This window comes from Lygodium microphyllum, chromosome 18 (genome assembly GCF_053477565.2).
Source record: "Lygodium microphyllum isolate KBCC chromosome 18, Lygodium_microphyllum_v1.1.10, whole genome shotgun sequence".
Classification (NCBI taxonomy): domain Eukaryota; kingdom Viridiplantae; phylum Streptophyta; class Polypodiopsida; order Schizaeales; family Lygodiaceae; genus Lygodium; species Lygodium microphyllum.
The window spans coordinates 64,950,818-65,094,996 of NC_141152.1; the positions used below are offsets into that span (position 1 = coordinate 64,950,818).

General features: G+C 41.7%; 1 protein-coding gene across 1 annotated transcript; it reads right to left on the reverse strand.

Moving 5' to 3' along the window:
- Window positions 1-25,635: 25,635 nt before the first annotated feature.
- Window positions 25,636-95,441, reverse strand: LOC148020967 (uncharacterized). The gene is made up of 8 exons (XM_087698799.1): window positions 95,000-95,441; window positions 94,715-94,858; window positions 47,749-47,976; window positions 47,276-47,483; window positions 47,057-47,193; window positions 46,893-46,973; window positions 29,380-29,446; window positions 25,636-26,946 (listed from the first exon to the last, which is right to left on the reverse strand). Exons 1-8 carry the CDS (start codon window positions 95,275-95,277, stop codon window positions 26,569-26,571), a joined length of 1,521 nt encoding a protein of 506 aa, XP_087554925.1. The 5' UTR covers window positions 95,278-95,441; the 3' UTR covers window positions 25,636-26,568.
- Window positions 95,442-144,179: the final 48,738 nt, after the last annotated feature.

Sequence of the window (144,179 nt, forward strand, 5' to 3'; positions counted from 1 at the left end):
GTTATCTTGGTCATATTTGGTGGACAGGTGCTTCTCTTGGTGAAATCCACCCTTTTAGGTAGTTTTCGAAGTGGTTTTAGTGCATTTTCTGCTAATTACAGCAACCTGCAATTTTGCTTTTTTGCTTTGATTTGGGACAGTATGGTTGGTCATTTGAAAGATATAGCTCTCTTTAACATTGCCAAGTTGGATGGTACCAACTATGGGTATTGGAAGTCCCAAATATGGCAGGTTTTGGTACAGAAGTTGCATATTAAACCCTTGTGTTTCAAGGGTGTTAAACCTGAGGATATGGATTATGATGTTTGGATGGAAGTTGATGAGCTATGCAAGTCTACCATTATTTTTTCACTCTCAGAAGAAGTCCATTATAATATTGTTGAAGATGAAAATTAGAGTGCATGGGATTTATGAAAGAAGATTCAGGAGCTCTATGCGCAGCAGAGTCCCACGTCACAGATGTATTGGCTGAAGCAGTTAATGGACCTTCACATGAAGGAGGGGACCTCCCTTTCATCTCATTTCAATCAATTTCATGCTATCATGAAGAGTCTGTTGTCACAGGGTATTGAGTTCAAAGACAACTTGCACCTGTTCTTTCTGCTTGGCACCTTGCCTGAATCATGGGATGTATTCAGTACTGCCATATGCACGAACAAGCTTGATGGGCTGAAAATCAAAGATGTTGAGAGTGCTTTACTGACTAAGAAAATCAACAGGAGAAACAATCATGATTCCCACTCTTCACATGCATTGACTGTTAAAGGTGGCAAACATGGCAGGCATGATAATGATCATAAGGGCAGGGACTCTCAGAAGTCCAGGTCCAAGTCCCGTGGTCGCAGTAAGTCCCATGGACGGATGTCTGATCTTACCTAACATTATTGTGGGAAAGAAGGACATATTAGGCCGCAGTGCCATAAAATGCGTGATGATAAGCGCAAGGAAAAGGGAAAAGAAAAAGTGCAGGAAAAGTCTTCTGAGTGCAGTATTGTACCTGCAAAGTCCAGTGTGAAGATAGAAGAGGTTAATGTCATGCAGGCCACTGATTCAGATGATGATTACATACTTGCAGCTTCTTCATGTGATGCCTTACAGACTTATGAGATACATTCTATGTATGCGTAGTGCTGGCTCTTGGATTTGGGTGCGTCCTTTCATGTGATACCCTATAGAGATTGGTTTCATACATATCGTACCATGTCTGGTTCTGTGTGTCTTGGTGATGACAGATCTCTTGACATTGTGGGCATTGGAGATGTTAGGCTGCAGTTTCCTTCTGGTAGCTCTTTTGTTTTGCATAATGTACGCCATGTACGTGGATTGACTCGCAACCTTATGTCAGCTAGACGGCTTGATGATGCAGGGTATTTTGTGACTTTTGGAGACTTTGCATGGAAAATTACTCCTGGCAGGCTTGTACTTGCAAGGGATGCCAAGTTTGGTAGCCTCTATCCCTTACTTGTATTTGGAGCTACATTGGATCATGTTTTGTCTATGGGTTCTATTCCCCATGTATCCCTTTGGCATGCTTGTTTGGGGTATATGTCTCTTAAAGGAATGAAAATGCTCCATGCTTTGCAGTATCTTCCACCTTTTGACTCTTTGCATTTTGATTCTTGTGATCATTGTTTGTATGGCAGGTAGACTAGAAATACACATAAAAATTTTGGTAAGCAATGCATGGGTGAGCCCTTGGCTCTTGTGCACTCAGATGTATGTGGACCCATGCCCTGTCAGTCACTTGGTGGGGCAAAGTACTTTGTTACTTTCATAGATGATTACCTACATAAGGTTTGGGCTTATCCCATAAAGAGAAAATCCAATGCCTTAGACACATTTCAGCGTTGGCTTGCATTGGTAGAGAACTAGTCTAGGAAAAGGCTCAAATGCCTAAGGTTAGATAATGGGAGTGAGTATGTATCGCGTGCTTTTGAGCAGTTTTGTGATGAGCGGGGTATTAAGCATCAGTTGACCACCCCTTACACCCCACCCCAGAATGGTATGGCTGAACGCATGAATAGGACCATTCAAAAAAGGGCCCGTAGCATGCTTAGCCAGGTTGGCTTACCGCAGCACTTTCGGGCTGAGGCAATTACTACTGCAGTGAATCTCATTAATAGGTCGCCTAGCAGTGGCATTGACTTTCAGGTTGCAGAGGAGGTATAGGTAGGCAAGCCCCCCTCTTATGATCATTTACGTGTCTTTGGATGTGAGGCATTCTACCATGTGCCCAAGGACAGATGCAATAAGCTGGATCCTAAAAGTGTCAAATGCATTTTCATTGGCTATGGAGATGCACGAGAGATGGGTTACCACCTATGGGATCCTCAGGCGCGAAAAGTGATCCACATGCATGGAAAGTGATCGGCAACCATGATGTCATCTTTCATGAGAACAAAATGCATATGCAGCCTGAGAAAGTGGTTGAGGTACGCATAGTTATCTTTCAAGAGGAGCTACTTGCACCCATTCAGCCCGCCGCTCCACGGCCAGCTAAACAGCGCCGCGCAACATCACCTGATGCTCATGGCCCAGATGCCTGATCCTCATGGCCCAGATGCTAGACATGCTGATGTTAGACATATGTCGGTTAGGCAGCAGAGCCTAGATTGAGGTGTTCTACTAGAGATAGACGACCTTCTGACCATTTTGCACCCTCTATGGATTATGTACTAGTTACAGATGTAGGAGAGCCTCTCACTTATGATGAGGCTATGTGCAAGGGTGATTGTCACTCTTGAGAGAGGGCTATGCAGTCTAAGCTTGACTCATTGCATAAGAATCAGACTTGGGATTTGGTTTCCTTGCCTCAGGGTAAGAAGGCTTTGCCATGCAAGTGAGTGTACAAACTGAAAAGTACCCCTGGACACCCCAAGTCGGCATACAAGGCTCGATTGATTGCTTTGCCATGCAAGTGGATGAAGTCTTTTCTCTTATGGTCAAGATGACCACCTGTAGGCTTAGTCTTGGCCCTGGTTGCACAGCTTGACCTAGACTTGTACTAGATGGATGTCAAGACGGTTTTTCTACATGAGGACTTGCATGATGAGATTTACATGGAGTAGCCTAAGGGCTTTGCAGACCCTGGCAAGGAGCAACTAGTGTGCAAGCTAAAGAAGAGTCTATATGACTTGAAGCAGGCACCTAGGGAATGGTACCATAAGTTTGATGCATTCATGCACTCACAGGGCTACAGCCACAGTGCTATGGATCCGTGCTTGTACACGAAGAAAGCCCATGACGGTTCTTTATTGATTTTGGTACTCTATGTGAATGACATGCTTTTAGCAGGGACAGCTCATGAGAAGCTAGATGCTCTTAAGGCTCTGTCAAGATTGTGGGAGAGAAGGAAGAAGTCTCACTTGTAGCTTTTTTGCTTGCACAATGGGGGAATACACACAAAGGTGGAGGCTGAAAACAGTTTTCTTCTTCTTAGTTGTGTAAGCCAAAAAGAACTCAAGTACATAGAAATAGAATAACCCTATATATGGGTCTCAAAACCAAACTCAACTAACTAAGGTGGCATACTAACTGAGCCACAAACTAGAGTAGATAAGGATAGCTATCATCTAGCTATTATTCATGGGCGGTGTACCAACCGCATCTGCAACTGACAAGTCGGTGACATAAATGCACAACGGTCACCCTGGCATATCACGAGTGGAGCTCAATATCTCAACACTCCCCCTCGAGCTCAATCCCAATTCCTACACACCAAGTAGGTCTCTGAACTTGCGCAGCTTCTCTACGCCCAATGCCTTCGTAAATATGTCAGCTACCTGATCCTTTGTGCTGACATAAACTAGATCAATAAGACCTAGTAAAACCCTCTCCCGCACATAGTGATAATGCACCTCAATGTGCTTTGTTCTAGCATGATAGACTGGGTTATTTGCCAAGTGTATACTACTCATGTTGTCACAATAAATGACAACTAGCCCATCTGTAGGCTGATGCATATCATAAAGTAGCTTATGCAACCAAGCTACCTCACATACAGCCATTGTTGTGCCCCTGTACTCAGCCTCTGTGCTCGACAAGGCAACTGTAGGCTGTTTCTTGCTGCTCCAAGTGACTGCAGCACTCCCAAAAGAGAACACATATCCACTGGTAGATTGTCTATTAGAAATACTACCAGCCCAATCAGCATCAGTGTATCCATACAACTGTATCTGAATCCCAGTCTCATAAAATAGTCCATACTACAATGTGGACTTCACATACCTGAATATGCATCTAGCCGCATCTAAATGCGGTTTCCTGGGAGCCTGCATAAATTGACTTACCAATCCAACAGCATAGCTCAAATCTGGCCTAGTAATAGTCATATAAATCAAACTTCCTACTATGCGTCTGTACATAGTAGGGTCTTCCAGAAGCTCACCTGCATCTGCACTCAGTTTCACATTCTACTCCAAAGGAACTGAAATAGGCTTACAGCCTGTCATCCATTATTTGGACAGCATGTCCAATCCATATTGCCTCTGTAAGAGCCATATCCCACTTAGTGATCTAATCACCTCAATGCCCAAGAAATAACGCAACTCTCCCAAATCCTTCATCTCAAACTTCTGCTTCAATAGCATTTTCACATGAAGAATATCTTCATCACTGTCACCTGTGATAATTAAATCATCAACATAAATGACAAGCAGTATAATACCTTTCTCTATTTTTCTCACATAAAGTGAGAAATCTGCCTTGGAAATCTGAAAGCCAATAGTGACAAGATACTATCATATCTTGTCAGACCATGCTCTAGGTGCTTGCTTCAAGCCATGCAATGCTTTCTTCAACCTGCAAACAAACTCAGGATGAACAGCATGCACATAACCTGGTGGCTGCTCCATATATACCTCTTCTTGCAAATCACCATGCAAGAAGGCATTCTTTACATCCATCTGATGTAAAGACCATTACTTTGATGCAACCATAGCAATGACTGCTCTTACGGTTGCCATCCTTGCAACCGGACTAAATGTTTCTTCATAATCAATGCCATATATTTGTGCATACCCCTTAACTACTAATCTTGCCTTGTATCTGTTCACAGAACCATCTGCATTGTGCTTCACCTTATAAACCCACTTATAGCCAATTGCATTCTTACCTTTAGGCAAAGGTACCAATTCCCATGTAGCATTTGCTTCCAAGGCATCCATTTCTTCATCCATGGCTTTCTCCCATTTTTCTTTTCCCATGGCTTGCTCAAAAGAAGTGGGTTTTGGTTCATGTATCACTTTGACCATATAGGCATAGTGAATGGCTATAAATCCATCATATTTCAACCTATCCACAGGATACCTAGCTCTGGTAGACCTGCACATAGTAGGTTCACTCCCAGGTGCTCTCAAAACATCCCTGGTCTTCCTTACTCTAGGTGTAACAATAGAAGGAATACCCAACTCATCATCAATGCTCTGTTCTGAGCCATTGGATTCACCATCCACATAAGAGTGACCTGCATTCACATCAAACATGGGCTGATCTACCTTCTCTTTTCCTTTTCGTGATACCTGAATACCACTATCTGCATTGCTTTGAGAAGATTCTCCTGATCTCAATCTGCCTGTCCATGGCGAAGAATGTGAACCACTGCTAGAGGACGTTCCAGGTGTACTAATATTTTGTGACTGCTGCTGTGAATTCTGTGCAGCATTACCATTTTGTGCATCTACATCATCAATCACATTTACTAGTTTATACCATCTACTCATCTCATCAAAAACAACATCTCTACTCACTGTAAACTTACGAGTAGAAGGGTTATAGCATCTATACCCTTTCTACTGCAGAGAGTAACCAATAAAGATGCACTTCTCAGCTTTTGGATCTCAACTCATCTGGCACATGAACATAGGCAATGCAACCAAAAATCTTCAAATGAGAAATATCTAGTTTCCTACCACTATACCTCTCCTCTGGAGTCATCCCATGTATTGCTGCAGTGGGAGTCCTGTTCATTATGTAGACTGCTGTAGCAACTGCTTCAGCCCAGTAAAAATCTGGCAAGTCTTTTTCGTTGAGCATGGCACAAGATACCTCTCCATTATGCATGTTTTTCATTTCTGCAATTCCATTTTGTTGTGGGGTATGACTGTATGAATATTGCTGCTTTATGCTTTTCAGTGACCTATAGAACAGCGGTCGCACAGCATAAAACTGGGCCTTTTCCTGAGTGCATGCAGAAAACTTCTGCCTCCAAAACAGGCCTCGAAATGGCCTCAAATCAAAAAAACAGAGCAACCAAGGGCTAAAGCCTATTCCCGCAGCATATACTGTCCTCTTGCTACACCGCGGAGAGCGTCTCAATCTGAGACAATGCACTCTTGTACTTTCCGGCTGTACTACCTGCAGAGACTTGCTCCCAAAACAGAAGAATGAAAGCAACACTGGTCCTCTTACCAGAACACCGCGAACTTGGCTTGCTTTCTTGAGCTCCTTACCACGAACAAGGCTCTGATACCATGTCATGATTGTGGGAGAGAAGGAAGGAGTCTCACTTGTAGCTTTCTTGCTTGCACAATGGGGGAATACACACAAAGATAGAGGCTGAAAACATTTTTCCTCTTCTTAGTTGTGTAAGCCAAAAAGAACTCAAGTACATAGAAATAGAAGAACCCTATATATGGGTCTCAGAACCAAACTCAACTAACTAAGGTGGCATACTAACTGAGCCACGAACTAGAGTAGATAAGGATAGCTGTCATCTAGCTATTATTCATGGGCGGTATACCAACCGCATCTGCAAACTGACAAGTCGGTGACATAAATGCACAATGGTCACCCTGGCATATCACGAGTGGAGCTCGATATCTCAACAGGCTCAGCTCAAGAAGAGCTTTGAGATGAAAGATCTGGGACATGCTTCTCATATACTTGCTATGCACATTACGCGCGATTGATCTCAGGGACTACTCTATCTATCCTAGAGGGACTACATTCATAAAGTCCTTGAGCGCTTCCGCATGCAAGATGTTAAGCCTATTGGCTGTCCATTACCTTCTCATGTGAAGGTTTCACAGGACGATTGTCTACAGACAGATGAGCAGAGGGCTGAGATGGCCAAGATTCCCTATGTATCTGCCATGTTATATGGCTACACCTGGCAAGAAACATTGGGATGCCGTAAAGGGTATCATGAGGTACCTGAAGGGCACATTATATATGTGCCTTTGCTATGGCAGCCAGGATATAGGATTCGTGGGGTATACTGACTCTGATTATGCAGGACATGCAGATAGTAGGAAGTCCACTTCTGGCTATGTGTTCACTTATACTGGAGGGGCTATCTCTTGGATGTCCAGGGTGCAGAAGTATACGACTCTTTCTACTACAGAGGTCGAGTATATTGTAGCCATAGAGGCTTGCAAAGAGGCTATTTGGTTAGGCCATTTGATTGCAGACCTTGATATGACAGATGCTATGCCTACACTACATTCGGATTCTATGAGTGCCATTCATTTGGCCAAGAATCCGGTCCTCCATGCGAAGACGAAACATATTGAGGTGCGGTATCACTTCATTCGCGAGGTCGTTGAGGATAGGTCTGTTGACCTTGTGAAGATTCCGACTAAGCAGAATCTTGCAGACTTGCTCAGAAAAGCCTCACTACCAATCGCTTTGCCTTCCTCAAGAGATTGATGGGCATTGGATGAGATGACGTCTTTTTCCTTATCCTGATGTACATGTGTACATGTTGTACTATCTTTTCTATTTCTCTCTCACTAGGACAGATTCGCCTTTAAGTGGGAGGTTGTTGGGGGTAAAGGTGTCTCCGCCTAGCCGCTCGTATATTGCTACACTGACAATACTCATCACTGCACACTGCAGGTGGTGGGCGCCCGTCACAGTCACTTATTCTTTATTATTTTAGTGAAAATTTGAATAAAGGAAGGCCCGGCCACACATTGTGGTTGTTGGAGTTCCCACTTTTGAGTCTCTCTCTCTCTTGGCTCTCGCTCTCCATCCGCCATAGCTCTCACCACCAAGCTTCCTCCTCGTGGGTTCTACTTCCCTTTCAATTTATTGGTAGAACTTGTTGAGTGATTGATCTTAAATGGAAATGCTCCTATTCCTAATTATCGCACACATTTGTGAAATTGCAGAGAATTTGACAAAGATTGGTGTAGAGTCCGACAAAGAGCTAGAGAAGGAGCTATAGTTCTTGAAGAATGGAGATGCTAGATTTGTGAAAATGATTTCCACCAACCTAATGTGTCTAGAGACCTTTGCTAAATATTCTCAACTTATACATGTTTTGTCATTTGTGATATCTAGCAAACTATGGCTCTGGGTGCCATTAAGGCATGTGAGAAGAAAGAGCCCAAGATCTAGTAGGAGAAAAAGTTACTAAGGCTACAGCTTAGAAGAAATGAAGAGTGCAAAAAAATCCTTTCAATTGATATGTTTGAACTTGTTTTGGTTAGAAGCTTCTTTATTTTGTGCTTTTGGATGGATGACACTCAAACTCGTCAAAGTGGTGCTTCTTCAACATCAAAAAAGAAATGTTCTCTTCATGATATTGCAACAAGGATTGAGAGACCCAAACTCGCAAATAGTGCAAGCTGCAAATAGTGAGGTTGCAACTATGTGGGTAATGCCTTATCCTTCTTTTGTAGCTTCCCAGTGTGCAATGGATTTTCATATTTGAGTTACTGTGAGTGTGCTCAAATTCTAGTTGTGCAATTCAAATTGTTCATGAGTAACCATCACTTTGAGATATTATTACACATGCTTTATGCTATTTGTTGATAAAAAATCATGTATCGGTGTAACTTCTTGTGTCCTATATGACATATTGTATATACTTAGGATAGTCATGATTCACATTGTTGAGACTTGTCATCTATATATTGATGATGCTGAGACTTGTTTTTTGTATATTTTTGGGAATCCCTTGTCTACATTAGCAAAATAATAGTGCGTATATTACTAGAAAAAGAAAAAAGAGAGTCATATCAATCTTTTCATAATCATCTAGAGGGTTGGGGGTGGCTATCCTATGTAATCATGAGCAGCTTCACTTGCTTGGAAGATTGATGCTTTCAAGTATTGGTTCACTTGTCAAAATGGTTGAGTAGTATCATGGAAGTGCATGAATTGATACATTGGCGCACATGAGTATGTCGTTTCAATGAGAGAATGTTTGTGTTTTTTTCTCCATAAAGCTATGGATGTGGCATAGACCCTTATTTTTTGGGATACCTAATGATGGGTTTAATTTTATGGGCTATCCTACTAATGAGTGATATTACTTAAAGATGATATTAGTGGCTGTTGATGAGCATGGGAGTAGATTTATTAAGGGAAGATGGATCATGAGCAACAATAAAGACTGGCTTATCCCCATGATGATGAAGTTGGCTTACTTAATGACATTATGCCATGTGGTTCAAATTGTGTTAATTTTGAATAGGAGGTAGATGACACTTTGGGAACATCTTGTGATTTGGATTTATAGTAGGTTGGTAAATTTGGATTTGAGACTTGCAAGTAGATTGATTAGGGGCACATGGAGGATGAGCAATAAGAAAGAATGGATAATTCTTATGACGGCGAAGCTCGCTTAGTTAATGACATAGTGGGATGTGGTTGATACAATTAATTTTGAATAGGAGGCAAAGTAGCATCCTTCAATTCATATTGTTGGAACATCTTTCTTTTTGGAGTTACAGCAATGTGGTACATCTAGACATGAAGTTTCACTTGAGGATGACTAGGTTTGAGCCTCAATTATTTCTTTATAGCTTAGTCTTTAGTCATTGCTTGAGAATGGACCCAAACAAACATCAATAATGCCAAGACACAATCAGTAAATGGTAACAATGAATGTGATGCCAACACAAACAAGGTTGTGAGATTGCTAACACTATGGTTGTGGGTGGGTTTTGTCACACAGGTCTACTCATGCTCTTAAGCAATCAACTCCTCTGATAAAAGTATCCAAACCCAAGGCAACACAGAATATAGTATTTTTGTTGCACCTTGGTCCACCCTACAAGTCAATTTCATTGTTAACTTTCCTCCACTTAACAAGTCTATCAATTTGAGCCTTGTTCATTTGAATGGGTTTTCTCCTTGGTGTGTGAGATCTACTTGTCCTTTATAGCTTTCCAAGTATTCTATCTCAACCTTGGTTTTGGCCTTGCTCTGTGCAAGCACTTGGGTGTGACCTATTGCAATAGTACTACTTTGATGAACCAAAAACATGATCTTTGAATCCTAATATTCTAATATTTGACAAAACCATCTCTTTAGTGCACATATGGCCTATGCATTTATAAGTGTTTGATGTGTTTGAATTGTGTGTGGATAGGTTGATTACTACAAGCTGATACCAAAATTGAAAAAAATGATGAAAATTTTGAAATGGTGCATATAACTTGTAAAGGATCACATCAGAATCTTGCAAATAATTCAAGGTGGTAGCAGGTAGCTATGTTTAAATTTTCATTTTTAATGTGTAAAGACTGGTCTCCTTAGTGTTTGCTATTACATCTTCATTTGTCTTGATACCATCTTCTAGTGTGAGCTAGTTTTAGCATATTGTGTATGTTGCTTGTATTGGTTTTGGATGTTTGATAACTACAAAGGCTACTTCAAAATACAAGGTCCAAGAGGGGGATAAGAAACAAAGTCCATCGTTACTTTAAGACCTTGTAGATGAAACCAAAAATTTTCTTTAAGAGAAAATACACCAAGGAGAGTTGTGGATTCATCACATCAACCAAGACCCTATACTAGAATGAGGTGATGTTTGTATGTTTTGTTCTGTGTAGAAGTGCAAGTGCTGAAGTGATATTTTTTGGTGCATGGCCTTCTTTTTTTGCTATGTACATTGTGCCTAAAGGATGTTTGTAAAGTCAGAGTTGGGAAGCTTTGACCCAATGCAAGTGGAGTGTTGTAATTGATCATAGACTTTTTGAATCTTCATTTTAGCTTGTAAGGAAGCTATCCTTTCAACACTCCACCAAAGAAGATTGGGGAAGATCTTTTTGACGTGCTAGATATCAACAAGTTAAAAGCTCACATGAAAGAGATCATTCCATATCTCACTGCGAAAGTTTTTCGTATTGATAATGTATCACAATCACTTTAAACACAGTGGCGTGTATCATGTAGAATGATGATTTGATAAATATGATGGCTTTTATCATTATCTTATATCACTTGGGGACTCTACTAACATAGTTATCCATTCCAAATGACATGATGAGAAGATTGCGAAGATAGATGGCCATCAAGTTCTAGAGAAGTTAGTAGTATATTAGAGTGCCAATAAAAGGGCAAGTCACTGCTAGCATTAGTGTGACCTTTCTTGATTTGATATTTGCATTATTCTATGACGGCTTAAGAATTCATGTAGGTTGAACCATGACCATCCCATCATGAAACATCGTTTCCCAAAGGGTAAGAGAAAAGAAAAGCATAACTAGTAGGTAAGAGAATTTTGAGTTATTAAATGAGAGAGACTCGTCATGAATAGATATAGCCATAAGATTAGGCTAAGTACCATCTACCATCATTGTCTCATGAGAGGGATATAGCTATCAACAATCCAAACTTAATTACTAATAAAACCAATTGTAGACATTACCACTATGCACTTAGACGTCGAAGGTAATTTACAAACTCATGTTCAGTTTATATTTTTTTCTAAAGGAAGAATAATACATGGACCTATTAATATTATAAAAGTTTGGCAAAGACTACATTAAACTTGCAGTTTATCCTAGTGATACGATGATCAACTGCAGTTGAATATTGAAAGTAACCTAATTCATGTTCATCAAACCACTTTTTGAGTTTTATACTATGAGAATTGGCAACATGCCCCATGTAAATATCGCAAAGGCCAAATATTATCAAAATGATTATAGTTTTTCTAATTGAAAAATGGAGAATAATATGTGGCCCTTTTGAAATACTGGACAATGACTTCATTAAACTTGCAATTTATACCAATTGAATACCATCACAATATATTACAAAATTGAAAAAAATGAAATTCACAATTATTCAATAAATTATGTGTTTACACCATGAAAATTAATAAGTGTCCCCATGCAAATATTGTGCAGAGGCTGAAACAATTATGCCATATTATTCTATGGTTAATTTTGCATAACAATACACCAATTCATTTCTACATCTCCCACAAACATTATCAAATCGACATTTAGTTTTCTTTAGAGCCAAAAGTGACAAAGAGCATCAACCAAAGATTGGGTAAAATCTACACTAATCATGTAGTTTATCCTTGATTTTAGCGGCAGAGACTAAGTAGGGAAACCATCACTAGTTACTTATCTAGAAACTTTCAGACTAACCATAAGATTGAAATAGAAGAATATTGTTTCTCAACCAAGGGTGATGGACCATGAGAAATGCCCAACTTTTTTTTGTAGTGAAAAGCCACAAAGATGTACTAACCACATAATGCACAATTGCATGCATACGATGAGCATTCTTAAGTGGGACCCAAGCATTGTACATTCAAGAAGACATAAACTCATTGTACATTCAAGAAGCCATAAGCTCATAAGCAAGAGGATCTACATCATCATTCAGGAAGATACATACCATAGCAAATCCTTCCAAATTAGTAGTGAAATTAAGAAAATGGATAACTAGAGCATCCAAATAACAACTAAGGCATACTTATCATCATTTTAGCTATCAAAGAATTAGTAGAGCTATGTACATGGCATCTTTATTAGGGTGGCTATTGGAAAATATGCATTTGAGAATAAGGATTAAAAGCCAAACAGTCACCGAAAAGCATGATAAAAAGCCAAATAGTAACCACACAACGTCATAGATGCTCCACAAGAGAGACACAATTGGCAACATCGTAGGGTTTGTGGATTAAAGGAAGGGTAGTCATGCTATTCAGTTTGAGAGGTCTCCAAAAAGGAGAAAGGGGATAGTTTGGTCTAGGAGGGTTAGTTTTATAGGGTGGGTAACCTAGGGTTAGGGTTTGCCTCATTTAAAGGTAAGGGTTTGTTTTGGAAACTAATGGGCGAGAGTGGTTGAGATGTTAATAGACATGTAGGTAAATATTTAGTAAAATATGGGACAATATAATACAAAGAGGGATAAATTACATGATAGTGTTTTTTGGTCTTACTAATATGGGCTAAAATTGCCTACTATGTGAGATGCACCAAATTGTTATCTTTTATGTTTAAGTCTTAAGTCACAAAGTTTACCGATGATGACTACTTTTTTCTTGTAATATCCCTTGAATACACCAAAATATTCATTAATTCATTAAAGGGGATGTATAGAAGAAGTTTGTAGAGAGGATTCAAAGGTTTTTTTTTTGGGAGCTCAAATACCATACCATAGGATCAAATCTAGTGGACAAGACATTTAAGAATATGTATAGTACAATGCAATACAAGAGAGAATAGGTATTCAACCAATTATTATTAGCCAAGAAAGGGGTGATAATATTGGGGGGTAAGGAGACAAGTAACCATTCTTGCGTAGGAAGTTCTGCTAGGATTAAAGTAAGAAGATAGAGTTTCTTATTATCATGCAAATCTCAATACAGTTTTGTGTGCGTGCATGCATGCGTGCGTGCGTGCATGTGTGTGTGTGTGTGTGTGTGTGTGTGTGTGTGTGTGTGTGTGTGTGTGTGTGTGTGTGTGTGTGTGTGTGTGTGTGTGTGTGTGTGTGTGTGTGTGTGTGTGTGTGTGTGTGTGTGTGTGTGCGCGCGCGCGCGCGCGCGCGCGCGCGCGCGCTTGCACACGCACCAATAATCTATTTCATGTCATTATAACATGCTAAGGAACAAATAAAGTAGCTTGATGTAATAACTTGATGTAGGAAAACAATTATTAGAACTAAAGTAGGGTAAGAGAAGACTAGGTAAAAAAAGAATGAGATTAAAGGATTAAAATGTGAGATCGAAATGTGGTCATCGAAGGTGTACTATGTACTATCATTCAAAAAGGGCATTCATCCTGTGGGTCTTTTGCCTCATTTAATGATGTCCACACCACCATTTTTCACTTAACGATGTTAATACTAATCAATAGGTAATTGGTTTGGTTTTGATAAAATCACTTTTTTAAGTAATTGGTTTGGTTTTGATAAAATCGTTTTTTTAAGTAAATGAATACATTAATGCATCTTCCACAAAATACTTATATGTGAAAAGGTGAGATAAAGTTACCATTCACTTCTAAGAAACACAACACAATCGCTTCACAAAAACAAATATTGGAGTAAATTTTGAGAAATATCTAAAAATAGCCATCAATCTAAGTTTGAGAGAAATTTGAGCATGCATGGTTTAGGAAAAGTGTAATTATATCGTCTCTCATTATAAGCCACTTTCAATTCTTTGAAAATCACATGCCCAAGCTCTTTTTTCATGACTATGAACATCCCCTATGTCCTTTACAATACTAGTTCAAGCTACATATAGCAATTTTGTTTTTTGGGACCGCATTTTTTACATAACTTTTTGGAAGTCTGTTGGTCCCAACCAAGTAAATAGGTCATTGTGCCACCATGAGAAGGCAGGCATTTTGACATCTCAAAGTTTCTACAAACAACCAAAGAATTTTCCTGTAAGAGTTATTTTATAAAAATGTGGATGCCAACTCAGGGTGATAGATTAAGCATGTTTGAGTAATGGTAGTTGACCCAAGCATTCTTAAGTGGGACCCAAGTGTTATACATTCAAGAAGCCATAAACTCATAACCAAGAGGATCTACATCATCATTCATGAAGATACATACCATAGTGAATCCTTCCAAATTAGTAGTGGAATTAAGAAAAGGGATAACTAGAGCATCCAAATAACAATCAGGCCATACTTATTATCATTTTAGCTATCAGAGAGTTAGTAGAGCTATGTACATAGCATGTTCATGAAGGTGGCTACTACAAAAATATGCGGGTGGGAAAAATGATAAAAAGTCAAATAGTCACCATAAAATAGGATGAAAATCTAAAAAGTCACCGTGCAATGCCATGGATGCTCTACAAGAGATAGAGACATGTTGGCAACATCATAAGGATTGTGGATTGAAGGAAGAGCAGTCCCATGCTATTCAGTTCAAGATGCCTCCAAAAGGAGAAAGGGGATAGTTAAGTTTAGGAGGGTTAGTTTTAAAGGATGGGTAACCTAGGGTTAGGGTTTGCCTCATTTGAAGGCAAGGGTTTGTCTTGGAAACTATTGGGCAATAGTGGTTGAGAGGGTAGTAGACACGTAGGTAAATATTTAGGAAAATATGGGAGGCTAAGGAATATCAATATAATACAAAGAGGGATAAAATTCATGATAGTGTTTTTTTGTCTTACTAATATGGGCTAATATTGCCTATTATGTGAGATGCACCAAACTGTTATCTTTTATGTTTGAGTCTTAAGTCACATAATTTACCAGTGATGACTACTTTTCTCTTGTAATATGGTAAGATATTTTTAAGTTAGTAAGATAGTCATATCCCTTTAATACATTGAGTAGGAAGTTCTCCCATGATCAAAGCAAGATGCTATAGAGTTTTTTATTATCATGCAAAACCCAACAGAGGGGTCAGAGGGGTGTGTGTGTGTGTGTGTGCGTGTGTGCACACGTGCGTGCATGTGTGTGTGCGCATGCGTGTGCGTGTGCGTGCGTGCGTGCGTGCGTGTGTGTGGGGGGGGGGGGGGGGGTATAATATGCTAAGGAACAAATAAAGTAGCTTGATGTAACAACTTAATGTAGGGAAACAATGATTGGAACTAAACTAGGGTAAGAGAATGCTAGGTAAAAGAATAATGAGATTAAAGGGTTCAAATGTGAGATCAAATGTGGTCATTGTAGGTGTATTATGTACTATTATTAGAAAAGGGCATTCATTCATGTGGGTCTCTTGTCTCATTTAATGATGGCCACACCATGATTTTTCACTTAACAATGTGAATACTAATCAAAGGGTAATCAATTGGGTTTTGATAAAATCACTTCTTTAAGTAAATGAATACATTAATGCATCTTCCACAAAATAATCATATGTGAATAGGTAAAAGAAAGCTGACATTCGCTTTTAAGAAACACAACACAATCGCTTCACAAAAAAAAAATCTTGGAGTAAAATTTGAGAAAAATCTATAAATAGCCATCAATCTAAATTTGAGAGAAAATTTAGCATAATTCATGAAAAGTGTAACCATATTGTCTCTCATTCTAAGCCACTTTCAATTCTTTGAAAATCACAAGCCCAAGCTCTTTTTCATGACTATGAACATCCCCCGTGTTATTTTATTTTTCTTCTAGATTACAATACTAGTTCAAGCTACATGTAGCAAGTGTGTTCATCGAGACCATGATTGTAACATATCTTTTTGTAACTCTTTTGGTTCCAACCAAGTAAATAGGTCATTGTGCCACCATGAGAAGTAACCTCACAAAAGATTGGCATATTGACACCTCAAAGTTTCTATAACAACCAAAGAATTTGCCTTCAACAAGAGTTCTTTTACAAAAATGTGGATGCAACCCATGGTGGTAGATTGAGCATGTGAGTAATGGAGGTTGACACATATAAAGTCTATTGGTTCTAACTAAAGTAAATAGGTCATTGTTGCACCATGAGAAGGCAGCTCACAAAAGCTTGGCATATTGACACCTCAAAGTTTCTACAAACAACCATAAAATTTGCCTTCAAGAGTTCTTTTACAAAAACATGTATGCCAACCCATGGTGGTAGATTGAGCATGTGAGTAATGGAGGTTCACACATAAAGTGGCTTCCTTCTTAGGTCATGAAGAATCGCAATGACAAATGTAATGAATAAAGCTGCTTCCTTGTTAGATTGTGAAGAATCACAAAGACCAATGTAGTGATAATAGAATGAAAACAATAAAAAACACCAAATGAGGAACACTAGAGCATTACATGTGCAAGACCTCATAGTATACACATCAAGCCAAATCTTTGTATAGCCTCTATTGACAAAGTGGATACCATCTATGGAATATGCACAAAAGTGAATCTTCAATCTTAAAGATTTAGGAATTTTTCCTGAGTAGAATATATCCCTAAATATTAGGCTATATCACAAATATTAGGTATCAATGAATTTATCATGAGTATACTCTAATTTACATTTCAAAAATTTAATCAAAGAAGCCTCATAAATTCCTTGGCAATTCATATCTTAGTAAGGGTCTTCCCCAAAATAGTGTTTAGTTGATAACGTTAGTTCACTAGGACCCGGACAAGCTTATAGCCTATACATATGATTCTTACTGCCGCTATGTACTTGTAGAATATATTGTGAGAGCTCCTTTGAGCGACTATAGTGGTCTTGAACCTCAAATTTATTTTAGACCTAACATCAATTATTATAGGTGATACTTTGGTTGCTCTCAACCCCCTAGTAGTTTATAGTATGTAAATATGATTCTTATGACTATGTACTTTCAACTCTATTGATAGAGCATCCTTGATCCACTCTAGTGCTCTTGAAACTCAATCATATCTAGACCTATTGACCTACTTTTTCATCTTTTTAGCTCTATTGTTTTCCTTCAAACCCATTACTATTATTTCATCTCAAAACGCTATAATTTTGGATTTTCAACACGCTATAATTTTGGATTTTCAACACGGCACAGAAAGGTAACACGATATGAGCTCAAGGTATACTCTTGTATTATTCAATCCAAAAAGCGGGACAACATAGACACATCCCAGGACTACACCCTCGTGATGCCGCACATAAGAGGGTTCACCACCACTGGGCATAGGGAATCACACGTAGAGTGGAAACAAGGCAGGGCTTTGAGTCACTACTACTCCCTATATAGGTGCAATCGATAGCAACGGCATGGTATAGCTACAAAGCCCTTACACTCACCCCCGCTTACTGGATTGCTGACCTCAGCAATCTAAGGGTAGCGTTTGTTATTTGACTCATCCAGGGTCTTAACGCAACTTTTCCTAGCAAGCTGGTCAGTGTCTGCCGGTCTAAAGGGACCGCGGGGTCTTAACACAGTCTATGCTATCAGACTAGCCAGTGTCTGTCGCACTAAGACGTTGGGGCTTTTTTGTTTGATGGAGTTATTTGTGATGATTGCTACCATGCGAGTCCACCCTCGACTTGATTACATTTGAGGAGTGGAGGCACATTTGGGGTCTATGATTGAGAACCGCATTATTTGTTGGAGTGTTGGGGTGGCTCAAGGGTCGGTAGAAGGAGCAGGGGGGTTCTCCTTGAGCCAAAGGGCGAAGGCATCCTTTCCGCGCTCACGGGCCTCCGCTTCTGAGATCCAAGTGGCCTCCTTGAGTGGACGCCCGCGCCACTTGGTGAGGTATTCGGGGAAGCCTCTTTGTTCCCGGCGTCGGAGGAATGCTTCTACTTCGAAGGGACCATTGGAATGGAGCATTGGTACGCGCCGTCCCCATTGGTTGTTGGGATAGAACCTGCGCAGAAGACGAGCATGAAATGCATTATGAACACAAACACTGTCTGGCAGGTCCAGCTTGTAGGTGACTTCGTTCAGCACTTGAGTGATTCGGTAGGGTCCATAGTAGCGGTGATTGAACTTGGGGGTCATGTTTTTGGGAAGTGACATATTCTTAGAGCTCACTAGGACCATGTCTCCTTTGGCGAATAGTACAGCCTTTCTCTTCTTGTTTGCTTGCTCTGTCATGGTTATCATGCTCTGCTCGAGACTTTGCTTAGCTGCTGCATTGTGATCTCTCCATTTCTTCAAGAATTCTTCTACATCTTGATCCTCCACTTTGGCTGCTCCGGATGCTAAGGCCAATGGTGTAATGACTTCTTTTCCAGTGGCTAACTCAAAGGGAGTGTACCCCATTGCCGAGTGGATGGAGCTATTATTGTGGAATTCCAAGACATCAAGGTACAAGGCCCAATCTTTCTGGTCCACTCGAGCATAGCTGCGGAGGTAATCTTCGATGCCTTGGTTGACTCGTTCTGTCTGTCCATCTGTCTCCGGTTGGAAGGATGATGAGAATCTCAGTTGGGTTTCCAGAGTCTTGAAGAGTTCCTTCCACATGTCGCTCATGAATCTTCCATCTCTATCTGATACAATGGCCAATGGTAAGCCATGCAGTTTGAATACATGTGTGAAGAAGAGGCGTGCTACCTCCTTGGCATTCAGTGGTGGTTTGGCCAGGATGAAGTGGGCCTGTTTGGAGAAATAGTCCACCACTACAAAGATGATTGTGTACCCATGGGACTCCGGTAGTTCCACAATGAAGTCCATGCTGATGACATCCCATGGGCGGTTAGGTACTGGTAATGGTTGTAGTAGTCCGGCGGGTCTTGATCTTGGTGCTTTTACCATTTGGCAAGTGGGGCAAGTTTCGATGTACTCTATCACTTCTTCCTTCATGTTCGGCCAAAAGAACTGCTTCCTAAGGGCCCTCCAAGGTTTTGCTTTGCCCTTTGTGGCCTCCAATCTTGGCGTCGTGTATCTCATGTAGGATGAGTTTCTTTAATTCCACATTGTTGGGGATATACAATCTCTTGCCTAAAAATAGAATACCCTCTTCTAAGGTGTACATTCCATGTGGTGTCTTCTCTGCTTCCACATCTTTGATTATCTTGTGCATTTCTTGATCTTGTTCTAGGGCCTCTTTGACAAGTTCTATGAAGTTGCTGCTGACCACATTGACAGCTTTCAGGTCAGCTTTCCAGCTCAAGGTATCTGCTAACTTGTTAGTAGAGCTGGGCTTGTGCTTAATCTCCAGGTCAAATTCGGCTAGGAAGTCTAGCCAGCGGGCTTGCTTTGCTAATAACTTGGGTTGGGATTGGAAGTATTTGAGGGAGATATTGTCGGTGAAGACTATTGTATGCTTGTCTTGAACATAGTGCTTCCATTTTCTAAGGCAGTGGATGACTGCCAACATTTCCTTCTCATGTGTGCTCCACCTTGTTTCAGCATCGGTAAATTTCTTTGACTCATACGCAATGGGGTGACCCTCTTGGACCAGTACACCCCCTATGCCATAGTCAGATGCATCTGTAGAGATTTCAAAGGGTTTGGTGAAGTTCGGCACCCTTAGGACGGGAGTTTGGCTCATGCACTTCTTCATCTCCTCAAAGGCTTCCTGCTGCGCGTTCCCCCATGTAAAAGAGTGATCTTCTTTGGTGAGGTGGGAGAGGGGGGCAGTGATAAGGCTGTAATCTTTGATGAACCTTCGACAAAATACTGTGAAGCCTAGGAACTCCCGCACTTCTCTTACAGTTTTCAGTACAGGCCATCTTTGGACAGCTTCCACTTTCTTAGGGTCCACTTTGATTCCATCTGCTCCTACAATAAAACCTAAGAACTCTAATTCTTTCACTACGAACTCACATTTTTCCGGCTTGGCGTATAACTGATGCTGCCGCAGTTTCTCAAAAACTCGGCGTAAGTGTTGCTTGTGCTCTTCTAAGGTCTTGCTGTAGACTAGGAGGTCGTCTATGTAGATAATGACAAAGATATCTATCTCCGGTCTAAAAATTCCATCCATGAGGCCACAAAATGTGCCTGGCCCATTGCTTAGGCCAAACCTTAAGACTAACCACTCAAAACTACCATATCGGGTACGGAAGGCTGTTTTTGGAATATCTTCTTCGGCTATGCGGATTTGGTGGTATCCTGATCTAAGATCAATCCGATTGAAGTACTTGGCCCCATGTAGTCTATCTAAGAGGTCTTCCACTAGGGGCATAGGGTATTTGTTTTTTATGGTGATTTTGTTAAAAGCCCTATAATCTACACAGAGTCTAAGTCCCCCATCCTTCTTCTTTACAAACAACACTGGGGCACCAAAGGGGGATTTGCTAGGGCGGATGAATCCTTGTTCTTCTAGTTCATGTAGTTGCTTCTTCAATTCCATGAGCTTAGTGTGGTTCATGCGATAGGGAGCTCGGGCCGGTGGGGCAGACCCTGGAATCAGCTCAATCTTGTGATCCACATCTCGCTTGGGTGGTAGACCCTTGGGTAGCTCGGCTGGCATTACATCTTTGAATTCTTCAAGTATTTATGCCACTTCTGTGTTCCTATTCTGTTGTTTAGGTTTCTTGCCATTTTCTTCTTCTTCAATTGGTCGGATCATACACAGATAGACCATATCTCCTTGCTTGACTGATTTTTCGACTTGCTTTGCACTGCATGTCATGATACGTGGCCTGATCACGGTCCCTTGGACCGGTGCTTTTTGGGTTTGGCCCTTTGGTTGGTTTGTAGTTGGTTTTCCTGTTTGGCATGATACTCCTGGCTTATTCTCCTTCATTTGCACCTTGATTGGGGTCCTGCCAGGTAGCTGCATTCTTTCACATGGCACTCTGACGCCTTCTCCTTGCATATCTAGCCTGGCTGCCATGCATTGGGGTCGGGCACTAACTGACCCTACCCTTGGGTGGTCCATGCTTTCTTCACTCCCATTTGGAATTTCCTGGATACGCGGTGGTTGTAGTTCTTCTCCTCCATATGCACAAGTTGCATTCACCCTTGATCCACTCGATGAAGCTGTATCTTCTATTGGGCATCTGTTTTGGTAGTGTGGAGCCCCGCATTTGAAGCATCTGATGCCGGTGGAAGGGCCTGGGGGTCTCCACCATGATGTACTTGATCCTGCAGGCCCATATGATGTGCTAGGGGTTTGCCTGTAGTAATTGTTTTCCCATCTTCCTGCTGCTCCTCTTGGTACTAATGCAGTTTGTGATACGGCCATGGTGTTAGTGGTGTTTTGACTCCTTGTATCTGTGAATGCCCCTCTAGGAGCATTGGGCCTCTGGTTCCATGAGTTGTTGTTGTTGAAGATGTTGTTGAAGTTGTTGTTGAACCTGTTTTGATTCCCTTGTGCTGTTCTTCTGCCTTCCAGGTCCACCAATCGTTCGGCCATTCTCATGGCTTCTGCTAAGCTTGTTGGCTCCTATCTCTCCACATCTCTTCTAGCCCATTCTTGCATCCCAAACAAAAATCCATGTAGCTTAGTGTCTGTATCCATGTTTGGTAGCTGCAGCATGATTTGCCTATATTTGCTGACATATTCTTTCATCTTTCCCTGTGTTTGCTTGAGGTTCCTCCATTCATCTCTCACTTTGAATTTCTCCAGCTTTGGAATAAAGTAGTCCTTCAGTTCTTCCTAGAGTTCTTCCCATGAACAGATTGTGTGGCCCTGCTCTTGTTCTGACAGGTACCAACTGGCAGCGTCCTCCTCCAAGTAAATGGCTGCCACCTCCTCCTTCCTGTCTTCGGTAATTCGTGAATACTTTAAGTACATGTCCACCTCTGCGATCCATTTCTTCAGAACCAACCCATCTCTCTCTCCCTTGTACTTGGCGGGTTGGGGCATCTTGAATTTTCCATAATCATCTTCTGAACTACTGCTATCTTCCTCTTCTTTGCGATGGTGCTTCTTCTCCTTCTTCTTGTCTTTCTTTTTGCTTCCTAATTCTACTACTTTCTCCTTCTCCTTCATTGTATCTTGCGCCCTCCTAGATGTCTCCTCTCTACCTGTTCTATCCATCTCCTCTTGCATTCGGTGTCTTTTCTCCTCTTCTTGTTGTTGAATCACCCATTCTCTATAGCCCTGCTCTACTTCTAGTTTTTTCCTCCTTTCTTCCTCCTCTTCTTTCATCTGTATGTTCCTCCATATTGATTCTAGCATGCCTGACATACCATCTAATTGTCTTTCTAGTCCGGCCACCTTCTCCTCTTGGGCCACTCTCCATTCTTGCCCCCTACTCTTCTTCCTCTCCTCCAGTGTTGGAAGGGTGACATTCTCCCTTTCGTTCTCCATGTGGTTGGTGGTGGTGTCGACGCGGGAAGCCGCGTTTCGCCTGTGGTGGTGTGGGTCGTGCTGCGGGGAAGCCGCGTCACGTCTTCAAACGGTGGGATGTCGAGGTTGGGGCATCACGTGACGCGACGTAGAGTGGAAACAAGGCAGGGCTTTGAGTCACTACTACTCCCTATATAGGTGCAATTGGTAGCAACGGCATGGTATAGCTACAAAGCCCTTACAGGGGGGGATAGAAGGTATTATTAATGAAAAAACTTTAATGAAACTTATAAGCTTTATATTTGCATTTTGTTTTGCAACAAGATGGTTATAACTTTGTAATATTCAAGTTGAATTTGGATTATTGTAGTTAGATGTCAACCATTTAAGTTAGGAATGATTTGCAACAAGATGGTTGTAACTTTGTAATATTCGAGTTGAATCTGGATTTTTGTGGTTAAATGTCAACCATTTAAGCTAGGAACGATCATTAGCTTCGAAATCTTGAGGCTAAATCTACATCACCAAATGGTTGTCACTTTGCAATCTTTATGTTGAATCTACATTATATGTGCCTAGAAATGGTCATTAGCTTTAAAAATTTGAGGTTAAATACAAATGAAATTTTTGAATTACTAGTCAACTCAAATAAAACTTATTGGTTTAAGGTTTCAATGTACAAAAACCTAATTCAAAATCTAATATTTTGGGTACCAAGCAAGAAAAAAATGAATCTCTTTGAGGCATAAGTTGAGACTGACATTTGGACTAAAATCGGGTTGTATCGTATTTCCATGTTTAATTTGATTGCCCTTCTATTTAAGCTCAATTCACTTAATGGATAACCTACCTTATAAAGGGTCTAAATGAAGTCTATTCAAATGTTTAAAACTTGCCCCTTTTAAGTATGAACCATATTGAATTTTTTAATAATTATCTTGTAAAGAGTTAATGGATTTTAGATTCCTATGGTACTTACTATTAATGATGTGATGGCAAGAATATATCATGTATGTGCACCCATGGAAAATTGGATAGAGAAAAAAAGTGAATATTTTAGTTATAATTAAATTTAGAGCATTATAAAGAAATGTTGCTCAAATGGACAAAAATGAAATTTCAATCATAGGTGATTGATAGCCCACACATGGCTAAAAGTAGATTTGTTTTGAAGGACATTATTTTTTATAAGATAACTAATGATCTACTTGTAAACATGTAAAATAACGAATTAATATGCCTAGAAAAGTTGGAAAGTGGGTGTCCTCACCTACTGCAAGGTGCCATGTTTATGACTTACACAGTTTAACTTGATTAGCTGAACTTTTTTTAAATTGTTATGTTGGTTTAGTTAAGTACAAATTTTGATCTTAAATTTATCAATTAAAGCTTTTGAGATGTAGATTTGGCATGGTGTCAACCACCCTAATTCTACTGTAGTAGTCCACATAGATGGTGGCATTGTGTGTTTTTTAACATTAGCCTTACCAGGAGAGGGACTTGTACTCTACTATATGAGTGTAATAGTATAAAAGACATATAGACTACATGGTGGAGGATGGTTAGTAATTTTGATGTGTGTGTGTTCATTTACACATTTTTTATCAAGCATCTACTCGTCTACTACATTGCAAGATATGTGATTTTGGTTATTAAGCATATGCTACATAAGTAATCACAAGTTGCAATTCTTTAGATAAATTATGTTATACATTGAGTAAGAGCTCACTCTAAGACCAATCAAAGCAAGTACTCCTGACCAAATGCATTCAAAAACTACTTTTTCAAGTAACCTCTCACACTTGACAGGTGTTACTCTCCCACTGTTATTGGTATCACGCTTGATTTTGGCACTGGCATTGCTCCTTGCTCTCAATCCAAGCAACCAACTTTTTAATACTTTAAAACTTGGACTTACTAAACAATCATCATCATCATCATATATCTTAAAAAGAAAAGGTCCCTCTTCTCCTTATTAGTTGACGAGATTAAAAGCATTCATTAACTACCTACTTTCACAATACATACTTCCTATCTATTTGTATTTCTAATTTCATTTAAATACATATTGCTAGCTAGAGTTTGGCTATTTTCAAGATGGAAAAACATTAACCCAAAATAGTGATGACTTGAGATGCAAGGAAACTTACCATAATACCTCGACAGTTTGTTGAAATTCCCTACAAAACCTCTCAATTTCGCAAAACTACCAAATCACCCTTGTAATTTTTTTCTCAAACTATTGCAAAATGTGCCTAATCCCCTTTCTTCTATTATCAAAGATAGATCTATATTTGAGTGTCTTGAGCAATAATCATCATTGAATGATTTCAAGGAAAGATCGATCGTATCTTATTTCTATATAATACTATCCCAAAATAGCATTTTTATCATCTCATATTTTGGAAACGCATTTGTCCACAGTCTTTTGTGAGTTTAAAGTGATAAATGAACCAAGGATAATGCTTTACCACCCTTGATTAATTCATACAAGCATGCATATTTCAAGCTAATTTTTCCTTCCGCTACATCTATGTGAAGTTGCTTATTCTCATTTGGAGATGTGTTACAAAAGTGACTATTTTTAAATTGTACTTATTTTCTGTTTTGAATCAGTTGATTAAACATATTTCATTATGCACACCCCTTGTGTATGGCATCCAATCTTAAAATAAGTTTTCAAACTTTAGAAGAGGCAGACACAAAAGGAAAGCTCTTGGGACCCCAATGCTTCTTTATATCTATCCATTACGACACATATCGAATGTACGTCTTTGGCCAAACATCTAAACATCTATGAAACAATTACCCTTCCCAAGGCTAAGAATTAGACATGCTACGATGGCTTATTTAAACAATCAAGCTACATGAATGTAGAGAGTGATGCATCAAATTTGTTTTTCGAGGATTCCTATTATATGTCGTGATGATACACCGATCAGAATCATAAGCTGTGCTTTTGGGTAAAAATTGTCGCCTCTTTAAAAGCTTATGGTTTCTTGAGTGTGACAACTAGGAAGGATTTATAGGCTTTTCCAGAAACGACCACCTACACTTTAATTCTACATTAGGTTATGTACATTAAGTCAAAGTAAATTAAGTAATGCTACTTAGTTTGTGTCGACATACGACAATTGATGGAATGGACGAACTGAATTAACTAATGTTAGCGATTATGTCGAGTGGTGTTGTTTTAATTATGATGATAAATCTAATGTTGGCGATTATGTAGAGTCATGTTGTTGAGTTATGATCCCCAACCGCTATGACGGGAGGAGCCGATGCGGGGTGATAGAGGCTAGGATTTGCGGACGTCTCCAACTTGGTGCAGCTGCAGCGAGGGGGTGTTCCCATGGAGCTCAGATTGCCTGGGTGGGGTCTTCTCAACACGAGATTTTCTCCAACCATTGTGTCATATCTTCACAGGTTCTGGTTGAATTATATTACCGGAAGCTCCTTTCCCCTTCTAAGGTATCAAGTAAAGGCTCCTTTTGGCGCTGCTGCCTCTGCTATGTAATGGTTTAATAATTGAATTTACTAATAATGCCCGACTACCATGTAATGGTTGGTAACATCGGTACAAACGTAGAATATAGTTCAACAATTGAAATCAATAGTCGGTGAACAATGCTGAATGGGAAATGTATACTGACCCTCCATCCACAGCCATCTGACGTGTGCTGAATGATGGATAGATGGTGATGACCAAGATTCAGATGAGAACCAAAAAGGGATGCAGCATTAGCTCTCTTTCCATCCATCTGATGTCTGAGTAGGAAATTGGGCGAGAATGGTTAGAAAGGCGATTGATCTGATTCTAGTTGCACCTTAATAGAGAAAGGGTAGAGTTGGACGTTGATGTCTGCTTGCCTCCCAGAAGGTAAGTCATGGAAGAGACCTTCACCATTGGGGGCTGCATTATGTAAGGACCATCCCGAGGGATCCCAAATACCCAGTCAAGCACATTCAGATATTTGTCCCTGAAGACCTCTCGCTCCTGAGCGTAACAGTGCATAATTATCGAGGTTGCTATGCTAAAGAGAACAACATCAACACGCTTTGGTGTTCTGATTTTCATCTTCAACCCATCACCAAAACAAATTGCAAAGCTTTCCACAGCCCGTGCAAAACAATAAAGGGCTATTTCCATCCGCCTGCTTTTCTTCTCAATCATAACTGCGAGTCCAGTAGGGAACTGCAACAAATGCCATTTCTTTTTTTTTCCTCAAGAGAAAACTCTCTCTCTCTCTCTCTCTCTCTCTCTCTCTCTCTCTCTCTCTCTCCCCCCAATCTCCATATTGGATAGAGACATGAGAGATATTATTGGACAATATTATTCCTCTTTTTCCCCCACAGAATGTCATACGAATTGCATACTCTATCAGATCCCTAGTATTTGTAGTTCTTCCCATTATTTGTTTTTTCCTAGCTACACATTTCCTCTTGGATTATGGTTCCTTTATTCTGCTTGGAAAACATGATATCCCCTGAATTCCAGATGTATCTATTTTTGTCTCATAGCCGTTTTGGCCTTTTGTAGACATTAATACAACTCTCTCTCTCTCTCTCTCTCTCTCTCTCTCTCTCTCTCTCTCTCAAACAGAAAATGCTGGACTTTCAATTATTCATTAGTTTAGTCCCAAAAAAAAGGGGTCATGTAGAAAGAGTCTTCAAAAAATCAGTTTGACTAATCAAGTGAGGTATTTCAATAGGTCAACTATCATCTAATCAGTCACTTGCCTATGTGATAGTTGTGAGTAGAAGCCAGTTTCATGTATTGGACCTCACCTGACTTGAAAAGGGGTACAATTGGTAATGCTCATTCTCTCTCTCTCTCTAAAACAATCTTTACCATAGGGCCTTTTTAATGAGTTGCACAAGAGCTGCATACGGATGGACTAGGGTAGTATCTGGGTGCAAGTGAACCTTCAACCTTGTAAAGGGAGGAATAAGGATTCAGGAGCAGGTAAGGTCCAAGATTAAGATTCTATATGATGGGGATAGCCCCCATTTAAGAGAATATAACCCAAAGGCTTAAGCTTAAAAACCTCCATTAAAATCTTGCATCCCCTTAGTAGATGTTCCCTCTGCAATGACATGCACCTTGAAGTGCCTGAGTAGCAAACAGATGTAAAGCTTGCAATAACATGTTGCAATATACACAATGGTCTAAACTCGCAATGATAACACAAGTGTTCCTTCCACAACTTAATCTAAACTAAGAACTCTAAAGTAGCTGAGCCTTTCAGTGGCTTTCATTCCTCACACAACTCCTAAGAGCATAGCTTATTGCAGCAAATGAGCCATCCACATTCTTTGCAAACTGATAGGACTTTAAAAAGACAGCAATATTTGTAGTGGCCTCATCGCTCCAGACATGGAATCAGGCTCTATTTGGTGGATAGGAATCTCCTAGCAGTTTGGAGTCAACCTGATACCAAGCAACAACTCAATAACATACCAATATAGTCACAAGTGACACAAAAAGGACAGGGATGGGGGATGGGGGATGGGGAAGAATTGCCATCACTTGTGACTATATAGTCACATGCAATGGAACATGGGACAGAAAGAAGCTACTGTCCCTACAATCCTGGAGTCCAAAAATGACCGTCACTTGTGACTATGACCAACAGTCACAAGTGACACAACAAAGGACAGTACCAATAGTTGCAGTTATTGTAGGCATATGTGTGTGAGACCCAGGAGGCCCTTATGGGGATCAATATCAAGGCCACCCAGGGTGCCTTTCAAGGAAAACCTCTCACTTGGTCCGCTTCTATCATGCAAATTGAAAGTGACAATATAAAACCCAGTTTCATGTATTGAGACGGTTTGCACCTGACTTCAGTTAAGAAGGGTTTGAATATTTCAGTTGCCTTATGGACAATCAAGGGATGGATAAGAGAGGTAGGGTGGTGGCAGGGCATAGATATATGTCTAAATCCAGCACGTTTACAAAGCCATATAGGGACAGCATGGAAGGCTTTAAGGGCTAACAGCAAGGTAAGGTGCAAGTTTACATCCTGAATGAACAACAGATCACCATCCAAACGCTCTAGGTTGAAGGCTGGACTTAACTTGCAAGTGAGGTCAAGAGACTTTAAATCATCAATCTCAAGGCCACCAAAGGTGCCTACTTAGGAAATTCTCCCATAACTATCTTGCATCAACTCTTTTATCTTTGATGCCCTGTGCTGAATGAGCAGATCACCATCCAAAGGGCTCTAGGTTGAAGGCTGAGTTAACTTGCAAGTGAGGTCTGCCCTGTGCTGTGTATGAACAGATCACCATCCAAAGGCTCTAGGTTGAAGGCTGACTTAACTTGCAAGTGAGGTCAAACTTTAAATCATCCATCTGAAGGCCGCCGAAGGTGCCTTCTGAGGAAATTCTCCCATAACTATCTAGCATTAACTCTATCTTTGATGCCCTGTGCTACTAAATAGCTCAGGCTTTCATAACAAGGATGGCCTATGCAGCATACAAGACCATTGACATGGCATAGTTAAGGCTTAAGCACTAGATCAATACAGCATACTTATTACATTGTTAAGCAAGTTCATGTGGCAATCCTGAGTAAAGAATTACAAAATATTGGCAATTCAAATGTGAAATCAAAAGCACATACTGTTCCCATTGCAATCAACGCAGGGTTGCATGCATTAGTAGCTCGAAATAGCATACATGTCCACCACCTACATACAGTGAGAGCCACAAAAATCATCAAAATGCAGATAACAAACACATTACCACTTATGTAAAATTTCTACTTCTGACTATAATCCAACTGGCACATGTTTCTTCTTCACTCATTGTCTCACTTGATGATATCATCTTTAGTCATATTTTACAAAAAATTTAGCAGTATCGTTGCACTGTTTACCAATCCCAAACACAACAGCACTGTTGAGACAGTTTGACATTGATCGGTTGACAGCAGCACTATGAGTTTCTTACAAGAGAAAATGACTTACATTACTCAACAAAGGACAATGCAAATGTCAAAGTTGTAACTACTCTACCCATAGTGACATGGAATGGCCATTTTCTACCTTCCCCTCCCAGTTCCAGCCTATCCTCAAAACCATCCCAATCCCGTCCCCGTGTTAGAGCCCCCTCTGATGGTGATAGGGAATGGCAATTCTAGTCCCCAACCCTGTTCCCCCTGCCGTTCCCAAAAACCGTCCCATGTCACTATGACTCCACCTCTTTCTACAAGGAAGCACATATGATAAGGAAGGCTCCATGCTCCCACACATACAATGAGTCTGCCTCTGGATCATTTTCCAATTTCTGGAGGTTTCAAAGTTGTAGCAAAGAGTGCTTAGGAACTGACAATGGTTTTGTTAAATGGTCATAGTCATCTCTGAGTTGTGAGCCTACACTGAGTCAGTGAAGGACATTAAGAGCTGTCTGGTTATGCTCATTTTGTACAGTTTGCTCACTACTGTCCTTTTTCTAGTCAATGCCCTATCTTTTGGGGGTCATCCATGTTACTTGGACCCCAGACACATTGTGCACCAGTCACCAAGTCATGTCTATGTAGGACACTGTCAATTTGATGGCCACTTTATCAGTGATATTGTCCCCCATCCTTCCAGTCACACACCCCAATGCCCTCGCAGTAATCACAGTACACATACTGTCATGTGTGGAGGGGCTGCCTTGTATCAGCCTTCTTCATCATTACTGCTTTTTGCTTCATTGCCTTCCATCTTTCTCTTCAAATTCATGCCTTCAGTTCACATGTTCCTATGTTTCATACAGTTCCCATTGTAACCAAAACTGGCATTTCAAATGTGAGTTCAAAAACACAAACAGTTCCTGTTGCAATTCAGTGTAGGGTTGCATGCTATAGTAGCTCGAAATAGCATACATGTCCACCACCTAGATACGGTGAATGCCACATAAATCATCAAGATGTAGATAACAAACACATTACAATAACTTGTAAATACAATCCAACCAGCAGCACTTCTGGTGGAAAACCTTGAACAATTTGGGACCTTTCTGCTCCTGTCTGGTGTTGAAGATTTTGTGTTTTCAGCATGGACTACTTCAGCCCTTCTATTTTGGTGGACAGGCACCTTTTATTTACCTTATGGTTTTTGAGGTCCCTGTTGTATCTGTGTTTCTTTTTTGTGCCCTAACATTGCTTTGCAAGGGATACCAAAATTAGAGTTCATTTTGACTAAAAATATTTTGAAGGCATTAAAAATTCTTTCACATTTCTCATTCCAGTGACCTTACATATATCCATGTACTTTTATTACATGTATTTTTGCTTGAAACTTAATGTGCATGAGTTGACTCCTAAAAGTCGTATCTTTGATATTATGAATCATAATGTGGTCACTCTTTGTATCATTCAGATTTTTGTCAGTTTTGTCCCTTTGCTTCACTGCATTCCTCTCATCTCCTTCTCCTCTATTCACTCCATGCTTATTGTTCCTTTCTGCTGCACACTCTCACATGGTATCATTCACCTCGGTGGGCTTGTGTTGAGTGGCCATTTCAGTCTGCTGATCATCATTTTTGGAGTGCTCATCATCAGTTGTGTTTCCTGCAGGGCAGCCCTTTTATAGGCTGTGTGGATCAGATCCAGCCTTCATAAGGCTGCATTTTCTGTTCCAGCTCTCTTTTCAACCTGTGTTTTGCAGTTTTCTACTCTCCCCCTGGGGTATTGACTGTTTGCCATCTGCCCTACCTGCATTTTCAGGCTGATCTGTCACATTATCATCCCTGTTGTGCAGGGCAGCCCTCTTATAGGCTGTGCGGATCAGATCCAGCCTTCATAAGGCTGCATTTTCTGTCCCAGCTCTCTTTTCAACCTGTGTTTTGCAGTTTTCTACCCTCCCGCTGGGGTGTTTTGACTGTTTGCCATCTGCCCTACCTGCATTTTCAGGCTGACCTGTCACATTATCATCCCTGTTGTTCAGAAGTCAGATGAGCTTATCTACAGACTGACACCATCATCTTTCAGGTCACCTACAGCATCCAGACCATTTTCTCTTATTTTTGCAGGTATTTTCAAAGGACATCAATGGCAAACCAATACGATTGGTAGAATCATCTAAATCCAACCACAAGAACTACAGAAGTAATAACCAACACCGAGATGACCAACATTACGACCCCCGTGACCATGAGGATTGTTGCAAAGACTCTTGAGATCAAGACAAATAGTGTGACATGGATCGATAGGTGGACCGGTTCTCTCCTAACCACCATATCATTCTCTCCCTATTCCCCCTTCCATAGCTTCAAGTCCATGATTGGCAATTATGGCACCACCTATACAAGTGCATGTCCTTCCCTCTTCCCACTTCTAGGAAGTAAGATGGGACCAACATTCTCTTTGGTCGTGCAAAGTCGAGTGCATCCTTGGCATTTTTGACCTATGGGAGTTCGCCACAATTCCTTGTCACCTATATATCGTGGATCCACAAGTTGAAGCAACCTAGGACTCCACAGCTTTATGGGATTGGCTCAACACAAGAGCCCACTCATTTCTCTTTTTGAGCTATATAGATCGTGTGCTTGTGCATGTAAGACGCATTTACATTGTAACAAAGGTCCGAACCCGATTGGCATCCCTTATAAGGTTTAGACATTCGGGTGTCGAATGACCCTCAAGTTGAAGCTACAATATCTCTCTATCTATGATGAAGGATCACATCAACCAAATAGGAGATTCGAGATGAGCTTGCATCCCTAAGAAGGCTTGTGGCTTCAGAATACCTTGTTGTAATGCTTTTGTCACATCTCTTGTCACTAAAGTATGATGTCCTCTATACAAGTCTTCTCACCTCTCTTACAATATACGACGTCTTTGAAGAAGGTGTGCGGACGATTGCTGAACTCAATACATTATTGTTGGCGATACGATCAAAGGAGCTATTTTGCATTCTTAACACGAGGATCCTCGTAGGCGATATGTTGAGATGGGAGGGGCGCTTATGGATATGGTAGGAGCAATGTGTATACAAGTGGCTATCGCAGTGTCCAAATTGATTTTAAGGACAATAAGTAGCATGTTGACCGAGTGTAATGGGAGAAGCTAGTCCCTATGGTGCTAAAGAGCATGTCTCAAGGAGATTGATTTTCATAGAGCTAGTGTACACTGTCATACTTGTTGAGCTAAAAATGCATTAGCTTCACTTAAACAACCCCAAAACGAAACCTTGTTTATTTAAAAAGAAATGTGTTCCTAGAGAATGTCTTTATCCCATAAGCACAAACCCACTTGGAAGGGCCCAAACTTTCTATAAATACGTATGCTGCCCTTCATTCAGCCTTAATCTCGTTTTTGCATATTTCAGGTATTTTAACTTGGGCATATTTCAACTTGCTGCCCACACCCCGGACGCGGAGGACATTGCAGTCCAAGCTAACCATTGCTATCTACAACAGTCTGGCGCTTGTTTCCAACATACCACATACTATTCGGAGTTGATTTTAACATGCTAACTGTTGCTGCTGGTTTTTCCTGCGTTTTTAGTTTTTCTCTCTCCGCAGTCTGCATTTGTTGTTTTCTCTCTCTTGCAATCTGCATTTTTAGCCTTTCTCTCTTCTCACCTGTGTTTTTAGTCTTTCTATCTCCTACACTACTATCTGCATCAAATCCATCCTTGGCTATGTTTGCTAGTGTTCGATATCCGGAGGCTGCCTTGCTGCGATTCGGGATCTCTTTGGAATATGACACTCTCTCTAGCTCATTATCCCTACCCTAATCCTTGAGATACAAGAGTTCAAGGTACAATATTCATTCACTACATAGTGTGTTTACATCATGAGCATTGTATATTCAATAGTCGTATCATTTCATACATTCTCTATGTTCATCGTCTCTGAGTTACCCTAACCCTAACTGTGTTCTTCTGTCAGTCTGTGCTTTGTCGTATTGTGTTATTTGTGTTTCTATGTTAGGGTATTTCTTCACATGGTATCAGAGCCGAGTTCTTTGAGAGAAACCTAGGCTTGATCTAAAAGCTCTACACAAGAAGCAAGAACAACTGAAGAGTAGATGACTTCGTACACTACCACACTACTTCTCACATCTAAGCTAAATCCATCGAGAAACGAGTCAGAGTGGGCCTCACAATTTGCTTCACAAGCTCTTGACATGGCCAGATAGACATTGGACTACCATGGAGTTCCACGACCTTACGAGATCATTGCAGCTAAGTACGATCTCATTTTGATGCATAGCGCCCAACAACAGATAGAAGATAAATCTGAATTTCACCATTTAGATTCGATGCACCGATCTACTAACCATGCAAGAAGAGCAAAATCTCCACTTAGGACTTGCCATCCGCAAGTGGCAATTGGCATAGAGTATACTCCATTGCCTTCATACTTATGCTCTCCGATGCCATATATGTCTACCATTTCAGATTATGTTACTAATGATTCCCCTTCTCCTATTGGTCTAGATGATTTTTATTATGAAGGACATATGCAAAACAATTTTTGGTTTATAAGTAATGAGAAAGACATATTTCTCTATGAACTCAAGACTAGATAAGCAATTGAAACAACAAACTGTGAGTACTCCTTTCTCTTCTTTTCCTTCAAACAATTTTGTTTTCATAGGTCAAAATGAAGTAGGTGCATCTTCATCATCATTATTTCAATTTAATCTATTTAATGGACAAAAGGAACCCACATTATTTCCCATATCTACATCTATCACAAATCCATTTAATCTCCCTCCCATCCCATTCTCCTCTTCCATTGCCACATCCTTTCAGCCTCCATTAAGTGCACTGCATATTGCCTCCCTTGTAGGATCACATGTCTTTCCATTCACTACACTGGGGAGTTCTTCAAACTTAGGCACGGCCATTAGAACCTCATCTCTTCCTCAGTCAGGTAATGTTCCACCTTTTTCTCATACTTTCGAGAGCATTGCAGTCTGGGTATTTCCCCCAACCTCTCCCAAGTGTGAATCTGTTGTTGGTGCCACAATTTGCCTCCATGGCATTACCTAGTGGATCCTCTCATCATTATGTTGAGTCCCAGCCGACATTTGAGCAAGGCTTACGTATCCCAATTGCCTCCACCTCCACCAGCATCTTATGGAAACATTTATGTTCTAGTGCCTCCGTATCAATCGGTACTCATTGGACACTCACAGCCTATTTCTGCCTACCCACCTCTTCCCCCCCCTCCTCCTTATCAAACATCTCCACTACCACCACCATCATCTTATCCTCCACATCCATCTTACCCCACATTCCCGACACCTCATGGTTCTACCTCATCTTTCCCAAGCTTACATTCAAAGACAAGACTCGTTTTAATGGATCAAACTTTACAACTTGGTCGAGCTTGATGAGACATGTCCTTGACTCACCAAACCTATGGAATCTTACGCAAGGGTTGAACCCCAACCTGATCCCGCACTTGTTCCATACGAGGTCATCCGCTCATGGAAGACTATGAATGCCTCCACTATTGTTGAGCTGATCCAAGGCTTATTGCCTAGGTTTCATTCTCAACTTCAACATTTTGACTTAGCGTCAGAGTGATGGGCACACTTGACTGACCGCTATGCGGCTCGAGATAGGACCCGTTGAATAAATCTTAACCATGAGCTTCAGAACTTCAAAATGTTTGACGAGAATGACTTGAAAGTCAAGTTGATTGAGTATCGACGTCTCCTTGCCGAATTCTCCACTACAGAGACTCCTATGTCCTCTGATGATCAAGTCACATTGTTTCTTAACAAGTTGCCGCATAAATACTTCAATTTTGTGCAACAAGTGGTTTCTCAACTTAATTTACTCACATTCTATAAATTTGAATGTCAGCTATTACATTATGCACAACTGATCAATCAGTTTTATATAAATAATCCCTCAGAGGGGGCTCTTATTGCTCATTCTCAAAAGGAGCAACAAGGGAAGGATAAACCAAATCAAAATCAAAATCAAAATAAAAAACAAGCCAGGGAATCACAAGGAAACTCCCAATCTCAACTCAAACTAGGGTGGCAAAATGTACCTAAGAAGAACAGGTATTGTCAATATTGTCAAAAGGCTAGCCATTTTGACGACAAGTGTCGATCAAAGGCATGAGGCACAACACCAAAACCCAAGTCGTAGACCCCCGCCGCTCAGTCGAGCAACCCCCCTTAGGGAAGATAGGGTGATGACAAGGAGCAATGGAAAGGTCAGACCCACACTACCACCGATCAGCCATCTCAGTCACAACAACGTTTCAACTCCAGAGGGCTAGTCTAGCCAGTCTGCAAAGGACCATATCATCTCCGTAGAGATATCCAATGTGAATCTCGTCTATATCTATGAGTTGCCTCTCGACGAGGTTACCACAGAGACCCACTCATCACAACTAAGCACATCAAAATGTTTGGATTGTGAGCAGTGGAGCTACACATCACATAACTCCCATAGAGGACATCTTCTATACCCAAGATCCTACAACCGAGCGGGTCCGCGTAGGACACAACTCCTCAATCAAGATCCAAGCTCAAGGTTGGGTCAGTTTTGCCACTGACAAGGGTCTAGATCTAGCTTCACTAGACAATGTATACCATGTTCCTCAATCTGGAGTAAACTTGTTATCTGTTCAACAGCTTTCCCAGTTGGGGTGAGCAGTTTTCTTTACAGCGACCACAGTCGAGATCCTAGACTCTTAGACTAGTTTAGTGATTGCTCGCGGTGAGGCACAACCTGATGGCCTATACCACATGACCCATTTTCTTACCAAGCCAATAGCCGAGGGCTCCGTGTTCCATAGCTTCCAAGCATTAGCCACATCTCAAGAGCCTACGAACAATGAGCGTCTTTAGCATTCCCACCTAGGAAATCTTCTCTATGTCTCTCTTTATGAGTTGTCTCGCCATGAGATGGTTGAGGACCTTCCTCGCCTGAAGCTAGCTTGAGATGTTTGTAGAGCATGTCAACTCAGGAACCAACACCGTATCCCATTTCCTCAACAGTCTACACATAGAGCTAAGAGGGCTCTTAGATTGATTCACGTTGATCTTTATGGGCCCACATCCACCGCTGCCTTAAACGGCATATTGTACTTCTTTTTTATAGTGGATGATTATTCGAGATAAATGTGGGTGTACTTCCTTAAGCATAAGTCCGATACTTTCACATATTTCTCTACTTGGGTGCTGCTGGTTCATAACCAAACGAGTCGTCATGTTAGTTGCATGAGAAGTGATAGCAATGGTGAGTTCATCTCCCATGAGTTTTCCAAGTTTCTACAACAGTATGGCATCTCTCACCAGCTCACCTCTATCAACCCTCCCTCTCAAAATGGAGTCCTAGAGTGTCAAAACCAGATAACCATGGAAATGGCATGCTATTTGCAGCAGAGCTCCTTGAGCACCTTTAGGTTGAGGCTACTAACACTATGGTGTACATCCTTAACTAGTATCCGACTACAGCTCTTCCTCAAAAGACCCATACGAGGTATTCTTTGACTCTCGGCCTATCATATCCCACTTCAAAGTCTTCGGGTGTCGTGTATACACATACACACCTAATTATAAAATAGGAAAGCTCACTTCCCGAGCTGATCTCCTTTTACTATTGCAGAAAAACTTTTTTGGTTAATTCATACTAGGTCAGACTTAGCTTACTCCGTCAACATTCTCAATCAATATTTTACGACACCTAGGATGTCACATTGGATTGTATGTCTTTATGTGTGTTACATTATTTACAATGTACTTACTCTTATGGCCTCACTTATGGTTCTGGTTTATGTTTGCAAGGATACACTCATTCTAATTGGACAGGAGATCCCGACACCCAACATTTCCATATGGCTACCTTTCACCTTCGGCACGGCTCCCATTTCTTAGTCCAACCATAAGTAAGAGATGGTGGCGGCTTCCACAGCCAAGGCTGAGTATAGGACTCTCTTTGATGCCACCACGGAGGCTATCTACCTGAGGAGCTTCCTGACGGCACTTCACTTCCCTTGTGACTCTCCCACCGTTGTCTACAGTGACAACCAAAGTGTCATTGCCAAGCAATCTGAACATCACACCACAAACGTAACATGTGAGAGTCCACTTCCACTTTTCCAAAGAGCAGGTTGAGCTAGGCACTATCCGCCAAGAGTTTGTCTTCATCATATAATTTTTGAGACATTTTAACAAAAGCGATCAACCGGCCGATTCTTCAGTATCTTTTACCCAAGATAGGCTTGGGTACGTCTCCCCTACTTCTTCAAATTGATGAGGAAAGAGTGCTTCCCTCTTGCTTTCCTTTCCAATTTGAGAGGCGGCAACTACTTCTCTTCATAGTGACAATGATCATGCTTACAATTTTTAATCATTCATTCATTCATTTATTATTTTGTATTGTACTTGTGGACATTTGTAACTTCATCCGCACTATCAGGATGACATGATTGTAAAAGGACACTTGGACAAGTGAACGATTCCCATGTGAGAGCATTGTCTAAGTGGTATCATTGCATTGCATTTTGTGAGTATAACATCTTGCATCTCCCTTTCCATTACCCCATGCATTGGCATTATGTTCATGTAAACATGTATCTATGTGCATTTATCTCTTTTTAGTCTTTTGGAGTGGTCGACTCTGGATCCACCATATTCGTGGCATTATACATGGCAGTTCTCCCTAGCTTGCTTGCTTGCTTTGCTTGTCTTGCTTGCTTCACATCTTTGCTATATTTGTGTTACACACCTTAGTCATTTTCCTTCTACACCAACACCCAGTACTGGTAGGGATAGTATGCTTGTTTTGTGAAGGTCTTGGATCACCATCACTTATCACTCTCGTGTTTGGAACACGGATACTCGTTAGAACGAAAACCGATTTGAAAACCTCACTTAATGTTATTGCTAAATCTATCGAAACTACAAAGCCCTCCCAAAAAAAAAAAGTCCATAACTGATTTCATCCACCTTTGCAAGACTTAGTAGCGACGTATATCCTTTGTCTAATGCCCTGGCCTCTGTCGGGTGATCACTTGGGCTCCCTTGGTAAGATAATCGCCGCCTCTATAGTCTTAGTAGGCCACTAAGTAACCGACATGCACCCTTCGTCCAATGCTCTGACTACTTTGGGGTGGGAATCCTTGGGGTAAAAGATAAAGGGAAAAAAAAAGCCTTGGTTAGCCTACTTCTCATGGCACCGTTGTTGGGCCTGAGAGGGGATATTGAGCTAAAAATGAATTAGCTTCACTTAAACAGCCCCGAAACATGCTTAATTTTTAAAAAAAACCTTGTTTATTTTTTTAAAAAAGTGTTCCTAGAGAGTGTCTATATTCCATAAGCACAAACCCACTTGGGAGGGCCCAAACTTTCTATAGATAGATATCCTACCCTCCATTCAACCTTAATGTCGTTTTTGCAGATTTCAAGTATTTCAGTTTGCTATCCACACCCCGGACATGAAGGACATCACAGTCCAAGCTAGCTATTGTTGTCTACGACAGTCTGGTGCTTATTTCTAGCCTACCACACACTGTTCAAAGCTAATTTCAATATGCTAATTGCTGCTGCTGATTTTTCCTACGTTTTTAGTATTTCTCTCTCCTGCAGCTTGCGTTTGCCATTTTCTCTCTCCTACAACCAACGTTTTTAGTCTCTCTCCTCACCTATGTTTTTAGTCTCTCTCTCCTACACTACCGTCTATATCAGATCCAGCCTTCCTTGGCTGCATTTGTTGGTGTTCGACATCCAGAGGCTGCCTTATTGCAATTCGGGATCCATTCACAGTATGACACACTCTCTACCTCATTACCCCTGCCCTGATCCTTGATATACAGAAGTTGGAGGTACAGTATTCATTCACTACATAGTGTGTTTACTACATGAGCATTGTATATTCTATAGTCATATCATTTCATTCAATCTTAGTGTTCATTGTCTCTGAGTTACCTAACCCTAACTGTGTTCTTCTGTCAGTCTATGCTTTGCCGTAGGGTGTTATTTGTGTTTTTGAGTTAGGGATAATTCTTCACAGTACTTTCATGGCATAATCACGTAAAGGACAATCCAAGCTAAAGAAAGAGGAAAGAAGTTCAAAATCCAAGTCATCTTCAAACTTAGATATTGACATAGAGGGGTGTGAGAGTGCACAGTCGAAGAGAAACACAAACATGGAGGGAGAGGAGAAGATTAAGAGACTAAGAAGGGAAGACAAATCTACATTGACTCTAAAATGAATGTTGAATACAATGATGGACTGATCAATCCCTGCATGCAACCCAAAGCATCACTAAGGGCACCGGATCAAGCTGAAGATGATGGCAGCACCAAAGATGAAGACGAAGACGAATGTCAGAGTGTGCAACCTCCAAAAGAAATAGATGATCTTCCCATCAAGCTGAAGACTGCTATAAATAGCCAAAAAATGCTGAAAACAAGCCAACCAGCTGATGGAGGGAGGGCAATAAATGCAGTCAGTGCGCTAAATCTGGCTGGCAAAAATGCTGCAACTCACTAAAGAACAGGCCACCCAGCCCAAATCATAGACGTCCAGGCACTAACTGCTGGAAAAGCTGGAAATTGTGGACTACACAGTGTGAATACACCTGACACGCACTAAAAAAGAAATGCAAAGTAATAGAATGCTCTAGAACAGTTAAAGCTCCAATGTCTCCATCATACTCTGACAAAGCTCACAACCAGGAAATGATTGACTAACAAAATGGCCAGCTAACAAGGGAAAGCACAAAGGATATCCCAAGTGTCCACACTGTGGAAAGACCTTGCATCCCTAGGAGAATTGTTGGGTGAAGTATCCTCACCAGAATCAATTTTAATTCATACCCATCAATTGGAGGACTCTTCTTCCATCCTTGCAACAAGTTGATATGAGAGGGGGCTATATTCGCCCCATTTCCCTTCCAACCATCTTCCTAATGCCACTCATTCCCATTTGTGCACCCCTGATCCCACAAATTCTACCCCATTACCCACCATATTCTCTAATCACTCCCTTGTAGCGCCCATCCCTTCTAGAGGGGGATGATCTCAAAACTGCAATTGTGGATTCCCTGGCCCTTCTAGTTTTAAAGGGGGATTCCCACAATCATAAGAAGCTTCTTCATGGATTACAATCTTCATCGAGCCTTGCTTTTATATGGCAACTTATTTCATTCATCATTGAGCCACTAGCTCCTACCGCTTACATGCCTATCCCATGGCCCTTCATCCATATTGCTTTTTCTCAACAAGTTACAATGCCTTCAATAGCTTATTGCTATCATTTTTCTAAATTAGGTCAAAGACTTGGCTCACCCATTCTCAACTAGATATCACTAGAGTGATCCGTTCAAGGCCTCTCCACTCCCATTGAGATATGGTGGCCTCTTGTTGGGTTGGGCTTTTATCTATAGACAAGTTCTTATTCCTCGGTTGGCATTCTTCGACAAACTTCAATAGTAGTGGTACTTGTCACATGTCATAGATGGTCATCTCCTTGTGGACAATGAAATCCAGAAAATCTGTAGTGAAGAATGCTGCATAAGGATGCAGAACTATACGCGGGTGCACAGAGAATATCTGCGTATATCTCCACCTTGAGGATCTTGACCTCTGTCAGCCCCAAGAGCAATCTCTGCAATCAGCAGGCTGAAATTTGTGAGACAATATATCAAGACTCTTGGAAACTCAGCCTAATAATGCCAATAATTGATCAGGCCGACTGCATTAAATGCAGCCGACTAATGCAGTCCAACTACTGCCATGTGGCACCTGCTTGCATGGCATCCAGGGAATGACTCTTAACACCCCCTTTCAGATCCTAGACAAGGCAGCAGATGGAGGGATCTAGAATGTCCGTGAAGTAAAGCCTGCGGAAGTGCCTTCGTAAACAAATCTACAAGATTGTCTTCGGTCTTACAGTATTCCACATCGATTGTCTCATCCAAAAGCTTCTCCCTAATGAAGTGGTAATAGATCTCGATGTGCTTCGTTTGAGCATGGAAAACCAAGATTCCATGCCAAGGCAATGCAACTCTCATTGTCGCACCGCAAAATAGTAGGACGAGTCTGGGGGCAACCAAGCTCCTCCAATAAACACCGAAGCCACACAATCTCACATGTGGTATAAGACGCAGCCCGATACTCTGCCTCAGTCAAAGATAGGGCTACCATGGGCTGCTTCTTGCTACTCCAAGAGATAGCACCAACACCCAAGGTAAAACAATAACCTGTAGTAGACCGCCGTTGGTCCACGTCGCCAGCCCAATCCAAATCATTCCAACCTACAAGAACAAGATCAAAAGCATTTGTACCTACTAGATAGGAAATCCTAAGGTCGGAGGTCCTCCTTAGAAACCGAAGTATCCTCTGAGGAGCACTTGTTGAGGAGCACTCATGAACCCGACCAATGCACTTGTTGAGGAGCACTCATGAACCCGACCAAGAGACCTGCAACAAAACATAGATCAACCCGTGTGTTGAGAAGCCAAATCAATGAGCCAATCAGCTGACGGTAGCGGATAGCATCCACCAAAGGAGAATTTGCGTATGAAGTGGCCTTCCAGTTCGAATCCATAGGAGTAGAAATGGACGGACAATCCTCCATCTCAAAAGTCACCAAGAGCTCCTGTACATATCTTTGCTAAGAGATGAAAATTCCCCTCTGAGTCTAATAAATCTCGTGGCCCAAAAAGAAATGGAGAAGTCCTAAATCCGTCATCTCAAACTTCTAATGTAGGGTTGCTTCGTCTCTTCGACCTTCTGAGCATAATCACCTGTAACGATCAAGTCATCAAAATACCAAACAAACAACACACGACTACCCTCAGAAGTGAGCACATAAAGCTACGGATCGGCCCTAGAGCACCTAGAGCGCCACTATCCCAACTTGACCTAGAGAAACGAATCAATCTTCTCATTCCAAGCATGCAGAGTCTGCTTCAAGCCATACAAGGCCTTCCTCAACCTATAACGTTCCCATTTGAGGAACCAAAGCTAAGAGGTTGCTCTACATAGATCTCCTCCTTCAAATCACCATTCAAGAAGGCCGACTTCACATCCAACTGAAAGACAGGCCATCCCCTATGACCAGCCAAGGCAAGAACAACGCAAATAGTCATCATGCAAGCAGTAGGGATAAAAGTATCATGGAAATCAACACTTGGACACTGTGCAAAACCTTTAGTAATAAGACGAGCCTTGTGCTTGTCCAAAGAGGCATCACTATGATACTTGGTCTTGAAGACCCATTTGACACCAATCACCTTCGTATGAGAGGGACGAGGCACAAGGTGCCAAGTGCCATTCCGCTCAATAGCCTCCAACTCAACTTTCATCGCTTTCCGCCTATAAAGCCTCCTTCACTGATGTAGGTTCTCTATCTTGCATAACACAGGGCATTAAACAGTAGTTAGAGCAAACAAGCTCCATAATGTGTCTGGTGCCACCGTAATCTCCGCGGTCCATCTTGCGGTTGCCACTCCTTAGGGATCCCCTCAATAGCTGAATCTTGGAGTGTGTCACAGGCCCAACGAGGAGGAGCCTCAAAAGGAGTCATACCAACAACAGCAGTAGGGGAACGATTAAGGATCTGAACTAAAGTAGCCACAGCCTCAGCCCATGGACACTGAGATATTTGATGATGCTCCATCATGGTACGCGCCATCTCGATCACACTACAATTCTTCCACTCCAAAAGACCATTCTCCTAAGGGGTGTTTGTATTCGCAAACTCCTGGCGTATACCATGATCTACACAAAACCAAGTAAACTCATTAGAAACAAATTCTCTGCCCTTATCTGATTGTAAGGTCTTCAGCTTCCGCTCCAATTGGTTCTCCTCAAAGAGGAACCAATCCTTGAAGTTGGAGAAAGCCTCCGACTTCAACTTCAAGAAATAGGCCCATGTCATCCTGTTGTAATCATCTACAATGAGAATGAAATATAAACTTCCTCGAAGGGATTCCGACCTCATCGGTCCACAAAGATTGGTGGAAACAAGCTCCAAGGGTGCTAAAAACCGCCTCGAAGCCATACTGGGAACAACATCACGAGTCTGCTTCCCACGAATGCAAGATACACAAGGCTCCTCACTCACCACAATATCCGGCAAGCCTTGAACAAATTGGTCCTTAGACGCCTTTCGAAGGTATTCATAATTGAGGTGACCAAACCGAGCATGCCAAACCTCAAACTAAGTTTGGAGGTAAGAAAAAGAGAAGTCAAGGCAGAAGAAGACCGCAACTTGTAGACTCCATTCTCCTCATAACCTGAAGAAAGAACCGCTCTCGATCCTCAATCAAGAATCCAAAAAGAATCCACATCAAATTTAACCAAGAGGCTGAGGGCACAAATCTTGTGCACCGAGAGAATATGATATCCCAAAGCCAGCACATAAAGTACCTCAGATGCATAGGCATCACCACGCCCATCTGGAATAAGATGCATGTTGGCCCATCCCTAAATAAGAACGCATGAACTATCTCCAATAAGAATCTGACCATGAGAAGGCCACAAATGAGTAACACCTGGTGAAGAAGGAGTCATGTGCCTCTATTGTCAACAATCCACTCACGAGTAAATGGGGCCGTCAACACAGCATTAGAACCCAACAGGGTTGAATCATCAACCACCTCCAAATGGAGGAAAGAAACTAATGAGGGAGCAGCCACCACTCCGAAATCCTTTGAAGATTTCTCCTTCTTCTCCTTATCGGGGCAATCCTTCTTCCAGTGACCTATTTTGCCACAAATGTGACAAGTATACTCTTTGTCTTTGTCCTTAGATTTGTCTTCCTTCTTCTTCTTTTGATCCTTCCATTTCTTCTAATAGGATTGACCAACAAAAGCTTCAGATTTCGAAGCATTGGTTCCTTTCAATTGCTCCTCTTGGTCCAAGACCATAGGAACCAACTCTTCCCATCGAAGAGTCTCAGATCACCTTGAAGCAATCAAGGCGGAATAAAAACCACTGAAGCGAGGAGGTAACTGTGAAAGAAGAGTTATCACCATGTCTTCAGAAGTGATCACCTTCCCTACCTTTTAAACCTGCATCTGAAGCTGCCTTCGCTTGTTGATATGTTCCCGTATGGATGATGACTTGTTGACACTCATAGTCCTCATTTGCACTTCCAAAGAATCTTGCTTCATGACGGTTATCCGATTATACATTTGATCTAACTCTAGCCATATCTCCCTAGCCACCGTCAAATGCTCTATATAAGAATCAACAGTTGTCGTACATGAGAAAAATAAAAACGAGCGAATGCAAGCAATGAGTTTATCCCAATGTGCCTGAGCCTTTGCCAACTCCACCTTCTCACTGGAAGAGAGTCTGAACTCGTCTCGCGAAGGACGATTGATGGTCTCTGTAACAAGCTCCACCAAATCATAGGACTCCAATATATGTCAAGCATCACGACCCACTAGATGCGGTAGTTCTCACCATCAAGCTTTTGATCTTAAGGAAGAGCCGATAGGACGAGCACCTTCCGGTCCATGATCGCCTAAAACTCTATCTCAGCCTCAAAAGACATCTTCACCTACAATGCCTGCACAAAACACAAAAAGCAGCCCCCTCTGATTGTGAAAATACAGCCTGCTACATTCTCTAACAACAAAAACAGCAGCAACTTCAGCAAATCTTCTCTTTTCTGGCACGCCTACGCTCGACTCAACCTTGTTCTGATGCACAGTCCACCTGCTCCCACTTGAACGCTGAAAACACAACATTGTGTCATGTTGAAAACTCCTCTTCAGATAGGTACACCCTAGGTCAGTCCTTCAATGCTCTGATACCATGTCAGAGTGAAGCAATGCGGAAGCGAATGGCCATGACAAAGAGTGAACAAAGAGAGAAGAGAGAGAGAGAGAAAGAGACAATGAAATGCAAAAAATCTGCAGTGAAAAATGCTGCATAAGGATGCAGAATTATACACGGGTGCAGAGAAAATATCTGCGTATGTCTCCACCTCAACGATCTCCATCTCCGTCAACCCTGAGAGCAATCTCCACAGTCAGCAGGCTGAAATCTGAGAGATGCAATATATCAAGACTGCTGGAAACTCAGCCTATTTATAGGCTGGAAATAATGCCAATAATTGATCAGGTTGGCTGCATTAAATGCAGCAGACTGATGCAGTCCGACTGCTCCCGTGGTCCAACTGCTGCCACATGGCACCTGCCTGCGTGGCGTCCAAGGAATGACTCTTAACAAGATCCATTCCTATGTTTGACTCAAAGTAGCCTATTTCCTTTGTATTGCCTTGGGCAAGGTGGACAATATAACAAGCATGGGTACAATAGGTGTTGCTTTGTACATTCTGTGTTTTCTATGTCGTTTATGCATTGGCAATATTGTCCAAGATAGTTGTGAAGGCACAATCTTTTATTGTGCATTGTGTAATCCATCATGGTGAGTCTCTTTTCATATTTTGGCCATGATTTTCTATACCTTCCCATACAAGAGTGATAAGACTCCAATCTGATCATAGTTTTTTCCATAACTTTCCGTGCGCAAGCACATACCTTTTTGTACAGCAAACACAAAAATGATCAGACTTCAATCTCATCATAGCCTTTTCCTTAACTTTCTACTTGCAAACACATACGGGTGTGGAAGTATAATAGGAGTAATATGTGAGATATGTTATCTAGAGAGTTATGGAAGCTTAGACTTCGAATTTCAACTTTGAAAACTTCATTGTCCTTGCATGAGAGACGCTTTTGCAAAAGCAGTATATTTTTAATGTTTGGAACCCAGATTTATCTCATAATCCTGGAGTGCACTTGCTCTTTTCCATACGGGTAAGAAATCACTTATTTCCCACATGCAGTTCAATCAACCATATGAGTATGATTCCATCTATGAACTTGATAGTTATACCACAGCTGTTTCTTGAGAATAATCGGATCATTCTCTCTTTCCACAAGAAACTCTATGATGAGAACATCCTTACTAGGGAATTTCCATTTCATTTGTTCATTGAGGCAAGACACTGGGTCACCCTGTGTAGCATGGCATTAATTGCAGTAATGACCTGATAAGGAGGCATAGGCTTTGGACAAACATTGTAGCAGGGTCAAATATGTTAATCAGTTCAAGTTCAAGCACTTAAAATGTTCTTCATGATAATTGAGAAGAAAAATGATACCGGTTACTTGAAAAGTCACACGAAGTATGGAAAACTTTACCAAGCAGAAGCACAATACACAGAAAGAAAAAAGCTGGATCTTGCCACCCCACGGATTGTCTTTGATAAAATGGAAAGAGGGCTGAAAAAAAACAAATGAACAACTTAGAAAGTGCTTTTGATACCCCAGGCAGCTAATGCAGCACCCCAAACAATTGCACTTACGTTCTTAAAAGACCTTGTCGATGTACAATGATGGCTGGAATAAGATAGACTGGAACATATACGGGTAAAGAGCGAAGATAAGCTTGCTGCAAGAACTCAAAAAAATGTGGCACACAACCCTGGTTCCCATGCACCACCTGTCACAACAGTCGTGGAAGTTAAAACAGGCAATTCTGATGTTATCAACCAAGCCATGCAGACAGCTTGTGAGAGTCTCACCCTGCATGGAATACTCATGTTTGGATCAAGTTGGATGTCCATACCCATGGACTTGTGGCAACTTTCAACTGCATTCAACTTTGTCAGTGGATATTTGAAGGCCAGCTCTTGGAGTGTTTTCACTATGGAGGCATCTTTGCCTCCATGTTTGTTCAAGAATGAAATATAAGATGGTGGCAAGCTCTCTGGTTTCAGAATCCACGAGGATCTACAAAAATGCAGCACTTACATAAACTTCTAGAAGTGAACATTGGAACGCTCTCATAAGCAAGAACATTACAGATATGTCACTACACTTCTAGCAGTTTCAACAGAACTAAAACTTCTGGAGTCAAAGAAGCAATAATAGGCCCTTTCTGATCACATAAAATATTCAATAATGCCAAGGAGCTTGATGATGTACAATATCTTGTAAATGTTCACTCCTAGTTCATGAGATGTATTCCCTGTTTTTGGGGCAATTAAGGACTCACAGAATCTGGGAAGATGACAAGCACATCAAGAAAGCATCCCCATGTTTCCAAGCAAGCGGGCGGCAGAGCCAACCAACATGTTTGCTTTTGACTCCACAACGTGCCGCAAGAACAAAAGCTCGTAGAAGAATATAAATAGCCATGCTTGTATGCCGAACATCAGGTCCTGTTAATAACAATGAAGGACCCGCTATAGCACCTGCCACTAATGCTCGCCAGCCTGCAGTTCTGTGGAACAGTATATTCAAGTTAGCATTGGTGAGAAGTTCCTTCAACTAGAGCCAATGATAGATACCAATCAAAATCAAACTGCAACAGAATGCTACAGAAAATGTCTAGCGTCCAACCTGAACCAACTAGGAAGAGCAAGGAACAATATGAAAGAGAATGCATGTATATTAACAAATAAAGTCTTTTGAAAACCAAGAAAACGATTTAACACACATCAGCACCAGAACAGTGAGCTTGCAGTCAATCAACAAAGGGGCATTTGTGAGACAAGCAAGTGAACCTGAAATTTGGATTACATATCCAAGTCTCCCACCAGGTAATGCCATATTGGCCTCAAATAATGTTTTGCATATTTTTCTCAAGAGTTCCAAAAATTAAAAAAGTTGAAGGTAATATTGCACGAAGCTTTATATACCTGCCTTGATGTTTTCACTAGGTGATACTAAAAAGCTCCACAATGTCAACCAGAGGCAGCACTCAAAACCAATACAAGGTTGCCAAAGTCTGGCATTATAAGATTTCACGATAAGGCAAGATGCCTAGTGGAATCATCTTCAGCAGTGCAACCTAAAGTGACTTCACAAAGTACAACCATAGGCTTCACTTCTCTGCCATAAATTCTCCTATGGACTCAATCAATACATATGTCAAAGTGGGGATACGCAAAAAGATCTCAAAACCTGCACACCAGTATTTTGGTCATGCATAGTGTAACAGGAAGCTAATGTAAGAGGTAAGAGAAGTGGCCAAAGCCACCAAAAATGGTAGAATAGAAAGGCATAAAAACTTCATTCTTAAGCAAAGCTCAACTACAAAGTAGTTTCAAGTTGAAGATGCAATGCACAAGGGTGGATGCAGCTGTAAAGAGCAGTAAACCTGAAATCTGCAAATGTAGAGCAGGTATACAATCATGGAGAGCAGACATATAGGATCCCGATTTCAATAAACATAGAACGTATCTTCTAATAGGATGCTGCAGAACTGCCTGACGTGCAAGATGTAGGCAACAGCTGAGAATAGCCACTGCACTCGCTGGAGATGAAGGCGGCAGCAAACTGGGATGAAATGCAGGCTGGAGGAGTCACTTGACTGATGGGCGCCAGCTGAGCATCACCATGGCAGCAGCCAGATGAGGTGCCTGATGAATGGAGACTGGGATGAACTAGGTGTTAGAGATATGGTCATCCCCAAGATGGGCACAGACTAGAACAGGGCAATTTAGGGCAGTTTATACAGCGGCATATTGATGTGGAGCAGGTCGGGCACCAATTTATGCAGTCACCAGCAGTTGGGCAGGGATTTGGGCGGGCCAGACAGGGCAGACAATCATTGCCACATGGCATGCAACTGTTCACTATTTTCTGCATTATTTTATTCATTTGTGTGCAGTTGGCCATATTTGGCAAGAGTCTTGACCGGATTTAGCAGTTTCCTTGCAGGTGAGAGAAAGCTGTGGCCGGTGATACTTCAACAGCCCATTGTATATATCTGCCTTCAGAATTCAGCATTCATACTTTGCAGTCTTCAACGTTCTACTCTCCCTTCCTCTCTCTTTTCTCTCCATGTTCACTTCTTTCTTTCAATCCAATCACATGCTTCTGCATTCACTGCACTCTAACATGGTATCAAAGCAGCATAGATGGGCTGATTGATCATGAGCAGATCTAAAGAGTAGGTTTCAGCACAACACCAAGGCTGTGTTTTCAGCATTCAAGGGAGAGCAAGAGGGCTGTGCATCAATGTAAGGCTGAAACAGGTGCAAGAAAGGATGAGTTTTCTGTTTCTGTGCAGGTTTTGCTGTCAAAGAAGCAGAGAAGGCTGTGTTTTCATCCATTTACAACAGGTTTTGATATTTAATTGTCTCTACCCATTGCGAAGGAGGAGCGGCATGCTGCCTTTTCGGAGTTAAGAGGGGGCTACACTTTGTTCAAGGTTGTCAAGTGGGTACCTTGTGATTTTATAAGGTACAATACAATATTAGTTTTTTTTTTAAACTTGGTTATTTTGGATTATAGATAATAGAACACATGCTTAGAGCTAAAATAGCAATGTCACTTGAGTTAATAGGATGAATACATGAGGATAACAAGGTAAAACCTCATGCACAACACGCTATTAGAAGACAAATGGGAGTGTATATGTAATACATCATACAACAAAGCGAAGTGTAGGATGGCTAGACAAAGAGGCTCTTCATTCTATGTTGTGTGTGTGTGAGAGAGAGAGAGAGAGAGAAAGGCTTGGCAGTTCGGGGGGCGAGGGGGGGGGGGGGGGGGGGAGGGGGGGGGGTGCTCTTGGAATTGCATACACATCTTGGAAGTTGGGAGAGAGAGAGAGAGAGAGAGAGAGAGAGAGATTGAGAGAGACTTGAAATTATGATAATAAACATAAGGCTTAGGAGTTAAAAGATATTGTGTGGTCTAGTCTTCACACACCAAAAATGGCCTTTTTTTGTACGAATTGGTATGGATACATACCATACCGTACAGTACGAATGCAGCTATGCCTTTGTTTTGTGCAGGTTATTTAGGAGCTATGTCGTCAAACATCAATGTGGAGTTCCGTGCGATAATGGACCAAAAGGTCCTTGCATTACCAACTCTTCCACAGGATCAAAAGCTAGATGGAGAGAATTACAGCATTTGGCTAGTGATGATGCTAAGATGGAATCTTATGATTTGGTGGAGCTCGTGATGCAAGCCATTACCATCCAGCCAAAGATCTTTCCAAACTTTCCTCTTTGGAGAAAGCAAAGTTGGTGAAGGTACAAGCACACTAGGATAAGTCGAATGCTTGCATCCATTCTTTTCTTTCATGTACTCCACTTGTCACAACCCATATTGAGCATCTTACCAATACTCAAGAGATATGGCTTGAACTAGATCAGCTCTATAACAATATGATTGTCATAAAGAGAGTTTCTTTGAAACAAGGCGATCACCTCCGAGGATATGACGATTAATATGTCATCACAATAGCCCCCTAGATTTAGGGCATTCTACTCCACTTTGATTGCTTCGAGGTGGACAAAGACCCTAAAATGGAAGAAGCTAGTTCTTATTGTCTTGGACCAAGAGAAACAATTGAAGTATACAAATTCCCATAAATACAAGGCTCTTACAAGTCAAGCTTCCCAAAAGAAATGGAAGCAAAAGCAAAAGAAGGAAGACAATAACAAGGAGTCATCCACTTGCCACATTTGTGGTAAGACAAGTCACTAGAAGAAAGATTGTCTCGGCAAGGATAAGAAGGACACCAAGGAGGAAGAGAAAAAGACAACAAAAAGGACTCGAGTGGCGGTTACTCCTTCATCAACAGCATTTCGGCATTTGGAGGTTATTGAGCCTTCTTCACAAGACCCCTCTGATGCATTATTTATGGCCCCACAAATTGGAGACTGGATTGTGGACAATGGCACCTCCCACCACATGACTCCTCCAAATGGAATTGCCCACATGCATCAGATCCATGGACATATTCTAATTGGTGATAGTTCTTCAATTCCTTTATAAGGTAAGAGTGATATGCAACCGATTCTAGATGGGCTTGGCAATGCTCGTACTTCGGAAGTTCTTTATGTTCCAAGCTTGGGCTTGGGCTATCATCTTCTTTCAATGAGCAAAATTTGTGGACTTTGTCAAGAAATAACTGTTGTGAAAGCAAACCAAAGAGATAGTAGGGTTTGTGGGGAGTAACATAGAGTGTGCAACACAGCAAACACTGAAAGATGAGAAACTCAAAAAACACAAAAGAAAAACATGATAAAGCACTAAATTATGCTAATAGAACAAAGCTAATACAACGGAGTCAAAGCTCAAAAGATGACTACAATGTTTTGTCTAATCAAGTAGCAATACCTAAAGGAAGCATACACTATAGAGGTGTTGAGAAACCCTTCACGCGCAGTTCGCGTTTTTGCGTTTCTACGTTTTGCATTTAGGGTTTGCAATCCCAAAAGGGGCGCCATCCTAGACTGACTATGCCTATTTATAGGCCACTCTCTCATTCATTCCTCACGGTTGATTCATTCAGTTTGTCACCTCTTCTCTCCAGCCTCTCCACTACCCTCACACCCCTTTAGGAGAACATTGTAGTTCATGGTTCGTGGATGTCTTCATCATCTTCCTTGTGCTATGGCACCCTTGTTCCCTTGTATCACATTCACTCCATGATTCAAATCTTCATCATTCCATTCATCAAAGTTTCTTCTCGCTTCTCTTCTCTTCTCCATGTTTGCCGAGTTCACTCCGTGTTCCTCCCCGCAAACCCTACTGTCTCACTGGTATGTTATCTTTTGACATGGTATCAAACCTGGATCTCCTCAAATAGCGGCAAAGATCCTCCACACCAACCCTCGTCACGCAGTTTGGAGCTGATTCAAGCCAGGCGACTGTTGTTCCTCTGCAGACCTAGTACCGCACAGCTTGCCACGTCATCACAGTCCTGCTGCCTACATTTTAGTATTTCTCTCTCCTGCAAGCTGTCCTGCTTGCGTTTTTAGTCTCTCTCTCTCTCTTGCAAGCTGTCTTGCCTACGTTTTTAGTCTCCCTCACCTGCTGACTACGTTTTTAGTCTTTCTCTCTCCTCACCTGCGTTTTTCTATTGGTTGCAACCTCTTACTACTGGTCACATCCTCCTCCCACTGGCAGCTCACTTCCAGCCCTTCCACTACCTTCCCACCCCTTGAGGCGGCCATTGCGATTCGTGCTTCACACTACCCTCACACCACTTGAGACGAACATTGCGGTTTGTGGTTCATGGTGGCTGACCTCTTCTTTCTTCAGCAAGGCACACTGGTATCCATGGCTTCTTTACCAACAGATGACCAGACTACTGGGTGCTCCTATTGTGGCATCACCGAACACACCACCGATGCTTGCCAACTTCGACCTTTGCTCCCCACCCCCCCGGAGTATATGTGTCTTCCACTAGGCACTCCTTGTGCCACCTCTACTTTCTGGGCCACAGAGATTGTTCTACATCGACTATCAGAGTAATATGCTCAAGGCAATAAGACGCATCCAATGCGCAGTAAGTCCTTTCCAACACATGGAGGATCAATTGGCACTACGATCTCCTGGAGATCGTCACAATGCCAACAGCAGTCTTCTCTCACTTATTTTTAGATACAGTGGCTTCCATGACCTACGGATCTGTAGTCTGCTCCATCGAGAGACAATGATTATTTGATACCATCACCTCGTCAGTCTGCTCCTTCAAGAGACAGTGGCTGCTCAACTCCTTCCTCTTATTTGGCTACCCAATCTGCTCCACTGAGAGACGACGACAATTGCCCACCTCTTGCTCATTCTGAGCCCCACCCTTCCCCACCCTCGACTACTCAGGTTCGAGAGGCTACCTCTGGGAGCTCTGCGGCACCCCAAATACCTTCTTCGGCACAACCGGCGGCACTTCCTTCATCATCAGACATTTCGAAGTCCGTGATCCATGAGTTTTTGAATTCCCTATCTACTTCAGAGGGGGATTCAGAGTGGAATGCTATTTCTTTGCCCTCAAAGGGAGCATCTACTTCTTCTTCGACTTCAACGAGGGCCCCTCCACCTCCCACCTCAGAGGGGGAACCTACTTCACATGAAGTTCTTTACCCATCCTCTACTTTCTTAGGGTGGCTGTCTTCGACCAATCATCTTTTCTACTGATACCCAGCATCTTCAAGTACCACCTAGATCGGGACCTCGGAGGTTTAGCTGCGACTTGGTGATGAGGCCTTCATATTCCTTCCAGCATGGATGCCTGGAGCTAGCGGCTTCTCTCCCGAGGTTGAGTTTCGGGTTCTCCAGCTCACTCTGTCTATTGTTCTTTACTGTAGGTTCCCTTTCCGGTGGAAATCTTAGATCTAAGGCATCCTCTACATCTTCTTCCTCCTCTTCTCTTCTTGCCTTGGTCACTTGGTTAGCATGGAGCCACCTCCCAAGATGAGTACAAGGATATCCTTATGGTTCTCGGCACCACACAAAGTCCGACATTCCTCCTATGCATTCCATGTTTTCATCATCTTTGTACTAAGGCGCTTGGGAAAATGAACAATTTCCCCATGAGGAGACACTCTCCAAGTGACACCTGCTGCATAAGCATTGCATCTCCACCTCACTCTTCTCTTATTCTCCTTTTTGGGTCTGAGAGGGGGTGTTGAGAAACCCTTCACCTGTAGTTTGCGTTTTTGCGTTTTGCGTTTAGGGTTTTCGTTTAGGGTTTGCAGTCCCAAAAAGGAGCGCCATCCTAGACTGACTATGCCTATTTATAGGCCACTCTCTCATTCATTCCTCACGGTTGATTCATTCACTCCGTCACCTATTCTCTCCAAACCCTCCACTACCCTCACACCCCTTCAGGAGGACATTGCGGTTCATGGTTCGTGGCTGTCTTCATCATCTTCCTTGTGCTACGGCACCCTTGTTCCTTGTATCACATTCACTCCATGATTCAAATCTTCATCATTCCATTCATCAGAGTTTCTTCTCTCTTCTCTTCTCTTCTCCATGCTTGCCGAGTTCACTCCGTGTTCCTCCCCGCAAACCCTATTGTCTCGCTGGTGCGTCATCTTTTGACAAGAGGGAGCACAAGGGAATACTCCGAAGCAATGGACTATTGAGGTAATCTAAAGATGGACAATTGTCGAGAAATGAAACGCAACAAATGCCATCTAAGACGAGGAAGATGATCACCAACAACAATCAATCTCTGGAGAGTGTCAAACATCAATGTAGCCAGCAAGAAGTGTGAATGCAACCAATAGAGACCCAATAGCTACAAAACACAGCCTCCAAAAGGGTATGGAGTGCCTACCAAAGGCGATCCAAAGCGACGGAGAGTGCCAACAAACTGACGCCAGATGGTTACATGTTGTCACCAAGTAGAGGAGGAAGGACCAAGGTGCAAAATGCAATTACTTGTAGCCAAAATGCTGACACCAACTTTGCAAGACAGTCGCCAAGTAGAAAAAAGTTGTCGTCAAGTGATGGATGATGACGCCAACAAGAGCTTCCACCAAAATACAAGCATAGAGCTGATGGAGACAAGGTGCCTTATGACAAATAGGTAGAAGAAGAGCCAACCACAAATTGTAATGTTCTCTAGGCAAGGGTGTGAACGACAATGGAGAGGATGGAAAGAGAATGTTGAAAGGAAGGAGAGTGGGGGTGAATAAATGGGCAGAGTCAAGCCATAAGCTCCATTACTCCATGATGGAAGGTATATGCATGCCTAGCCACTAAACCATGGCTAAAACATCCAAAGTCTCGAACTAGAAAGAACCTATAGAGCCTGGGTATCACTAGGAATAAAGGGGAAGGAAAATGAAGGGATGAAGAACCGCAAGATGAGTAGGGACCCCCTCAGAAGATGAGCAAATGGGATTCCCCTTGAAAGAAGAAAGATAAGCCCCCTTTAAATCCCTCGATAAATCCACTTTGGAGAGAGATGGGGAATTAAGAAACTCATGGACCACCTCCAATAAATCCCCCTGAGAGAGAGAGAGATGAGGAATCAAAAAACTCATGGATTACGGCCTCCAAAACATCTAAAGATGCAGAAAATAATACTAGCAATGCTGAAAAATATATCTAGGGATCCACTATAACAAAGGATGGATAACTCCAACATGTGGCCTCTCAAACCTGAGTAGAAGAGAGAGTTGAGAGAGAGGCATCACACAGAATCTCCTCGATGCCTGCATCGGAGTCGCTATCCATGGAGCAACGCAAGGGAGGTGAGGAAATAGAGAACTTCTGAGGAGCTAGGGATGGACAAGTCACTATCTCTCAGTGGAGTAGACTATAGAGCCGAAGAAAAGAAAGAAATCAATGTCACTATCTCTCAAAAGAGCAGACTGACAAGAGGATGATATCGAATAATCACTCTCTTGGGGGAGTAGATTGCAAAACCGCATGCCATGCTTGTGGAAGCCATTGGACCTAAAAATAGGTGGGGAAAACCTCTGTAGCACATTGTGGCAGTCTTTAGGATGATATCGAATAATCACTCTCTTGGGAGAGTAGATTGCAAAACCACATGCCATGCTTGTGGAAGCCAATGGACCTAAAAATAGGTGGGGAAAACCTCTGTAGCACATTGTGGCAGTCTTTAGGAGGTGGTAGCATCGGATGTGTAAGAGTGTGCGATAAAACAAGGAAATCGAACAAAAGGAGACAAGGAAAGAACCCAAGAGATAAAAGGAACAATCTAATTGCAATGACTGAAGGTACAAATTCGCAACAATCAACCCCAACACACAACTCTATGCGTCGGTGTGGGCGCTAGACAATAGAAAGGGGATGAGAGAATGAGGAGAGTTAGCTGATCATGAAGCATCAATGATGGATAATTAAGGTGGGAGGGCAAGCTACCTATATATAGGCAAAAAGTGGCAAAACTCTAAATAGGATCAAAACCCTAAAAATGGCCAAAAGTGCCAAAAGAGAAATGCACTAATGTGCCCTCCATCTAAAGTGTCTAAAACACATTAAATGACAAATAAATTCAATGTGAGAGTTCCTAATGTCCTCGCCTGACTCAGACTGGCCCCAACCCAAATATCAACTATAAATAGTTGAAAAGCAACAAAACTCGCTTTTGCAACAAGAGGATTGTTGTCTACACAATCAAACTCCTAATGCACTTGACTACATTACAAATTGCAAAAATGCTAACATGGCACTAATAATGATGATGTCGCACTCTCGAGCAAACACAATGCTGGCGTGGTCATCTAGGGCTAGAAACTGATAAGAAAAGGCTTCACAAACTCAAAACTACCTGACAACCTAAGAAAAACACAATTAGAGCTCCTATGTCTCCGTCAAACTTTAGCAAAGCTCACAATTAGAAGATGACAGACTGACAGACTAAAATAAGTACACTAACATCCCCTCTCAAATCCTGGGAGAGTCTGAAGATCCAATAATTGCATGTGATGAAGCTGAGAAGCCTTGGGCAAAGACTTCGCGAAGAGGTCCATGCATTGTCCGCTGTAGAATAGTATAACACCACTAACTCAAAAGCCACAATCAACTCCCGTACATAATGATATTGAACTTCTACTAGCTTCATCCAAGCATGGACACACGGTTCTTGGCGAGAGCTAAGGCACTTTGGTTAACCACGTGCAACTAAGTGGGACCTGTCTACAAAAAGCCAATCTCTACCAACATCCAACAAAGCGAAACTACCTCCAAAGCTATGGAACAAAGGGCACAATACTCGGCCTTTGTAGAAGAAAATATTGCAATAGGCTACTTCTTATTGCTCCATGAGATAGCTCCCGACCCAAGAGAGAAAGCATAACCTATAGTGGATTGTCGCAAATCCACATCACTTGCCTAATCTAAGTCACTCCATCCAAAAAGAGTGGCCCCTCTCCACACAGGATCTCATAGAATTGAGTCCCCTATAACGAAAAACACACAAAGCAGCTCTCCAATAAGTCTGAGTAGAAGTCTTCATGAAAGAAGACAACAATAGAAATATCTGGCCGAGTGTGAATAAGCCAAATGAGTCAACTAGGCACCAATACTAGATAGCATTTGGAAGGGGATAATTGGTTGCCAACAACTTAGACTCTAGGTCCACAAGGCAAGAAACAGGCCAATATTTGATCATACTAAACTCCAAAAGTAACTCCGAAATGTACCTATACAAGTAGATGAAAATGCCATATGCCATCTAATAAATTTCCAAACCAAGAAAGAAGTGGAGGATCCCAAGAGCCATCATGTTAAACTTCTATTGCAATATCTCCCAAGTTCGATCAACCTCCAATGAGTCACTCCCTACAAGAATAAGGTCATCAACATGCAAAATTACCAAGACACACGTCACCCTCAACCTTGTAATAAAGCTTGGAGTCATGATCTGATTGATGGAAGCCAATCTATAAGAAGAATCATTCAATCCACTAGTACCAAGCTCGAGGAGCTTGCTTCAAGCCATATAGAGCCTTCCACAACCTATAAACATGGCCCTTCTTCCCCTACACAAGAAAACCAAGAGGCTCAGAGACATAAATCTCCTCCTCCCAGTCACCATTCAAAAAGGCCGACTTCACGTCTACCTAATAAACATACCAACAAAAGCTTGAGACTTCAGCCTTTGGAGGCTGTGAACAAGTTATATGCGGAGAAGGAGCAAAGCTACTGTGTTTTCAGATCCTTGTTGTTTGTGCAGAAGAGAGGCTACATTTTTAGTCTTTTACTGTAGAGTTTTCATCACCTCCAACAGACGAAACTCTATGAGGACAAGCAAAGAAAGCCTTGGCAAGCACCACCATTGTACATAGAGTCAGAGGGGGCTACCCTCGTTTTTGTGCACGTCATTCCATTTACAATGTGGACCAAAATTGACGCGGAGTTTCAGGCTATTATAGATCGTTAGGTCCTCGTGATGTTGGCTCTTCCTTTAGATCATAAGCTTGATGGGAAGAATTACCGCATATGGAGCATAATGATGCTTACCATCTTGGAGTCTTATTGTTTGGTAGAGCTCGTGACCAAGGCTATAGACCGTCCTACGGCGCATGATGCCTCTAAGCTTTCATTATATGAAAAAAGCCGAGTTGATGAAGATATATGCACATTGGGACAAATTGAATGCCCACATCCATTATTTCCTCTCTCTCTTGCACTCCAACCGCTATTGCTCACATTGAGCACTTGAGCATGGCTTGGGAGATATACCTGGACTCTGGAGCTTAATCAAATGTACAATCAAATGGCCATGATGAAGCGGGTGTCTCCACAGATTCAGATGAGGACTTTGAGTCCTAATAAATCTTTTTCTATGCGGAAGCATGTCAATAAGCTCCGGCAAAATGGCAAATGCAGGTCCAAACGCAAGGAAGGCAATTACCTCAAAGGATATGGTGATAACTCTTCTTTCTCAATTGCTCCTCCACTTTGATGGCTTCAAAGGCGACAAAGACTCTTCATTGGGAAGAGTTGGTTCTTATAGTTTTAGACGAAGAGGAGCAATTTAAAGGACAGAATGCTTTCAAATCAGAGAATTGATAGATCAATCCTCTCAGAAGAAGCGGAAGGACCAAAAGGAGGACAAATCGAAGAAGGGCAAAGACAAGGATTCCACTTGTCACATTTGTAGCAAGACAAGTCACTGAAAGAAGAATTTCCCCAACAAGGAGAATAAGGACAAGGAAAAGAAGAAGAAGTCTTCCAAAGGATTCAAGGGAGGTGGCTACTTCCTCATCAAATGCCTTCCTCCATTTAGAGGTGATTAAGGCATCACCCCTAGGGCTTAAAATGTTGCGTTGATGGCCCCAGAACCTCGTGAATGGATTGTTGACAGTGATGCCTCTCGACACACGACTCCTTCTATGGCAAGTGTTGCCCATTTGCGACCTTCACATGGGTAGATTCTCATAGGCAATAGCTCTTCTGTTCCTCTTCAAGGAAGGGGTAACACGCAACTCATTCCAAATGGACAGAGTGGTGCCCATACTTCAGAGGTGCTTTATGTACTAGGCTTGGATTACCATCTGTTTTCAGTACACAAGATTTGTGCCCTTGGCCTCTTGGTTGAGTTTGACGAGGATTCCTTTCAGATTCTTGATCATGGATCGAGATAGGTGCTTACTTTTAGTTATGATAAGAATGACGTCTACAAAAAGCTAAGGTCTCCTTGATGCCACGAGGTATATTCCACGGTAGATTCCATGAGGTTTTTTGTGGATTCTGTAAAATTATATTTGTTGCCAGGACTCATACACAAGGTGGATTCCTTGTGCGAAAAGTCGATGGGGACGCCTGTCCTTTTCGGGCGTCTTGTTAATTTAATGTGCAAGTGGGTGATTCCATACGGCTGATTCCGCAAAATACATATTTAAATTAATGGACGTTTATGAGTTTAGAGTGCGCACTCGTAATAAATTAAGGTTAGGATTGAGTTCTAACCAATTTATTTATTTTATAGCTGAAGACTGCTAGGTATTCACTTTTGTCAATTTAATTTTATTATTTTCTAACAATTGGGAATGCTTCAATGGATGTGTAGGGCAAGCAACGGTGGTGTTGGGAAGCACTGGGCGATAGCGTATATTCAAGTTATTTAGAAAAAATTATCATTTTTGATGGGTACACATCTTAGGCGTCGCGCCAATATTTATTTTGACGCGCTTATTTAATGAAGCACCTGACATTTATTTATTATTTTGTATGCGCATGGACGCACGATTTAAATATTTGTTATTGGACATTGTATTTGGACACAGTCCGACTCTTTGGGCGCCCAATCGCTTTAATTCTTTAGTTGGACAAAAGCAAACATAAAAGCTAAAGCGTGCTAATTGTAAATTGGGCTATTTTTTGAGCTTGGAGATGAATAATATATCAAATACATGCTTTGTGGAGCGCACACACAAGGCATAGGGGGAGATTGTACCCAATTAATCTTTTGCTTCATGTCGTGCAAGTCTTCTCTCTTGTTTTTTGTGCAGAAGTAGAGTTTTTTTATTCTTGGGGACCTTCTGACGCTCATTACGTACGCATACAGCATCCAATCTGTGCACCAGTGATATCAGAGCGAAGCTGAGATCGAGGGCTTCTAATCGCTTACCATCTCGCGCAAAGTGGAAGCTCCTGGAACGATCGAGCTCTACGGTCAGTCTCGCGGTAATCCATCGATACCAATGTATTCCTGGCAGCAAAGAACCCCCTGCTACGCTGTTGGATCGCGAAGGACCTCTCCCTGGAAGCGGAGAACCACCTCTAAAGCTCTTTTGTAAGTCTCTTTGTTAACAGAGAACAGAGAAGATTAAGCTTTGAGTTAAAAGCTTAATAAGCTTTATTTAAAAAGCTTAGCTTCTTAAATTTTCCAAAATGCTACATGAGGATGTTTTCGTTGGCGACGATTGCGCCGACGGTATGCCACCATCCTAATCGAGTGATTTAAACCATTAAGCTTTAACTAAATCTTAAGGTTATTGAATTTCCTAAAGTCTAAAGGTTTCAATCTCTCCCATAGTAGCAGTTCACACTGGTTAATTCCGAACCAGTTTTTACCCTCTCTGCAAGCTACTGTTCACCCTGCGTTGTGACAGAGTTCAATTCCAGCAAACAAAATTGCTACACGCAAACTATACGCACAAATATCCTTTTGGAAGAAGACCGTGATATCAATTTTAGCATCCGCCAAGAAAAAATACTACAAAAAACCAATTTTTTTTTAAAAAAAGAAATAAGCCTTGTAAACCCAACTTTGAGCTACGCTCATCCCGCTAACAAGATTTCGAGTGTGTGAGATCTTTTGGAATTTTGCAAGATGTCCGATCAAACCATGGAAGATTTTATGGCCGAAGGTGATCTACCGGAATCAACGATGGAGCAAAAACTAGATCTAATTATGATGCAGCTTCAAGAGAAACGAAAAGCACGTCAAACTTTGCAACCTCAATTAGCCAATCTGCAACGATCTACTGCCAACCAAGATGGACCACAATCTGAAGATCTTATACGAGGTACGATCGATGCGATACTTTAAGCGCAATCTATTTGGAAAGAAACAAAGATAAGTAAAAGAAATTTCAAATTTCGTACTTTCAATGGGTCACGCGATGGAAAGACTGTACTTGCTTTTATCAGTCAATTTGATGATTATTTCTATGAAGAACAATATGCTGAGAAAGACAAAATTAAGTGTGTCACTAATCATCTAGTGGACAAAGCATCCCTATGTTGGACTGTTGTTCGCAAAAACATTGATTGTCCTACTACTTGGGAGACTTTCCAAAAGAAATTTTTGCAAAATTTCCTTCCACCCCAATTCCACGAAAAAGCAATCAAACAATGGAATCTTCTGAAACAGAGGGATCGTAAGCCTATTTCACAATATACCAAGAGTTTTCGGAATGTTTTATTGCAACTTCGAATGCTCGAAGATATACCTGAGTCAACCCATAAACGCAAGTTTATATCTGGCTTACTTGGACATTTTTATGCGGAGGTGAACATGTTCAAGCCAATGACTCTCGAAGATGCAATTTCCTTGGACCATGATACTGAAGACAAAATTCGAGGACGAGAGAAGCGACCACAACAATTTCAAACTAATGGTAACTTCGGTTCAAAACAATTCAATTCAAATTTTCGAAGATTCAATCAAAACCATTTCCTTCCATCTTCATTCCATAAATCTTGGACACGACCCCCTGCTTTACCATCAAACACAAATCCAAATCTTAAGCCATCTTTTCAGCTAAATCCCAACATTCCTAAACTTCTTACTATTATCAATAATGTATCTAAGGTCAAATCCATAGTCTGTTACAAATGTCATCAACCTGGATATCTAGCGGCGAATTGTCAATCCAAAAAGCCAACTGTTCACATCAACAATTTAGGAGCGACAGAAGATGAAAAACATGAAGAAATGCCAGATTTCACGGAAGACCATGACGATATCGATACTACTTCAGATACTTTACCAAGTATGCCAAATCCCCATTCTTTATTAACGATGAAATATATTGTGCTTGGTAAAGAAAAAACTGTTTTATATAATGATGGGAGCACACACGATTTTATTTCTGCAAATTTGATTAAATAATTGAATTTACATACTGTTTCTACTTATTATCGCATCAAGGCTGCATTCTTAGGCACTGGATACAATGAAACACAAGAAGTGCATGATTTAGAAATTAAAATTGGTGATTATATTGAACGTAGAAATTTCTTAGTTGTGCCTTTACAATCTAGTGACATTATCTTAAGAATGTCTTGGTGTCATCAGTATAATCCTGATATAGATTATTCATTGCATTCAATGAAGATTCATTCTAATGGGAAACAATTCACATTGCATGATATGCACACTTTCAATAATTTTCCATTGCTTAGTCATACACAGGCTAAACGTGCATTACAAAAAGGTAGCAAATCCTACTTAATATGGGTGAATGAAATTGAAGTTAAAGAAAATCAGGTGAATTCTAAGCACACACAATTTCTTTCACAATTTCAAGATTGTTTTACTGCTGACCTATACGTCCCGAAGATCACAAACTAGACTTAATTCCTGGATCACAACCACCATGTAAAGCACCATATAGACATAACCAAATTGAACAGAAAGAAATTCAAGCCCAAGTTGAAGAATTGTTAACTCGAGGACTCATTAGACCTAGTAGTTTTCCATTTGGTGCACCTGTCCTATTAGTAAAGAAGAAAAACAATACCTATAGGATATGCATTGATTATCGTGCCCTAAATAAGATCGCTGTTAAGAATAGATATCCGATTCCTAAGATAGACGATCTTATGGACAAACTACAAGGGTCTATAATATTTAGTAAGATAGACCTTAAATCTGGATACCATCAAGTACAACTGGACACATCTAATAAATTCAAAACTGCATTTAGAACACAATTTGGACACTATAAATTCCTTGTTATGCATTTTGGTTTAACTAATGCACCAACCACATTCAGTCGTATGATAAATCGCATATTTTTGAAGCATCAGCATTGTGTCATTGTTTTCTTTGACAACATATTGGTTTTCAATAAGAATCAAAACGAGTATTATGAACATTTATCCTTGGTTTTCAAATTATTGAAAAAGAATCAATTATATCCTAATCCTGAAAAGAGTGAATTTTTTCAAACACAAATTGAATACCTAGGATATATTGTTTCATCTGAAGGTATTAAAGTTAAACCTAAAAATATAGAAGCAATTTTGAATTGTCCGATACTTAAAAATGTACACGAATTACGTTCTTTCTTAGGTCTTACTAGCTTTTACAAAAAATTTATGAAAGTTTTTTCACTGCTTACATTACCTTTGACAAAATTATTAAAGAAATACATTGCGTATCATTGGTCCGACAATCAACAAAAATTCTTTGATTTACTGAAACATGCTTTAACTCATGCTCCTGTATTGCAATTACCTGACTTCAATAGACTATTTTTACTAGTAGTCACTGATGCTAGTGGATCTGGAATAGGAGCAGTCCTTATGCAAGATTCCCATCCCATAGCCTATTCTAGCTGTAAACTTAAGCCCTTTGAACTTAAGCATTCTACCTATAATAAGGAATTGCTAGCTGTAGTACAAGCTTTACGTCAATGAAAACACTATTTAATGGAATCTGAATTCATGATCAAAACTGACCAACAAAGCATTAAACATCTCCTTAGTCAACCACAAATATCTGACCGACATATTAAATGGGCTGCTTTTATTCAAAGTTTTCATCCACTCATATAATATCAACCCGAAAAAAAAAATATTATTGCCGATACTTTAAGTAGAAGACCGACTATTCATAATATCTCTATGATATCTTTTGACTCGCTTCTCCCTATGAAAGATACCTACGACCAAGACCCTACTTTTCAAACTGATTGGAATAAATTAGTTTCAAATAACTAGATTCCAATTGATTCATTATCTTACGCTGATGGATTTATGTTCTATGAAAAAAGATTATGTGTTACTGTTCCATTTCAATCATTTGCCTTGCATGAAATTCATTATTCCCCATACCAAGGCCATAGAGGAATTATTTCTACTTTACGTACATTGATTGAAGATTTTTATTGGCCACACATGAAATTTTATGTATCTAACTTTATATCTGAATGTTTAATTTACCAAAGAGTTAAACGACACCATGGTAAACAATATGGCTTATTAATGCCTTTATCAATTCCAGAACGACCATGGAAACAGATTTCAATGGATTTTATCACTGGTTTGCCTAACACTAAAGCTAATCATGACATGATTTGAGAGAGGTTTAGCAAACAAGCATATTTCATTCCATGCAAAAAAACGTTAACTGCATCTCAAGCTGCTCAATTGTTTTTGAAATTGTTTTCACTAATCATAGTTTGTCAAAAGTTATTATTTCTGACTGTGATTCTAGATTCTGCAATAATTTTTGGATTACTTTATTTACTAATTTAAAAACAAAGATTGATTTTTCATCTGCATTTCATTCTGAAACAAATGGACAAACAGAAGCTACTAACAATACTATTTTAGATCTTTTGCTTACATATACAATTTCAAAACCACAAACATGAGATACACATTTACATTTACTTTAGTTTGCATACAATAACACACTACATAAAGCTACACAGAAAGCACCATTTGAAATTATTTATGGATATAGATTGCCTATACATTTTACATCATTGTCAAACAAAATTCAAACTGCTGATGATATTGCTAACACGCATGCTACTATTTTTTATGAAGTTAAAGATATGATTGCGAAAGCCCAACAATCATACACAAAACAAGCAAACAAGAAAAAAAAAGTATGAGTTTCAAAGTTGATTATTATGTTTAGTTACGCATTGAAAAGAAAAGATTACAAAGTGTTAACAAACACCCTGTTGTAAAGTTAGCTCCTCGATTTTATGGACCTTTCAAGATCATTCACAAAATCAATGACAATGCATTTAAACTAGAATTACCACAACACTGAAAAATCCACAACACTTTTCATATCAGTTTGTTACGACCTTTTAGAGGCAAATTACTTGTACATCCTGTCTATGAAAACCCTCCTTTGCTAGAAGAAGAAACTGAAATCCTTGAACCTGAAACTATTCTAGATACTATGAGTTTAGAATGCGTACTCGTAATAAATTAAGGTTAGGATTGAGTTCTAACCAATTTATTTATTTTGTAGCTAAAGACTGCTAGGTATTCACTTTTGTCGGTTTAATTTTATTATTTTCTAATAATTGTGAATGTTTCAGTTAATATGTAGAGCAGGCAACGGTGGCATTGGAAAGCACTGGGCGATAGCGTGTATTCAAGTTATTTAGAAGAAATTATCATTTTTTATGGATGCACATCTTAAGCGTGGCGTCAATATTTATTTTGACGTACTTATTTATTGAAGCGCCTAATATTTATTTATTATTTTGTATGCGCATAGACGCACGATTTAAATATTTGTTATTGGACATTGTATTTGAACACAGCCCGACTCTTTGGGCGCCCAATCGCTTTAATTCTTTAGTTGGACAAAAGCAAACACAAAAGCTAAAGCGTGCTAATTTTAAATTGGGCTATTTTTTGAGCTTGGAGATAAATAATATATCAAATACATGCTTTTGGAGCGCACACACAAGACATGGGGGGAGATTGTACGCAATTAGTCTTTTACTTCATGTCGTACAAGTCTTCTCTCTTGTTTTTTGTGCGAAAGTAAAGTTATTATGTTCTTGGGAACCTTCCCGTGCTCGCTATATACGCATACAGCATCCAATCTGTGCACCACTCCTTCTACCTTGACTTCTCTTCTTATCTCTTAGATACAATCTAAGCTTTGGCATGCTCTGTTGCAAGCAACGGATGCATGGTTTGCACATAGCGAATGGAAGAAGCTCTCTTTTTCTCTCTTTTACTCATAAAATTGCATACGATTCATGAGAAATTAAAAATAGACTAAAAGAAAGAGTAAAGTAAGATAAAACAACACAAGATTATGTATAATCTCCCCCCGACATGAAGTGGACAGCTCTCTTCATGCCATATTTATAATAATATTATAAAATCTTCTTTGCCCAAGATTTAGGCCCTTTACAATCACTCTTTGCATAAAGAGTTTGAGTGTATTGGAAAAGAGATAGAGTAATCTAAATTAATGGATGCTAGCAATTGTGCATCCCACAACTCTCTAGAACCATTAATATTTTATTGAACATATCTTCTAAAAATCTATTTTGCTAATAAATATTTACATAGATGCTATGCACACGCTTTATAAGAAATAGCAATGCATCTAATACAATAATCCAATAATTGTCAAATAAATTCTTGAGAAAATAATATTTAAAATGCTTGCACGTAGCGTCTTTTCAATTCTCCTTGCTCTACACATCAGCTGCTAAAAATTCAAAAAATCATGTTAGAATAATAACCAACTGAATGATTGCAGCTAGCCACATAAATCAATTAATTTGGAATTCCATACAATAATTAATTCATGAAGATGTTAATACTCGTGTGGATAAAATGGTATCACCCACGTTCACACTTACATTGACGCCCGGAAAGGATAGTCGTCTCCATCGACCTTCCGCCTAAGACAATTCTTAGGAACGTGCCCTGCATTGACGGGGAATCATTTAAGACACTCATCCCGCCAACGTACACACAAAGGAGAACCATTTAAGGCACTCATCCCTTTGCGGAAGTGCCACCTGGCAACATACCCCCGAGGTGGAATAGCAATTGTTCTTAATTACTATTGGCTGGATATGGAGACAATAAATTGGAAAAAAATCGCAAATCACGAGCATGCATCCATTGAGCTTCCTCAACAGGGTGATTGTGGAATTTGACAAGATAACGAGGATAAGTATTTCCAGTTCTAGTGGTCATATAGTCAACATCAATAATTGTTTCAGGGATTAGGATTTCATGGTCATCTGTAATCAAGGGTAGTGAGTCATAAACAAGGTAAATAGGAAGAGAACCTTTGAAGGGACGTAAAAGACTAACGTGAAAAGTGTTGTGGATTTTCCAATGATGAAGTAACTCTAATTTATAAACATTAGGATTAATACAATGGAGAATTTTAAAAGGTCCATAGAAATGAGGAGCTAATTTTACATTCGGATTCTTTTTTACACTATGAAGTCTACGTTTTTCGACACGCAACCAAGCATAATCTCCTTCTTTATAAATCATGGCGTACCTCTTTTTATTTGCTTGTTTCACATATGATTATTGGGCCTTTGCTAGCATTTGTTTAACTTGCTCATAAATACTTGAATGATTTTAAATCCAATCGTCAACAGATGGTATTTTCTGTGTTAGACGAAATGTGGGAGTTGGCAATTTGTGACCATAAACAATTTCAAAATGTGTCTTTTGTGTAGCAGTGTGAATGGTATTATTGTAAGCCAACTATAGAAGGTGCAAATGATTATCCCATGTGGCTGGAGAAGAAATTGTGTGAGCACGGATTAAATCCAAAATTGTACTATTTGTAGCCTTTGTTTCACCGTTAGTCTCTGGATAAAATACAGAGCTAAAATCAATCTTAGTTCCTAAGTTAGTAAACAATGTAATCCAAAAATTATTACAAAATCGAGGATCTTGATCGGACACAATAATTTTCGACAATCCATGGTGCACAAAAGTATGCTTGAGAAATAAGTTAGCGGCTTGTGCAGCACTTAAGGTCTTTTTACAAGCAATGAAGTAAGCTTGTTTACTAAATCTATCAACTATGGTCCATATCATATTATTCTGTGAAGAAGTTTGTGGTAAACCTATAATGAAGTCCATAGAAATCTGCTCCCAAGGTGAATTAGGGATAGGTAATGGAAGTAATAAACTATATGACTTACCATGATGTCTTTTTATGCGTTGACATACAATGCAGTCAAAAACAAAATTAGAGACATCACGTTGCATATTTGGCCAAAAAAAATCTTCGTGTAAATTTCTAAGTGTGGAGATAATACCACGATGTCCCATATAAGGAGGCTGGTGTACTTCTTGCATAATGAAATCACGAAAAGGATTAGTAATACATAACCTTTTTTCATAAAATAAAAAACCATCGGAAATAGAAAAGTTATTAGTAGGGATCCATTGATTGTTAGATAAATTTACCTAAACATCATGAAAATCGGGATCTTGAAGATAAGTATTTTTAATTGTGTCTAACGAAGAAGTAGAAATGACAGAAATATTGTTTAATGATAGCCTACGGCTAAGTGCATCGGCTATTACATTTTCCTTACCTGGTTGATATTGAATGAGTGGATAAAAGGATTGAATAAATGATGCCCACTATATGTGTCTATCAGATATTTGTGGTTGTGACAATAAATGTTTATACTCTGCTGATCGACTTTAATCATAAACTCCGAACCCATTAAATAGTGCTTCCATATGCACAATGCATGAACTACGGCTAATAATTCTTTGTTGTATATACTATATTTAACTTCAGAAGGTTTCAATTTACAACTAGAGTATACTATAGGGTGATTGTCTTGCATCGATGCCAAAGCCACTTGCATCAGTAACCACAAGAAAGAATGATCTATTGAAATCAGGTAACTGCAAAACTAATGCGTGTGTGAGTGCATGCTTAAGTATTTCAAACGATCGTTGTTGGCTGTTGCCCCAACGATAAACAAGATCTTTCTTTAACAAAAGAGTTAACGGTAAAGCAAGCAATGAAAAGTTTCTAACAAATTTTCAATAAAAGCTAGCTAGTCCTAGAAATGAACGAACTTCATGTACATTTTTAGGTGTTGGCCAAGACTTAATTGCTTCAATTTTATATGGATCTACGTGTATGCCTTTGGCAGACACGATACGATCTAAATATTCTATTTCAAATTGAAAGAAAGAACTTTTGTCAAGGTTAGCATATAGATGGTTTTGTTTTAATAAACTAAACACTAAAGATAAATGTTCTTCGTGTTCTTTTTCAATTTTGCTGAAAACAAGAATGTCATTGAAAAAAACTATTACACAATGCTGAAAACGCAAAAATATTATATTCATCATTCTACTAAATATAGCTGGTGCGTTGGTAAGTCCAAAGGGCATTACTAAGAATTCATAATGTCCAAATTGTGTACGAAAAGCTATCTTAAAAATGTCAAGAGTAGACATACGAACTTGATGATATCCTGATTTTAAATCAATTTTATTAAACACTATTGCTCCTTGTAATTTATCTAAAAGGTCATCTACTTTAGATATTGGATATCTATTTTTAACTGTTATTTTATTAAGTGCTCTATAATCTATACACATGCGGTAAGTTTGATTTTTCTTTTTAACTAATAATACAAGAGCTCCAAAATGCGAACTACTTGGACGATTTAATTTTCTACTTAGAAGTTCTTCAATTTGCTTCTAAATCTCTTTCGGTTCTAATTGGTTATAGCGATAGAGAGCTTTGCAAGGTGGTTGACTACCAAGAGGTAAATCAATTTGGTGGTCTTCGAGTCATGATGGAGGAAGTTGTAAAGGTAAATCATTAGAAAAGCAATCAGAAAATTTAGCAATAAAATGTTGTTGCTTGGGAGTTAGTTCAATTTTTATAACATCAACTTCATTAATCCATACTAAGAAAGCTTTTGATTGTTTACACAAAGCTTGTTTCGCCTGTGTATGACTAATAATTGGAAATAATTCAGTTTTTGTTAACCCTTCGAGTAAAATTTGTTTATCTTTGTGCTCAATGTGCATTGAGTGTGTGTTGTAATCTATATTGGGGATGAATTGGTGACGCCATGGCATTCCTAGAATTACGTCAGCAGATTGCAAAGGTGCTACTAAAAAAATTTCGCTTTTCCTTATAAGATCCAATACAAATTTTTAAATTATAAACTTCTTTAGTACCATTATATCGTTGTCCTAGAAATGCAACCTTAATTTTATAGGCAGATGAAACAGTTTTAAGTTGTAAGTTTCTAACTGCTTTTTCTGAAACAAAATCATGAGTACTTCCATCGTCATGCTAAACAATCATATCATTATTATTGATTTTACATTGCATCTTTAATAAGGCATGCATAGAAATTTTACCAGCAAGGTCTTCAGGTTCGTTGGAATTTTCGCCCATAAGTGTAGCCTCATCGAAGTCGGGCATTGCTTCAAGGTCTTCGTTGGATTCTTCAACTCCAAGAAAATTTAGATGCACTGTGGGTTTCTTCCAATCACGGGTGTTGCCCATGGGACAACGACTCGCAATATAACAAGGACGCTTACAATTATAACAAATTACATTTTTGGAAATGGCATCGGAGACACTTGGGTTAACATTTTTAGGTTCACCAAACAAATTTGAAGGTAGATTGGGAGGTTTAGAATTGGAAACTGATTGACCATGATTATTAAGAACATTTCGCATCCATGACCGTCGGTTAAAACGATTATTTCCATATTGAGAATTGAAATTACGAAAAGAATTAAAACGAAAGTTGTTACCCATGTTATTACCGTTGGATGCCGGAAATTGCCTTCGGTCTTTAGACTGCTTCTTTTCAGCGTCGTGAGCTAGGGATATGGCTTCGTCCAGATTATTGGGCTTGAACATGTTGACTTCGGCTTGGATGGATGGAATTAAGCCGGACATATACTTTCTTTTGAAGGTAGACTCGGCCATTGGCTCCACCATTTGGAGCTACAAGAGAGTGCTCCAAAATCTTTCTGTGTATTGAGAGATAGACTCACGTTTCCATTGCATGAATAGGTCCCATTGTTGTTGCATGCGGAGCTCGAATTGTACAGGGAGAAAATTTGCAAGAACCTTCTTGTGAGAGTGCGCAATGGAAGAGGAAATACGAACACGGAGGGAGAGAGAGAGAGAAAGCAGAAAATAAGGAAGAGAAATCTGCACTGACTGAAATGAATGCTGAATACACTGAAATGGACTGATCAGTCCCTGCACGCAGCCCACAGCGTCAGTGAGGGCACCAGATCAGGCTGATGATGATGGCAGCACCACCACGGGGGAGAAGGAGTGTCGGAATCTGCACGAAGACAAGTGACCAAGTGGGGAGGGGGGCTGCCAATAAATAGGCAACGGACAAACCCTAACCCTAACCCTAAAATGGGCGCAAACCCTAAAAGTGCCCTAAAATGGGCGCCCCACAACAGTGACCAAAAAGTGGCCGGGCAGCCAGTGGCTGCCCACTAAAAGAGGCCAAAAAGAAATACACAACCTAAGACAGCCAGTCGAGAGTGACTAGCCTCCCACATCATAATACATGACAGACATGTCAGAGCTCCTAATGTCCTCGTCTGACTCAGACTGAGGCTCACAGGCAGGAGATGACAAGGCATGACAAACATGACTGCTAACACCCCCTCTCAAATCCTGGATGTGGCTGAAGGCCGAAGAAGAAATGGATCCGGGGATGTCAAGAGGAATGCCAATGTCGATGAAGTCCGTCGATGTAGACTGCCGCTGAAGGAGCTCCTCACGATCCTGGAAAGCCCCCTCTAAAACACTAGGGGCCAGGGAATCCACAGCCGCATCACCGAGATCGTCCCCCTCTGAAAGGGATGGGGGGTACGAGGGAACCACCGGAGGAGGTGGGGGATGGGAAGGAACCTGTGGAATAGAAGGTGCACAAGCGGGAACGGGTGTAGCAATAGACTGCCTCGGAGGACCTTGCATCAAAGAAGGGGAATGGAGCTTGTAAAGCCCGCGCTCCTGCCAACCTATAGATAAGACAGCTCCTGTAAGAGAGTCCTCAATAACAACGGCATACTCGGTGAAGATCACTCGTGTGCCAAGCCTCGTAAGACCATAAACTGAGAGGAGGGGAAGGCCCAAATCCGGAACATGCAGGGCCTGTGAAAAGGAGCGCGAAGGTTGGTCGGTAAACAAAGGCAATGTGCCAACACCACTAATAGGCACCGATAAAATGTCACCAACAGTGACTGAACCCTCGGATGGACGGAGATCCTGTAACAAATCACCTCGGGGAGTCATATGACTCGAAGCACCACTGTCCACTAACCAAGGCTGCGCAGAAGACACTGCAGCCACGGAAGAAGAAGGATCCTCCTCCAAAGCATGGATATGAAGGAACACTGACTCATGGGTAACAGCTGGTGTAGAGGTAGAAGAAGGCTCCGATGTAGATCCACCCTTCGCTCTCGGACGAAGGTGAGGGTACTTCTTCCAGCATTTCTCCTCGGGATGTGTCCCTTTCCCACAGTGTGGGCACTTCGGTCTCTCTGAATCTGAGTCAGAACCTGAAGAACTGTCCTTCTGCTTAGCCTTTGACTTCTTCTTCTTCTTCTGTCCTCCCGAACCTGCAACAAAGACTCTAGTGGAGTCGGATCCACTAGCACTGACCTCTCTGAGTCGCTCGTCATGCTCCAAGACAAGCGGGGATAGCTCCTCCCATAGAAGCTTCTCACGGGTCCTCGATGTAAGAAGGCTGGTATAGAAGACATCAAACCGAGGCGATGGCAGCTGAGTCAAGAGAATCATAGCCATGTCTTCAGAAGATATCGTCCGACCGAGGGATGCAAGCTCATCCCTCATATCCTGTAATCTGTTGATGTGGTCCTTCAGGGAAGGACTATCATCAATAGCGAGCATCCGCAACTTCTTTTCGAGAGATATCCGGTGGGCAAACGTCTTCTGTTGATAGAGAGACTCGAGCTTTCTCCACACATCTGCTGTAGTCTTCAACCTGTGAACATGAACAAGGACAGAATCCTGCAAACTCAGAAAGAGGAAAGAGCGGGCTCTAGAATTAAGCCGATCCCATAAGGCTGCACGATCCATAGATGTCCCATCTGCGGGATCCACCATAGGCCGGGGAATAGGAAGAGAAACAAGCTCCCAAAGATCGAAGGAGTCCAAGACACACTCCACCTTGCAGGACCATAGAGAAAAGTTGGAGCCATCCAACCGGTCCTCTTTGGGCAGCTGAGGAAGTACGGGTACCTGGACAGGGGGTACCAAAGGCTGCATCTTCGGCCCACTGGAAGGGGATCGCCGAGATACATGAATAGAAGGGGGACGAGAACGAGGAATAGACTCCGTATGACGAGCCTCGCGATAAAAATCACGCCTCCGTTCAAATGAATGTCGAGACAAAAGCTCGTCATCTGAGTCATCAAAACCTGTAGACTGATGAGAAGACATCTTCCAATCTGCAAAACACCAAACACCAAAGAAAACTGTGCCAATGCCGAAGAATGACCACCAGAAGGGTCACCAACCACCAGAAGAACCACCGAACGCCAGGAAATCAGGTCGCCTATCACCAGGAGGTGAAAACGCAGCTGTGTAGGGCACAAAATCCGGAGGGAGAGTTGCCAGGGACCAAAACACAGCCAAGAAAAGAAGCGCCAGCTAGAGATGAGCCGCCAGGAGGGAATACGACCACCGTGGATGCAAAACGCAGCCTGTAGTGGAGTCGCCCAGCTAAAGAGAAGGCCGCCCAGCTGAAAACGCAAGGAGACAGGGCTGGTTGATGACGTAGCAGCCTCTGGAAGGGGCTGATGCAGCAAACGCAAATATTCAGACCACCTATGCAGCAAATACAAATATTCAGACCACTTGGAGGGGCCGCCTGGCTGTTGGAGAGAAGGGGGGCAGCAACAGATGATAGGTGTGGTCTCTCTCCAGTCGATGAAGACCTCCGTGCTCTTAGTTTGGCGATGATACCATGTGAGAGTGCACAACGGAAGAGAAATACGAACACGGAGGGAGAGAGAGAGAGAAAGCAGAAAATAAGGAAGAGAAATCTGCACTGACTGAAATGAATGCTGAATACACTGAAATGGACTGATCAGTCCCTGCACGCAGCCCACAGCGTCAGTGAGGGCACCAGATCAGGCTGATGATGATGGCAGCACCACCACGGGGGAGAAGGAGTGTCGGAATCTGCAAGAAGACAAGTGACCAAGTGGGGAGGGGGGCTGCCAATAAATAGGCAACGGACAAACCCTAACCCTAACCCTAAAATGGGCGCAAACCCTAAAATGGGCGCAAACCCTAAAAGTGCCCTAAAATGGGCGCCCCACAACAGTGACCAAAAAGTGGCCGGGCAGCCAGTGGCTGCCCACTAAAAGAGGCCAAAAAGAAATACACAACCTAAGACAGCCAGTCGAGAGTGACTAGCCTCCCCCATCATAATACATGACAGACATGTCAGAGCTCCTAATGTCCTCGTCTAACTCAGACTGAGGCTCACAGGCAGGAGATGACAAGGCATGACAAACATGACTGCTAACACTTCTTACGAAAATCATTCCATGTGAGAGGACGATCCATGCTTTTACGCGTGACATCCCACCATAATGTAGCTTTCTCAATAAAATAATAAGATGCACATTTAATTTTATCACTTTCTGAGTATTTATCATTGTCAAAATAAGCTTCGAACTGACTTAGCCATGACAGAATTTTGCAACCATCTTTAAGACCATCAAAAGAATTAAATTTGAATGTACGCTTGCTTATCTTAGACTCCTTTCGACTAGCGTAGACATCCAAAGTAGTGTTGATGGCGCGAACTAGGTTGTCGTCGTTGGTAGAAATTTCAATGGCTGGACGCTTCAAGGACTTCTGTTCTTGCTCTAGTTGTACACGGTGTTGACGCTCTTCTTCAAGTTGCATCGATATTAAATCCATACGCTGCTCCAGGGTTGGCTCAAGAAGCAGTGATGCAGAGTTGAAATTGATAGTGTTGAATGGCCCTTCGTGTGACATGATTGCTTGATGGAGAAATCCGGAGATTTAGGACACCTTGCAAATGAAAAGACGCCTTGCTTGTCGTTGAAGAATTTTAGCGTGTAAGACCAAAATTTTAAGCGGCCTTTGGATAAGAAATTATGGATGGAAGTAGGCAAGAAAAGCGGGAATTTTTTATGGAAATTTTGTGAAACTGCGCGAGAACTGCCTCTATGGAAGAGATAGTCAGCTGTGACTTATGAAGATTTGCAGAGTCTATGTATAACACCGAGTAAGAGAAGATGAAATTGATTATGTAAGTGGCAATGTAACTTGGTTAATAAGCCTTTAAGCCTTAAAAAACTTGACGATTTAGGACAAGAGGATATCGTGGATGCTGCCGTGGTAACAAAAAACGCTCTCCCCCTCCACGAAATCAAAATTGAGCTTAAGCTCTTGATTAAGCTTAAGCAAAGCTTTTAATTAGGATTTAATTAAGCTTGCTAATCACCTTGAAGCTCAAGTTTTTCATGAAACATGGCGCCATGATATGGGAGTGGGTCTTCTTCAATGTCTGAAAAAATAACAAAATTTCTTGACTGTGATAGAGGGGTTAGGGGTTTTGAAGGCCTGGGAATCCAGCCGTGTAGTTGGTTCGCGACGAGATGGACCGTAGAGCCCATTTGCAGCAGAGGCTCGCCTTCACGCCAGAGAGTAGGCAATTGGAAGCCCAAGAGGTAGGCTAGACTCTGATACAACTGTTGCGAGCAACAGATGGCATAATATCAATATTGTTTTACACTAAGTCCTTATTCCCAGCTTCTTACAAAATTGTATGACCAAGAGGAAAAGAAGATCATAGCAAGCCGTGATGTGGTGTTCAAGGAGTAGCCACATATAATGGAGAAGGAGAATATAGGTTCTTCCACTTTATTGTTCAATGAAAAAGTAATCCACTATAAACCTATCCCAAGAGTTGTCCTTACTCTTAAGGAGGAGGAAGCATCATCTTTGGATAATGAGGACAAAGCTCACCAACTTGCAATCACACCACTAGAAAAGCCATTGCCGCGATAGGTGAAGTAGCCCTATGATTGTAGCAATCTTATGCCTACAAAAATTGGCCAATAGACTTAAAAGAAGCACATGCCGATCCATCATGGAGAGCAACTATGCAAGTTGAGTATGATAGCATCATGAAGAATGACACTTGGGAGCTCGTGGATCGACCAAAAAAGAGGAAGATTATTGGCACCAAGTGGGTGGCTGGTGGTAGCTTAGAAAAGTACAAAGTCGGATTAGTTGCACAGGGATTTTCACAGGTTGAAGGATTTGATTTTCAAGAATCATTTGCTCCAATTGCTAGAATGACCACTAGTCGCACAATCGTAGGATTGAGGGGGCGCAAAAAAAATTGCGCCCCCTCCCCCCTCCTGTCGTATGAAAAAAACGTTTTTTAACTCTTTAATAAGAGCTTAAGCTTTTAAACTTTTAAAAAAACTGGTTCCTCCTTTTGATTTCACGTTGTAGAACCTGTCCAAGCATCCATGAAAATAAAACAACTAGTGGCAGCAAGTGGCTTATGACAAGTCCCATCTGGATCAAAATGAACACTTCCACCTGGATCAAAAGGAAAAGAGTCGGCTAGATCATAGAAATACTCTTGCCTAGCCTCTTCCTCAAGATCTTCATTTTTAGCAGTGGTTTGCGCTTAGCGAATGGAAGAAGCTCTCTTTTTCTCTCTTTTACTCATAAAATTGCATACGACTCATGAGAAATTAAAAATAGACTAAAAGAGAGAGTAAAGTAAGATAAAACAACACAAGATTGGGTACAATCTCCCCCCGACATGAAGTGGACGGCTCCCTTCATGCCGTATTTATAATAATATTATGAAATCTTCTTTGCCCAAGATTTAGGCCCTTTACAATCACTCTTTGCATAAAGAGTTTGAGTGTACTCGAAAAGATATAGAGTAATCTGAATTAATGGATACTAGCAATTGTGCATCCCAACTCTCTAGAACCATTAATATATCTTCTAAAAATCTATTTTGCTAATAAATATTTACATAGAGGCTATGCGCACGCTTTATAAAAAATAGCAGTGCATCTAATACAATAATCTAATAATTGCCAAATAAATTCTTGAGGAAATAATCTTTAAAATGCTTGCGCGTGGCGTGCCTTTCCAATTCTCCTCGCTCTACACATCAATTGCCAAAAATTCAAAAAATCATGTTAGAATAATAGCCAACTAAATAATTGCACCTAGCCACATAAATCAATTAATTTGGAATTCCATACAATAATTAATTCATGAAGATGTTAATACTCGTGTGGATAAAATGGTATCACCCACGTTCACACTTACATTGACGCCCAAAAAGGATAGGCGTCTCCATCGACCTTCCGCCTAAGACAATTCTTAGAAATGTGTCCTGCATTGACGGAGAACCATTTAAGGCGCTCATCCCTTTGCGTAAGTGCCACCTGGCAACATGCTCGGTTCGTCAACCTTAATTATGATTACCTTCGAAAGGCGTCTAGGGAACAGCACGTTCGAGGTACGCCGAACATTGTGGTGAGCCAACAAACATGGATATCTTGCATTTGTGGAGAACAACATCATGATGCCATTCCCAATAAGCCTTCGCGGCAATCTTTACTACCCTTGGAGCTTGTTTCTACAGATCTTTGTGGACCTATGAGGACAGAGTCTCTTAAGGGGAGCTTGTAAGATGATATGGGCTTATTTTTTGCAGTTGAAGTTAGAGGCTTTCCCCCACTTCAAGGATTGATTACTCTTTAAGAAGAATTGATCAGGCCAAAAACTAAAGATATTAAGATCGAATAAGGGAGGAGAATTTGTTTCTAATGAGCTTACTAGGTTTTGTGCAAATCAGGATATCCAGCAAGAGTTTACAAACACAAATACACCTCAAGAAAATGGCATACTGAAGTGAAAAACCAAAGTGTAATTGAGATGGCTCCCACCATGATGGAGCATAGATAAACACCTCAATGTCTCTGAGGCCAAGGCTATGGCTACTACAATCCACATCCTTAATCGATCCCCCACTTCAGCCGTTGTTGGCATAACAACCTATGAGGCATATTTTGGGTCTAAGCCTAACGTTTCTTATTTCAAGATTCTTGGATGTGACGCCTATGTCCATATCCCAAAGACACACCATGATAAATTTAAAGTGGCTTCCCAAAGACAAGTATTTGTGGGTTAGAACTCACAATTCTAGGGTTATCAGCTATCTCTACAGCTCACAGTCCTAGCTTCAATAGCACTCCCGATCCCTGAGCCTTATGCCACGTCCAGAATCTAAGAGGGGGTGTTAGAGATTAGTCATCCCCTGAACTAGTATTTCTCAAGCTACTATTGGTGCAATCAATTCTCTCGAAGGTACTCTTAGAGGACATTAGGCATTTTTTCTATCAGATTATTTTCAACAATCGCTGGTATCCGGGCAGGTGTCATGGGCAGCACAATGCCACACAGGCAGGCTGTATTTTCAGCATTTATTGCAGCTGATCAGTCCGCCATTTTTAGTCACCTTTGACCAGATTTGATAGGTCGGCCAAATCTGGCAGCAGTCAACCAGATTTGGCTGGCCAACCTGCCATATTTCTCCTCTATTTTGCTGGCTATTTATAGCCCATTTCAGCCTGCCCCTCTTCAGTTCATCATTGCAGGTTGATGGGAGAGACCTGTCTAGAGGAGATACACTGACAGCCCTTGTACATCTGCCCTCTTCATTTCAACATTCATTGACTGCAGATTTCTGCATTCTTCTATCTCTTTTCTCTCTCCTTTTCTTCTCTCATGTTCATTGTCTTTCAATCTTGTCCATACACTTCTACATTCGCTACACTCTAATAGAGGTGTCTCGGGGAAATGAGTGATCCCTGATTCCTACAGGAGCCTTTGATACCACTGAAGCATGGTGATAGGCTCATCCTACTATGAAGGAGACTGAGTAGCCTCTGGTACTTGCAATGCATTTATCAGTAGAAGAGACTCCCCCTCACTAAGGGAAGGTAAATCCCCCTCGGCTAATGAAGAAGGCTCCTCCTTTGATGGCTCAATCCCCCAGAAGAAACCTGAGGAGATGCAAAGGGGGTAGAAATACTCGATTTCTAATGATGAGATAAAAGAAGGAGCCATCAAGGATCAAAAGGGAGACGACGAGATAGTAGAGGAGGGGAGGAATCACAGACAAAGAAGCAATGCTAATGGGTAACCTAGAAGGGGAGGGGCTGATGATCGGGGGTCATGCAAAAACACAGGGGCGTGGGGCGGGGGGGGGGAGGAGAGGGGGGGGGATGGGGGATGATGGTGGGGTTTTCAATCAATGATGAAGACCATCTACAATAGAAGAACCATCAATCAAATCTTCGAAGGCCACAACTGTTGGAAAATAGGTCAAATGATGTATGCTGCATGATGAGGAGACTTGTATCCCATAGGCACACTGAGGAGAGTGGAGAAGCTGGAAAGCTATAAAAGCATGTACTTGGTTCATCTTTCAATGCAATGCTATCGTACTTTGTACTACACTCTATGTCATTGTCACGTCCTACTTGAGATTGTGTTTATGAGTCCAAGCATTCAATCTTGGAACCTAATTTACTCAAGTAACAATTAGTGTCATTTGTCCATGTTGCAATGATTCTAGTCACCACTTTCCAACCTCCATAGCCGCAGCCATGCTCAAGATCCATGCATTCTCACATGGTATCAGAGCCATGGTGAGCATAGGCTAACTCTCCTCACTGCTCTCCTAGTCTCTCACAATCTCTGGCAAACTTTGTCCAAGCACATAACTTCATCTCTTACTCCTTTTTTCACTCTATTCCTTTGGTCCACCATAGCCAGCCTGTACTGATCTCTATTGGAGGACTCAGGGAGAACAAACTAAGCCATATCTTCACTAGCATTCTTCTAGGGACCTCTTCCCTGACTCCCTACACAGGTTCCTGTCACATCACAGGAGGACATTGGTCGCTTGTTTGAGCAGCATTGTAGGAATTTGTCAATCTGTCCAGATCTGCGCCTGACAGTGGTCATACACTTTGTGTTGATGAAGGCTGCAGCCATTACCCCTGCGACGTTAGGGCTTTTGTAGCCCATAGTCTAGGCTACCTTCAAACAAAATCTCGGCTTAGATTGTCCACAGGCCACGCTACCAGAAGGGAAAAACCAGTCACCAGAAAACCCTGACAAAAGAACCCCATACCTACAATAGTTCAAGCTTTTCTCCCACTTCATCCTATTGAAGTCTTTGCTACTCAGATTTGCTCAGTCTTTGCTGAGTGCAGTCTTCAAATTCAGTAAGAGGAAGGTTTGAGAAGCCTAAGCATCAACATCAAGTTTAACATCAAGGTCTTCATTCAAGACGTAGTATCTATTGATCCTCAAATAGTGCTTCTTGGCACTTGAGTTTTCAGCTTACTCAAGAGTAACTCACCTTCTGATTTCTGCTTCGAAGATTATTCTCAATTTGTGTAATGATTTAAAGTCACCTTGATCAAATCCCTTGTAAATCTCAATCTTCTTGTAAAAGGATAGACACTGTCCAAGAATTCTCGTGGTAAGACCTCCTAAAATGACTAAACTAGAGCAGATAGCAAAGTTTAATGGGGAAGGCTTTCATGCCTGGAAGGAAAATACGATGTACCACCTCATGGGCAAAGACTTGTGGAACTTGTTTGAAGACAAGGAAGAAGATGATAACAAGAAGGAAGATGCTAAAGATGAAGGTGTTGCAAAAGTTCAATCTAAGACAAAGGCATAGAAGAAGATGAACAACAAACCTCTAGGTATTATTGCCTGGGGTCTATCCGATGATATATTACATCATATTTCTGGCATCAAGGATGCAAAGAAGGCATGGAAAGAGCTTGACAGGATCTTTAGTATCCAAGCAAAGAACTCAATGGTAAAATTACTCATGCAGTTTTATAAGTTGGATATAAAAGATAGTTCATCTATGACTGTACATATCAATAAGTTCAAGAGCCTTAAAACTCAACTAGCAACTCTTAAAAAGAACATTGATAAAGATGAGGAAATAGCAATGCTACTTGCCAATGTTAATCATGAACCATATGAGAATCTTAGGTCCACACTAAGTAATGTTCCCAGTCTCTCCCTCAAAGACATTGAGCACTCACTGCTTGAAGGAGAAAACAAATTTAAAAGCAAGGATGTAAAAGAAACCAGCTCAAGGGATAACCTTTTGTACACAAAGGATACTTATACAGCAAAAGGACGTGGTCGAGGATTCACCACCAACAGCAACAAGGACCGAATTATTTGTCATTATTGTGGCAAGACTGGCCATGGAAAATTTAAAAGCAAGGATGTAAAAGAAACTAGCTCAAGGGATAACCTTTTGTACACCAAGGATACTTATGCAACAAAAGGACGTGGTCAAGGATTCACCACCAACAACAACAAGGACCGAATTATTTGTCAATATTGTGGCAAGACTGGCCATGTAGCCAGTGAATGCTTCCACAAGAAGAGAGCACAACAGGTGCAAGATGATCATCATCAAGATCGGTTTATGAATGAAGGAGAAGAAGAAGAAGATGGTTCCGCCACCATCAAAAACTCTGACAGATTATTCTAAAGAAATTTTCATTGTATCTTTCCAATAGTGGATCATGTTTTTCCCATAGTGCATGTTTTCTACAGGTCAACGCTGTCTGTAGTTGGGTGATAAGGCCAACACAAGTAGCCAGCACAAGCAATGGCCTGGTGGGCTGTGAGTTAACAGCACATGCTTCACGCAAGAGGTCAACGCTGCGCTACAATTTGACAGATTTTTTGTCATTTTTTATTTTCTGCAATATTTTCTCATCCCACTGACGGGTATTCACATGCCTACGCACAATGTGCAATTTTCACCTGAAAATTTGGGGCTTTTTTCAAATTTGGAGATTTTGATGCTGAACATGACAATTTGACTCAAAATTTGCAAATTTGGTACACACTTGCCCGAGAAATTTGAGGCTTTTCACACTGGACTCAAGAAAATTGGGGCTTTTACAAAATTTCATCAATTCATGTAAGAATTGCCTAGTTAAGCACTTGGGTACATGTATTGATGCAATTTGGGCGGATTTGCCTTTGAAATTTTGGGACTTTTGACCACAATCGTCAAATTTGTGCCCAAGAATGCATTTGGAGCAAAAATTGCAATAGAATTTTGGGGATTTCACATATAAATGGTGCATTGGCCTATAAAACTGGCTCTAATTGATTGTGGAGTGCAGTAGCAAACATTCTCTGATTCTAGAAATCAATTTACAGATCCGAAATTTCTGCAATTTCTTGATTTTTCACTGCTGGTTGGTACTTATAGCGTATTGTGGTCATTTGTGTGACATTTGGGCTTGCATTTGCTGACATTTGAGTCAATTTAGTGCTGCAAATCATGGTTGGAAACAGTGAAAGTAGCAATCTTTTGCACATCAAGAAGCTTGAGGGTGCACACAATTTTGCAATATGGCAAAAACAGTGCTATAATGTCTTGGTGTAGAAGAAACAGGTGAAGCCCATCAAACCAAAGGGAATAAGACCAACAGGTATGGAACAAGAAGAGTGGGATGATTTAGGATGAGCTTGCACGCTCTACTATAGAGCTCTCAGTGTCAAACAACTTGCTTTTTAGCATTGAGAAGTTGAATTCTGCATACGCAATGTGGCAAAGACTTGAGGAACTGTATGCTCAAAAAAAAGCAACTAGTAAGGTTTATTGGCTGAAAAAAGTTTATGGATCTTCGCATGAAGGAAGGTACAGCCATGTGTGTACATTTGAAAGAGTTCAACTCAATTTTCAATCAGCTGATTGCTTTGGATTTTCACATTGATGATGAGTTCAAGGCTACTTTCTTGCTATGCACTTTACTTGAAAGTTGGGATACTTTCAGGACAGCTTTGAGTAACTTTAATGCTTAGCTATTATATTCTAATGTGAAGAGTTTTTTGCTGATGGGAAAACTCAATAGGCAAAATAATTCAACAAACAAATCTTCTAATGCGTTGCACACTAGGGGTAGATTTCAGCAAAAAGGCAGTTCTGAAAATAGAGCACACAACAAGTCTCGTGGCAAAGATGTGAAGTGTCATCATTGTGGCAAAAAAGGGCACTACAAATGAGATTGTTTTCAATTGAAGAAAGAGGGAGGCAAAAACAAAAACACTGAAGACAACAAGGCTGAGAAAAAAAACAGCCAGCCTACAAAGAAAAGCAATGTGAAGATAGAGGAGGTAAATATAGTCACTCATGAGAATGACAGTGTCGGTGATGTTATACTTGCTTCTTCTTTGAGTGCACATGCATTGATTGCAAATTCTGATAATGACATGCACACTTGGAGACTTGATTCAAGCGCGTCTTTTCATGTTACACATCATGAATGGTTTTCTAACTGCAATGGTGGTGCACGTGGTATTGTCCACTTGGGGGATAACTATGCATGTAAAATTGCAAGTATTGGCAGTGTAAAATTGGAATTTCACCATGGCTTCATGTCTGTGTTGCATAATGTGAGGCATGTATCTCAGCTCAAGAGGAGCTTGATAAGCACAGGGCAGCTAGATGACAAAGGCTATCACACCACCTTTGTAAGAGCTCTCGCATTGTTACCAAGGGCTCCAAAAGTGACACTTTGTATCCTTTGTATGTATCTAGTATAGGTGACCATATAGTCACCATAACCGAGCAACCAAGTGTTTCTTTGTGGCATAACCGATTGAGATACATGAGTCAAACTGGAATGAAAGTGCTTTCTCGTTTGGGTTATTTGCCGTCTTTGAGGTATATTGATTTTGAACAACGTGATCATTGTCTTTATGGTAGTCTCCACCCTTAGAGTTGAAACATTCAAATGTATGTCAAATGCCAGGGTTATCTCTAGGGAAAAAGAAGTATTTCATCACTTTTATTGACGATGCCACACGCAAAGTATAGATTTATCCAATCCATCATAAAGACAAGGCCTCAGATAAATTTAGAAAATTCCTGATACTTGCTGAAAATCAAACCAACAAGACATTAAAGTGTCTTCGCTCTGACAATGGTGAAGAATGTGTATCCAAAGCCTTTCAAGACTCTTGTGACAGCAAAGGGATTAAAAGGGAGCTCACCGCCCCTCACAATCCACCCCAAAATTGTATTGCAAAGCGCATGAATAGGACCATTGAAGACAATGTCCGTACAATGCTATCACATGCTACTTTACCCCATGGATTTTGGACAAAGCCTGTAAAGTATACTCACTCAAGAAGAGTGGTCAGGGTTTGTATACTCACTTAAGAGTGTTTGGCTGTAAAATATTTGTGCACATTCGTAAGTAAGGATGCAACAAACTTGAGCCAAAGTTTTGTAAATGTACTTTCCTAGGATATGGTGATGAGGGTGAAATGGGATATAGGTTATGGGACCTCGAAAAAGGAAATTTGTACGCAACAATGATGTTATCTTTGGGAAAACCAGCCCGAAAGACTGAGAAAGTCAAAAGGATTGTATTCCGAGTAGATATACCAATAGGACAACAAAGAATGCCTGCTAGACAGCAGCAAATACATGCTATAAATGTCCCTAAAATGCAGGGAATAATGTTGAAAATGATCAATAAGATATTGCCCATGATGTACCACAAATTCAGCAAGAACAGATGCCTTTGAAACAACCAGAACTAGCTATACAACATGCTAAACCTGCAGAACAACAAGCTGTTAATGCAGATTTGCAAGCTAAACAGCCAACAAATCTTAATCATTGGGTCCATAGTCGACCAAAATGCAAAGACAACCAAATAGGTTTGTTCCTGGTGTCAATTATGTGGCTGATTATGTCATGTTGACAGATTGTGGAGAGTCATCATGCTTCAAGGAAGCAATAAACAGAAAAGATAGCAAGAAATGGCATAAGGCTACACTGTCAAAGATGGAATCTCTCATGAAAAATGGCACTTGGGATCTGGTGCATTTGCCTGAAGGGCAGAAAGTACTACCATGCAAATGGGTTTATAAATTGAAAGTCGCGAATGGTTCTTTGCCAAGGTACAAGGCATGACTAGTTACTAAAGGGTACAAGCAAAAACATGGATTTGATTTTGATGAAATTCTTTCTCCTGTAGTCAAAATGAGTACTTTGTGAACCATTTTGGGCTTGGTTGCATCTGAAAATATGAAACTCGTACAAATGAATGTAAAAACAGCTTTCTTACATGGTGATCTATATGAGGAGATCTATATGCAACAACTTGAGGGTTTTGTTGTGCAAGAAAAGAGCACATGGTATGTAAACTCAATAAGACTTTGTATGGACTGAAGCAGGCACCACGAGAATAGATCATAAATTTGATACATATATGCAATCTCACGGATTCCCTAGATCTCAAATTGATCATTGCTTATACACAAAGACAATAGATGGCAACCTTCTCTTGGTTTTGTATGTGGATGACATGCTAATTGCAAACAAGGATGTTCATGCCTTGGACTCCTTGAAACAAAGCCTACATAGTAGCTTTGATATGAAGAAACTTGGTGAGGCCAATCATATTCTTAGCATGTGTATACTCAAGGATAGACTGCAAGGTCTTCTCTATCTGTCATAGCAGGAGTACGTTACTAAGGTTTTGCAACGTTTCAATATGGAGGGGGGAAAGCCATTGGTGTACCATTGTCTCCATATATAAAACTTAGTGCAAATGACACCCCTACATCTGATGATGAAAAGGCTGAGATAGCCAAGATTCCTTATGCTTCAACTATTGGAAGCTTGATATATACTATGGTTGCTACACGTCTTGACACTGCATTAGCGGGTGGGAGTGGTTAGCCTATACATGGCATATCCTAGCAAAAAGCATTGGGAAGCAGTGAAAGGTATCATGAGATACCTTAAGGACACAAAGGACTTGTGCATCTGCTTTGGAAAGCAGAAGTCATCTATTGTTGGCTTCAAGGATGCAGACTATGCTAGTCATCTTGAGGGCAGGAAGTCCACTTCAAGATATGTATACTATGGTTGCTACACGTCTTGACACTGCATTAGCGGGTGGGAGTGGTTAGCATGTACATGGCATATCCTAGCAAAAAGCATTGGGAGGCAGTGAAAGGTATCATGAGATACCTTAAGGACACAAAGTACTTGTGCATCTGCTTTGGAAAGCAGAAGTCATCTGTTGTTGGCTTCGCAGATGCAGACTACGCTGGTCATCCTAAGTGCAGGAAGTACACCTCAAGATATGTGTTCATGTTCACAGGGGGAGCAATCTCTAGGATATCCAGGTTGTAGAAGTGTGTTGCATTGTCTACTACATAGGCAAAGTATGTGGTTGCCACTGAGGTATGCAAGGAGGCTTTATGGCTTTTACGTCTGGTGAGAGAGCTTGGCATTATTGATATTCCTATCCTCCACTATGATAGAGTGTTATCATGCTAGCACAGAATCCTGTCTTTCATGCAAAGACAAAACACATACAAATGAAGTATCATTTTATCAGGGATGTACTTGACAGCAAGAGCATTGAGCTTGTCAAGATACATACGTATGATAACCCTATAGACCTCACGAAGGGTCTTCCAACAAAGCGGTTTTCTCATTACTGCCAAATGATGAGGTTAGATAGTATCCTCCTAAAGGGGTGTGAGGGCAGTGTAAGGAGCTAGTGAAAAGAAGGTTATCTAATGACAGAGGAAGAGGGGTAAAGAATGTCTAGAGTAAGATCAATGAAGAATGAATTAAGTAACTACCTATTTATAGGCATAAGCTATCTAGGATGGCATATATATGATAAAATACTCTTACTACCTATTCTCCAAACAAATGAGACTTTTCATACCTATGAATTTGTCCATGATATGGATATAGATTTTGCTCAAGTTAGATTAGCTATTCAAAGATCTCAAGGAAAAGATAAAAAAGTAGCAAATAAGCATAGACGACACTTTATTTTACAAAAAGAAAATGAGGTGTCGTTGAAATTTGACAAAGTTTATTTAAGAACTCTACCAAGTCTTCATTGCAAGTCATTAAGTAGGCAATACGAAATTATGGTTTATTTTAAGTTAGTGAAAAACTAATGATGTTTATTACAGGTTTCAAGTTCTAGAGAATTGAAAATTTCATAAAGCTTTTCATATTTATTTTTTGAAGCCTTATGAAGTAGATGAACAAGAAGAGATTTCAATGAGAGCAAATAGTTTTTTATATAATTCGAAAACAAGGAAGAAATATTTTCAAAAAGTTCCTTTCAAAATTTAAAAATTACACTCATTTAGATTCTAAATGGATGTCAGAAGAGTATTTTAAAAACTATACAAAAATACTTATAGCTTATGAAAAAGCTGTAAGACTAGAAGTACTTCTGAAAATATCTTAAGGACAAGAAGGTTCAAATTAATTTAATACTTATAGACTTTGAAAGGTGATTTGTATATTATTTGAGTATTTCAAAATAATATTAAATGTTTATATTTTCATACAATGATGGCCCATGGCTAGAATATCTTATAATTATATTCAGGTCATTATCAAGGAGATGCCTAAGAGAAATCAAAAGTCTAGTCAAGTGGTCAAATTGACCAAAAAGCCCAAATAACTAAGACTTTTTCATTCAAATAGTCACATTGACTAGAAGCCCACATAATGAGTGATTTCAAAAGGCGAAACCAGATACTCATGATCAAAGAAACAAACCATGAACCTATGAACCTATATAATCAAGCTCTCCAAAATCCAAATTTGGCAACTCCTAAAAGTTTGGTGGTTACTAGTTTTTGAAAGTTACTCAAATGAAAATGATGTTTAAGTCAAAGGCTCCAATATTTCCCAAGGAACAATTTTATCTTTAGCAACTATCTTGATTTCTAAACCATGTAAGAAATTTTTTAAGTAAAAGGTATAGAAGCTTCTCTTAGAAGAAAATTGGCACGTGGAATCTAGAATAAAACATGTATAATTTCAAAAGCAACAAGTATTCCTATGCATGTCATTTCTCTCAACACGCCAGTTTCAACAAAAACTTATCATTTATAGCCTCCACTTTCCACTTTTGGACACCTAAGCCACTCATCTATATATTAGAGATCTCTTCCTTCACTTCCAATAAGCTCTAATGCTAGATTTTCAGCCACATACTTTGTATGCTTCTATCTATTATTGATCCAAGAGACACTTTCTACTCAACTTAGTCAAATCCAAGCACTAAAAAAAAAAATCAGCTTGTTGCCTAGAGTATGCAAAAATTAGGGCTTCAAAAACCTTAATTTTCAGAATTGCAGCAAATCAACCCACTATTTCAATAAAATCCTATATAGGGAAGAGACCTGTTCCCATCTCATTGTGGTATCGAATTTTTTCCCTCTTACTCTTCTTTTTATGACCCTTTTTTTTCGTAATCGGCTAAGATATATAGACACACACCTATCCCATGAACTATTGTATGCCATTGATGAGCTCTACAACTCCTCTCACCAACTACAGATAAAGACCACTTACTATTGAGCAAATTCCCTTTTTCCAAAAGACCAAAACTACCAACTACATCTTTGGGTGTGAAAACCTAGACCACACAATATTTATAAATATTAAAGTTGTAGGTGTGTACTTAGGCCTATATATTGAGACCCTGAGCTTTTACTTTAATACAACATACCATCGATCTATCTATTCACCTTTGTATACTGACAAGAGTCCTCTCTCTCTCTCTCTCTCTTTTTTTCGTAAAAGGTAATTGTATTAATTACGAAAAAAAGGTACAAGTTTACATGATTACAAGATACACGATGGCTCTAAGCCAGTGTATGTAAACTGTCAATACAAAACCAAGACAGAGTTACACAAGTCATGGCAAAGACGTAGAGGAAATTGCCATATGCCAAGGAAGTAAGTCTTCCCGAGGGAGCAAGTCAAAGTGGCGAATGAGATCTATCTGCCAAAGCAAGAGGCCTTTAAGCCTGGCAATGTGTCCCGGAACATTAGAGGCCGAATCAAAAAGAAAGGCATTTCGAGTGGTCCAATTGTGCCAACATCCCCAATATCTAAGAAAATGGAACAAAATCTTCATATGCAACTATGCCGGTGTGGGGTATTTTGGGCATACAAAAATCCAATCGAAAGGGCTCAGTGAGAAACCAACCACAGCTCGCCAAACTGCTGACAAAAGCAACCAGATATTCTTAGCGAGAGGGCAAGAGATAAATCGATGACGGGCCGATTCCACAATAGTGGTGCAGAAGAAACAATTGCCGTTAGAGATTCGACGCTTGGAAAGGGCCGAGGCAAGAGAAAGACCACCAATCATTACCCTCCAAAGAAAGACCTTGCATTTGAAAGGTGTCTTGTTCAGCCAGCCCTCCATCACAGTTGCCTTCCACCATGACTGAGATTTCCGCAACCCCCATACAGTATTAGCTTTAGTAACCAGCCATTGACGATCTTTAATCAGAAGATGGTACACCTGGTTAGCTGAGGCCTTTTCCAAATTCAACCGACCTGCAAGGACCCAGTCCTGCCAAGGACAATCCACAGCAAGGGCAGGAAATGGGTGCTTGCTCTGGAGCACTAACAAAAGCTGTTCCCATAAATCACGGTATCCACGAGGGATTCTGAAAAGCCTCCTGGCAGTACGAAACGATATGAAGACATTACGACTGGCAAGGGTGGCATCTGCAAAACTGAAGTCAAGCCCAAATGGGCCATGCGGTTAAATTTTGGTCTGAGCTCATGTTTGCCTTCCCATGAAAGTAATCTCAAGGCTACCAACAATTCCAGTTGAAAAAAGTTAGTATGTAAGCGGTCCTCTGCTGGATGCCAACGCGCCTTCTGGAGAACCAATTGCCAGGAGCCGACCAAATGAACAAGCAGGGATGAGGAAGGACTCGAAAACTGAGAGTCTGCATTAAGAACATGCCACCAGGAGCTTCGAATTTGTGTATTACCATGCAGAAGCCCGCGGTCCTCAAGAAAATAACAGGCTATAATGGCCCACGGGTGATGCTCCAGACACATGGCACGAAAAAGAGACCAACGAAGTGCCAGCATATGAGTTTCGGCATCCAAAATAGCCCCGCCACCCAGGCGTTTGGGGGTACATGTATGCGACCACGAAATCCACGAAATACCTGCATGCAATGAATCCTTCTTCCATAACATGAAACGAATGGGCCAAGTGAGAGCATTCAAAGTAGTAGGAGTCCAAGGCAGCAATGGTAAGAAATATGTGAGCATTGGCAGCATAATTATCTGAGCCACTTTGAGGCGAACATGGAAGGGCCAAGCTTGCAACTTCCAATACAGAAACTTCGTTGCCAGTTTCTGTGAAATCCACTGTAGTAGTTGTTTTGGCCGAACCTCAACACCCAAAGGGTACCCAAGATGCCTGATAATGGAACCACGAGGAACAACCTGTCCTTGCCAGCCCAATAACTGTAAATCGGACTCCGTGCAACTGAGAATGGCCGATTTGAAAGCATTGATACGAAGACCAAAAGCATGACCAAAGAGTATCCAAACATCTAATGCCTTGCGAATATTGTCCCTGTCCGCACACAAAATCATAAAGCTGTCAATCAGCCAAAGATTGACTACTAAATTGCTGACCAAAAGGAAGAGACAATCCGGCCAACTGAGTAGAAGCTGCCATAGAAGATAACAACAAAAGAACCAAATGAGTTGCCAGGGCAAAGAAGAGAGGACTCAAAGGACAACCCTGTCTCACAGAGCGTGCAAGGACAAAGGGCTCTGTAACACCATCATTTAGCATAACTCGCGAAGAAGCCGCAGCACTAATGGTGTAGATCAAGCGGGACATCCGAGTGCCAAAGCCCATAGTAGACATAAGTTCTGCAATGAAAGACCAATCTAAATAGTCAAAAGCCTTTTCCAAATCCAATTGAATCAATACCACTTCCTGACTAGAGTGCCTTGTATAGTCAATAGCCGTTTGCACATTTAAGATATTATGCAGAATGTTGCGGCCCTTAATGAAACCATATTGAAGAGGATGCACAATGGCCGGAAGATGCTTATGGAGCCAATTCGCCAGCACTTTGGAAAGATTTTATACATCAAACTCATCAAAGAAATTGGTCTCCAATGTTGCAACATTGACGGTGAAGGAACCTTTGGAAGCAATTTGATAAGACCTTCTTTCCACGAGGAAGGCATGAACCCTGTTTCCCAAACCTGCTGAAACATAGCCGTCAATGGCTTCACCAGTTGGGTAGCAAAACTCTCAAAAAATTCATTGGTGAGACCATCCCAACCGAGACTTTTATCCTTAGGCAGGCGCAACAAAACATCCATAATAAGCACATCACATCATAAAATTGCATGTTTGTTTCCTTGGATCACACACCTAAGGAAACATTGTTACAAAGTAAAAGACATTTAAAGACTAAGCTCATGTCTATTAACCTTAAAGGCTAGATACAACGTTGCTTTTGATAATCAATCATTACTTGGTTGCATAATACTATCATAGCGATCTGTAAAAACATGGATCTAGAACATGGCTTGAGGCGGAAGCTATGGAGGTTGGAAGAGAGAGAGTGAGTTCCTGAAGACACTGACATGACTGATTGTTACACAAGTGAATTAGGTTTCAAGATGGAAGCTTGGACTCGTAAACACAATCTTGTGTATAGACTAACAATGACACAGGGACTTTACTGAAAGACAAAAGTACTACGACATTGCATTAGAAAAGAGAGCAAGTACAATGCTTTATAAGAAACTGGATGGTAGCACTTCTCTTACTATGTTTATGGGATTCTATCTTTTAATTTTCTACTATCCTTAGACATTAGGCTATTTTCTTATCTAGTCGAAGTGGCTTTGGCCCATCTCTTCCAAGTATCTTGTGAAATATCACAGTTATCCACATGGTGGATGTAGCTGTCATCTAGCTCCAGTTTGATAATGGCCTGAGCCTTATCATCATTCTTTTGCCGAGTGACTGCAAGGTCCACATCACGAGGCTTCTTCTCTTTGCCACTGGTGATGGCCCAAAGACCCTTCTTCATTAGAATGAGCTTGATGCGGATCTGCCAAGTATGAAACCCGACCCCTTTGAAGCGAACTGTCGAAAAGTCCTTGCCCATGCTGGAGTTGGAGAATCAGCAGCAAATCAGTCTTCAAAACTCTCAGATTTCAACAACAGAAGACTTGATCTTGAGTATACTTGATAAGCACAAGTGCCAAAAGATACTAGATAAATAGTATCAAGAGATACTGATGCTTGTGGATCGAAGCTTGAGACCTACAGAGTCTCCCCTCCTTGATTTGATACTAAACAAAGTGTTGGACAACTTTAGATTCAATGGATCAGAGTGACAGAGGCTTGGTTTGAGTGTTAGGAGAGAGAGAGTAATGGAAAGATGAAGCTTTGAGTTCTTGGCTATGGCAGTCACAGTTAGGGTTTGCACGGCAGCTTGGTGATTGTGGGAGCTATAGTGCATCATTTCCAAAACCTTTTTTTATAGAAATGAAGCTTACTTCATGGGCTATCAATACCCTATGATGCCACTCAACATCGCATTGCGTGGAGAGAGATTAGGGTGTACGATTAGCATGTGCGCAGTTCTGGACAGCGTGACGAAATTTCAACAATGCTGAAGCATATGATGGCCAATGTTGCACTTTGAGGTGCCAAGAACCAGCACCTTGAGCAGAGAAACAAGTCCCCAGAAGGAATCGTGAGCTGATATGGGCTAGATGTGGAGATATAAGAGCTCCAAGCAAGACTGGCACTGCCTAGCTATAGCTGCCATGGAAGGTTGGTGAAAATAGAGTAAGGAAATAAACTCATTGGTTAGACTTAAGCAAGTAAAGTTGGAGAGAGGCTAGAAGGGGGGGTTTGCTGATTAGAACTAATGTATCCCACACTCACCATGGCTTTGATACCATGTAAAAACATGGATCTAGAACATGGCTTGAGACGGAAGCTATGGAGGTTCGAAAAGAAAGAGCGAGTTCATGAAGACACTGACATGATTGACTATTACACAAGTGAATTTAGGTTCCAAGATGAAAGCTTGGACTCATAAACACAATCTTGTGTATAGACTAACAATGACACAGGGACTTTACTGAAAGACAAAAGTACTATGACATTGCATTAGAAAAGAGAGCAAGTGCAATGCTTTATATAAAACTAGATGGTAGCACTTCTCTTACTGTGCTTATGGGATTCTAGTCCTGAGCCCTCACTACTCCTTCCAAAGAGACTGAAATAGGTATAATTGCAAACATCTCAACACGATCATGGTTATATTTATCAAAGGATTATATATTCTCAATGCCCATAAGAAAAGGACTACTATTGGGGCCAATACAATAGCTGATTAAGCTAATACTAATACTCACCTTTGGAATGAGAGATTGAGATATCTTAACTAGTCACTTAGATACAATGACCTGAGACAAGTTTGGCAATGGAGACAAGATAAGATTATCATCTCCCATGAGAGGGGGCTCTAACATGGGCACGGAAAACTAGAAAATGGTTGTCCCCTAGCACTATGGGCCACTCAATTATTTTCATAAGGTATAGTCTAGACCTTCCTAAAACGTGCACAGTTTCCATAACATGTTCATGAGAGCGGCTCTCTAGGGAAAATGCACATGTTCTCCTTTCCCAAGGATGGGATTACTAGTGTATCCCATAAATTGCAATAGGTTCATATCGATACATATGGTGGCTATAGATAATATCTATTGAAGGATAATCTTACTTTCTAACCTTTGTTTGTGTTCTTACATATTGCATTGCTTACCATAGCTTGCAATGAAAACCCATTATGTCATGTTGATGCTTTCAAAAGCCCCGAGTGTATAAGTGCAATGCAATTGGAGTTAAATTCCATCCAACAAATCATTTCATTTCTCTCCCATCATATAGAATTTTGAATTAATAAATAGAAATGCTAAGATCAATCCCTTGATCACGCTCTCGGTGGAAAAATTGTGATTGAGACTTCTTTTTAAAAATCTAACTTGGGGTCACATGCAATGTGCTTGGAGAATTTCATGTTGAAATCTCTCGCTTAAATCTCTTGCCCCATCTTCTCCTTCAATATTTTCTCCTTGTCAAGGATTTTATTGGCCACATGTTGGCCATTAAGTGCTCCAAGTTCTTAGCGTTTTTGAACTTGGCAAAGGGCCTTTTGGTAAACCGTGCAAACTCAAAGATGGTAGAAAACAATACAGAAAGACAATAGCAAGAATCTCTATGCATAAAAGGATAGAGGAGAGATCTTAGAAAAGATCATTTTCTCGGTTTCAGCTATTCCATTAATTTCCTTTTTATCTCTATATCAGGCTATGTTTTATTAGATAAGATCTTAAGAAGCTTCTCTAACGAATCTAAACCGCAAAATAGTGTAGAAGGCTACAAAAACCACAGGGCAGCAATGACGGGAAAAGGGAATCGCGAAACGGGGACAAACCCCTCTCTCTCTCTCTCTCTCTCTCTCTCTCTCTCTCTCTCTCTCTCATATGATTTTAACTTCATGCCTTTTAAATCCTCCTAGAGCTGCTATAAGCTCGTCCACAGTTGAGAAAGTGCCAGCAAATGATCCGAGGAACAAGCCATAACGAAGAGATTCCCTCAAGGCCAATCGGATAAGCTCTCGCGTTGCTTTCTCCCTTCCCCTCGACCTACACAGAAACACAAAAGAGAAGGAACACTTCACCACAATGGAGTAATAACGTTGTCCAAAAAGCAACCGCTTTGAAGAAGGACAATGATGACCTTTGAGTTCAAGTAATAAAAAACGCGGACCAAAAGGCAAGGCATACCGCTTCTGTCTCAGGCCCGCAAGGATGGAAAAGAGGCTGAGGCCACCTCGGAGGCTGGTGCCGATGGCGAAGGCCTTCAGGGAAGAAGTGAGGCATCGCTCGAAGGCTCTCCATTCGAACTCCTCGGGCGAGCTTGAGGAAGAAGCAGAAGAAGAAGAAGCGACAGCCGAACTGTCCTCGGACTCCGATGATCGATGCAGAATGCCTTCTGTATGGACGTGGCCAGGCACCTGTTCCTTCTGGGGATCGTCCGTGAGAGCTGGCCCTGCGTCTCCCATGGCGCTCTCTCTCTCTCAGCTCCTTCCCGAATTGGAGCCAGCCACGGAGCGCTTTTTTATTTTTCAAGCTATAATCGAGGGCCTCTTCACTTCCTCCTACATGCAGCCACAACCGATTGGCTGCCTGGTGTCCCTCCTCGCTTTCTTGTCGCTGAATTATTATCGGCTTCACCTACTGGAGGACATATGAGTGTTGGTTGTCCTAACACGGAATTTGGCAACTAGTACTAGAGCCTAGAGGTGCTTGCCCTTGAAGTGAATTCTAAGTGATAATATAAAGTGGACCCAATCAACATTTACAGAACTAGCTGACAATTAAGGCTGGTTACACACTAGGAAAGAGGCCCCGCCCTCCATAAAGCTCTAAAGATTTGCTAAGACTTAGGGCGCACCCTTTCTTAACAATAAACAAGAGTTGGTCCACTAGTTTTAAAGAGGAAGATAAAGCTAAATGGTGAAGGTTCACCTCTTGCGAGATGCATATTCAACTTTTTGGTAGAAAAGCTTTGTCTTGCCATGCTATGGGTGCGAAAAAAAATTAGAAGTGTTCATTGGGTGCAAAATGCAAAGCATATTTAGTCATGACACATGGGTTGGCGGCCACTTGCTTTTTTTGTAGACTTGTTCATCCACCCCTATGTGTAACTTGCCTAAGAAGAGAAGAAAAATGTACAACTTCAACACCTTGAATTATATTTATTAGTGTTTGTTGTGCCACTTCATGGCAGCTTCGTGCAAAGCAACTTTATGATGAAAGCAAAGTTGTCGTGCACTTCACCTCCCTCACTTCTTCCCCACACCTTCTCTCTCTCTCTCTCTCTCTCTCTCTCTCTCTCTCTCTCTCTCTCTCTCTCTCTCTCTCTCTCTCTCTCTCTCTCTCTCTCTCTCTCTCTATATATATATATATATATATATATATATATATATATATATATATATATATATATATATATATATATATATATATATATATATATATATATCAGAGGCCACTTCCACTATCTCTTCAAGGAGGGATTCGGACCACTCTCCCAATATACTAGACTTCTCCGACCAGAAATGCCTCGGGCTCTTCCTCCTGGGGCTACGTCGATGTAGGGACCACCTTCTATGGGTCCGGAACCAAATAGCCGGGAACACGCAACAACGCACCCTCCAAGAGTTCTACAGACCCTCGGCCACCCCCTCTACAACGAGGATTGCAGCCAACCAACCAATGGCCCCATCCCGAGGAGTCGCCTTGGATAGAGCTACAGAGAGAGGCAGAGCTCGCTGCCCATACTTTGCAGGCCCACGCCCCCACAAGAGACATCACCTACAGATGCAGCGGATACTACAACACCACCGGGGAACCATATCCCACCACTTCAGCCTCTCCATGCTAGACAGGCCCATGTGGGACATCTTAAGATGACCATGCTCCATGAGCAGTTCCACACTACACTTGAAGTGCATCTAGATTCTATCGAGTCTGTATACCATTTTGTACCTACTCACCTAGTTCACCATAACACCAAATAGTAGCTTTACTATGACTTTGAAAACTTCCTAGACATTTTTTATGTAACCTTTTGGTCTCATAGGCCAACTTGGCCTTTTGTAGACTTTAATATAACTCTCTCTCTCTCTCTCTCTCTCTCTCTCTCTCTCTCTCTCTCTCTCTCTCTCTCTCCAAGAATAGTAATTATATTAATTACAATAGAAGAGTACAGATGTCATAGGGAACTAAGAAGACAATAAAACTATTAAGGAAACTACCCTATGCCAAGGGACTAAATCCTCTCGAGGAAGGATGCTCTCTCTCTCTCTCTCTCTCTCTCTCTCTCTCTCTCTCTCTCTCTCTCTCTCTCTCTCTCTCTCTCTCTCTCTCTCTCTCTCTCTCTCTCTCTCTCTCTCTCTCTCTCTCTCTCCAAGAATAGTAATTATATTAATTACAATAGAAGAGTACAAATGTCATAGGGAACTAAGAAGACAATAAAACTATTAAGGAAACTACCCTATGCCAAGGGACTAAATCCTCTCAAGGAAGGATGCTTGGATGATGAAAAAGATTGAGTTGCCAATGATGAAGACCCTTCAATTAGTACACATGATGCTACACACCAAAAATAGAATCGAAAATAGAAGCATTTCAAGTGACCCGATTATGCCAACATCTCCAAAATCATAGGAAGTGAAACATACTCCTCATGTGAGGGTGTGCCAAAGTAGGAAACTTAGCTTTGCCAAAAATCCAATCAAAAGGAACAAAGAGAAGCTTCCATTGCTTTCTGCCAAATCTTGAACAAAAGGGACCAGCTCTTTTGTGCATAGAAGTCTCCACATTTACAATGTAAAAAAAGGAGGTGCTATCAAGAAAACGATGCCTTGAAGTGAGGGGCAAGTTGCCAATCAGCATTCTCCAAAGAAAAACCTTGCATTTAAATTGAGTTTTACTAATCCAACCTTCCATTGTAGCCCACTTTCACCAAATCCAACTTTTGTGGAGACCCCATATTAAATTAGCCTTATTTGGTAGTCAATTATGATCCTTAGTAAGTAAATGATAAATTATAGAGGCGAGCTTAAGCTCAACCACCAAACCCCACGTACTGCTTATTGTTCAAGCGTTTCAAGCCGAGCACTAATGACTACCTCTCACATAGTCGACACGCTGTCTCTCTCTACAAGTGTAGTGAGCTTACCTCCATGCTTGATCGAGTTGCCTCCTCTCTTGAGCACTCCGGTAGCTCCACGATCCAAGTGCAAGCTTCAAGCGAGCTCGATCCTCAAGCTCCACGCTCCAAGCTCCATTGCCGCGAGCAAGAGAAGAGAAGAGAAGAGAAGAAAAGAGGAGAAGATAGAGAGCTTCTCCAGTATGGTCCCTCACCCTCACACGCTCACTCCTTCACACTCCCTCTCTAAAGCACAAGCTCAAGCAAGCAAGAACAAGAACAAGAACAAGAAGAGGAGAGCTACTTTTGGCCACACACAAGAATGAGCTTCTCATTCACTTTTCAACTTTATATACAAAACCTTAAATCTGTTTTGGGTGGTCATCCTCTTATCGCCTTTTTTACATGGCCTAGGTCCTTTTTCCCATTATCATCCTATCTTCCTAGCTTCCTTCCTACCGCCCATCTACCTTTACAATTTGCACGAGTGAGAGCCCATGCGGCGCTCTTAAAATAAATCATAGTGCACCTTGCGCTCTTTTACAAAAGTACTAACTTGTGTGCCTCTCTCCTTGATTTATGACTTTTTGCACTTCTTGTGTTTCCATATTTTTCTTGGCATGCCTTCGTCTTCCATTTCACTTTTACCTTGGCCTTGTTCTGCTTTAGATTTTTTGGATTCTCCACCTTGTTTATCTGAGGGTTAACATTACTCCCCTCCCAGACGAGTGTTGGTCCCATGGCACTCACCGTCGTAGGTAGCAAGCTTTGGCATGCATCGAAGACGTGGGTGGAAGGGACTGCTTTGGTTTGCCATGGAGGAGTTTTGGTGGTGGTACGGATAAAGGTCGTTGGTGGTACTTTGTTGGTATAATTGGCTGGTGATAGGATTGTTGTAGTTGGAGATAGGGTTGTTCTTTGTTGGGAGTTGCACTCGTGGTTGTCACAGGTGTTGGTGTTCTAAGGATTCTATGCATGATGATTCTTTGGTGGGCTTGCATGATGATAAAGGAAAAGAGTTCAGAGTTGAGTGTTGATGAAGAGTTGATAGTACTTTCATTGGAGTCTTCAATACCTGCAATTGAAAACCTCTCATATGGTCTCTCCCTAGGATTAGTGCTAGTATTCTTATCATGTACAAGACGTAGTTTGATTAGTTTGGGAGATAAGTCAAACTCTAAGCAAGTCGAGAGTATTGTCCTACACTTGAGGACCCAAAATGTTCATAGATTGTGGTGTAGATATTATGTGAGTACATGTGCATACTTAGAGGTTTGGTTCCTCATAGCAATGTGTGGATGAAGTGAGGGTTCAATGGGGTGGAAAAAATTATCAATGTTGAGGAGAAGTACACTTGAAAGCTTCTTGAGACATTATTTTTGCTTTTGTCAACACGATGTAGCATAATTTGAAAGGGATGCAGGAGACGCGGGAGAGAAAAGTACACACAATGTAGGTGCTGTCAACAATGTTATGATAGCCTTATTGCACTTTCATATATATATATATATATATATATATATATATGAATAAAGAATATGGGTGATCACTGTACATGGGCAAGCCCAAGGGCCTTTTACCCCAACAACCTCTCACTAAAAGGCCAATGGGCTAGGGAGTGAAAAAACAAAACAAAACAAAAGAGACAGGGTGAGGAATCACGACATCTCACCCAACACCCAGTCGAAAAGCGAGTTGTGCAATAAGTTTCGGGAATCTCCGAGTCAAAGACATCCAGGATGCAAGTGAGCGCACAGCTCCATACAAGGAAGCAATCCAGCACAACTCATGAGTGCAAGACTGTACATCATCATCATTAAAGTAGCGCATAGCATCAGCGTGGCGCATACAAGACATCGGAGAGCATCCAAACTCTCTAGAGTCAATATCACTGAAAGAGGGCCAGCATCCCGGACACAAGTTAGATGGGGTCTTAAGACAATATGCAACCTCAGCAAAGTGGAAGACTAATATATGGCTATAGAATCAGCCATAAAGCGCACTGAACGCGCATCAAGAGGCTTGAGAGGTGTCTGCGTCTCATAAAAGACAGCATGATAGCTGCGTAGAATCTGCTGGGCATTCAAATCCCAAAACCTGTAAGCCGTAAAGTCACCATCTCCATAACCAAGGAGTATGCATATGTGTGACATAGGCTCATGTGGCATACAAACAGTGGCCTAGCAGCCAAATATCCTCAAGTGATCATAGGAGGGTCTCATACCACTCCATGCCTCATGTGGTGTAATACCGTCCAAAGTCAAGCACGACGTCATTTTAACCAAGTAGATGGCCGTCATAAGGCCCTCAGTCCAAAAGCCATAAGACAACCTAACTGTCGTAAGCATAGAAGCAACCTTTGCCTGTAAAGTCAAGCACATGCCATGAGCAATCCCATAATACGGTGGGCATAAGAAATCAATGCCATATTGCTAACAAGAGATCTGTAAGCTGGGAGAGATAGCATGACTCTCATAATCTATCTGCAAGCATCTAGGCCTGCTACCAGCAGAATCCATAAACCTGTCAAGCATAGTAACAACATCCTCAATCCGTACCAAAGGGTAAGCCCAAGCACGGTGGGTAGCATGATCCATGAAGGTCACAAAATACGACGCTTCACCAAGTGACTAGGAAGGCATAGGTCCATAGTACAATGAGGGCAAGTAGCATGGGGAAGAGCAGGCAATAAGCCCATATCACATAAAGCATCGATCTCAGTGTGTCATACATGGCCTAGGCGACAATGCCATAACAATGCATGTGGTATTTGTGTAACTACAACCATAGAATCTCCCACATGAGAGACATGCACTACATAATCACTGCCATATCTAGCACCTTTAGCCAATACTAAGCAACCACGAGGGATTTTCCATGAAGTATCCCCAAGAGAGACATAATATCTTGCACCATGCAACTGAATGACATAGATCAGGCTCTTACTGAGCGTAGATATATGCAAGACATCATGGAGCATAAGAGAAGACCCATTTGGCAAATCCAAGTGTATATTCCCTGTACCAATAACATGACAATCTTGCTCAAGGCCCAAAGAAATACATCCGTCAACGTCCCTGTAAGAAGGGAACCAAGCTTTATGCGAGTAACATGACAAGATGCCATACTGTCTAAAAGCCAATCACTGAGCAAGTAATCTATAGGGTAACACGATGCCAGGAGTCTAGGCTCAGCTACATCATCATGGGTAACTACATGCACCATACCACTATCAACATTGGTCTCACCTACTGTATCACTAACTCTGCTCTCATGTCTAGTGCGGCACAATCTTTTCTGCTCTCTAATCCACTTGAAGCATTTACGCTTCACATGCCCTATCTTTCCACGATGAAAGCAAACATAACTTGTAAAACCTGTAGAAGAGGACAACTGCTCTGTAATAGCATGAGTAGGACTATCCAATACATCCAAGGAGCTCAAAGAATCAAGGGAACTCTCATAAGAGAGAACAGGCTCATCAAGAAGACTATCTACATGACTAGAAGAGCTGGAAGTCATCATAGGATACTGGAAAGGAGACTCATCCAAATTAGAAGGGGAGAACACAAAGGCATCAACCATGGATGCAAAAGCTCTCACATGGACAAGCATAGCAGACAAAAGCATGACATATCCAACCACTGTAGCTCACAGCCATAAAAGCATAAGCATGCCTCGGAGCCATAAATGCATAAGCATCCCCCAAACATAGGAGTATACATAACTTTGCAGCGTCTCATACCATGTATTGACATACATGTCCAGCCAAGAACAACATGTGGCAAATAAACCTGCAAGAATCAAGCTCCAATAAAAACCCAAATATCTATGTAAAAGCATCCAGGTAAGAGGCTCTGTAAAATACATAGCAACAGACCATGTGCATACACGGGTGGCCATAAAGATCAACTACTCCTTGACATACACGGGCAATAGTAGCCCAAATAGCATAGATGCCATACAACAGAGAAGCAGGACAACCATAACTGTAAATCCCAAGCACTATCCAAGTCCACTGATCAGTAAGTATCCCGCATATCAAATGCAAATGAGCAATCACAGCTCAATAGGCAACTGCCAAAATAAGGGAGCAGCTCATTGCTCAATACCTATAAGTGCATCCAAGTAATAGCCAATATCCATAATCAGAGCATCAAATCCCATATAGCATCCAAGGTCATAATGAAAAAAGTTAAGTCCTAACGGAAAAAGCCAAGTCAATGTTCAACTTCTCAAGGGAATGCTCAAATGAATGTTGAGACGAGCTCAAACAACTGTCATCCATAGCCAAAGCATAAAGCATTCGCCAATACATTATAACTTGTACTTGGTAGCCTAGGCATAAACCATGTCATAGATGAAATGCTAGGTGCAAAGAAGTGACAGTCAAATCCAAATCAAGCTCTAATCTTAGCTCAAAAGAATTTCGGAGCATAAACAAGACATGTGGCATAGTCCAAATACATCATGACATCATACTGAGTAGCCGAGCACACCCCGTGACCAATAGGCATAACCCAACTGTAGCATAAATAGCTTCAGCCTTGAAGTTTCTAGTAGCAAATAATAATCCAAAACTGAGCAAATTAGTGCTCAATACAAGCTCAAATCCATAGGCAAACCATAGGCATACATTCCCATATGAATAGGCACCAACCGGGCATAATCGAGCATCAAATGCCAAGACCTGTAAGCATAAAGTTGAAGTAACAGGTGGCTACCCTATTTTGGACAGATTTGGGACTATTCAAAACAATCAATGGCTGAGCTAAATTAGGTCCAAATGCGTCTCACATAAGAGGCATACATCCATAAGTGATTCGGTATCAATAGATATCAATAAAAGCATCACATAAGCTATAAGTATACAAATACATGTTGTCTCAGACCTGAAATCTATTGTAGAATATTTTGTCATCAGAATTTGAAAAATCCGACATCACCATCGTGTCTGAAGCATGCCAAAACCCCAACTTAGACTCTTGCCTTGCCTGAATCAGGTTCCGAATGCCCGAGATATGACAAAAAGAGTGATTTTTGAGCCATTTATGCAAACAAGCGCAAATAAAACGTGAGCATGTTGCTGTACTTGAGGGGCTAAATTAGGGTGGTTAGGGGATAAGCAAGAGCCCAATGAAGGCCTACAATAGGTCTAGGACAAGTCCAAGCAAGAGGTGAAGAGAACAAGCTTCAATGATGGAAGCTATGGCTGCCTCTTCATGAAACCCTATTGTTCATGTCAAGGAATGGCTGAGAACTGAGTGAGAAGCAAGCTCTCATACCTCGTGTAGATGCCAAGGAAGGCCAGGAAATGCTCGCGAAGGACCTGCTCTGATACCAGTTGAAAGGGATGCAAGAGACGCGAGAGAGAAGAGCACACACAATGTAGGTGCTGTCAACAATGTTATGATAGCCTTATTGTACTTTCATATATATATATATATATAGAATATGGGTAGTTACTATACATGGGTAGGCCCAAGGACATTTTACCCCAACATAATTGAGCTCATTGATGCCAAGATTAGATTTGATCGAGTAGTGGGGGCCTTCAATATCGGTGGTTGATTGCCATTGTTGAGTATACCTGAAAAAATAAAAAGGAAATGAACTACTTGGGGGTGTGTCTACCTCACTATGCAATGTTGCATGGTGTCCGTGCTAGTGAAACTGTGATTTGGATCAAGGAAGCTTGTGATATTGTCCCACACTTGAGTATCCAATTTGTGTACAGGGGAGGTGATGTGGATGTCACTTAGAGAGATAGATAGGTGAGCACAAACTCCCTAGGTGTGTCTTGCCCTTGATGTGCCCTAAGTGTGAAGTGGGGAGACAAGAAGGGCTAGGGGGTTAGGTAAGGAGCCGATTGACCAAGGCCACCGGGCATGCCTTACCTAAGGTCCCCTAGGTGCAGTGTTTGTGGCACTCTGATATACATGGAAAAGCTCAGTATTTCTTTCCTTTTCTTTGTGTGGGCTTTGTTTGTTTACTCTTTTCTTTTCTTTTTTCTCTCTGTCTCTCTTTTTTTTTTGGAGATGCATTGGGAGGGGGCATGCTAGACATCATCCTAATGCTCTACAATAGTTATATTTCTAGAGGGCCTAAGAAATTTACCAAGGAATGCATGTCTCCCTCTTATTCTTGGATTGGTGATGGCTAACCCCTAGCATCTTATACACATCCCTCCTTGGGTGTTTCTCAATCCTACTGTTGGCTAAACGTAGGGCTTTCTCCACCATTGCAAGGCACTTAACCCCAAGCCGAGAAGGTGGAAGGATGAATGAAAAAGCAGAAAGAAGATGAAAAAGGAGTAAGGACACGCAAGCGGTCTCCAAAGCTAAGCCGAGGCCAAAAGCGTAGTTTTAAATAAAAGGCGCCTCAAAAACTCCAAAAACTCTTGTAAAAGAGCACCAGGCTCCCTCCTTTGCCACCTGTAAAAGAATAGTCGAATAAAGGCCTAGGGAATGAAGCAAAAAGAGGGAATTAGAAAAAGGGACCTTGCCACAATGGCCGGTCATGTAAAAAAGGATGGTTGCCCATGCGGTTTTAGGGTTTGTATATATAAAGTTCAAAAAGTGAATGGAAGCTTATTCTTTGGTGTGTGTCCCCAACAAGAGCTCTTCTCTTCTTCTCCTCTCCTTGCTTGTGTGTGCTCTTGAGAGAGGGAGTGATTGTGAGTGTGAGGGAGTGGGAGTGAGGGATCAAGGGGGTGAAGCTCTTCACTATCTCCTCTTCTATTCTCTTCTCTTTCCTTCTCTTGCGCACGTGGCTATGGCGATTGGAGCTTGGAGATGGAGGAGACTTGAGCATGCTTGAGCTAGCATCTAGGATCGTGGAGCTACCGGAGTGCGCAAGAGAGGAGGCAACTTATATCGGCATCAAGATAAGCTCATTACACTCGTAGGATCGAGGGCGTGTCAGCTATGTGAGAGGTAGCCAATAGAGCTCACTTGGAATGCTTGAACAATAAGCGGTCCGTGGGTCTTGGCGATTGAGCGAAAGCTCCCACATTTTGGTTCCGTTGCTGGGACCAACGGATTCAAGCTTGAGCGCTTGCGCGCCCCATCAAGCATCGAAGTAAGGGATTCTCCCTTGAAACGGAGCTTGAGGTAGGTAGGAAGGTTGGGTGTTTTAATCCTCGAAACAAGTAAGTATTTTGGGTTAGTTAGTTAGTTTGATAATTGGAAAACAGGGAGAAATCATTTTAGTTTGTTGCTTTCGATTCTCGTTGCATTTAGTATAGGATAGGATTAGGAAATCGAACCGGGAAAGGGTAGGGTTTAGTGTTGCAAATAGGGCAAAACATGACATAAAACATGCAAAAAATGGCAAAAAGCTAGCTTAGGATGCTTAATGTCGACAAGTGAGTGATTGAGAGTGTCAAAGCCCTGCCCAAGAACGGGTTTAAGGGCCAGGAGGCTAAGGGAAAGCTCATTTGCAACTGTTGCAATAAGAGAGAGAGAGAGAGAGCCTCTGCAAAGATTTGATTCGATCACGTCATCGGAGAGCTGACCGCTCACCCCAAGTATACCAATCACTTCCCTTGGTGCCTTAGCCAGGATCTGGAAGTTTGTGCTTGGGATGATTGCCTGACTAGGGAGATTTGATCAAAATCGTCATTGCGTGGCATTCGTCGTGCCGTGTTCGGCCCGTTTGAACGGCCATTGTTAGGCTGAGTCCCAGGCTCGGCCCTCGAACCCGCCCATTCGGACCCGAAAACCCTAATTAGCCCTCGGACTCGATACTCAACTCGGCTCGTCTGAGTTACTCCACTCGGCCCAGGACCGCACTCGGCCCTCAGCCCAACATCTGGCTCGGCCCATCTGATTTACTCCACTTGGACCTTGGTTTACGAAAAACTTTTTGTACTCGGACAGGCTCATTCGAGTCACTCGCTTGGCCCCTGTAATTCGAACCAGTTGGGTCGAGTGTGTGCCTAACTCAGTCTCAGAGATTTGACTTGACCCAACTGGAGCTCAGCAGCGTAACCTGTTGTAAGCCCTCCTGATGTTTAGAGCTTGATTCTGGCGCACCGAGTAGACAAAATCGTAAGGCATGGCCGCTTAACAGTTTGAGTGGGCTGTTGCAATACCTAGAAACCCAGAGAACTAGAGGTAGCCCGCCGAGCCATAAAACTTTGATCGAGCCCAAAAAACAACAAGGCAATGTAGCCAAAGGCCCTAAACCCCGTCTAGACAGCCAGAGAATTGATCTACAAAGCCTATCAGGCCCGAGGGTGCATGAGACGCTTAGAGGCTGTTTGCCGCACTTACCTTGAATTTTCGCACTTGAAGTGCACTTAAGAAAAACTGAAAGCCTGATTGAACACACGTGCACCAGAAAGAACACACACACGGAGTGGAGATGACTTGAGGACTGTATTTAATAAGTCAAGGAACTCACTCAGATAAGCCACTCAAGGAACCCACGAATAGGAGAGAACCCACGGATGGAGACAAACCATTAATACGCAAAGTAGGACTAAGTAAGCGGCGCAAACGAAGGGGATTTGACAAACCCACTCAATCCGATCGATAGCTTGGCGAAGCACGAGAACTTGACTATGGCGGAGGAAAGCTCAGACTGCAGGTCTAACGAGGAACTCGACCTAGGCGTCTTCCCAGAGGCTATTCAGCAATTGGTCAGCAGCTACGATGCACACGCCCGATATGAGCACCGCGGTCGGATAGCAGATGCTATCGTCGCAGACTTAGAAGAAGAGAGGAAGCTAGCCCATAAGGCGTTGCAAGGCATAGCCGCGTACAATAGAGACCAGCAAGCTAGGAATCAAAGGCAAAGCATAGAGTTGTGTGAGGTACATCGAGTGCTGAACTTAGCCGGTAGACACCGAATGGATCACGAGAGAGCCCTAGAAGGAGACTTAACACTGAGTGAACTTCTTATGAAGCGATTGCTAGACAACACCGCATCAGAGCAAAGTGCTACAGCATTGGCAACCTCATTGTTGGCAGGGTTAGGAGCAACCCAAGGCTCTAAGAGCCAGTCTAAAATCCCGATAGTCGCAAAGCAGCTCGAAGTACTAACCCCATGACGACCCATACAGCTTTGTAGAGCAGTTTGAGCAAGTCTGCAAAGCCAACGGCCTCAGCGACCTGACTCAGCGTTCTCAAGCATTCGGACTCTGCTTAGGTGACAAGGGCAAGACCTGGTATATAAGCTTAGACGCTGAAGAGCGGGGAAACTTCAATAGCCTCAAGAATCTCTTCATTAAGAGATTTTATGAGCCTGGATACTGATGAATGTCAAGCAAAAAGAGAAGGAGGACATTCGCGATTACGTAACCCACGTAAGGAGCCTCTTCAAGAGAATCCCTACGGGTGAACGACCGATTGAAAGAGCAGTTTCAACTGTGTTCATCAACGAAATTCGAAACGAGTAACTATATAAGGCTTTGGCAGGCAACTCGAGCTTGCAGCAAGACATGCTAGCTAGGGTTTTTGAGGAAGCTATCAGAGTTGACGATCAACTAAAAGAGAGGAGCTCTAGGAGCTCCAACTTAGAAGAAACCATCTCGTGAGGCTTGGAAAGAGCACCAACCTCTGGTGGAGTGACCAGCCCCATCATCCCAAGATAAGGGGAAGGCCATCGAGACAAACCATGAACCACGACTTGGCTGATGTCAAGATGGAGATAGTCAAGCTGCAAGACCTATGGAGATGACCAACGCAGCCACACATCCAATGTGTGTACTGTGGCGGAAATCATTTGCCAACCGAGTGTCAAGACCCTCGGTCGAGACCTTGTGCTAATTACGACAGGTTCGGTCACGACGCTATGCACTGTAGATTGCCCAAGAGATTTCCGTACTCCCAACCATATGGTCAGCCTTACCTAGCAAATAGACCGCAGCCACTTTTCGGAAGGGGACCCCATTGGCCCTTTCTACGCCTAACGACATTAAGCCGGCTGTCCCTAGGATGGACATAAACCCTATAGGTATACCTAGGCCACCCGGTCCCTATGTGACCCATCCACCAAGTGACGCTCCAGTCCACTACGTGGAAGAGCCAAATGAGGAAGAGACTTACTTATACCCTTATGTCTCTCACGACGAAGAGGGCAATGGCGTCCTTATGGACTATCGACCAATACCAGTGATGGAGTTAGGGAGAGGATGAGGTAGAGGCCTAGAAGGGCAGACGCAGGATCCAATCATCTGTTGGACCTATGGTCACCCAGGCCATGTCTCATCACATTGCCCTGAAAGGGAGCAGCAGAACCGAGACAAAGCTGACCTAAGGTGTGTTGAGTGTGGAATCACCCATCTCTTCATCGATTTCCCAAAGCAGAAACCTTCTGCAAATTCAGCCGAAGTACCATTTATCCCATTGGGGCTGTTCGGCGTCGAGAACCTTGATGGGGAGGCCGCACCCATCCCGTTGCGGGTCATGACCCGTGCCCAGACAAAGCAGGCCGGCATATCACTACTAGGGCCTAGCAACCTCGATGCAGCCTTGACGGGAAAAAAGAGCTGCAGGTGAATGAAGAGGAGGCCGGAGGGTAAGATCGCACTGAAAGCTGAGAGTGCTACAACTCTGCCTGTTGGAAAGAAAGTCGAGGACACAGAGACGGAAACTTCAGCCCCCAAGACGGCCGAAAAGGGAAGTGCCAAGGTAGGGGAGTACCTGCATCCAAAGCGCCAACTCGAGGCCATAGAGAAAATGAAGGACTGGGTAAAAGAGGCCCAAGAGCACTTAAGAGATGCTGAGTCCATCCTAGAGAACGAGAGCGAGGATCTCATCAGCATGAGCACGACAGACTCACCCCCTCGACCAAAGTTAGGAAAGGAAACTGTACCACAGACAGTACCCCTTAGGGCAAGCCTTGATGCTGCATGCCCACAAATCAGTCACGGCCATTGGCTAGGACAATTCGACGTAGAAGAGGGACGAGCAGCCGACAGCCTCCTCACCACGCTAGTGACTACCCCAGTGACGTTAAGCCTAGGAGACCTGCTTAAGCAGCACCCCACCCTATGGCAAAACCTCAAATAGTTGGTCGAGGAATCACAAGAACAGGCATCGGATCTGCAGGATTAGGATGCAGAGACATAAATACCGAGTCTAACGCTACACTTTGTGCCAAAATCCTTGCACATTAATGCTTTCTCTGGGAAGGCACCAAGATGCATGCAGTGTTACCAGTCCTAGCCTTAGGAGACACAACAAGAAAGGGGATCGTAGACACGGGAGCCGGGGTTAGTGTGCTAAGCCATGCAGTACTGTAGACTTGGGAAAACCCACCTGTTGAGACTGCTCAGTTGAATGTCACATTAGCAAATGGCATGAGGGTGAGGCCATTCGGGGTACTTAAAAACTGGCCAGTGAAAATCGCAGGTGTCCAGTTCTCTGTCGACTTTATAGTCATGAAGGGGGTGGACTATGATGTCCTGTTAGGCCGACCCTGTATGCGCAATGCTAGAGTTATTGAAGATTGGGATAATGGCTTTATATTCTCAGGCAACAGGACGAAAGCTGTGAGGGTAGAGATGGACACTTGGAAAACCTCACCAGTCAACTTGGATGCCATCTCCTCGATACTCAAGGGTGACAGTCAGGTCAAGAAGTCTTATGGGCCCTTGACCAAGTATATTCCATTTCCAGAAGATGAGCGGGATTGGATGCATGTCCTTGCAATCAACTTGTCGTTCTCAGACCAAGAGGCGCATGAGTAAGCCATCAAGATGATGGGCACGATTGATGGCACGCCCTTTATACCAGTTTGCATGATGGAAGGAACCCATCTTGGGAGAACCGTCACCTTCCAAGTGCCAGGCAACAAGAGAGAACTCCAGGAGGCCCTAGAATACTTAACAGACAAGCTGGCTGACAACTCAGTAGCAAACCTCACACCACTCCAGGATCTCTTAAGCGAATTCGAGTGGCAATGAACTAGGGTGCATGACTTGAACCTTATGTACCACTGGGCCTTAGTCCCGGATCGATGATAAGAGATGTATCAAGCCCTACAGGACGACGAACCGATTGGCGCAAAGGACTCTAACGACGAGTACGAAGACTGCCAACCCTTCAGTGATGGAAGTGAGGGTGAGGTAGATTCGGTAGAATACGACACGGAGGGACTCATGCACATACATTGTGACCGTGCTTGGTTAGAACACGTAGCAGTCATAGACCTTGAGTAAGTGGGCCTAGCTCAACCAGGAACAACACCAATACTTAGAGCAGAATCACCATCTAAACTATGACCACCAGGGGAGACCCCCTCTTCTAGCGAAGATAGTGAGTTCAACTCTGAGTCAGTGGTGAGCTCGGATAGCGACGCAAAAATACCTAGGCTACCCAAGGCCCGACGCACAACCGGGGACTTACTCGACGCACAACCGGGGACTTACCTGTCCACCTGAGGCACAGATGATTGAAGCAAGGAAGGGCAAACCAACTTAGGGACACCCGAACAAACGAGCAACGAAAACCACGGGACCTTCCAAAACGATTTACGAAATTCAAGAAATGAGATAGGGTAGTGATCTTGATGGGTGCCAAATGGCAAGGGCAAACGAGCGAACCGATCGAGGGATTAGCCAGGGTCAAAGAGGTGAACTTAGCACGGGAAGGGGAGACACCTCGACCAATCTTCGTTGCCAATGACTTGGCTGAGAAAGAGGAAGCGAGTCTGGTCGCTCTCTTGTGAGAGTATGTGGACGTGTTCGCATGGTCTTTGGAAGAGCTTAAAGGGGTAGATCCGATGTAGTGACTCATAACATACCCATGACACCAGACGCAGCGCCGGTGAAGCAGCAATCATACCCAATGAATCCTAAGCACGCTCATGTTGTCAAGGAAGAAATTGATAAGCTGATGAAAGCAGGATTCATTTACGAAATTGAGCATACGGATTGGGTATCACCCATAGTCATTGTGATGAAGAAAAATGAAAAAATTAGTGCGCGTCAATTATAAAAAGGTGAACACTGCTACCAAAAGGGATAATTATCCATTGCCATACACCGAGCACATGCTTGAAAGAGTGGCATGCAAGGAGACCTATAGTTTTCTAGATGGCTTCTCAACACATTGATAGCAAGACCTTTATACAAGGTGCTGATTGTCTTCGAATGGACTGAAGCATGCCAACGCACATATGAAGAGTTGAAGAGGGCTCTAACCACAGCACCAATTCTACGATCCCCGGATTGGACCATAACCTTCCACGTGCATATCGATGCTTCTAAAATTGCTGTGGGGGCAGCGTTGTGCCAACTTGGCGAGCACAACCTAGATTATCCAGTGAGCTTTGCTAGCAGACAACTCACGGAGACGGAAATGAATTACTCAATGACGGAAAGAGAGGGCTTGGCCATGGTATTTGCTGTGAAGAAGTTTCGGCATTATCTATTGGCTACGCCTTTTACCTTCTTTGTAGACCATCAAGCCTTGCTATACCTAGTGAACAAACCTTGCGCTACAGGACGCATACCTCAGTGGCTCCTTCTGCTTTTGGAGTTTGACTTCTTCATGGTTGTACGAAAGGAAAAATAACACTACATGGCTGATCATATGTCACGCATCCCCATAGGGGAATCCATTGGAGAAGACATTACCGATGAATTGCCAGACGCCCACCTCTTTAACCTCTCCAGTGGGAGGGATTTATTCAAGGCCGATCTAGCACCATATTGGGCAGATGACATAGTCCAACTGCTTGAGCATGGACTGCCTGAACGACCAATAGAGAAGGCAAGTCTGAGGTGACTTATTCTCAAAATCCAACCCTACCAGTTGATAGCAGGCCAATTATATCGCTTAGGGCAAGATGGATTGCTACGTAGATGCATGTGCGAACATGAGATGCACGATGTGCTCTCGGAGGCACACAGTGGGATTGCTGGTGGACGCTTTTGCGAAGACACAATGGCCCGCAAGGTGTTGCAGTCTCAACTATGGTGGCCAACGCTATTTCATGATGCCGCACGATTTGTTAAGCATTGTGACAAATGTCAGCGGACAAAGGTCCCGATTCGCAAGGTTCAGATGGAGTTGACCCCAATCATTGCACGACAACCCTTTGAAAATGGGGGATCGACTTCATGGGACCCATCAGCTCCGCTGCACAGTATTCTCAGGCCAAATACATCATTGTGGCCACCCACAGACTGCCTAATGAAGTGGGCAGAGGCGAGAGTAACCCGAAAGAATGATGCTCGAACGATTGCCAAGTTCTTGTGGGAGTAGGTGATCTCACGATTCGAATGTCCCATCGAACTAGTCAGTGACTAGGGGACACACTTCATCAATGAAGTGATAACTCATCTCCTATCCACCTTCCTAATTATCCATAGGAAATCCTCTCCATACTATCCTCAAGCGAACAGCCAGGTAGAATCCACAAATAAGATTCTTGTGAAGTGAAGGAGAAAAAGCAAGGTTTGAGCAAGCAAGCCACGGGTAAGAAGCTCTCCCGTCCTTCCACTCTCTCTCTTGGATAGTGCCTGTGGAGGCACTGGAAGCAAGGTCGAGCAAAAAATCTCAGATTGCTATGAGATTTGGTGTACGAGGAGAGCACTGTATATTTTGCAGATTAGCCCTTACGGCCTTTCCCGCAGTTATTTTGGGTATCTGAGGCCGTTTCAGGCCCCATTTTAGAGCCGCAATGTTGCGGACAGCAGTTTCAGGGTACACTGTGATTTCGACTATTTTGATCGAAAGTGGGTGCGCAGGTTACAGATTGCAAATCTGTAATTTTTGAGGTGTTTGCAGGAAGCAAACATAAGGTTTATCTGCAAATAGGTTGCAAATTGCATGTATTGTTAAGCAGACAGTGAAAAAGGCTGTCTGGTGCATTGCTGTGCACTACAGGTCGAGGGTTGCAGAAGATTTGCTTGCTGTTTGGTATTAGTTTTGTGATAATGGTAGAGAACAGTGGAAGCCCCATCATTGAGAAGCTCGACAAGAACAACTACCCTTCATGGAAGTTCCGTGTCACGAACTTCCTTATTGGAAAAGGCCTCTACGAGTTTGTTTCAAGTGAAGAAAAGGAGCCGGAAGTGAGTGATCCTCCAATTGCAGAAGAGACAAAGGCACAGAAGGAATGGAATGCAAAAGACAAGAAGGTCATGTATTGACTGTTTGTAGTAATTGACAATAATATGCGGGGACATATCAGAAATGCAGAGAATTCATATGCAGCTTGGACCATACTTGAAAGTATGTTTTTTGTAAATACAAAGGCACGAAATATTCAACTCAAGCAAGTGTTGAATACATTGAAGAAAGGGAAGATGTCTATCAATGAGTATGCATTGAAGGTAAGGAGCATTGCAGATGCCTTGGCAGCGATTGATGCAATGCCCGATGATGATGATTTGGTGTCGTCTACCTTGGGTGGACTTAACAATGAAAAGGCTTGGAAGTCTTTTGTAACTTCCATATATGTGAGAAAGCCATTTCCAGATTTCGATGAGTTGGTCTCCCTTATTATCACTAAAGAGATCAACATGCAGAGTGAGACATCTGAAAGAAGTGGTGAACAATTCCAAGCTTTCTACTCCACTTCAAAAAGGGGACGTGGCAGGTTCTCTTCAAGAGGCCGTGGTATAGGATGTGGTAGTGACAACCAACAAAACAGATTGAATCAGCAATTTGGCAATATGCAGGTTTCAGGAGGTCGTGGTAACTTTAGAGGTAGGGGGAGCTTTAGAGGAAGAGGTGGATGGCAGAACAGATGTTCTAACAACTCTGGTATTGTGTATCACTACTATGCCAAAACAGGTCATATTGTAACTCAATGTTATGCTAAGAAAGATGATATTTGCAATGGTAAGTTGCATCAAGGAAACTATGCATCGTCTTCACGACAGAATGAAGACAAAAATGAATGTTTGTTTGTTATGTAGCATATGTTGAATGCTATTACAGGAAAGAAAATACATGATGATTTTTGGTATGTTGATTCAGGTGCATTGAATCATATGACCAGCCATGCAGAATGGTTTAGAGAGATGCAGGATTTGCAAAATGCAGGTTATGTGCAGACGGGTGATGATTCATGCCACCCAATTTCACACATTGGAAAAGTTTCCTTGTCCTTGCATGATGGTAAGACAAAGAGTCTTTCAGATGTATTACATGTGCCATCTATTACAAAGAACTTGGTGTTAGTCGGTCAGATGGTAGAGCAAGGGCTGCAAGTCAGATTTAATGCAAAGGGCTACTTTGTAGAAGACTTCAATGACAAGTGCAGGTTAGTTGTAAAGGGAAGTAGAATTGGACATATGTTTACTTTGGATGCTGGAATTCCTACTATGAATGCTGCTATGTATGCTAAAGGAAAAGGTGTTGTTACAGATATTGAAATTTGGTACAAGTGCATTGGACATGCAAATGTACAAAGGCTGAAATTAATGCAGTCCAAAGGGTTGGTTACAAGTTTGCCTACATTTAGAGTTGCAGAATTTCATAAGGTATGCGAAGCATGTCAGTTTGGTAAGCAGGCAAGACAACCCTTTTCACATGACACAGATGTAAGTAGAAATATCCTTAATGTTGTGCATACAGACATTTGGGGGCCTACACAAAATGCATCTCTTGGAGGCAGTTCATACTTTGTCACATTCATTGATGATTGTTCTAGAAAGCTGTGAGTATATTTTATGAAGGAAAAGAGTGAAGAGTTTGAGCACTTTAGAACTTTCAAGGCTGCAGTTGAAAGAGAAACAGGCTTGAAAGTAAAGTGCTTGAGGTCAGATGGAGGGGGAGAGTACCTCTCGAATGAGTTCAGTGATTTTCTGAGGTCTCATGGGATAAAGAGACAGTTCACATGCAGGTATACCCCACAGCAAAATGGGGTTGCATAAAGGAAAAACAGGCATATTGCAGAAGTTGCATACACCTTTATGGCTGAAAAGAATATGCCTAAGCATTTTTGGTCTGAGGCTGTTCATACTGCTGTTTGTATTATGAACAGAACTCCCACAGCTGCAGTTCATGGGATGACTCCTGAAGAATGCTTTACTGGCAAGAAGCCTGATGTATCGCACTTGAAGATATTTGGCTGTGTTGCATATGTTCATGTGCCAGATGAGCTACAGAAGAAGCTTGATCCAAAGGTAGAAAAATGTGTCTTTATTGGTTACTCTTTAGAGCAGAAAGGGTATCGCTATTATAACCTTGTCACATGTAAGTTCAGAGTGAGCAGGGATGTCATCTTTGATGAAATGAGCAATTGGTATGCATCTAGTGGTGATGCATTGGATGATGATGATGATGATGACACTCATGTGCAGGCTGAAAAGCAAGAATCACGGACTCTTAGTGGACCAGAGACATCATCTGGTAGTCCTTGGTCTGGGAGACTAAGGAGTAGCTCTACATCTTCAGGTGCATCTAGTAGCACTATAGGTAAAGACAAAGGAAAGAATAAAGTGTCAGATGGCATTGATGCAGTTCTTGATGGAGACTCCAACGGCTTAGAGAGCTTGGATGATGAGCTTGGCATTCCTTCAGTGAGGACTCCAGGTGTGCAGAGAGCACGTGTCAATGCAAAGACTCCATTGAGTGATCTAGTGGTACGCAAGTCTAGCAGGGTGAGATACCTTGTTAACAGATTTGGTTTTGAAGGTTATGCAACTCACCATTATGCTTCTATGGTGAAAGTGATTGAGGATGTTGAGCCCACATGTTTTGAGGAGGTTATTGGTCATGCTCATTGGGATGCAGCAATGGATGAGGAGATGGCTGCATTAGAGGCCAATAAGACTTGGGATCTAGTATCATTGCCGAAGGGCAAGAAAGCTATTGGATGTAACTGGGTTTATAAGATCAAGCACAATGCAGATGGTTCTATTAGTAGGTACAAAGCTAGGCTGGTTGCAAAAGGCTATGCCCAGACATATGGCATAGATTATGAAGAAACCTTCAGTCCAATTGCTAGGATGACAACTGTTAGATGTGTGATTACTTTGGCAGTAGCCAAAGGTTGGAGGTTACAGCAAATGGATGTGAAGAATGCCTTCTTGTATGGTGATTTGTAGGAAGAAGTGTATATGGATAAGCCAGGAGGTTATGAAGATTTAGAGCATTCCACGTATGTGTGTAGGTTGAAGAAGGTGCTCTATAGGCTCAAGCAAGCACCTAGAGCATGGTCTGACAAGATCAGAGAGTATCTTGTCAATATTGGCTTTTATGGTTCTGATGCTGATCACTCACTTTATGTGAGAAAGGGAGATGCAGGTTTGGTCATCATAGTCATCTATGTCGATGACTTGATTATTACAGGTGATAGTGATAGTGGGATTGCTGAAGTCAAGGATTTTTTGAAGAAGAAAGTTGAGATGAAGGATTTAAGTGGGCTAAGGTACTTCCTAGGCATTGAGGTGATCAGATGTGATGATGGTATATGGTTGTCCCAAAGACAGTATGGCTTGGATATGTTGTCCAAGTATGGTATGATAGCATGCAAACCACATTCAATCCCATTGGAGCAGAATGTAAAGTTGAGTGCTGATGTTGGAGATGAGATAGAAGACCCTATTATGTTCAGGAGGATAGTGGGGAGTTTGATCTACATGACCATTACAAGGCCAGACTTGAGCTACGATGTTGGTCTTGTGAGTTAGTTTATGCAAGTACCTAGAAAGCCACATTTGGATGCAGTCAGACGCATATTGAGATATGTGAAGTCCACGTTACATTATGGACTTTTCTATGAGGTAGGTATAGATGTACAGGTGTTTGGATACACAGATGCAAATTGGGCTGGTAGTATGTTTGATAGAAGATCTACCAGCGGATACATGTTCTCTCTTGGTAGTGCTGCATTTACTTGGGGCAGCAAAAAGCAATCTATAGTTGCTTTGTCAAGTACAGAGGCTGAGTATAGAGGTGCTGCTATTGCAGCATGTGAGGTAGTATGGCTGCAAAAGTTATTGGCTAATTTAGATGTGCAAGTGGAAGGTCCAGTTGTCATTTATTGTGACAACATGAGCAGTATATAGTTGGCTAGGAACCCTATGTTCCATGCTAGGACAAAACATATTGAGGTACACTACCACTTTGTGAGAGAGAAGGTACTAGCAGGTGAGATTGACTTGGTGTATGTCAGCACACAGGATCAGATAGCTGTCATCTTCATGAAGGCATTGGGTACAGAGAAGCTTCAAAAGTTTCGAAGCTTACTTGGAGTTACAGAGATGCACTTGAGCTTGAGGGGGAGTGTTGAGATGACGAGCTCAATACATGCGGACATTGATGATGGACCACCCAGTTAGATGGGTCCACACGTCTACTCTTAGCACGTCCATGGTCATTATGACTCTCACATGGCTACTGACTCATTACTTATTATATTCAGGTTGTTACACCTATTTACAGCTGGCATAGTTATAGCGCTAGTCGACTAGTGTAGTCGGTTATGCATTGTTTGACTTAGTAGGCCACTTTCCTTTATGTTGTATCTTATCTATACTTTGTATATGTTGTAAAGTGTGTGGAAGAAGAAGAAGAAACCAGCAAGAAAACGTTTTGGCCTCCATCTCTCTTCTTGTCTCTTGAGTGAGCTTCTCCTTGTGCATTCTGTGTGTGTTCAGCGCAGCATCTCGAGCAAGCCCCCCCACCACGTGATTCTTGACATTGCCAAACACCAAGGACGCAGGCATGGAGACGCTGCTAGGGCGAACCTTCAAGAAGCAAACTCATTGCCACGTCGATTATAAGTCGCAGTGCATTCACCTCGCCAGAGGCAACATCCGCATTGATACACCTTTTAGCAAGGGTTGTGCGATGGAACAGTCTACACGACCACCGATAGAACTATTAGCATCTGAATCTAAGGAGAAGGGTAGTGCCCGGCCACCACCCACCACCTCTCAAGAACCGCTACTCGTGGTAACAAAAGCTAAGGCTCAACAGCCTAGTTTCCAATGGAGGCCTAAACAGCCGCAACCGCCGCCTAGGAGTCATCACACATGACCTCATAAGACCCAAAGCTCTAAACCTAGGACACCAAGGTGCAGTTATAGAAATCAGGGCATGATTCGGCGAAGATGGGTCTCCAAAGCCCTCCTGCACGCGCAAGGCTACTATGAGGGAAAGACCTGATTATATATCCCTAAAGCCCACATGGCCAAGACCACCACTCGTATGCTACCCCCAAGCTTGATCACCCCCAGCCCCATCAAACCTCAAAACCATGAGCCGCAGTGCTCCCCAGGCCCACATCCATCAAGCCCATTTACAGATATGCCCGAGAGACTCAAACAAGCCTACCGGCCCAAACGACAGACACTATCGCATGATCCATCACCCACTAGACTCCATCTGACTACAATGATCCACTCTGAAGGCACCAGTCCATCAGAAGTAGCTGCTACTCCCCCAGCCCTAAGCCAGGAAGTAAACCTAATGCACACCTGCAACCACAACTATCCACTATCAAAGGCTCTAGTGCTATCAAATCCCAACCACCAGCACGTCTTAAACCCTCCTATGAGCAGAAGTCATTTTTGACACTGGCCTCAGATCTAGCCGAAGATACAAGGGATGACATGGTTGATTGCATTAGACGGCTTGATGCCACCTTCAGAGAGCTAGCTCTGAGCTATGATCGCTTGGACTTAGGCTTGTTACCGGAGCCTTTTGCAACCGAAATTTGCACGATGCCTTGTTCTTGGGAGACATTTGAACTTGCCTTTGGAAAGGTAGCAAACTCCACTACTGTATTGCTCGACATCGAAGTCTCTAAAGAGCAAGCCCTCAAACAGCGGCTCATAACATCATACGATTAGCGAACCACTTTTGCCATCACCAACCAAGAAATTGCAAAATTACCCCAACTTGCTGGGACTAAATCCCCATTCTTGCGGCACTGGTACACTCTTAGGTTGCAATGGGTAGTAGAGGGATGCTGATTCATAACCAATGCAGAGCAGCGCCGCGCAATCAAAACAACAGAGTACGACCCCACTTGTATTGTGCCAACCTCATACAGAGTGTTAACCACTCTTCGCAACTGCCCCTTGGAAGAGCACATCAAGGGACATTCTTACCTTGATCGCTTATTGACTGAGGAGGAGCTACACATTGCTAGCTGCGGTGCCTCCGGTGACTTCCTAACAGATGTTCTCACTTACATAACACACATTGATACTCGCCGTTTTGATCTCGATCCCGCAGCTTAGTTAGAGTACAACCCCAATTTTTACACTTGGTTCCTATGTCGGTGACTCCTAAGACCCATTGTTGCTGAAGGTCCTCAACCTCCCACACCTTCAATCCTAGTCAGGATTCTTCTTAAGCTGGGAAGGGAAGGGGAGTAAGGTGAATCAAGAGATCAAATAAAACCAGTGAAAATCAAGCAAAACGCATAAGCACGCAGACAATGAGTGAGGTAGGAAGATGTCAAAAGAACTTTAAAATAAAAGGCAAAAAGTTAAAGCTGAAAGGGAAGGCTCCACATTGGATAGGATTTTAAGGCTTTCATTCAATAAACACATATAGTCTTTCCTTTTTAGTCTATGATTTATTTGTGAATTGTTAATTTGGAAGCACTAATGGAAACTGGGGTTTATGACAAGAACGAAAGATGTCGCAACAAGATCATGCCCACCGACTTCCATTCACGAAAGAGGAAAGAGCGCAGTACAGCATCACTTTGGAGAGCTCACCTACAACTAGCTAAAGTTCCAAACCATTCACAACATAGAAGGTTCACCAAGTACCTGGAAAAATTCACATTGATAAAATGCAACTTCCCCAAGTACCTGGAAAAATTTGTGCAAGAACCTGACCACACAAAGTGTGTGGAATTTCTCAGGTCTTACGACGCCGACAATGAGTGCAGCACCGTCACAATAGGAAGGGGACAAAATGCCAAACAGGTGCAAGTTCGCTTAATCGCTACCTTGGTGGAGAAGGCATTGGGACTGGAGCCGAAAATAGAAAAGAAGCAGAAGAGAGATGTGTACTCCATGCTGAAGATGAGAAAAGAGGATGTGCTGATAAATGACGGCATCAACATCCAGGACATCCCTGATGTGGAAACCAGATTGCAGAAAAAACTGGTACATGCACTCTTCTCCAGCCAGCGCTACAATGCATTGATGCACCGAATCAGTGTGCCTGTGCTAGAGAACGTAGCGGCTCAGACCCTGCATGAAGTCGACTAGAATGGCTATGTGCGCAAAACTATCGACCATGCGGCTAAAGCACTGGCTTTAGGAAGCACATCCGCAGGAGGAGAGTCTCCAGCTTCTAGGGCCACAGAAAGAAAGAAGGCCTCGTCCAAGGCCTTGTTCATCGCCTATGGAAGCATTTTAACTACACTCATCTAGGAGGCAATGAAAGAGACGTAGGATGTAGAAGAAGGGGAAGGAGAAACACTCGACAAGAGAGGTCCACGACAGGATTGAGACTCATAAGGAAGGACAGGGGCAAGAAGAGCAATCAAGCAAAAATCAGGTCAAGGAACCCAAGAAGAAGACATCGCAGAAGAAAAAGAAATTGGATGAAGGCCGCAGGAAGAAGAAAGAGGATTTGGAAAAAGCAAAAAGACAATCCCTCAAGGAGGCCGAGGAGAGGGAAAAGAAGAGGAAACAAGAAGAGGAAGAAACAACAAAACAAGTCAAGATGGCTAAAAATGCATCAAAACAAGAGGCTGAGAAGAGAAAAAGAGAAGAGCAGGAGGAAAAGGAGAAACTGGAGGAAGAGTACAGGAAGGCCGAAAAAGAAAGGCAAAGAAGAGCTGCGGAGGAAGAAGAGGAACTAAGAAGGAAGGAGGAGGAGGACTTGGCCGAAGCCACATGTCGGTCCATTGAGCAACAGTGCAGAGCTGATGATCCAGGAGCCTGGAGCCAGCTGAGGGAAGAAGGGCCTAGCTCTAGCATGCAGGTACCAGAAGTCGCACCGCCCGCTGTCTTGGAAGGCAAAGGCAAGGCCCTCCTCCATCCTATCCCCGCCCTCATGGCACCCTCCACCGAACCAACTATCCTCACCCCTAGCATTCCCACTAGCATGGAGTTTTCCAACTTCGTGGCCTGGATGCAATATTTTATCACAGTAAAGAATTGGCCCAGGGAAAGAGCACAGAAACCATGGCCACGGGGTAAAAGAGAATAGCCGTAGATGCTGAGTTGAGACAGGACCAAAAGCGTCCGAGAGTGGAGGCCTCGACCACCCCAACCCACACAACAACGACACCACCATCGAGTTACGACGAGTACGTCATCGAGTTGCTTTCCAGAGGGCGAAGGAGGAAAAGAGAATGGTTGTAGCTGAGTTGGTGGCAGAAAAGGAGTTAGTAGCCGCCTTCCAACTTGAGAAAACTCGTACAATAGCCATGCAACAACGACAAATCTTTGACCTCAAGTAGGAATTAAAGGCTAAGGAAGACATGGAAGAAAGCTACAAACAGCGGCTCGAGGAGGAAAATCAAGAACTGGTGCAGATGTAGTGGGAATACAAGCTCCTCTTGATGCAACATGGAGAATAGGAGGCCAAAACTGCCAACATCGAGCAAATGATGGAGGAACTAAATGCCAAAGAGGAGGAGAGAAGACAATAAAGGGAGCAGTAGTGAAAGGAGATCGAGTCTATGACCAATTAACTGCACTTGGGAAGGAAAGAGCACGAGAATATGAACAGAGAACTCAGAGCCCAGGAGCAGAAGCTCGTAACCCTAGCACAGAAGCAGGGGGAGAGCATGGAAGGAATGAACAAAAGGGCAGAGGAATGGGCCACGCAGAACAAGAAATGGGTGAAGGCATTGGCACAGCACCTTGCCTTGGTGGAAAAAAAAATCCCGGCAGAAAGTAAAGCAGACATCGCCCAGACAGCCTTTAGTGCCCAACAGGCCTTCCTCAACACATTACTGGACACGACCCGGCCAAAGGGAAAGGAGTCGTTGGAGGTGGTACAGAAGAAAATGAGCATTGCACGCAGGGCCCTGCATGCGGGGCTACAAATGCCACCCCAACCTGCGGAGGTTAGGCTGATCTTAGAAGAACAACGAAAGTACCTACTATTGGCCGGCCTAACCCCCCAGGAGTTGGACGCACTTGGCTTTGAGGAAGGAGTGCAACTAGAAGACCGACAAGGGGAGGAGGCTGACCTTGAATTCGTCATGAGGAGAACCAACGAAGAGATAATCCCACAACCCCCCTCGCCGCATCATCAAGAACAACAACAGATTGATCTGCCCTCGAAAAAACAAACTGCGCTTAGGGAGCGATGAAGGAAATTAGTTGAAGAAACCAAGAGGTAGTTAAGAGCCAAACCAGTCATGCGGCCGTCCGCACCCCTCCCACCGTGCCCGATGACCTCCCTACGGGATTCCACGCAGAGCTGATGATTTGGGAACAACAAGAAAACAAAAAGGACCCTTTCACCTTTAGCTTCCTCATGCGTAACAGCCTGCGAAGGGTCCTACCAATTAAGGTAATGGAGGAGGTGATTGCGACTGGCGGCCGATTGGGCCAAAAATTGCTGGAAGAAAGAGAGAAGACCCCCACTCTGTGGGGCACGGAGAAAGTAGAGTTTTGGCAAGACAAGGTGTTTGAAACACCACATACTATACATAGCTACAACTGCCAACCTCTTTGGAGGAGGCGAGTGTGCGATATTAGCATGCTTGCCTGGATGGCATTTTGCAACACCCTACCCTATGAGAGGAACGACCCCACATTCATGGCGTATCCTCATAGGGTAGGTGTGGATTTTGCTGCCACCCTCCATGGGCGGCATGATTTCTCCATCATCTACAACTTCAACGCCGCCTACTTCGAGCATGCCCTCCTTTTTGACTTAGGAAGCGTAAATGATTCCATGATGCGCTTTCTCGCGGACTTCTCCTCCTTCCCTGATCCTGCCTTTATAACTACCTGTAATTACCTCAGGCTACTTAAGCTATTACTCAAGAAGGACCCAACCCCACAAGAGCGTGGCTTTCCTCCCCTCTTTTTTGACCCCAACGCCATTGACAATTGCGCCATGGCGAGCCTAATGATAAGAACTAGCCTTCTTCCCTCCTTTTGCCTAGCTCTCCTAGAGGATATGAACGACAGCCAATTTACTAGGTGCAACCATCCCTTCCTCTCCACCACCTCCCTCCACGTCCGCATGAACCTCAAAGGGTACATGCAAAGCCATCAAATTTTTAGCAAATCCATCTCACCCCCTTCTCGGCCTCAATCAGACAAGGAATATTATGTACAGACTGTCGTTCTACTAGTGTAATACCCAAAAAAAAAAAGCAATGCGCAAGCGGATCCTTACGCATGGAATAACCAAAACAACTCACTTGCACAAGCACTCAGCACCACATAAAGCACAATCACTGCACCTAGGTGTCCTTAAGTTAGGCGTGCCTGGTGGCTTCGATCGGCTGGGTCCGCTCCTAACCCCCTAGCCCTTTTTGCTCCCCCACTTCACGCTTAGGGCCCATCAAGGGCAGGACATACCTAGGGAGGCCACTCACCTATGGTTAGACCTGTCACCCTAAGCTACTTGCACTGCACCTCTCTGGCACGAATGGGGCCCCTAAGTGTGGGATATCACCTAGGCTACCCTGTGGTTAAACCCAACTCCCCATTCCACCAGCACGAGCACAATGCACTACACACTACGATAGACACCCCCTCCTTAGGTGGAGTACCACCCCATGTCCTTTCAAGCATCACAATGTGCCCAACCACTGACTTTGGAGGCCCCCGTCAACCACTCACTATCCGTTACAACCAACCTTACTACCATGCTTCCATGAGCACCCGAGTCTACACGTTGCCCTGCCCTCACATGACTGCTCTACCAACTACCTCTTAAAACACCAACAGTAGACAAGAGTGCCATGGGACTGGCACCCATCTCGGAGGGGGTAATGTTAATCCCAAGCCGAAAAGGCAGAAGGATGAATGAAAAAGCAGAAAGAAGATGGAAAAGGAGCAAGGACACGCAGGCGGTCTCCAAAGCTAAGCCGGGGCCAAAAGCATAGTTTTAAATAAAAGGCACCTCAAAAACTCCAAAAACTCTTGTAAAAGAGCGCCAGGCTCCCTCTTGTGCCACTTGTAAAAGAATAGTCGAATATAGGCCTAGGGCATGAAGCAAAAAGAGGGAATTAGAAAAAGGGACCTTGCCACAATGATCGGTCATGTAAAAAAGGATGGGTGCCCATGGTGTTTTAGGGTTTGTATATATAAAGTTCAAAAAGTGAATGGAAGCTCATTCTTTGGTGTGTGCCCAATAAGAGCTCTTCTCTTCTTCTCTTCTTCTCCTCTCCTTGCTTGTGCGTGCTCTTGAGAGAGGGAGTGATTGTGAGTGTGAGGAAGTGAGTGAGTGGGGTGAAGCTCTTCACCATCTCCTCTTCTCTTCTGTTCTCTTTCCTTCTCTTGCGCACGCGGCTATGGCGATTGGAGCTTGGAGATGGAGGAGGCTTGAGCATGCTTGAGCTAGCATCTAGGATCGTGGAGCTACCGGAGTGCACAAGAGAGGAGGCAACTGATATCGGCATCAAGGTAAGCTAACTACACTCGTAGGATCGAGGGTGCATCAGTTATGTGAGAGGTAGCCAATAGAGATCACTTGGAACGCTTGAACAATAAGCGGTCCGTGGGTCTTGGTGGTTGAGCGAAAGCTCCCACAAAGGCTCAACTCCACCTCTACTTGGTGAGCTTCTTCTCCTCTTCTTACCATCACCATGCCATAGTTTCTTTTTAGCATCGAAGCTTCTTGAAAATGGTACGCACTTGCTGTCATCAATAACCTACTCGACCTTCTCTACATACTTCTATAGACTACATTGGTCTTGGAATTGTTTTATGGCTGCCTCCTCCATGATGGCGTCTTCTAGGTTTAGGATAAGCTTAAACATGAACTAGCTGAAACCCCTCGTTTCTACCATCAAGTCATACTTTGCTTGCTCTTCCGCAGTGAACGGGAGCTTGGCAACTTAATCTTGCCTTGCCATTTTAGGTTCCTCTTTGTAACATGTGAGACATCAAAACAATTGAGGTAGCAACTAGAGTGAGTTGTGTATGGACAAGGGAAAGAGCATATGGAAAATTGAATCCTGTTTGATGAAGAAATATTTGTCATTGTTAAGAGTGTCACTCCTACCCGTATGTAGAGTTTGGCTAAGAAAGAGAGAGTAGCCAATGACTATGCTTTGGGCCATGCTCAAATGCAATGTGTGCTATCTGCAAGGGTGATTTTCTCTTCCAGCAAGCAGGGCTTCTGTCATGGCTCTTTGTTCTTGGTATTTCTGTTGCTTTCTCCATAATGGCTCTTTGTGGGGTTGGTGGTCTTGTGGTGACTTGGACATTGAATGCTTTTATACAAAGACCAGTGTCATCTTGTGTTCACTTGGCAACTCATGAGAGTACATGCAAGTCATATGCTTTAATCATAATGAATAGGTGCAGCTCAAAAAGACATCACTTATCTGAATCCCATAGTATTGACTTCGATGTATATCACATGTGCTTGATTATTATTGCTTATGTGTATGCTGGCTTTGCTTCTTTTGATATTATCTATACACAATCACAAAACACATTGTTTATTTATGTACACGTATACGAATCCATGTCACTTCATGAGGATAAAAACTAATTGTAGAACTTAGGATTGTACTAGAGTGTGGCACACGTATCCCCAGTAATCGTGGCAACCTATTCAGTATAACAATAGATATTTTGCAACATTAAGTAGCATGGTGCCTTGTCCAAGTCTACTGGCAACATGTAGCTCCTCCTTAGTGAGATTTTTATCAATCAGAGAGTTCTCTTGGCTAGTTCCAACTAAGTCCCTATCCCAAATGATAGTCAATACTCGAAAGGAAGTTGGTGCCACATAGATCAGGTCTCTTTGAGACTGCCATTGGACCAATTGCTCCTTTGAGACTGTCATAATCTGGGCTCCAAGTTCGACCATTGTAGCGCAGTAGTATTTTTCAAATTAACTTCAACCCTTTGATTGTCACTTTAGCTGCTCTATCTCTAAGAGATTTGGTTGGCAAAGTGCTTCGTTGAATGTCACAGTTAAGCATAGTTCGTCATCTTTCTCATAAGAGATGAGTTGCATACATTCGTGTAGGAGCTTGTCATAGCATTTTTAAAGATATTCTTGCTCTTCCTAGGATAGCGGATATGACAAGTATTCCTCAAGCTGCTCCCTAGGGAATGTGCTCATGTCTGCGAGGACGTATATACATGAGAATAATTTGAGTTTAGCATCCAATTCGATCAAGCACTATGTGACACTCCTATGTTCTATGAGGGCTTACTTGTTTGCCATCTCATGTAAGGTTCTAGGAGTTTTCCTAGGCGCTTTAGCATAGCTAGGGGATCATGCCTAGATGAGCAAGATTGGTCAATGCAAGGATTGCTTTTGTTTTCGGGGTTTTCATGTTTCTCTTAAGGCTTTGTTGCTATTGTGTCATGGTTCTCCTCGGATGTGACTGGTATAGTTTTGTCAACCTATTGTGATAGTGTTGTATCCACTCTTGATTGGTCAAAGTAAGTTTTGTTGTTGGTTGATTGAGTGTTGCAAGCAACCGTTAATGGTAATGGTTGCTTTGACTTATCAGAACACACGGATGTATTTGAGGTTTCACCATTGTTTTAGGAGAGATGGCAATGGGTTTATTCGTGGGTGGACTCGATGCTTTATTCCTCAGCTCTTCAGTACTCTTAGTCTCAATCTTCTTGGCATTTATAGCCACTTGGAACTGCCGTTGTTTTCTTCTCTTTTTCTTGGGCAATCTAGGTGTATCCTTTAAAGACTCAGGACCCTAAACTAGGCCAGCCGCGTTGATGAGCTTGGTTGGGCCTCATCATTCTCTTTCTCTAGTGTGTCCTCATGGGACATAGCTGCGGCTTGTTGAATAGCCTCGCTAGGTTATGAGGGTACAATTGCCTCTCTTTTTGGAGCGTCTAGCTCTTCAGCTAATTCCCCTCTATTTAGCCCCTCATCCAATTGCATTGGTAGTTGCTCTTGGTCACGGGTGTTTCCTCTAGACTCTTGTCCTTACCCATTGGAACATGCCTCCATTGCTTCTTATTAGAGCAGATGTTGTGTTTAGAGTTGTTTTTCTCGTGCTCTAGAGGTTTCGGTGACTCTAGTGTAGAACCAAGAGACGGTTTAGTGTTTTTGTCATGTAGGCTTAGACGAAACCAGCTAAAGAAATCAGGGTTGTATTGATGGAAAGCATAGAGATCTAGGATTGTAAGGTCTTGAGTGAGGCAGAGGATACATGTGTTAACATCAAGTACCATGCTCCCTACTCCTAGCTTGCTAACCATGTGTAGATCTTCTTCTAGAAGCAGTCTATTATACAAGGGATGTTTTTGGATAGTGGCAGAAAGTTGGACCTCATGGACCATTGCCAACACTCTTAATGAGGTCGGGGAAATGTACGTGGGATCATGTCTTGATGTCCAAAGGGATTTCCTTTGCTCATCGAATGCCATTAGTTGATGGCCAATTTTGATTGCCAAACTTTGGTTGGAGTACCATTTTTGCACAAAGTTACCTTGTCCTTTCCCTTTCCGTTTGATTGCTTCAAGCCTTTCCTTGTTTGTCTCACATTGAGCAATATAGAGTGAGGGTATCAAGCACAATTCTCTAGCTGTGGCTTTTGGGATGTCCTTTATGACTTCCTCAATAATAGCTACATAGTGGGAGCAAACATGTTGTTGTTCATCCCAAGTGAAGGGTTCAGCTATGAGCTTTATGTGCTCTGGTGTTGGCCTTCCTATGTCCACATGGATGCATGCATGTGTGATGGTTGTCAGCTTGTGATCAAGCTTCATCAAGCACTTCATCAGGCACTTCATCTCTGGTTCATTAGTTAGATACGCCATCTCCTTGGCCAAATATTTGAGAGATTTCTCCTCAATTCTAGGCTTTAGGTGCTTCGGAAGTACTGGAGGTATCAAGGATGTTGGTTGTGATATCTCTTCCATAGGTGAATTGCTAAGGATACATTTTGCAAGGGGTGTCATCCCAGCCAAAGGCTATGACTGTGGTGATTCTTGATTGGAAGTAGTAGTGGCGAGTTCAGTAAATTGGCCACTATTGGTAGACTATGGTGTCAAGTCTTTAAGTAGATCAGAAGTGGTCATGTCTTTTGTTATCCTTTGCACATTCACTTGTGGAGATCGAGCATCAGCTGAGCTAGTCATGGTGGATTGTAGAGCCATATCCTTAGGCTAAGAATTAGGGGTGGCGTCATGCCCCGCATCTTGGACATTTGGAAGCTCAGATGGAGTTAGAGATTGGGATTTAGTAGTTGTACTTGACGAATGTTGTTGTGCTTCATGTATCCATTTAGAGAAAAAGGATGTAGGAGGTTTGGGACTCCTACATGGACTTGGCATTGGCTGGAAGATTTGCTCGTGGCTACTAGACGATTTTGCCATTTGCTTTGTTGAGCAATCAGCCTTACCATGAGCAACGTTGTGCCTGTGGTGCTCATTATCCTCTTGGGAAGTCAAAGGCTCCTTGGGCCCTAGTGGTCTTTGTGCACACCTACGGTTACATCTGATATATGCTTCTTAAGCACGCTAAGCTGAGGATCTACCTTTCGAGCAATCATGTTTGGTTTCTTGATTTTAATCGTGAGGGGCTTAGTCACTCCAATGTTGTTGACTCGAGACTTGGATTTTCGTTTAGATTTACTTTTGATACGATCTGACCTTCAGTTGTGATAGGGGTGGTTTAGTAGGGGGCTTTGGTGCCCAAATCCATTTGTTACCCGCGTAATAGCCTTGAGCACGTAGCAACGCTTTGGATATCCATCAAGACATTGTGCTGGCTCTCCATCGATACCTTTGTCTATAAGGCTTGGGCTTCTTTTGTGGTCTTCTATGATATTCGTAAGTCCAAAGCCTATCCTTGGCATTGTCTCCTAACCTTCTTGTTTCAAGCATGGCCATGCTCACTAGTTCTCTCTGTCCAATGTGCGCTTGTATAAACTCTTTCAACAAGTCCTTGCTCTTGTTACTAGGCTTGCGTGGTATGTTAGAACATTCCTTGTCTTTCCCTCGAGGTTTGATGAGGTCACCCTTGCTAAAGGTTGTGATTATCCTCACATCCAGTAGTGTCAAGTGTATCATCTGTGCTACATAATCGGTCTCACACTTCGTTGTCCTTTTGAAAGGTCATCTTAGGAGGGTTTCCTTTCCACAATTAGCACTATTTGGAGGAACGTGAAATAGGATAGGCAAGCTTTCTGTTTTCAATAGCTACAAGGATTTTACACTTCTCTATAAGTGCTTGTGGGTGTCCCACATAAGGACTAAGAGTTAAATTAGTCGGTGTGAGCTCTGGTTGGCCTAGTAGGGTCCATGCTTCATAGGTCAAGATATTAAAATCTGCTCCTTCATCGATAAGAGCATCGATACTATGCTCTCTTTTTGCGGCGAGTTTGACCCTAAGATAAGCAGGCGGTATTATGTCTTCATCTTTCAGGTCTTGGCTTATAAATTCAAGCCTTTTGATACATACCTTTGAGTCCCCAATAGCACAACCAGATGTGGATTCTCTACTAATGTCTTGGGCCATTTGTGCAATGTCATTCAAGGTGCATCTATTGTTAGGACTATCATGTCTAGTCATCCTCGCAGTTATGGCTTGATGTTGTTGCATTCCGCTTTGACTAGATGCAGTTTGAATGCAACATATACATATTTTTGTGGTGTGGCCTTTTTTCCCTTGTTGGTTAGATTGGCCCATTGAGGTTCTAGGGTCTTTGTTTGTCTTTGTTCGGGTATGGGATTTTGGTTGTTATTTTGCAAGTGAGAATCTATGCCTGTGTAGAACCATTACTACACTAGCATCTTATTTGGAGGACTTGTCATGGTGCGTGTTTTCTCTCCAGCCTACTTAGGGGAGGTGCGCTAGTCATCCTCGCAGTTATGGCTTGATGTTGTTGCATTCCGCTTTGACTAGATGCAGCCTGAATGCAACAAATACATGTTTTTGTGGTGTGGCCTTTTTTTCCTTGTTGGCTAGATTGGCCCATTGAGGTTCTAGGGTATATGTTTGTCTTTGTTTAGGTATGAGATTTTGGTTGTTATTTTGCAAGTGAGAATCTATGCTTGTGTAGAACCATTACTACACTAGGATCTAATTTGGAGGACTTGTCATGTTGCGTGTTTTCTCTCCAGCCTACTTAGGGGAGGTGCGGAGGCTTTGCGGGGGTCTAAAAATTTTAAAAAAATCCAAATTCAGCCCAATAGGTTCGAATTGCATGGGCTGAATGTCCGATTCGGCCCGTCCAAATGGTCGAGGGCTGAATGAGAAGGGCCAAATGCAACTGGTTTGAATATCAAATTCGGATAGTCCGAATGTGGTTGTTCGAGGGGTGAGTTATCGAATGGTAGTGGGCCGACTGCAAAGTTGGTTCAAATGGTGAATTCGGTCGGGCCGATGTTAGCTTGTCTGAGTGGGGTTGGGTCCAAGCGATAGGGCCGAGGGTCAAATTTTCACATGTCCGAGTAAGATGGGCCAAATGGTTGATTTGACTGGGTGGAGTCCTAAGCGTTCGAATGGTGGTGGGCGGAATGGCTGAACACAAGAGGGCCAAGGGTGGATTTTGGGACTCGACCTAAAATCGTCGTCACTTGGATGGGTCAAACACATTGTAATTTTGGCCGACACAACAATAAATCACTAAAATCACATGATTTAGGTCACAATATATTGCATGCACCTCCAAATCAAAGCTATGGATTGAGGGAAAGAGTTGTATATACCAGGAATAGCAAATAAACTCCAAAATGCAAATCGGTAAACAAATCAAACCCTCTTGCCCTATTATGATAGCAGAAACCTTAATGCTTGTTTTTTTTTCTTCGTTTTTTCCTACCCTAATGTATCTAAATCACAAAGCAAATACCTAGACTACTCCAACTTGCTTTTCCAAATCCAAAAAACCAAAAACTTACTTGTTAAGGAGATTGAATACCTCTTCAAACTCCCTCATTTCCTATCTATCTACTTCAAGCACCAGTTTAGGGAAAACCCTACTTCAATGCTTGATTCGGAGCACACAAGCACTCAAGGCTTGAATTCGTTGGTCCCGGCAATAGAACCAAAATGTAGAGGCGAGCTCAAGCTCAACCGGCAAGACCCACTGATTGATTATTGTTCAAGCGTTTCAAGTCGAGCACTAATGGCTACCTCTCACATAACGGATGCACTATCTCTCTCTATGAATGTAGTGAGCTTACCTCCATGCCCAATCGAGTTGCCTCCTCTCCCAAGCACTTCGGTAGCTCCACGATCCAAGTGCAAGCTTTAAGTGAGCTTTATCCTCAAGCTCCATGCTCCAAGCTCCATTGCCGCGAGAAAGAGAAGAGAAGAGAAGAGAAGATGGAGAGCTTCTCCACTACGGTCCCTCACCCTCACACACTCACTCCCTCACACTCTCACACTCCCTCTCTCAAGAATAAGCTCAAGCAATCAAGAAGAAGAAGAAGAGAGCTACTTTTGGCCACACACAAGAATGAGCTTCTCATTCACTTTTCAACTTCATATACAAAACCCTAAATCCATTTTGGGTGGTCATCCCCTTATCCCCTTTTTTACATGGTCTAGGCCCTTTTTCCCATTGTCCTCCTATCTTCCTAGCTCAGATCCTAGAAAGAAGTGGCCAACTGATCCTCATGTGAATGCCAAACCCCCTTTCGAAGCATAAGCTTCTAAGAACACACCAAATGGATCAAAAAAATTGAACATGGAAGAAAAACTAGTGAATCAATGTTAAGCATGTGCCACTAAGAGGCATGTTTTAGTATTACCGTGGAGCAAACCCCATTCTTCAAGGAAAAATAAACAATCGGAACCCAAGGATGACAACTAGCACACGTTGCATAAAACAATAACTAGTGTAGGGCAACCATATGAATCTCTACATCCAAAACAACAGTAGCTCCATGACTTTCGGTAGACAAACATGATCCCAATAGATCCAAGTAATGCTAGCTCGGATGGAATCTTTTCTACAAAGCATAAATGAATGGCTCGTATAATTTTTTGCAAATTACTCCTAGCCCAAGATAAAAGAGGCAATAAGTAAGCATAGGAAAAATGCACATGGAAGGGCCATGTATGAGATGTCCAATAGAGAAACTTGGCATTTAGCTTATTTGAGATCCACTGCATTAAATTCTTCAATCCCACATTCCCACCCAAAAGATAACTCATATGTTTAGGAATATGCATGTTGCAAAAATTCCCCATATCTTAGAATAATTTTGAAGAAATTTGAGAGAACCACTAATTGGAAGAGAGTCAACTAAAAGGTAGAGTGGAAGTGGAAGCATGAGTGGAAACAAGAAGAAAGTAAGAGCTATGGAGGGTTCAAGCAAAGAAGAGAGAGACCAGTGTGTGGGAACTCCAACAGTCACAATGTGTGACTTGCCTTCCCTTATTCTAGTGTCATAAGAAGAATCAAGAATAAAGTGAATGACAAACGGCCACTACCTACAATGTACAGGTGTACGGGTAATAAGTACAAGTAAATGTAGATGGCTAGGCACAGGTGGTCTTTTACCCCTAATAATCTCCCACTTAGAGTTGAATGTATCCAATTATGGAGAAAACAAGAAAAAAGTGACAAAGTACAAAGTGTACATAGAAGTACAATATGATGTATTTGTTTTTTTAGTAAACAAACTATGATCAACCGTGCCAACTATAAACAAACTGTATCTAACTTTTTAGTAAACAAATTGTGATCCACCTTGCCAACTGTAAACCCAATGCTCTGCAAGTAATTGCTAAAACATGCATACCAATCTCTTGGAGCATGTTTCAGCCCATAAAGAGCTTTCTTTAGCTTGCAGACATAATTAGGAAACTGCGGGTGTACATACCCCTCAGTTTGATCCATCAATACATCCTCTTCCAGGTCACCATTCAAGAACACATTCTTTACATCCATCTACTATAATTTCCTATCCTTTGCTACTCTAGTCAATGCAATCATAGTTCTGACGGTTGCCATCTTGGCAACATGGCTCATAATCTAAACCATATTGCTGAGCATATCCTTTAGTGACCAACTTAGCCTTGTATCTCTCTATGCTGCCATCAAACTTGAATTTTACTTTATTTACCCATTTACAGCCTATAGTCTTCTTGCCTTTAGCAATGGAACAAGCTCCCAAGTTTGATTTTCAGACAATGCAGCCATTTCTTCATCCATGGCTTTGCACTAGTTCTTATTCAAGACAACTTCAACAAATGTAGTTGGTTCTTTGTACTCCATGACCTTAGTCATGTATGCATAATGCTTTGTAGAACATCCAATGTATGTAAGTTGATCAACTGGGTATCTCACTCTCAGTGAGTGTCTCACTTGCGGTGCATTGCGTGATTCCCCTCTTTCATGAGGCGGAACATACCTGCTCTACTTAACACCTAGAGTATACAAAGATGGAATTCCAAGTTCGCTAGCAAGGCTATCAGTCGAATCATAACCAAAAGTCATCATACCAGGAGTCATCATGCTAGAACTATCATTAGAAACTGTTTCTTTTCCTTTGATTTCTACCTCATTTCTCCCCCTCACTGACATAGTGTTGTTAGTGGATGGTGTTGCAAAACATCCCAATCTACCAGTCCATGGAGATACATTAGAAGATACATCACCTATAGGCTAAAAGAAAGAAGCACTTAGCTGTGGAACAACATTAGAACCATGTTCTAAAGGCATATTAGTAGGTACAACAGTAGATGATACATACCAAGAAGCCATTTCATCAAATATGACATCTTTGTTGAATATTGCCTCTCTAGTAGATAGATCATAACATTTATATACCTTCCTCTCCTGTGCATAACCAATGAATACACTTGTTTGCTTTGGGATCCAATTTCTTTCTCTTCTCTATCAAGGATATGAACATATGCAATGCAACCAAAAACTTTCATGTGACTAATGTTTGGCTTGTACCAATAGAGTTTCTCGTACAGGGTTATGTCATGTATACCTGCAGTGGAAGTTCGATTTAGCACATACTATCATAACAGCCTTAGCCCAATAGTACAATGGCATGTTCTTTTCATTCAGCATTGCACGAGTAGTCTCCATAAGCACCCTATTCTTTCTTTTAGCCATTCCATTCTGTTGTGGAGTGTAACTGCATTATGTGAGCTACTTGCGAATGCCATTTTTGACTAAGTGTTTGTCAAAACTCATTAGATATGTATTCCCCACCACTGTTAGATCTCAAACAAGAGACAAAGCAATCAAACTCCTTCTCAACTTGTCTCTTGAAATCTTTAAAAATAGCAAACACTTTGTCCTTGTGTTTCAAGATATACACCTAGGTATACTTGCTGAAATCATCTATGAAAGTTATATAATGCTTGGATCCACCAAGGGATGCATTATGGGCTAGTCCCCATACATCAAAATGTATTAATTATAATGGCCTCGAGCTATTCTGGACATGCTTTGCAAATGGAAAGAGAGATTGTTTGCCAAACTGGCATGCATCACAGACATGACCAATCTCATTGCATGCAAACTTTTGCAAACCTGTCACTAGTTGCTTTCTTTGTATAGTTTGCAGTCACTAAATATTTACATGTCTAATCCTTTTGTGCCATATTTCCAAGTCTCTAACAGTGTCCTGACCATGCACAAGCCTGTTTGATTTTAGCTAAGGTAATGTAGCATCCAATGTGACCATTCTACCATGTTTATTGCCCTGAGCAATGAGTTTGCAACCATTACCAAACTCTTCTATAAAGTAGCCATGCTTATTAAAGTGAACTTGTAAGTTTTGCTCTGTCATTTGCCCCACTGATAACAAATTTTTAGTAATAGAGGGCACATGCAATCCATCATGCTAACTCTTCTTCTACCCATCATGAATGACTAAGGGTATTATGCCCTTATTCTCAATGCTATGATGAGTATCATCTCATGTGCATACATATTCATTCTTTCCAAAAACAATTTCTGTAAACCAATCACCATGATGTGTCATATGATTTGAAGCTCCAAAATCAATATGCTAAACATCATTTGTTTTAGCCTCCTTGTGGTTGCACGGTTTCGAACATATGGCAAACAATTTGTCAGTGGAGGCACCCTCTATATGACGCGATGATGCATAATGTCCTTGTTGTTTGTCTTTCTAATTAGCCTACTTCTTCCAACACTCTTTGGCAATGTGGCCATACTTGCCACAATAGTGACAATCCTTATCTTTATTCAGATTATCTTGAGTGTGCTGCGACTGCCAAGATCCGTTGCCCCTAGGGCTAGATCTCCCCCTTGCTCTAAAATATCCACCACCTCTTGCATTCTTGCCCTACTAGGTATTACCACTTTGAGATGCATTTTGTTGTGTTCCTCTTCCACAAGCAAACCCTCTTCCATGGTTGCCATGCCACGACCTCATTCATTAGAATAGAACACTGCATCTTTACTTTTAAAGCTAACCCCAATTTGACTTCTTCATGTATAAGCAATTACACAAGCTCATTGAAATTTGGCATCTCAACTCACACTGATATAGAGGTGTCAAAATATTTGTACTCAAGTCCCAAACCATTTAGGGTAACAGCCACTAAATCCTTATCATCAACATCAACTCCTACTAGAGCTAGCTAGTCTGCAATGGTCTTGATATCAACCACATAATCTTGAATGCATCGACCTTTCCTATCCATAGTGTTGAACTTTTGCTTTAGTTGGATTTTGCAAGCACTAGTGGTCATGCCATAATATCGCATCATATTATTCCAAGCATCCTATGGTGATTTGCAATTCATTGTCTACATGTCCATTGCATCCGAGATACAAAAAGACAACCCATGCAACACTCTTCGAGCTCTTTCCATCCATGCTCGATGTGCTCGTCTCTATTCAGCAATAGGATTTTTGTTTGGAAGCTCTAGTTCTCAGCTTCAGCACATGTGACTAAATCTCAATAGCCCTTTTTTTGATTAGGAAGTTCTCCATATGAAACTTCCAAATGGCATAGTTATTGTTGTCTAACTTTTCACCCACTATTTGCGTAATGTTGTCAATCCTCTCTGCATTTGCCATATTCACAATTGAAGGTATTTACTACACTGTATCTCCTGTAAGTACCTAACTCCCTACAAACCACTCGGTTGTGTATGACAATTTCAATTCAAGAACATGTAACAATAGATATATGCATTAATTAGTGTGTTTTAGCTCATAGATTTGTCAAAAGCATCCCCAAGCATGTGGGAAGACATTTAAATAAAATAGCATTCCTAGTAGATAGTATTTATTTGCATAGTAGACATGTGGGTGTACATAACATTTAGTGACAGACAACATTCTGTAACCAGCAACATTAACTCTGCAGAAATTAGAGTATTCTCAGCTCAAAATACTCTCTGGGACATATGCCAATACATTTGTGGATCAACACCCAGCCATTCACGCATCAATTCTTACTCAGTTTTCAATGACCATAATGGACAGTTTTCAACCAGTTCTCTATTATGACTAGCAATGAATTATTTGCTATAAACAAGGGTATTTAGACCTCAAAATAGTCACAAAACATCTCATACATTTGTCACTCCATGTGGTAGTTGATACCTATCCAATTGAACATCACTGGTTGCATATACATCAAGTAGAGATGACACATATCCTTTCCATTGATTGTAACCAGCCAACATCTTGCTGTAACTAGCAACAATTTTTTCGAAACCTTGAGCATTTGCAGCTCATAGCCTTCATAAATGATCCCACAATCATGTGGCATCATCCAAGTATTAATGGCCAACAACTCAAGCTTCAGTGAGTTCAATTTATCAAGTACAAGCTATCGTAGAGTTTATGACAGCACCCTGCCTATCATACACATTCAACAAATGCACTTCCTTTCACTCTCAAAATGCTCACATATATCCTATTGATATTATGCTCTTTATCGTTTAGACATCCATTGATGTTTAAGTATGCCAATGGAAATCATTTGATGGCTAGAAACTCCTAACAATTACAAGCAAACATAGGTGCAATCTTTTTGCAGTTCATGTTGATTCCAATAGCGCTAATTAGATGTTGCTTCTCATGTACATTGTGAGCACTCCATTAAGCATTGAAGAGTGCTTGATAAGCTCCAAAATGTAGGCAAATTCCCCATCAAAAAAAGGCACAAGATGCTTGCCTTCTTAACTATGGCTCATCAGTGCCACGTGGCAAAAATCACAAGAGCAGATCAGAGAATATCACACTTTCCAACTAATGTCAATGCTAGTCACAATAGGCTCATTCAAAGGCTCCAATAGATGTCAATAGGTCCATCTTGAATGCCTCAATAGGCCTTAAGCAAGCCACACTACAGATGCATACCTTTCCAACTGATGCAATGGTAGTCCTGAAGTTAATGATGCAGGTCAAGTCCACCTCCAACTTTCCAACTCCTACTCATTGCAACATCGAGCTCTTTGGCTTTGATACCTTGTAAAAAGAACGGGAGATAGATTGGAGTAACCATAAGCTGATGACCCTTGTTGTTCTACTTTATTCATATTTTTTTCTTCTAACTATATAACACACAACATGAACTAGGTCTAAGTGACCACACTGATTAACCATTGACTATAGTTAAGTCACATACTGACTTATTAAGAACACACATGATTGACAGCTACACACACCAGGCTATCATGTTGGTAGATAGTAGATGAGTGATAGGAGCTTGACTATCTCAACAAGCCCTACATTTACTTGCATTGAGATCCATACACTTGTACATTGTAGGTGACAAGTGCCCATCAATATCACTTTCTTCTTGATTCTTTTGGTGACAAATAGAATAAGGAAAGACATGCCACACATTATGACTGTTGGAGTTCCCACGCACTAGTCTCTCTCTTCTTGCTTAAAGCTCCATAGCTTTGACTCTCTTCTTGCTTTTTTTCATGCTTTCACCTTTTGCTCACCTTTCAATTGATATAAAAGTAGACATTCAAGGAGCTTCATGCATGATTTACTTAAGCCCATGAAGAAACTTTAGTTCAAACTCTCATGGCAGCCACACCCTAAGGTATGTATCAGTCCCATCAATTCTCAATACACTCTAGCTTGTTCCAGCCTAGTTCAAGCCCTTTTGGGGGACCATTTGAGCTTCAAGAAGTCCTCCATTGAGCCATAGCTGATCAATAGTAGCAATAAAGGCATAAGCCAAATTAATGTGATTTGCACCTATTTTTCAGGCCCTTGTTCTTGGCAATTTTCAACTCTCCTATAGCTCTCCTAGAGCTCCCAACTACTCAGCAACCACTTTGGCACTTGTCCCAATATCATTGGCTTCTATTTGGTCATCATTCGAAGTACTACAATCTCTATTATTGGTCATAATATACAACAAACCTACGTTACAAGTTTGAAATAGTATTTTCTCAAAGATTGGAGCTCATTATTTCCTTTATTGATGGATGCATGCTTATGCATTTGATATGGATCATTGAAGGATGTATTGAAGTGCTTCTTAAGATGTTTTTGAGCTTGCTTTAATAGTTTTTCATTGCTATAATAGTGTGGACATTAGTCTATTTCATAGGAAAACTTTATGCCTATTGTGTCTTAATGTTACTTGGGTGTGCCACATATATGTATTGATGCTTGGCATTAATGTTTGAGCTCGAATATGGTTATGACATGATTTGGGACTTGGATTTGAGCTACATTTGATGTACTTGGGCTTTGATTAGTTGCTTTGAGATTTAGTGATTACTTGCTTGCTCCATTGGATACTTATGCTCTCAGATGTTTATTTGAAATGCTTTGGGCACTCGGATGGTATATCTTAATGCATTTAGCTTGACTTGCTCACTTTCCATTCTAGAATTTCTTCAAGTGGGAGAAACTTATATCTACTTGGTAGACCTTGATTCTTTGTGCAGTTACTTCCACTTGTGGGCTGATTTGATGTTGTATGCTTTGAACATTAGCACTTATCTCTGTCAATAGTTTGTCAATTATGATATATGCATATTGGTTGTGTATTAAGCCTCATTACTCTTTGCTTAATCAATTTTTCATTTGGCTGATCTTTGCAGTTGCTCTTTAGATCTTTTACATCATGCATGATATACAAGCTTATGGGATGTATTGTCTACTGATACTTAGAATTCACGACAATCTTTGGTACATATGCTCTATGCCTCTTCACTTCCAGTTGTATTTTGTATATCCTAGTTGGTACCTGGGTATCCCTAGTAGTGGGAGCTTACTATATTGTCTATTTGCTCATAGTTGGATTGATATATACTACAACATTTATGAATTACAATAGTGTTGTAATCATGGTTTTGAGTATTCTTTCGGAGAGCAAATAGTTTATCTTGGCACCATTAATTGCAGTTTGTGGATAGCTATATCCCATTTGCTATTGGCATTCTATGGATTGCAATTTGTGGACAATTATACCCCATTTGTTTTTGTCCTTTTGGATCAATTTAGGGGTTGTTTTGGTGTTATTATAGTAGCCCATTCTCTCTCATTTGTAATCCTTTGCAACTATTATGGCAGGTACTTCTCATGCATTAGCTAATAGTGTTATTTTTAACATTGAAAAGCTTGGTGGCAATAACTTCCAACATTGAAAGATGCAAATATGGAAATTATTGGTGCAAAAGAAGCAAGTTAGGCCATTAAAGACAAAGAACATAAAGCCAAAAGTTTGGGATAGAGAAGATTGGGATGAGTTTGATGAGTTGTACAAGTCCACTATCATATTGTCTTTGTTTAATTAGGTGTATTTCAATATTATCTCTATTGAGGGTGGTGCATATGAGTTATGGAAGAAGATCCTTTATCTTTATGATAAGTAGAGTCTTGCCTCTTAGTTGTATTGGTTGAAGAAGCTTGCAGATCTTCACATAAAGGAGATTTTCACATGAAGGAGGGCGCACCTATGTCTACTCATTTGAATGAGTTTCACTCTATTTTTAGTCAGCTTGTTTTGCAAGACATCAAATTTGAAGATAACATTGTCTCTCTTCTTGTTTGTCACATGAATCATGGGCTACATTTTATATTGCTATAAGTGCCCTTTGAGGTGGTTTTGAATATAGTGGTATAGAAAGTGCTCTACTAGCAAAAGAAGTAAACATGAAGAATATTGATGTAGCCCACACTTCTCATGATGATTGTTAGATACAAAAATGGTGGAAATGGAAATAATAACCATGGTAAAGACTCATAACCTAACAAGGATAAGTCTCAAATTAGGACTCAATGCCATAAAATGCCCAATGAGAAAGACAAGGAAAAAGTATATGGAAAATGCAAAGTCCATTAAGATTGTACCTAAGTCTAGTTTGAAGATTGAGAAGATAAATGCATTGGAGTATAGTTTTGATGACTACATCCTTGCAACTTTATCTCTTGATGCCACTCAATTGATTGATGCACCACCAGCTTATTCTTACTGTTGGCTTCTTAATTTGGGTGCTTTTTTTCATGTTACCTTGCATCACCATTGGCTTCACAACTATCGTATTGTTATGGGTTCAGTTCCTCTAGAAGATGACACTACATTAGATATCATTGGCATAGGTAATGTTAGATATGGGATGCTCCATTTGTGCTTCATGATGTATGCCATATCCCGGTTTAGACAAAAAGCCTTATTTTAGTTGGACAATTGAATGATGATAGGTAACACATATACTTTGGTAATTCTTTAGGGAAGATCACCCATGGCAATCTTATTTTTGCTAGAGGTGTCAATGTTGGCAGCCTCTACCCTTTGCTTGTTTCTAGGTATGTTGACCATGTATTGGTTGTGATTGATCTTTTGCATGTAGATTTATGGCATTGTCGCATTGGGTACATGTCTTTGAAAGAAATGAAAGTATTGATATATTTGCAGTATCTCCCACCCTTAGATTACTCTTGTTTTGATTCATGTGATCATTACCTTTATGGCAAGAAAACTCGTAATTCGCATAAGAAGTCTAGTTCTACACATGTGGGTGAGCCTTTGGCTCTTGTACATTTAGATTTTTGTGGCCCTATACCCTAGTAGTCATTGGGTGGCACAAAGTATTTTGTTATATTCATAGATGATTTTTTGCATAAGGTTTAGGCCTATCTCATTAAGCTAAAGTCGAAGTTGAATGTTTTCCCTATGTTTCAGTACTTTCTTGCCATGGTTGAGAACCAGTCTAGGCATAGACTGAAATACCTATGGTTTGACAATGGGAGTGAATTTGTATCATAGGATTTTGAGAAACTATGTCATGAGAGACGTATTAAGCATCAGTTGACCACCATGTACACTGCACCATAGAATGGTATTGTAGAGCACATGAAGAGGACTATTTAGGAAATAGTCCATAGTATGCTTAGTTAGATAGGCTTATTGCAATACTTTTGGGTTGACACAATTACTATTGTCGTATATCTCATTAATAAATTCCCATGCACTACTCTTAGTGGTAGAGTTGTAGAGGAGGCACAATCTAGTAAACCTCCCTTGTATACATCTTGTGAGTCTTTGGATGTAAGGCCTTCTACCATATTCCCAAATATAAGTGTAATAAGTTGGATTAGAGGTTTGTCAAATGTATCTTTCTTGAATATGGGGATGTAGATGAGATGGGATATCATCTCTGGGATCCATAGGCTCAGAAGTTATTTGCTACAAGCATGATGTTAGCTTCCATTAGGATAAGATGCATATGAGACCGGAGTAGGTGATTTGAGTACACAGAGTGATATTTTAGGAAGAGACTCCTAGGACACTATAGCTTGCCCCAATGAGACAACCTATTATAGTTGTTGATGTTGTAGTAGCCCAAGACCCACATGTTGTGCATGATATTAATGCTTGATATAGAGGACATGCTGTACATGCCCCTCTGCTAGTTTTGAGATGCTCTGTTAGAGCTTCACATCCTCTTGGATTGCTATGAGCCCTCTCTAGATTATGTCATGGTGACAATCCGCTTACCTATGAGAAGGCTATGGGTAGAGGTGATTCTCATTCTTGGGAGAGGGTTGTGCAGTATGAGTTTGATTCACTACAAAAGAACCATACATGGGACTTGATTTCCTTGCCTAATGAAAGTCATGCATTGCCATGCAAGTGAGTGTATAAGTTAAAGAGTACCCTTGGCCACCCTAAGTCATCATATAAGGCCAAATTGGTTGCTAAGGGCTTTACACAAGAAAATAGAAATGATTTTGATGAGATCTTCTCTCTTATGATGATTATCCAGTGCTTAGTATTAGTGTTGGTTGCTTAGTTATATTTGGATAATTATCAAATGGATATTAAGATGGATTTCTTACAGGGGGGACCTGCACGAGGACATTTATGTATAGCAAACTAAGGGATTTATGGAGAAAGGCAGGGAAGACCTAGTGTACAAATTAAAGAAGAGACTTTATGGGCTTAAGCATGCACGCAGGAAGTGGTACCATAAGCTTGATGCTTTCACAAAATTTTGAGGGTATTCCTACAGTGATATGAATCCTTGTTTATACATGAAGAAGGCTCGTGATGGTAACCTTATTATCTTGGTGGTTTATGTTGAAGATATGCTTATAGCTGGGAGTGCTCATACTAAACTAGATGCCTTAAAGACTTAGCTTAAAAAGATATTTGAGATAAATAACATGTCACTAGCCTCACACATACTTGGTATGTGTATTACACACAATCACTCTAAGAGACTTCTCTACTTGTCCTAGAAGGAGTATATTCAAAGTACTTGAGCGATTCTATATGCAATATGGTAATCCTATTGGCTATTCTTTACCTTCTCATGTAAAGGTTAGTGAGGTTGATTATCTACAGTCAGATGATGAGAGGGTCGAGATTGCTAAGGTTCCCTATGCATCCACAATGGGCAATTTTGATGTATGTCATGATAGCCACTCATCTTGACATAGCATTTGGAGTACATTCACAGAGTACTTGTCCTAGAAGGAGTACATTCACAGAGTACTTGTCCTAGATTCATAGAGTACTTGAGCGATTCTATATGCAATATGGTAATCCTATTGGCTATTCTTTACCTTCTCATGTAAAGGTTAGTGAGGTTGATTATCTACAGTCAGATGATGAGAGGGTCGAGATTGCTAAGGTTCCCTATGCATCCACAATGGGCAATTTTGATGTATGTCATGATAGCCACTCATCTTGACATAGCATTTGGAGTGGGATTTGTGGCATGTTATATGAGTACACCTGATAGGTGACATTGGGATGTCGTGAAGGATATTAGATACTTTAGAAGTGCTGCATATATGGCCTTTCCTGATGCTAAGGCAAGGGGGGTGATGACTTCTTTTCCGGTGGGCTAATTCAAAGGGTGTGTAGCTAGTGGTGGAGTGGATTGAGATGTTGTAGTAAAACTCTAGCACATCGAGGTACAAGGCCCAATCCTTTTGGTCTACCCGGGTGTAGCTTCTAAGGTAGTAGTCTTCAATGCCTTGGTTGACGAGCTCTATTTGCCAATTTGTCTCAGGGTAGAAGGATGATGAGAATCTTAACTACGTTTCTAGGGTCTTAAAGATTTCCTTCCACATGTCACACATGAATCTTCCATCTCTATCTAACATTATGGCTAAGGGTAGACCATGTAGCTTGAATACATGTGTGAAGAAGAGGCGGGCTACCTCCTTGGCATTCAATGGTGGCTTGGCAGGGATGAAGTGAGCTTGCTTGGAGAAGTAGTCCAGCAGTACAAAAATGATGGTGTATCCATGGGATTCGGGGAGCTCCACAATGAAATCCATGCTAATTACATCCCATGGTTGGCTAGGTATTGGCATTGGTTAGAGTAACCCTGCTAGCTTTGAGCCTAGTGCCTTCATAAGTTGGCACGTAGGACATGTCTTGATGTAGTCTATGACTTCTTCCTTCATGTTAGGCCAAAAGAACTGCTTTCTAAGTACTCCAAGTGTTTTGCTTTGTCCTTTATGTCCTCCTAGTTTCCCATCATGCATTTCATGTAAAATGATTTTCTTAAGTTCCACATTGTTGGGGATGTACAATCTCTTTCCTACAAATAGAATTCCCTCCTTGAGGGTATACATGCCATGCAGTGTCTTGTCAGTCTTCACATCTTCTATGATCTTGTGTATGTCTTGGTCATGTTCCAAAGTCTCCTTCACTAACTTGAGAAGTTGCCTGCTGACCACACTGACGACTTTCAAATCAACTTTATGACTTAGAGCATCTGCTATCTTGTTGGTGGATCCTAGTTTGTATTTGATCTCCAAGTCAAATTTAACTAGGAAGTC

What these genes read in the sequence shown, in the direction of transcription:
- LOC148020967 (XM_087698799.1), bottom strand. Translation starts at nt 95,277, where the DNA reads ATGGGAGACGCAGGGCCAGCTCTCACGGACGATCCCCAGAAGGAACAG. An exon ending in GCTCTAGGAGGATTTAAAAG is followed by an intron (nt 47,977 to 94,714) that starts GCATGAAGTTAA and finishes ACTGTTCCACAG; the next exon opens with AACTGCAGGCTGGCGAGCAT. An exon ending in ACATGAGTATTCCATGCAGG is followed by an intron (nt 47,194 to 47,275) that starts GTGAGACTCTCA and finishes CTGTTGTGACAG; the next exon opens with GTGGTGCATGGGAACCAGGG.